General features: G+C 57.3%; 1 protein-coding gene across 1 annotated transcript; it reads right to left on the reverse strand.

Annotated features, from left to right (window-relative positions):
• Nucleotides 1-10,446: 10,446 nt before the first annotated feature.
• On the reverse strand, nt 10,447-70,846 carry LOC143350689 (uncharacterized). The gene is made up of 2 exons (XM_076782714.1): nt 70,114-70,846; nt 10,447-10,478 (listed from the first exon to the last, which is right to left on the reverse strand). The coding sequence occupies exons 1-2, from the start codon at nt 70,844-70,846 to the stop codon at nt 10,447-10,449; spliced, it is 765 nt and encodes a 254-aa protein (XP_076638829.1).
• Between the last annotated feature and the right edge of the window lie 69,854 nt (nt 70,847-140,700).

A 140,700-nucleotide genomic window follows, 5' to 3' on the forward strand; every position in this document is an offset into this window, starting at 1 on the left:
TACTTGTTGCTCACTATCATACTGCTTCCTTACCAGCTTCCTGCTTGCTTACTAACTAATTGTATTCTTACTTGCCAGCTGCATTTTCACAACCTTACTGCTTGCTTACTAGCTTACTGCTAGCTTACACGCTTACTGCTTCCGTACTATTTTGCTGGTTGCCTACTAGTTTACCGCTTGCTTACTAGCTTACAGCCAGCTTACTAGCATACAGCTTTGTTACTAGCTTACTGCTTGCTCACGAGCTTACTACTTGCATACTAACTAACTGCTATCTTACTAGCTTGCTCCTTGCTCACTAGCTTACCGCTTGCTAACTAGCTTACTGCTTGCTTACTATCATACTGCTTCCTTACTGGCTTCCACCTCGCTTTCTAGCTCACTGCTTGCTTACGAGATTACTGCTAGCTTACTCACTTACTGCTTCCTTACTAGCCTGCTGCTTGCTTTCTAGATTACTTCTTGCTTACTAGCTTCCTGCTTGCTTCCTAGCTTACTGCTTGCCTTCTAGCATACTGCTTCTGTTTAGAATATGGTATAAGAATTAGGATAAGATGTAGAAATACGTTTATTGTACCGTCTGCGTGTTTAGATTAAGGCGCGTGCGGTGTGGATTGCGTGAGGGAGAGTGAATGAGTGTTGTGGGAGCGTGGCATGTGTGCTGACGATTGGAGCGACCGTCACCGATCTATGGACGAGATTTGAAAGATCAACGGTTTGTCGTGCGCGATCCTGTAACGGCAGAACTATCCAAGCTGTCGATCCGATTGTAAGTGATATCGAGAGCGGACCTTCGTCGCCCTTGCGCATTCTCCTAGGGAGTTGCCCTTGCATCTGTTATCGGACACGTGCCCACCGCGTCCCAGTTGCGCTTGCCGCTGTGTGAACGTTGTGCAATCTTACAATAAAGTTGTGACTGTGTGAATTGCTCCGCCATTCCTCGCGTCCCTGTTCCTCGTCCACGCATCTTTTCGTCTGTGCATTAACAAAGTGGTCCTTCGAGCCGGATTTGAGGACGACGCAGTATGGAGACCGCACGAGCTGCAACAACATCAGCGCCGCTGACCAATCAGACCGTGAATGCCCACCTACACCAGCTGCTGGTCATCGCCCACACAATCTCCCGGATGGAGGTGTTACGAGCCAGGGCCGTGCAGCGCGCGTGGCCTGCGAGTGCGAGAGAGAGTATGGAATACGGTATCAATTTGTTAGTTAGGTACACGGACGAACCCGATGCGAAATCGGGGAGCCGCTAGGATAGTTGATAACGAGGACGAATCTGATGCGAAATCAGGGAGCCTCTGGGATGGAGTCACGTACGGACGAACCTGGTGCGAAACCAGGGAGCCGTAGGAGGGTGAAACGTCGTGAACGAACCCGATGCGAAATCGGGGAGTCACTAGGATTGTTGATAACGACGCAGACGAACCCAATGCGAAATCGGGGAGCTGCTAGGAGGTTGGAAGAAACGCAGACGAACTCAATGCGAAATCGAGGAGCTGCTGGGAGGTTGGATAAATCACAGACGAACCTGATGCGAAATCAGGGAGCTGTAGGATGCGGACGAACCTGATGCGAAATCAGGGAGCCGCTAGGATGGTAATAGATTGCGTGGACGAACTCGATGCGTAATCGAGGAGCCACTAGGTTGTAAGAGGTTGTATTTGGATTTGGGGATGTGTTAATTGAACTCGTAACTGTGAATTATTAAATATAATATAACCCGAGCGGTAAGGTTATATTATTATGGGAACGTTTAACTAATAATAATCGCTTTATATAATTGTGGGTTAAAGAAGTTGGGTAACTCTGATTTGATAATAAAAGTAGATATATTCTTAAATCAACAAATAAAATACAATTGTTTCGTGTATCTTATGTCGCGATCAAAGAATGAGTATATTTACCTAAAATGACCTTGCACGGTGTTGACGCACTGGCGATGCGGGGGTATGTCAGTTGGAAATAAAGGCCGCAATAGAATTTATGCCGGTTCACGGATTCTATATGGTTTGATACTAAAGGGTACGGTAGCCCGATCTCGCAAGATACAACTGACTATCAAATCGTATACGCGTGACAAGAGACGTGACGTTGACTCTAACGTGACGGTACGATTATGATTCCCCGAGTAACGAAATCACGGGGTTTATATACCAAAAAATCTGTGTGGGGCGGATTCAAAAGTACGTTAGAAATCACCGTGTGCACTATTCTCCGAATTGTATTAATTAACGAGCTGCTCTATTCTCCGAATTGTATTAATTAACGGGCTGCTGCATCGCGACGGAAGTGACCCCCATTTCAAAGGTTAGATAAGTAGCAGGGCGATTTCCTAATGCACGCAAGTGGCAAGAAAAATTTGAGGAACGAAACGTTCGACATACGTAACAATAGTAAGCAAGCAGTAAGCTAGTGCGCAAGCAGTAAGCTAGTAAGCAAGCAGTAAGTTAGTAAGCAAGCAGTAAGACTGTAAGCAATCAGTGAGCTAGTAAGCAAGCAGTGATGTAGTAAGCAAGCAGTGATCTAGTAAGCTTGCAGGGAGTTAGTAACAAAGCAGTAATCTAGCAAGCAAGCTAGTAAGCAAGCAGTAAGTTAGTAAGCGAGCAGGGAGCTAGTAAGTAAGCTGTGAGCTAGTAAGGGAGCAGGGAGCTAGTAAGGAAGCGGTAAGCTATTAAGCAAGAAGTAAGCGAGTAAGCTAGCTGTAAGCTAGTAAGCAAGCAGTAAGCTAGTATGCAAGCAGCAGGCTAGTCAGAAAGGTGAGAGCTAGTAGGAAAGCAGAATGGTAGTAAGCAAGTAGTAAGTTTGATAGCAAGCAGGCAGCTTGTGTGCAAGCAGCAAGCTAGTAAGCGGCCAATAAGCTAGTAAGCAAGCAGCGGTGTAGTCAGAAAGCTATAAGCAAGTAGGAAAGCAGTATGCTAGCAACCAAGCTGTGAGCTAGAAAGCGAGCAGTAAGCTAGTAAGGAAGAATTATGCTAGTAAGCAAGCCGTAAGCTGGTAAGGAAGCAGTAAGCTAGAAAGCATGCAATGAGCTAGGACGCTAGCATTAAACATGTCAGAAAGCAGTAAGCTAGTAAGAAAGCGGTAAGGTAGTATGAAACGAGAAAGCTAGTAAGAAACCAGTAAGATAGTAAGCTAAGAGTAAGCTGGTAAGAAAGCTTGAAGCTAAAACGCGATCAGTAACATGGTATGCTAGTAGTAAGCTAGTAAGCAAGCATTATGCTAGTAAGAAAGCAGCAGGCTAGTCAGAATGCAGTTAGCTAGTAGGAGTGCTGTAGGCTAGTAAGCATGCAGTAAGCTAGTAAGCAGGAAGTAACCCAGTAAGCAAACAGTATGCTAGAAAGCAAGCAGCAAGCTATTATGCATTGTGTTACGCAGATGACACACTGGTGCTGGCCGTCGGGGCTCAGTGGGGGAGGGCCAAGCGCCTCACCGAGGAGGGGGCGCAACGCGTCGTCAACCGGATCATGGGGATGGGGATGACGGTGGCGGTCCATAAGATCGAGGTGATAGCGTTCCATTCACCTCGGCAGGATCCGCCACCCACCCTGATCCGGGTGGGTGGGGCTGATATCGAGGTTGAGCCCCGGATGAGGTATTTGGGGCTGATCCCCGATTGCCACTGGCGCTTCGAGGAGCATTTCCGCTGCCTGGTTCCCCGGTTGGAGAGTATGGTCTCGGCTTTAGGCCAGATCCTCCACAACCTGGGGGTCCCGGCGGGACGAGTTCGCCGCCACTATGTGGCAATGGTTCAGTCGGTGGCCCTTTACGGGGCCCCCGTCTGGACATGACGATGCTGCGTCGGGTACAGAGGCGGATGGCGCTGAGGGTCGTCCGCGGCTACCGGACCGTGTCGAATGAGCCGGCGACGGTTCTTGCGGGGATGCCGTCCATGGATCTCCTCGCGCGGTCGCACGCGATAATGTATCGTCATCCTGTCGACCGTCTCGCGGGAGTGGGGTCGGTCCCGGGAGAGCAGGAACCTGCTTGGGGCGATTTGAAGCGCCAGAGACGGCAGTTCGTGGTGCTCGTGTGGCAGGAGCGGTTGGCCCTGCCAACCGCGGGGCACTGAAAAGTCGGGGCTGTTCGGCCACTCCTGAGTGAGGGGCTGGACAGAGGCCATGGAAGCCTTACTTACCGGCTAGCACAGGTATTTTCCGGGCATGGCAGCTTCGGAAGATACCTGTGCCGGATAGGGAAGGAGCCGACGGCGCGTTGCTGCCATTGTAACGCCGAGCAGGACACAGCTGATCATACCCTCCAGGTATGCCCAGCGTGGGAGGCGGAGCGCCGTCTCCTGGTCGGCGTCATAGGGCAGGATTTCTCGCTGCCGGGTGTGGTGCGCGCCATGCTCAGCAGCGAGAGGAAGTAGAGGGGCGCGGCCTCCTTCTGCGAGTCCGTAATGCTGCAGAAGGAGGCTGCGGGAAGGGAGCGCGAGCTTCAGCGGAGCGCTGAGGCTCGCGCACGTATGGTGGCGCGAGGGCGTCACCCAGGCGCCAGGCGTTGCGGGCGGCCGCCTTTGCGCGGCGGATGACCCTGTCTGGGAGGGGGGCCCTGAGGGGAGCCTCCTCCCGTCAGGCGGCGAAGGGTCGGACCGGGTGGGTCCGGCCCACGGCGAGGCACCCTCGGTGGCCTGGTGCGGCCATGAGCTCCCGGCCGCCGAGGGGTAGAAACGGGGTCGCAGGCGGTTGCGACTTGAGGCTCGCAGCACCACTAAACGCGGCCCCGGGACGGATGGCTGCGGGATGGAGTGGCCCCGTCCAGCCGCTATGAGACAGAGTGTCTACCGGTGTGACCGTTTGTCCCCCCCCCCCCCCGGGGATGAGCGCAAATCGCGGGCACGGGGTGGATACCGGAAGAATGCTTCGAGCTATTCCCGGTATCCTCCCAAATCGTGCGGAAGGGTCACCGTGGGGGTTTCAGTGGTTAGGTCCCGCGCTCGTCATTCTACGAGCGCGGGGAATCCCACACACCCCTCCCGCTACTCCCCAAAGAAGTGGGAGGGAGTCTTTCGAAGATTTTCCCCACGACGAAAAAAAAAAAGAAAAAAAAGCTATTATGCATGCAGTAAGCTAGAGAGCATGGAGCAGGCTTGTAAGAAAGTACTTAGCCAGTAAGAAAGATGTAAGATAGTAAGCAAGCAGCAGGCTAGTAAGGAAGCAGTTAGCTATCAAGCGAGCAGGGAGCTAGTAAGGGAGCAGTATCACAGTAAGCAAGCAGTAAGATAGAAAACAAGCAGCGAGATAGTAAGCCAGCCGTAAGACGGAAAGCAGCAAGCAGCAGGGTAGCAAGAAATCAGGTAGCTAGTAAGCAAGCAGTACGACAGTAAGCAAGCAGTAAGCTAGTAAGGAAGAAGTTTGACTCTAAGCAAGCTGTGTGCTAGTATGCATACACTGAGCCAGTAAGCGAGCAGGGTGCTAGTAACAAAGCAGTATGCTAGACAGCACGCAGTAAGCTAGAAAGCAACCTGTAAGCTAGTATGCAAGCAGTAATCTAGTGGGCAAGCAGCAAGTTAGTAAGCATGCATTGAGCTTGTATGCGAGCAAGAATCTAGTAAAGAAGCAGTATGCTAGTAAGAAAGCAGTTAGCTATTGAGCAAGCAGTAAACTTGTAAGCAGGCAGCAAGCTAGTAACTAACCAGTAAGCTTGTAGGCAACCAGTAAGCTGGTAAGGAAGCAGTAAGCTAGTAAGATAGCAGGGGGCTAGTCAGTTAGCGTGTAGGGAAGCAGTATGCTAGTAAGCAACCAGTAAGCAAGTAAGCTTGCTGTAAGCTTGTAAGCAAGCAGAAAGCTAGTAACAATACAATATGCTATTACGCATACATTTAGCTACAAAGCAAGCAGCAAGCTAGTAAGCAAGCGGAAAGCTAGCAAGCAAGCAGTAATATAGACAGCAAGCAATGAGCTATTAGGCAAGCAGCAAGGTAGCATGCAAGCAGTAAGCTGGAAAGCCAGCAGTAAGATGGTATGAAAGCAATTCGTATGTCAGCAAGCTGTAAACTAGTATGCAAGCAGTGAGCTAGTAACAATGCAATATGCTATTATGCAAGCATTTAGCTAGAAAGCAAGCAGCAATCTAGTAAGCAAGCAGCAAGCTAGCAAGCAAGCAGTAATCTAGACAGCAAGCAATGAGCCATTAAGCAAGCGCGAAACTAGCAAGAATGCAGCATGCTAGAGAGCAAGCGGCGGGATAGTAAGTGCGCCGTAAGCGAGTAAGCAAGCAGTACGGTAGTAAGCAAGCAGTGAGCTGGTAAGCGGAGCAGTAAGAAAGAAAGCAAGCAGTAGTCTAGCAAGCAAGCAGTGAGATAGTAGTCCAGCAGGAAGCTAGTATGGAACACTAAACTAGAAAGCATGCAGTGTGCTGGTAAGTGAGCAGGACGGTAGTAAGGAAGCTGTGTGCTAGTAAGCATGCAGTAAGCTAGAAAGTAAGCAGTGTGCTACAAAGCAAGCAGTAAGCTAGTAAGCAACGATTAAGCTACTCAGCAAGCAGTAAGCTAGAAAGCAAGCAGCTAGGTACCAAGCAAGCAGTAAGTTAGTAAGGAAGCAGTGAACTAGTAAGCGAGCGGTGGAGCTAGTAAGGAAGCAGTATGCTAGTAAGCACGCAGTAAGCTAGTAAGCAACCAGCAAGCTTGCAAGTAAGCAGTAAGCAAGTAACAAAGCAGTAAGCTAGAAAGCAAGCAGCGGGTCAGTAAGCGAGCAGTAAGCGAGTAAGGTTGCAGTGAACTGTTAAGTGAGGGGAAAGCTAGTAAGGAAGCAGTATGCTAATGAAAAAGCAGTAAGATAGTAAGCAACTAGTAAGCTAGTAAGCAAGGAGTAAGCTGGTGAGAAAGCAAATATCTGGTAACCAAGCAGTATGCTAGTATGCAAACAGTGAGCTAGTACGCGAGGAGGTCGCTGGTAAGGAAGCATTATGCCAGTAAGCAAGCAGTATGCTATTATGCGATAAGTAATCTTGTAATCAAGCAGCAGGCTAGTCAGAATGCACTTAGTTAGTAAGAATGCAGTGTGTTAGTAAGCAAGTAGTAGGCTGGAAAGCAAGCAGCACGCTAGTAAGCAAGCAGTAAGCTTGCAAATATGCAGTAAGCTAGAAAGCAAGCAGCGTTCCAGTAAGCGAGCAGTAAGCGAGTAAGGTTGCATAGTGCTGTTAAGCGAGGAGGAAACTAGTAAGGAAGCAGTTTGATAGTAACCGAGCTGTATGCTAACAAGCAACCAGTATGCCTATAAGCAAGCAGTAAGCTGGTAAGGAAGCAGTATGCCAGTAACCAAGCAGTAAGCTAGTGAGCAACACGTAAGCTAGTAAGCAAGCTGCAGGCTAATAAGGAGGCACTTAGCTAGTAAGAAAGCTGCGGGCTTGTAAGCGACCAGTAAGCTTGTAAGGAAGCAGCAGCCTAGTCAGATAGCAGTTAGCTATTAAGAAAGCTGTGTGCTGGTAAGCAAGCAGTAAACTAGAAAGCAACCGGGAAGCTAGCATTCAAGCAGTAGGCTGGTATGAAAGCAGTTAGCTAGTAAGGATGTAGTAGACTTGTTAGCAAGCAGAAGGCGAGTAAGCATGCTGTAAGCTAGTAAACAGGCTGCAGGGTGGTCAGAAAGCAGTTTGCTAGTAAGCAAGCAGTAGGCGAGAAAGCAAGCAGCAAGATGGTAAGCAAGCAGTAAGAGAGTAAGCTATCAGTAAGCTAGTAAGCAAACCGTGATGTAGTAAGCGACAGGGAACCTAGTAAGGAAGCAGCATGATAGTAAGCAAGCAGTTAGCTAAAAGGGATCCAGTTAGCTAGTAAGCCAGCTAGTAAGGAAGCAGTTAGTTATTCAGCAAGCAGTAAGCTAGTATGCAAGCAGTAAGCTAGTAAGCAAGATGAAAGCTGGTAAGAACGCAGTTAGCTAGTATGCAAGCTGTGAGGTTGTAACCAAACAGTAAGCTGGTAAGCACGCAGAGAACTAGTAAGCGAGCTGGAAGCTAGTAAGCAACAAGTAAGCTAGCTAGCATGCAGCAGGCTAGTATGCAAGCAGGGAGCTAGTAAGCGAGCAGTGAGCTCGTAAGCATGCAGTAAGCTAGTAAGCAAGCAGTAAGCTAGTAAGCAAACAGTAAGCTAGTAAGCAAGCAGTAAGCTAGTAAGCTAGCAGTAAGTTAGTTAGCAAACGGTAAGCTAGTAAGCAAGCAGCGGGCTAGTAAAAATGCTGTTAGTTAGTTGGGAAGCTGTAAGCTCGTAGCAAGGCTGTAAGCTGGTAAGCAAGCAAGAAGCTAGTAATGGTAGCAGTAAGGCAGTCAGTAAGCAGAAAGTTAGTAACAAAGCACTTTGCTAATAAGGAAGCAGCAGGTTAGTAAGGAAGCAGTTAGTAAGGAGGCAGTAGGCTAGTAAGCAAGCAGCAAGCTTGTAAGAAAGCAGCAAGGTAGTAAGCGAGCATTAACCCTCCGTATCCGAAGCCTGAGTCAATTTTGACCCACCGTTTTAGAGTGCTCACGCACACAGTGACAGAGCTGTTAATATTATTCGCAGCCAAGCGGTCATTTAGCTGTGCTCAAGGAGGGCCTCGCGCTTGGGGGTGTCATAAACCGGGGTTTTCCGGGGCCTAAAGAGTCGAAAGCTCGAAGCGACTGCGTTGCCTTGGGGCATTCGCGAATGTATAGCCGACAACGACGCTTCGCTGCTTTCTCGTGTTTTTTCCTAGGATTTTTGTTAGTTTTGTTGTTTTTATTATTCTCATTATTATTATCGTTATCGTTGTTATCATTGTTATTAGTGTTGTCATAGTGGTGTCGTTTTGTTTGAATTGTTATAATGTCTCTACTACCAAACGACGAGCAATCTCTTTTTGCGGAAGACGACGAAGACGTTCACAACTGCGAACAGTCATCGGATGGTGGAAGTGCTTCGAATAGCGATTCTGAGCCAGAAGTGCAGGATTGGGAATCCGACGTATCTGATACGTCAGAATCTGAAGAAGATACTGTTCCAGAAGACGAAATTGTATTTGGACGTAACTGGCAGTACATTGCACCAAATAACGGAGCAGTCGAAGACCTTTCGCGTAAGTGTTCACTTACAGAAAAAAGTGAACACGTAGAAACGGTGGATGAATGTTTCCATTTATTTATGAATGATGAAATCATCAATACGATCATTCTATACACAAACATCAAGGCAAGGAAGAATATGCGGCCAAATAAACACTGGAAGCCAGTGGACCGCATAGAACTCGATGCATTTTTTGGGCTTCTCCTACTTATTGGGCGGTTCAGAGAATAACGGGGAACGCAAGCAGGACCTGTGGAAGACAAGCGATGCATTTTCGCGACAATTTTATACTGCAACAATGTCGCGTGATCGCTTCATAGATATACTAAGGTATGTTATTATTATTATTATTATATTTATTTATTATCCTGGTCGTTCGGTTCTGGATGGCTTTTGCTTACATGTTCACATACATCCACACTTACATTTACATTTTATTCAGGTATATTCGTTTTGACGATTCTGCCACACGAGAAGAAAGAAAATCAAAGGATAAATTGGCACCTCTGAGGGATATTACAAATATGTTTGTACAAAACTGCCAGGACTCCTACGATGCAACAGCCGTTGGATGCGCCGATGAACAACTAGTTATATTTCGTGGTCGTTGCTCGTTCAAAGTCTATGTGCCAAGCAAACCAGGAAAATATGGCATCAAAATATGGACCCTTTGAGATTCAAATACTTCTTATTGCTGCAACATGCAAGTATACCTGGGGAAACAAGGACAGGCCCCAGAAAAGCATCAAGGGCAACGGGTCGTCAAAGAAATGACAGATTTTTGGAGAAATTCTGGCCGCTGTGTAACAACAGATAATTTTTTCACGGATATAAGTTTGGCGGAGTATCTGCTAGAAAACAAACTTTTTTTGGTTGGAACAATTCGTAAAAATAGGCGGGACCTACCAAAAATATTAACACAAATACAAGATCGACATATACACTCTTCTCATTTCCTATTTACACAAACAATAAGTTTAGTATCCTACATCCCGAAACCGCGAAAGTGCGTTGTTCTACTTTCAACACTACACCACGAACACAGTATATCTACAGCAGCAGAAAAGTTCAAACCGAAAATTATAAAATATTACAATTCCACAAAAAGTAGAGTAGATGTATTAGATAAATTAGTAAGGGAGTACTCTTGTAGGCGTTGCACCCGCCGTTGGCCACTATCATTATTTATGCATTATATCGATATCGCAGCATACAATGCTTTTGTTGTATGGCATACGAAGTATCCAACATGGGAATTTAAACACTCCTCAACAATGAGAAGAAAGTTATTTTTGCAAGAGTTAGCAAAAAAATTAACTGCTAACAATATTGATAGACGGGCGACTAAATTTGAAAATGAAGAAGGAGGGCTACAAGCCAATATTGTAATCGCGATAGAAGCGACGGGAAGAAAAATTGTAAAAAAAAACAAACAATTAGCAGGTCACCAACGTGGCAGATGTTGTTTCTGTATAGGGAACAACAACAAATATCATACTGTATGCGATTCATGTAAAAAACATGTTTGTAAAAACCACTTTACCGAAAACCGCACACTTTCATGTAATACATGTAGTAGGTAATATAGATTTTGAATAAACATAATTTTTTTATAATTCACAAATCGCAACCCTATTATTGTTTTGTATAAGTACACCAAATAACCAAACGTAATCCGAAACCCCTTCCACCACTCTGCATAGTATTTCGACGAGGATCTCGAGCTCGAGCGACCGTCTCTACCTGAGTACCGTATCGGTGACGGTCTCGAGCCACCGTGAATATGTATTAGTGAACTATCGGTGTGGGGTCTGCAAGGACCCAGGCTCAGGACTCGAAGTCCCGTACTCGGTTCGTCGCCTCTATGTGGCAATGGTCCAGTCGGTGGCCCTATACGGGGCCCCCGTCTGGGCGGACGACCTGGCTGCCTCCCGGCGCAGCATGACTATGCTGCGTCGGGTGCAGAGGCGCATGGCGCTCAGGGTCGTCCGCGGGTATCGGACCATGTCACATGAGGCGGCGACGGTTCTAGCGGGGATGCCGCCCATGGACCTGCTCGCGCGGTCGCACGCGGTGATGTACCGGCACCGCGTCGACCGTCGCGCGGGGGTGGGGGCGGTCCCCGGAGGGCAGGAACCTGCTTGGGGCGATTTGAAGCGCCAGGCCCGGCAGTCCGTGTTGCTCGCGTGGCAGGAGCGGCTGGCTCTGCCAACCGCGGGGCACCGGACTGTCGGGGCTGTTCGGCCACTCCTGAAGGAGTGGCTGGACAGAGGCCATGGCAGCCTCACCTACCGGCTGGCACAGGTATTTTCCGGGCATGGCAGCTTCGGAAGATACCTGTGCCGGATAGGGAAGGAGCCGACGGCGCGTTGCTGCCACTGCGACGCTGAGCAGGACACGGCGGATCATACCCTGGAGGTATGCCCCGCGTGGGAGGGGGAGCGCCGTGTCCTGGTCGGCGTCGTCGGGCGGGATGTCTCGCTGCCGGGCGTGGTGCGCGCCATGCCCGGCAGCGAGGAGAAGTGGAGGACCGTGGCCTCCTTCTGCGAGAACGTAATGTTGCAGAAGGAGGCCGCGGGGAGGGAGCGCGAGCTTCAGCGGCGCGCTGAAGCTCGCGCTCGTGCGGTGGCCCGAGGTCGTCGCCCGGTCGCGAGGCGTCGCGGGCGGCCGCCTCGGCGTGGCGGATGACCTAGGCTGGGAGGGGGGTCCTGAGGGGACCCTCCTCCCGCCAGGCGGCGCCGGGTCGGACCGGTTGGGGGTAGGAGTGCCTCCCCCTACCGGTCCGACGCAAGGGGAGGCACCCTCGGCGGTCTGGTGCGGCCATGAACGCCCGGCCGCCGAGGGGTGGAAACGGGGTCGCGGGCGGTTGCGAGTTGGGGCTCGCAGCCGCCACTAAACGCGGCCCCGGGACGGATAGCGGCGGGATGGAGTGGCCCCGTCCCGCCGCTATGAGGCAGTGTGTCTACTGGGGGGGCCGATTGTCCCCCCGGGGGATGGGCGCGAAAGCGCGGGCACGGGGAGGGTACCGGAAGAATGCTTCGAGCGATTCCCGGTATCCTCCCAAAGCGTGCCGAAGGGTCACCGTGGGGTTTTTAGTGGGTAGGTCCCGCGCCTGTCGTTGTACGGGCGCGGGGAATCCCACACACCCCTCCCACCTCTCCCCAAGGAGGTGGGAGGGAGTCTTTCGAAGATTTTCCCCACGACAAAAAAAAAAAAAAAAAAAAAAAAAGTCCCGTACTCGGAGGGTTAAGCGATTAAGCTAGCACTAAGCTATTAAGCAGACAGTAAGCTAGTAACCAAGCAATGAGCTAGCAAGCAAGCATCAGGCTAGTCAGAAAGCTGCTAGCTAGTAAGAAAGCAGTATGCCAGTAAGCAGCCTGGAAGTTAGAAAGCAAGCAGCAAGCCAGTAAGCCAGCAGTAAGCTACTAAGCAAACAGTAAGCTTGTAAGCAAGCAGCAGGCTAGTCAGGAAGCAGGAAGCTAGTTGAAAGCAGCAGGCTTGTAAGCATGCAGTAAGCGAGTATGCTATCAGTAAGCTACTAAGCAAGCTGTGTGCTAGTAAGCGACGAGGGATCTAGTATGGGAGCTGTATGCCAGTATGCAAGCAGTAAGCTAGTAAGCAACCACTAAGCCAGTAAGCAAGCATGACGCTAGTAACAAAGCAGTATGCTTGACAGCTAGCAGCAGGCTAGTAAAAAAGCAGGAAGCTGGTTGGAAGCAGTATGCTAGCTATCAAGCAGTAAGCTAGATTGCAAGCAGCATGATAGTAAGCAAGTAGTTAGCTAAAAAGGATCCAGTTAGCTAGTAAGCCAGCTGTAAGCTAGTTAGCAAGCAGTGAGCTAGTTAGCGAGCAGGGCGCTAGTAAGCAAGCATTATGCTACTAAGCAAGCAGTAACCCAGTAATCATCCAGTATGCTAGTAAGCAAGCAGTAAGCTAGTAAGCGAGCAGGGAGCCAGCCACCCTCAGGGGCTGCCAGCCTTTCAGCTGCAGTACGGGCTTAACGAACCCGGGGTACCCGAGTCATACACACACCGTAAGCCTCCTGTTGGTCGTCACAACGACCCATTCACAATTCCCTATTGGTTTTGTGAATGGTACGTGACGGCAGGAGGAACGGGGGTCTTGGCTTAACCGCCTGGGCCACGAGTATGGCGACTCTATAAAATCGCCCTCCAATCCTAAGCTATGGTGCGCGGCGATGGGATGCATGGTTGGGGGAGAAGGCCCAATCCCAAGCGACCACCTCCGGGGAACCTGCCGAACCCCCGGAGTATTAGGCTTACCCGGGTAAGGCGGCTCTGCCCGGGTGGACCTTTATTTCCGACCATCTCGTGGGATTCTTATGGACACAGAAAATAAAATGGGGATGGGGCGGGTTTTGTCGGTTGGGGAGGACGGAGACGGGGTTGGGGTTAGGGTGGCGGCGCTCGCGCCCCACTCAGCGCCAGGTCCGGCTTCGTGGAGGGTGGAGGAGGACGACGAGACGGCGTCGGTCTCGTCCTTCTCCTCCAGCACGAGCCACATAGGCTTTAAGAGGAAGAGGACGGGGCAGGCCGTCGTCGAGGTGGGCGGGGCGATGAGCCCGTCGGTGAGGCTGAGTTGCCTCAGGGACGAGGTGACCGAGGAGATATCGGAGAGGATCTCCTCGTCCCTGAGGCGGGTGGAGAAAGTCGCCGCTGCCTGCGCCTTTAAGGGGCAGAAAAGCGGTGGCGCGGAGGCCCTGAAGGCCGCGGCGGAGGAAATGAGGGTGGCGGCGCGGGAGCTCAGAGGGCGGAACGCCCGTCTGCAGCTCCTGTTGGAGGAGGAGCGACAGGGGAGGAGGAGGGCAGAGGCGCTGTGGAACAGCGCGGCCCTCCCTCCCATCCTCCCTCCTCCTCCACCGCCGCGTCCCTCGGCGGAGGTAAATAAGCGGAGTGCGGCGGCAGTGGTGCGGGGCACCGCGGGCCCCTCCACCCGCACTCCGCCCGTGAAGAAGTCCCCGTCCTCCTCAGAAGACGATCTTCTGAGGAGGATTGGGGACATGATTGATGGCAAGCTGGCCGCCTTCCGGGAGGAGCTCCTCGCCGGAAGAGCGGTCAGCAGGAAGGCGGTGCCTCCCCGACCTGTCCCGGTACAGTCGGGGAAGGCAAAGAAGGGCGGAGTGAAGGCTCCGCCCAGCGTTGCGGCACCAGGGCCCCGGGTCGCGACCCCCAAGGGGGGTGGTGTACCCGTGGTCGCGGTGGTCGCGTCCTCCACGGCACCCTCCCAAGGGGGGGTGGCGTGGAGTGAGGTGGTGGGGCGGAAGGCGAAGCGGGCGGCGAGGAAGGCCTCGCAACCGCAGCCTCCGCCTCCGCCGGCGGCGGCCAAGGTAAAGGCCGCGAAGGTCGGGAAGGCACGACCAGGTCGTCCCCCAAAAACGGCAGCGGTGACGCTGACCGTTGCGCAGGGGGGCGACCTGACCCTCGCGGAGGCGATGCGGCTCGCCAGGGAAAATATCTCCCTGGAAGAGCTGGGCATCGCCTCCGTGAGGGCGAAGAGGGCCGTGACCGGGGGTCTCTTGCTGGAGATCCCCGGTGCAGAAGGCGGCGCGAAGGCGGATCGTCTCGCCCAGAGGCTCCGGGAGCAGCTGGGCGAGCGAGGTGTCCGGGTCGCCCGGCCCACGAAGCGCACGGAGATGCGCGTTTGTGGGCTGGACGACTCGGTCAGCGCACAGGATGTGTCCCGTGCCCTTGCGGGGGCGGGGGACTGTCCTGTGGAGGACCTGCGGATCGGAGAGATCCGCAGGTCGCCCTCCGGCCTCGGGTCGGTGTGGGCCCGGTGCCCCCTCTCCGCCGCCCGTAAGGTGGCGGAATCCGGGAGGGTGTTGGTGGGGTGGGTTTCGGCGCGAGTGGAAATCCTCGCGCCGCGCCCGCTCCAGTGTCACCGCTGCCTCGAATTGGGGCACGTGAGGCAGTGGTGCACCTCGCCGGTGGACCGCAGCGGTCAGTGTTACCGCTGCGGTGCCAAAGAGCACCGTGCGAGCCAGTGCTCGGCGGCCCCCCACTGCCCGCTGTGTGCGGACATGGGGAGGCCAGCCGATCACAGGGTGGGGAGCAAGAAGTGCTCCCCCCCCTCCCGGAAGGAGAGGAAGAGGCGGGCTGCACCGGCTCCGGTGCCGAGGGCGGTGGCATCGTCCTCCATGGAGGTGGACGGTGCTACGGGGACGGACGGCCGGGAGGAGGCTGGCGCGGCCATTAATTAATGCCGCCCCGCCTCCTCCTCCAGGCCAACCTCAACCACTGCCGCGCGGCACAGGACTTGATGTCCCAGGTCCTCGCGGAGTGGGGGGTTGGCCTGGCGGTCGCCGCCGAGCCGTACCGCGTCCCTGATCACCCTCATTGGGTGGGCGACGCGGGCGGCTTGGTGGCGACGGTATGGGGAGGGGGCGACGGGTCCCCACCGTTCTCCTTGTTGGAGCGCGGTCGGGGATTCGTCGCCGTGGACTGGGGGGGAGTCGCTGTGGTGGGGTGCTACATTTCGCCCCGTAGCGGTCACGCTGCGTTCGAGCTGTACTTGGCCGAGGTCGCGGCATGCGTGCAGCGCTACGCGGCCCGGCCGGTGCTGGTCCTGGGGGATTTTAATGCCAAGTCGGTGGCTTGGGGATCCCCCAGGACCTCCGTTCGCGGCGGGATCCTGGGCGATTGGGCGGCGGGGCTCGACCTCCGGGTATTGAACCGGGGGTCGGAGCACACATGCGTGCGGCGATATGGGGGGTCCATCGTGGATGTTGGATTCGCGACCCCCAACGCCGTGCGCATGGTGTCGGGTTGGCACGTGGTCGCGGGGGCAGAGACACTCTCCGATCACCGGTACATCCGGATGGAGGTCTATGCCGCCGCGAGTGCATCCCGACACGGCCGCCTGCGTGGCACCCCACCACGCCGCTGGGCGTTTCGGCGCCTGGACAAGGACGCCCTGATGGCAGCTGCCCTCGCTGCAACTTGGCCGCAGGGAGCGGCCGAGTTGCCGAGCATAGAGGAGGAGGTCGCCCGGCTCGGAGCATTGGTCGCGGGTATTTGCGACGCGGCGATGCCTCGGGTCGGGCGGGCTTCTCCTCGCCGGGCGGTGTACTGGTGGTCGGACGCGATCGCGGAGTTGCGAGTCGCGACTGTCCGCGCCCGACGCCAGTACACCCGCGCGCGCCGTCGTCAACGTACAGGCGACGGCGTGGCGCGAGCGAGGGCAGCTGATGACCTGTATGGAGCATACCGCGTGGCGCGGGTTGCTCTGCAGGTCGCCATCAAACGGGCCAAGACTCAGGCATGGAAGGAGCTCCTCCAGACCCTTGATGACGATCCATGGGGGCGCCCATATAAGGTGGTGCTGAATAAGCTCCGCCCGTGGGCGCCCCCCGTCACCGAGGGTCTTGACCCCCGGCTGCTGGAGGACGTGGTCAATACACTCTTCCCAACTGGGGAGAGGGGACCGCGTCCTCCGGCGGCGGCGGCTGTCCCAGTGGAGTGGACGGCCGAGCTGGGGGTCACGCAGGAGGAGCTGGCAGCGGCCATCAGACGGCTCGGGGTTCGTAACACGGCCCCGGGTCCGGATGGTGTGCCCGGCCGGGTTTGGGTCTTGACCCAGGGCGTCCTTGGGGCCGACCTCAGGCGGTTGTTCGACCGCTGCCTGAGGGACGGGCGATTCCCCCCCAGTTGGAAGGTGGCGAGGATGGTCCTCCTCCGGAAGGAGGGTCGGCCCGCGGAGTCTCCCTCCGCATACCGGCCCATTTGTCTCCTCGACGAGGTGGGCAAGCTCTTCGAGCGTGTGATTGCTGCCCGCCTCGTCGGGCACCTGTCGCGGGGTGATCCCGGTCTGGCCGACTGCCAGTTCGGTTTCCGGGGGGGCCGATGGACTATCGACGCGATAGGTCGTGTGAGGGCCCTCTCGGAGGCGGCCGTCTCCCGGGGAGGGGTGGCATTGGCAATATCCTTGGATATTGCCAATGCCTTTAACACCCTCCCCTGGGAAGAGATAAGGAGAGGGCTCGAATATCATCGAGTCCCCCCTTGTCTCAGGGCGGTCGTCGGGGATTATCTCCGCGGCAGGTGGATCGAGTATCCGGGCCGGGATGGTGATATGCGGAGGGAGGTGTACTGCGGTGTTCCGCAGGGGCCGGTCCTCGGGCCACTCCTGTGGAACATCGCGTACGACTCGGTGTTGCGGGCCGGCCTCCCCGACGGCGTCAGCACGGTGTGTTATGCGGATGACACACTGGTGCTGGCCGTCGGGGCGCACTGGGGGAGGGCCATGCGTCGCGCGGAGGAGGGGTCGCAACGCGTCGTCGACCGGATCAGGGGGATGGGGATGACGGTGGCGGTCCATAAGACCGAGGTGATTGCGTTTCATTCACCTCGGCAGGATCCGCCACCCCCTCTGATTCGGGTGGGTGGGGCTGACATCGAGGTGAAGCCCCAGATCAGGTATCTGGGGCTGATCCTCGATAGCCACTGGCGTTTCGAGAAGCATTTCCGCTGCCTGGTCCCCCGGTTGGAAAGGATGGTTGCGGCTCTGGGCCGGATCCTGCCCAACCTGGGGGGCCCGGCGGGCCGAGTTCGTCGCCTCTATGTGGCAATGGTCCAGTCGGTGGCCCTATACGGGGCCCCCGTCTGGGCGGACGACCTGGCTGCCTAGTCATGCTGCGTCGGGTGCAAAGGCGCATGGCGCTCAGGGTCGTCCGCGGGTATCGGACCATGTCACATGAGGCGGCGACGGTTCTAGCGGGGATGCCGCCCATGGACCTGCTCGCGCGGTCGCACGCGGTGATGTACCGGCACCGCGTCGACCGTCGCGCGGGGGTGGGGGCGGTCCCGGGCGGGCAGGAACCTGCTTGGGGCGATTTGAAGCGCCAGGCCCGGCAGTCCGTGTTGCTCGCGTGGCAGGAGCGGCTGGCTCTGCCAACCGCGGGGCACCGGACTGTCGGGGCTGTTCGGCCACTCCTGAAGGAGTGGCTGGACAGAGGCCATGGCAGCCTCACCTACCGGCTGGCACAGGTATTTTCCGGGCATGGCAGCTTCGGAAGATACCTGTGCCGGATAGGGAAGGAGCCGACGGCGCGTTGCTGCCACTGCGACGCTGAGCAGGACACGGCGGATCATACCCTGGAGGTATGCCCCGCGTGGGATGGGGAGCGCCGTGTCCTGGTCGGCGTCGTCGGGCGGGATGTCTCGCTGCCGGGCGTGGTGCGCGCCATGCTCGGCAGCGAGGAGAAGTGGAGGGCCGTGGCCTCCTTCTGCGAGAACGTAATGTTGCAGAAGGAGGCCGCGGGGAGGGAGCGCGAGCTTCAGCGGCGCGCTGAAGCTCGCGCTCGTGCGGTGGCCCGAGGTCGTCGCCCGGTCGCGAGGCGTCGCGGGCGGCCGCCTCGGCGTGGCGGATGACCTAGGCTGGGAGGGGGGTCCTGAGGAGACCCTCCTCCCGCCAGGCGGCGCCGGGTCGGACCGGTTGGGGGTAGGAGTGCCTCCCCCTACCGGTGCGACGCAAGGGGAGGCACCCTCGGCGGTCTGGTGCGGTCATGAACGCCCGGCCGCCGAGGGGTGGAAACGGGGTCGCGGGCGGTTGCGAGTTGGGGCTCGCAGCCGCCACTAAACGCGGCCCCGGGACGGATAGCGGCGGGATGGAGTGGCCCCGTCCCGCCGCTATGAGGCAGTGTGTCTACTGGGGGGACCGATTGTCCCCCCGGGGGATGGGCGCGAAAGCGCGGGCACGGGGAGGATACCGGAAGAATGCTTCGAGCGATTCCCGGTATCCTCCCAGAGCGTGCCGAAAGGTCACCGTGGGGTTTTTAGTGCGTAGGTCCCGCGCCTGTCGTTGTACGGGCGCGGGGAATCCCACACACCCCTCCCACCTCTCCCCAAGGAGGTGGGAGGGAGTCTTTCGAAGATTTTCCCCACGACAAAAAAAAAAAAAAAAAAAAAAAAAAGTATGCTTGTATTGAGGATCTATCTTTGTGACAGATTTCCTCAATCGCTTACCGCAGAAAGAAGAAAGAATAAATTGATGAAACGGTATAATGTGTAAGACACGGAGGCGACAAAATATATGGAAGTCTTTTCTCCGCGGTCAGGGTTGTCGCACGCCAAACTTCAAACCGAGAAAAATCCCGGCTATATATGCGTCGCCTAATGGTCGGCAGACCTATTAATTGTACGACATGACCTGGGCCGGCGTCGAGCAGAGAAAAATCGTGAATATTCGGAATTACAAAATATATCTATTCTCAACACTCCCACTTATTTTGAATGCCCGCTGATATTTAATTTTTCTCTCGTATAGCAAAACGGCTGTGTTTAAAGATTTTGATAATGCCTAGCGATTGTCCTCGGCCGCGATTACCGTTAGTCCTGTTAGCGTGGAATGATCGGGAGATTATCTCTAAGAGAATTTGTACAGCGTGCAGTGATAGAAAAACGCGTTTATTACTAGTTTTTCTGGCATCGGTAACGGCTCATTACCTTCGATTCGAGTGTGCTAACGCTGTTGATGACGCCAGTACCGTGAGAGGGTAGTGTGCGAAGAATCAGAAGGAGAAAGACTGCCGAAATTTAGACATCGCCGCGTAACGACTAATTAGAGTAACGCGGCCGCGTCCTCGGCTGTCAATCCGCGCAGTCCTACATAGACTTCCAACTAGAGCGGATCGGCTTCCAATTGCACTCGAACGGAAAAATTTACAAAACAAAGTTCTCATTGTTTAATATTCAGAACGATTCTGCCTGTAGTTAAAGGGTGTAAAGAATAGATGTTCAGTCTGGTGCGGGTCCACTGATTGACCTCGCACAGCTGAGAATTCGATAAAACTCGAGAAAAGTGTGGAAATAATCCGCCTTTTCCTTGACAAACGGATCGGTTTAGATTCGGTCAAGTATGCCCCGGAATCTTGTATGGGATTTCCCAAATTGAGATTCCACGAAATCATTCCTGCGACAGGAGATCGAGAAAATACACCAGTAAGGTGTTCGATATCCTGTGGAGTGATCGAGAATATACACCAGTAAAGTGTTCGATCCCTCCGTGCAGAATTGGGCGGTCGTCTCGATCGTATAAACGGTCGAAACATAAGAAAGTTGGCAAAATTTCGTTTCAATTTTCTTGTGATTACCGCCAGGCTGAGGAGACACTAAAGGGAGGCACCTACGTGGTGAACCATCCAGGTGGGTCCATTGTAGCCGTGTCGACGTCTACAAAGGACGCCTGACTTTTCCGGTCTGCGAGTCCTCACTCCTACAGATCCCGCCGGTGTAACGTTTACAGGAGCACCTGTGCGGAGGAGTAACGGAGTCGTGGGTCAGGCCCCCACGTGGTTCAAATACTGCTAAGTGCAGCGAATAGATGTGCAACGTGCAGTGAACCACGTGCAGTCGGGCTCCGTAGTGCAACCCCTGACCAATAAGTCGTCTGTTGAAGCAGCCAAGAGCAGCCACAGTTCGAGGGTTGGGCTGTTGCACTGCACTGCATTTCGACGCATAGACTCAGTGGACAGACTCACGGGAAGTGTGCATTTGGAGCCTTACAACCTCCACTTGCAAACCCGTTCACAAGGTAATCGATTGCAAATGGCGTAGATGAGGAATTGATTCTTTATCAAAAGCCAAAATTAAAAATACAGTCCACTAGCGAGCTCGTATATTACGAGCGAGCGTAATTCTTCGCTCCAATATATTCGAATCCCGAAGTCAGGAGCGGGAGGACACAAACGCGGCATAGATACGTATAACGTGTTTACGTGTGTCTAACACATAGCCGTGTTTTTCTGATTATAGGAACCTTGGCCTACCTCAACCCGGCGAGTTCGGCGACCGGTACAGACGAGGCAGGCAACGTCCCAGTACGGATTTCCTTAGTCCTTATAATTTTCTATTTGTTTTTTTTTATTTGTTTAAATTTATTTTACAATAAAAGGTCGGCATAGAAGGCCGACGAAAAGAAAACCTGACGCCCGTAATAATTTTCCCTGAAAACTCCTGTACCTCTATCCGGACTTCGTCGTTAAAAGCATCAGCTTTTTAACAGGCTGCTTTTGCAAAGGCTTAGTAAAGATATCAGCGAATTGTTCTTTCGTTTGAACATACCTAATTTCTACTTCTCCGCGATTAACGACATCACGAGTAAAATGGTACTTTATATCGATGTGTTTCGAGCGCTTATGGTTTTTGGAACTATTAGCAATTTTTATGGCCGCTTGGTTATCAACAAAAACAGGAACGATATTGCACACAATATCCAATTCATTCAACATACGACGTAACCAAACCGTTTCTTTCACGCCGTGACCTAACGCGATATATTCCGACTCAGCGGTCGAAAGGGCAACGACCTTTTTCAATAGACTGGACCACGAAATTGGTCCACTATTCAAAATATAGACAAATCCACTCCTAGATCATCGAGTCTCTGAGCATCCGGCATAATGAGCATCCGTGAATCCCGAAATATCAAGCGAACTCCCACTATTTCCGTAAACTATTCCGTAATCACGTGTTCCATTTAAATAACGCATTATTTTCATTACCGATTGCCAATGAGTGTCGTCGTAAGAATTCAAAAATTGACTTGCGTAATTGACCGCAAATTCGATATCCGGGCGACAAACTCGTGCAGCGAATAATAAAGAGCCTATTGCCTCACGAAACGGTATTTTACTGTCAGTCGCAGGTGTTTGTTTTTGCAAGGGCATACCTGGCTCCGCAGGTACACTTGACGGATTTGCTTCAAGCATATTAAAGGTCTTTACTATTTTCTTAATATAGCCCGGTTGAGAAATTTTTAAGAGTCGTCGTTCACGATCGCGTTTAATCTCGAAACCGAGAAATTCATCGGTCCGATCTACCGAGATTTTAAGGTTACCTTCTAAATAATCTAAGACGCTCTTGATTGCATTCTCGCTTTTGCTCATAATCTAACCATCATCCACATACAGGGCTAAATACACTTTTGAACTTTACACTACACCGACAAGCACGCACTTATCACTTGCGATGTTCACGAGATTAAATTCGTTCAGAAACCTCGTGAACTTCTCGTTCCAGCATTTGGGTGACTGCTTCAATCCATACAGGCTGCGATGTAGCTTCAAGACTGCATCCGGTTGGCTCTAAATTGTGTATCCTGGAGGCTGCTCCAAATAAATTTCTTCTTGAAGATCGCCATATAGAAAAGCGGTTTGCACATCGAACTTCATTATTTCATAATCTTCTTTCGCAGCTATAGCAAGAAGAGTTCTAATGGACTCGTAGCGAACGACAGGTGCGAATGTGTCAAAATAATCGATTCCTTCTCGTTGTCGGAATCCTTTCGTTACGAGTCTCGCCTTGTATCTCTTCAGATTTCCAGCTGCATCATTTTTGATTGAGAAAACCCATTTGCAACCGATTGCACGTTTTCCTTGTGGCAGTGCACATATGGTCCATGTGCGATTTTTTTCAAGCGCCAGCATCTCTTCGTTCATGGCTTTCATCCATTTGCTGGTGTCGTCACTGGATATTGCCTCAGTGTAGGTCATAGGCACCGTATAAGCCAAAAAAGCAATAGGTATGCCGTATCGGCCAGGTGCTTGTAATGTTCTTCTATTGCGCAGTTGTCTACCTTCCCGAGCATTTTCATTGGCGGCTACCTGCTCTGTCTCTGGCAAAGCTGCGCTTTCTTTATTTCCATTGGTTTCCAGTTCTCGTGTTTGGGCGACATTTTCCACAACTGGAGCTTGGTGTTCGGCTGCACCTTCTGGAGTAGGAATCGTCTATCTTTCGTCTTCAATTCCGAACTTGATTATTGTATCGGTTTCGGCACGCGTTTCGGCACTGGGCAGGGCATTTTCGTTGAAGGTTACGTCACTGCTTATTGAAATTTTCTTCAATTTATTATCCCAGAGTCTATAATTAGTAGACTCCCCATCGTAACCGACGAATATGACCTGTCTGCTTTTTGGGTCGAATTTTTGCCGTCTTTCCTTCGGCACGTTCAGGTAAGCTACGGATCCAAACACCTTTAAATGTTTTATATCAGGTTTGTGTTTAAACCACTTCTCGAACGGAGTAATCATCTCCCCTGGCTTTAGGATGGTCCGATTCAGCAGGTAACACGCGGTATTTACTGCTTCTGCCCATAATTTTTGATCCATGTTCTTTGCGTGAATCATAGAACGTGTACTTTCAATGAGCGTACGAATTTCGCGTTCAGCGCGACCATTCTCCTCATGAATGTATGGTGACGAGCGTTCGTGGATTATACCTTTTTCCTCTAAAAAGGTCCGGAGCTGGCTGCAGGTGCACTGTGCCCCATTGTCCGAGCGCAGGTCTTTGATTTTCGTTCCAGTCTGCGTCGATACGAATGCCTCGTACTCCTTAAATTTGCTGAATACTTTTGATTAATGGCTCATGAAGTATACCTTCCTATAGCTGGTACTCTCGTCCTTAAACAGTAAAAAGAACCGCGTGTTGCTCGGTGAGTTTATGTTTACAGGGCCACAGACATCGATATGAATTTTCTCCCCTAGCCCGTAATTGTCTTCAACCCCGATGCTTGGTTGCGGCCTTCGGGACTGCTTGCCCATAATGCATCCTTCACAAAAAAACTTTGTCAAATTGTCCTTTTCAATTCCATGGATGCCGAGTTGTTCACACGTGTGTTTTACGACGCGCTCATTTACGTGTCTTATTCGCTCATGCCAAAGTTTTAATTTTTCCTGGCCATCTGCTAATTTCAGCGCTTTACAGTCAATGGGCACTTTCACTTTGAAACACATTTTAAACAGTTTTCCGTGCGGTATTCCACGTGCGGCGAGTTTTCCTTTACTATCGCGAACTTCACATTTGTTTTCAAACGAATGAAAAGAGTACCGTTTTTTGTTCACTGAGCCCATAGAAAACAAACTACACTTTAGTTCAGGTACATAGAGCACATCTTGTAATTCGCGTTTGTATAGCACTCCCTCAAGCACTTCTTGGATTTTAATTGTTCCGATGCCAGCCGCTAAGATGATGCGATCATCCGCTACTTTAACCGCATGACCATTTGAATTCGGCTGCAGTGCCGAAGAATAGTCTTTGCGGAAAGTCATATGCATTCCGGCATCCGAATCCGCAATCTACACGTCACTGTCACTTTCACTGGTGCATTTATATGTTGTAACAATGTCACACGCCAACGCTGGCGCATTTCTCGCTAAACTGTCCGATGATTTTCCAGCTTGATTTTTTGGACATTCACATGCCCAGTGGCTTTTTTCTTTGCAGACTCCACACCGCGTTCGTTTTTTCAAGTCCTCGATATCCTTCTTGGAGCGTTTCTTTCTCTTTGCGTCGTTCAGGGACGTCTTTTGAACACGAAGTGCAAGCGTCGACACTTCATTCTCAGCAAGACGCCTGTCTTTCTTGATCAGTCTGCTGATCAAGTTGGTTTCCTTTTTTTCCGTAGCAGGAGTGCAATCTCACGTGTGACGAAAAATGGAGAACTTCGAGGTTAACTGCGCAGCAGTTTTGTCATGACAGCTTTGTCCGACGGTTCCTCACCCGCATCCTGCAGGCGTCTGCAGATGCTCTCCAGTATCTCTAAATGATCTGCAATGGGCTCCTCTCCATTAACGTGAAAATTATAAAACTGCTCCCAGGTAGTCTGTGCAACGTCTTCACTTGCATCTCCGTACAGGTCCCTCAGCTTGTTGCACATTTCCTTCGCAGTGGAGCAGTTGTACAAATTGCGGCGAAGATTTGGGGCGATTGTACTCAGTATAATCATTTTTACCTGCGCTGATTTTTGACCGTGCACTTTGAACTCCGTTGCTTTGTCTTCTGCAGGTTTTACTATTGTACCATCTACGAAGCCAAGCAAACCTTTTGCTTCTAGCGCAATCACTACTCCAGATTTCCACATGGAGTAGTCAGTGCCGCCCAGATTCACGATTTCCAATCCAACTTCTATGTCAAACATTGCGAAGAAATCACTTACACAATTGGTACCCAGTAAAAAAAACCTTTATTCACCCAGCCAGAGTGGCTTATCAACAAACAAATTCTTTCTAGCAGGCGCAGTGGAAGCATGCTGGGCCCATAAACTATTAAGGATTTATCTTTGAGATAAATTTCCCCAATCGCTCACAGCAGAAAGAAGAAAAAATATTTTGTTGAAACGGAATAAGGTGCAAGACACGGAGGTGACGAAATATGTGGAAGCCGTTTCTCCACAGTCAGGGTTATCGTACACCAAACTACAAACCAGGAAAAATCCCGGCTATATATGCATCGCCGAACGGTCGGCAGACCTATTGGTTTTATGACATGACCTGTGCTGACGTCAAACAGAGAAAAATAGCGAAGATTCGGATATACAAAATACACCTCTTCTAAATCTGTTCTCATCAGCTAGTAAGCAAGCAGTGAGCTAGTAAGCAAACAGTAAGCTCGAAAGCAAGCAACAAGCTAGTAAGCAAGCAGTAAGCTAGGAAGCAGGCAGTGAGCTAGTAAGCGAGGGGGAAGCTAGTAAGGGAGCAGAATGCCAGTAAGCAAGCATTAAGCAAGAAAGCACGCAGCAAGCTAGTAAGCAAGCAGCGAGGTAGTAAGGAAGCTTTGAGCTACTAAGCGAGCAGGGAGCTGGAAAGGAAGCAGTATGCTAGTAATCAAGCAGTAAGCTGGAAAGCAAGCAATAAGCTAGTAAGCAAGCAGTAACCTAGGAAGCAAGCAGTGAGCTAGTAAGCGAGCAGGAAGCTAGTGAGGAAGCAGTATGCTAGCAAGCAAGCAATAAGCTAGTAAGTAACGAGTAAGCTTGTAAGCAAGCAGCAGGCTAGTCAGAAAGCAGTTCTCTAGTAGGAAAGGTGTATGCTAGTAAGCAAGCAGTAAGCTAGTAAGCAAGCAGTCAGCTCGATAGCAAGCAGTGATCTATTAAGCTAGCAGGGAGCTAGTAAGCAAACAAGAAGCTAGTATGGAAGCACTAAGCTAGAACGCAAGCAGCAGGCTAGTAAGCAAGCAGTAAGCGAGTAAGATGGCAGTCAGCTAGTAAGCATGCAGTAAGCTTGTAAGCAAGCAGTAAGCTAGTAAGCTAGCAGTAAGCTAGTAAGGAAGCAGTTAGCAATTATTCAAGCAGTAAGCTGGTAAGATAGCAGGTAGCTAGTAAGGTGGTAGTAAGCTAGCATGCAAGTGGTAAGATAGTAAGCAAGCAGTGAGCCAGTAAGCGAGTTGGAAGTTAGTAAGGAAGCAGGATCCTTGTAAGCAAGCAGCAGGCTAGTAAGGAAGCAGTTAGTTAGTAAGCAAGCAGCAGGCTAGTAAGGCAGCAGTTAGTTAGTAAGCATGCAGCGGGCTAGTAAGGCAGCAGTTAGTTAGTAAGGAAGCAGTAAGCTAGTAACAAAGCAGTAAGTTAGTAACAAACCAGTAAGCTATTAAGCAAGCAGTAAGTTAGTAAGGAAGCAGTATGCTAGTATGCAAGCAGTAAGTTAGTAGCAAAGCAGTATGCTAGTAAGCAAGCAGCCGGCTAGTAAAAAAGCAATTGACTAGTATGAAAGAAGTTAGCTAGTAAGCAACCAGTAAGCTTGTAAGCAAGCAGTAAGCTAGTAAGTAAGCAGTATGCTGGTGAGAAAGCAGTAAGCTATTATGAAAGTAGTAAGCTTGTAAGCAAGCAGTACGCCAGTAAGCATGCAGTGAGATAGTAAGCGAGCTGGAAGCTAGTAAGGCAGCAGTAAGGTAGTAAGCAAGCAGTAGGCTAGATACCGTGCAGCAAGCAAGTCAGCAAGCAGCAAGCTTGTGAGCAAGCAGTAAGCGAGTAGGGAACCAGTAAGCAAGGAGTAGGCTAGTAAGTAAGCAGTAAGCTTGTAAGCAAGCTGTAAGTTAGTAAGCAAGCTGTAAACTAGTAAGCAAGCCGTATGTTTGTAAACCAACAGGAAGCTAGTAAGGAAGCAGTATGCTAGTAACCAAGCAGTAAGCTAGAAAGCATCAAGTACACTAGTAAGCAAGCAGCAGGCTAGTAAGAAAGCAATTAGCTAGTAAGAAAGCTGTTAGCTAGTAAACAAGCAGTAAGCTTGTAAGCAAGCAGTAAGCTATTAAGCAAGCAGTAGGATTGTAAGCAATCAGTGACCTAGTAAGCAAGCAGTGAACTCGTATGCGTGCAGCGAGCTAGTAACAAAGCAGCAATGTAGTAAGCAAGCTGTATGCCTTAGAGAAAGCTGTAAGCTAGTATGCAAGCAGTAAGCTAGTAAGCAAGGAGTAAGCTTGTAAGCGAGCACTAAGCTAGTAAGTAAGCAGTGAGCAAGAAAGCAAGCCGCAATCTAGTAAGCAAGCAGTAAGCTAGTATGCAAGTAGTAAGCTTGTAAGCAAGCAGTAAGCTTGTAAGCAAGCACTAAGCTACTAAGCAAGTAGTGTGCTAGCAAGAAAACAATTAGCTAGTAGGAAAGCAGTATGCTAGTAAGTAAGTAGTATGCTAGTAAGCAAGCAGTAAGCTAGTAAGCAGCCAGAAAGCTTGTAAGCAAGCAGCAGGCTAGTCAGAAATCAGTTAGGTAGTAAGAACGCAGCATGCTAGTAAGCAGGCGGAAGGCTAGAAAGCAAGCAGCAAGTTAGGAAGCAAGCTGTAAGCTAGTAAGAAAGCAGTATGCTAGTAAGCAAGCAGTGAGATAGTAAGCGAGCAGGGACCTAGTTACGTAGCAGTAATCAAGTAAGCAAGAAGTAAGCTTGTCAGCAAGCGGTAATCTAGTAAGCAAGCAGTGAGCTAGTAAGCTAGCAGTAAGATAGTAAGCTAGCAGTAAGCTAGTAAACAAGCATTAAGGAACAAAGCAAGCAGTAAGCTAGTATGCATGCAGTAAGCTGGTAAGCAACCAGAAAGCTAATAAGCAAGCAGCAGGCTAGTCAGAAATCAGTTAGGTTGTAAGAACGCTGCAAGCTAGTAAGCAGGCGGAAAGCTAGAAAGCAAGCAGCAAACTAGGAAGCAATCTGAATGCTAGTAAGAAAGGAGTATGCTAGTAAGCAAGCAGTGAGATATTGAGCGAGCAGGGAGCTAGTTACATAGCAGTAATCAAGTAAGCAAGCAGTAAGCTCGAAACCAAGCGGTAAGCTAGTAAGCAAGCAGTTAGCTAGTACGAAAGCTGTGTGCTAGTAAGCAAGCAGTAAGCTTGTAGGCAAGCAGTAAGCTAGTAAGCAAGCAGTAGGCTAGTAAGCAAGCGGCAAGCTAAAAAGCATGTTGCAATCTAGTAAGCAAGCAGTATGCTAGTAAGCAAGCAGTAAGTTAGCAACAAAGCAGTATGGTAGTAAGCAAGCAGCAGGCTAGTAAGAAAGCAGTTAGTTAGTAAGCAAGAAGCTGGCTAGTAAGAACGCAGTTAGTTAGTAAGGAAGCAGTAAGCTCGTAACAGAGCAGTATGTTAGTAACATACCATTAAGCTATTAAGTAAGCAGTAAGCTTGCATGCAAGCAGTAATCTAGTAGGCAAGCTGTAAGCTAGTAGGCGAGCAGCAAGCTAGTAAGCAAGCTAGAATATAGTATACAAGCAGTAAGCTAGCAAGCAACCAGTAAGCTAGTAAGCAAGCTGCTGGCCAGTAAGAAAGCAGCAAGTTAAGAAGTAAGCAGGAATGCAGTAAGAATGCAGTTTGGTAGTAGGCAAGCAGTAAGCAAGTAAGCAAGCAAGTGGCGCGGAGGCCCTGAAGGCCGCGGCGGAGGAAATGAGGGAGGCGGCGCGGGAGCTCAGAGGGCGGAACGCCCGTCTGCAGCTCCTGTTGGAGGAGGAGCGACAGGGGAGGAGGAGGGCAGAGGCGCTGTGGAACAGCGCGGCCCTCCCTCCCATCCTCCCTCCTCCTCCACCGCCGCGTCCCTCGGCGGAGGTAAATAAGCGGAGTGCGGCGGCAGTGGTGCGGGGCACCGCGGGCCCCTCCACCCGCACTCCGCCCGTGAAGAAGTCCCCGTCCTCCTCAGAAGACGATCTTCTCAGGAGGATTGGGGACATGATTGATGGCAAGCTGGCCGCCTTCCGGGAGGAGCTCCTCGCCGGAAGAGCGGTCAGCAGGAAGGCGGTGCCTCCCCGACCTGTTCCGGTACAGTCAGGGAAGGCAAAGAAGGGCGGAGTGAAGGCTCCGCCCAGCGTTGCGGCACCAGGGCCCCGGGTCGCGACCCCCAAGGGGGGTGGTGTACCCGTGGTCGCGGTGGTCGCGTCCTCCACAGCACCCTCCCAAGGGGGGGTGGCGTGGAGTGAGGTGGTGGGGCGGAAGGCGAAGCGGGCGGCGAGGAAGGCCTCGCAACCGCAGCCTCCGCCTCCGCCGCCGGCGGCCAAGGTAAAGGCCGCGAAGGTCGGGAAGGCACGACCAGGTCGTCCCCCAAAAACGGCAGCGGTGACGCTGACCGTTGCGCAGGGGGGCGACCTGACTCTCGCGGAGGCGATGCGGCTCGCCAGGGAGAATATCTCCCTGGAAGAGCTGGGCATCGCCTCCGTGAGGGCGAAGAGGGCCGTGACCGGGGGTCTCTTGCTGGAGATCCCCGGTGCAGAAGGCGGCGCGAAGGCGGATCGTCTCGCCCAGAGGCTCCGGGAGCAGCTGGGCGAGCGAGGTGTCCGGGTCGCCCGGCCCACGAAGCGCACGGAGATGCGCGTTTGTGGGCTGGACGACTCGGTCAGCGCACAGGATGTGTCCCGTGCCCTTGCGAGGGCGGGGGACTGTCCTGTGGAGGACCTGCGGATCGGAGAGATCCGCAGGTCGCCCTCCGGCCTCGGGTCGGTGTGGGCCCGGTGCCCCCTCTCCGCCGCCCGTAAGGTGGCGGAATCCGGGAGGGTGTTGGTGGGGTGGGTTTCGGCGCGAGTGGAAATCCTCGCGCCGCGCCCGCTCCAGTGTCACCGCTGCCTCGAATTGGGGCACGTGAGGCAGTGGTGCACCTCGCCGGTGGACCGCAGCGGTCAGTGTTACCGCTGCGGTGCCAAAGAGCACCGTGCGAGCCAGTGCTCGGCGGCCCCCCACTGCCCGCTGTGTGCGGACATGGGGAGGCCAGCCGATCACAGGGTGGGGAGCAAGAAGTGCTCCCCCCCCTCCCGGAAGGAGAGGAAGAGGCGGGCTGCACCGGCTCCGGTGCCGAGGGCGGTGGCATCGTCCTCCATGGAGGTGGACGGTGCTACGGGGACGGACGGCCGGGAGGAGGCTGGCGCGGCCATTAATTAATGCCGCCCGGCCTCCTCCTCCAGGCCAACCTCAACCACTGCCGCGCGGCACAGGACTTGATGTCCCAAGTCCTCGCGGAGTGGGGGGTTGGCCTGGCGGTCGCCGCCGAGCCGTACCGCGTCCCTGATCACCCTCATTGGGTGGGGGACGCGAACGGCTTGGTGGCGACGGTATGGGGAGGGGGCGACGGGTCCCCACCGTTCTCCTTGTTGGAGCGCGGTCGGGGATTCGTCGCCGTGGACTGGGGGGGAGTCGCTGTGGTGGGGTGCTACATTTCGCCCCGTAGCGGTCACGCTGCGTTCGAGCTGTACTTGGCCGAGGTCGCGGCATGCGTGCAGCGCTACGCGGCCCGGCCGGTGCTGGTCCTGGGGGATTTTAATGCCAAGTCGGTGGCTTGGGGATCCCCCAGGACCTCCGTTCGCGGCGGGATCCTGGGCGATTGGGCGGCGGGGCTCGACCTCCGGGTATTGAACCGGGGGTCGGAGCACACATGCGTGCGGCGATATGGGGGGTCCATCGTGGATGTTGGATTCGCGACCCCCAACGCCGTGCGCATGGTGTCGGGTTGGCACGTGGTCGCGGGGGCAGAGACACTCTCCGATCACCGGTACATCCGGATGGAGGTCTCTGCCGCCGCGGGTGCATCCCGACACGGCCGCCTGCGTGGCACCCCACCACGCCGCTGGGCGCTTCGGCGCCTGGACGAGGACGCCCTGATGGCAGCAGCCCTCGCTGCAACTTGGCCGCAGGGAGCGGCCGAGTTGCCGAGCATAGAGGAGGAGGTCGCCCGGCTCGGAGCATTGGTCGCGGGTATTTGCGACGCGGCGATGCCTCGGGTCGGGCGGGCTTCTCCTCGCCGGGCGGTGTACTGGTGGTCGGACGCGATCGCGGAGTTGCGAGTCGCGACTGTCCGCGCCCGACGCCAGTACACCCGCGCGCGCCGTCGTCAACGTACAGGCGACGGCGTGGCGCGAGCGAGGGCAGCTGATGACCTGTATGGAGCATACCGCGTGGCGCGGGTTGCTCTGCAGGTCGCCATCAAACGGGCCAAGACCCAGGCATGGAAGGAGCTCCTCCAGACCCTTGATGACGATCCATGGGGGCGCCCATATAAGGTGGTGCTGAATAAGCTCCGCCCGTGGGCGCCCCCCGTCACCGAGGGTCTTGACCCCCGGCTGCTGGAGGACGTGGTCAATACACTCTTCCCAATTGGGGAAAGGGGACCGCGTCCTCCGGCGGCGGCGGCTGTCCCAGTGGAGTGGACGGCCGAGCTGGGGGTCACGCAGGAGGAGCTGGCAGCGGCCATCAGACGGCTCGGGGTTCGTAACACGGCCCCGGGTCCGGATGGTGTGCCCGGCCGGGTTTGGGTCTTGACCCAGGGCGTCCTTGGGGCCGACCTCAGGCGGTTGTTCGACCGCTGCCTGAGGGACGGGCGATTCCCCCCCAGTTGGAAGGTGGCGAGGATGGTCCTCCTCCGGAAGGAGGGTCGGCCCGCGGAGTCTCCCTCCGCATACCGGCCCATTTGTCTCCTCGACGAGGTGGGCAAGCTCTTCGAGCGTGTGATTGCTGCCCGCCTCGTCGAGCACCTGTCGCGGGGTGATCCCGGTCTGGCCGACTGCCAGTTCGGTTTCCGGGGGGGCCGATCGACTATCGACGCGATAGGTCGTGTGAGGGCCCTCTCGGAGGCGGCCGTCTCCCGGGGAGGGGTGGCATTGGCAATATCCTTGGATATTGCCAATGCCTTTAACACCCTCCCCTGGGAAGAGATAAGGAGGGGGCTCGAATATCATCGAGTCCCCCCTTGTCTCAGGGCGGTCGTCGGGGATTATCTCCGCGGCAGGTGGATCGAGTATCCGGGCCGGGATGGTGATATGCGGAGGGAGGTGTACTGCGGTGTTCCGCAGGGGTCGGTCCTCGGGCCACTCCTGTGGAACATCGCGTACGACTCGGTGTTGCGGGCCGGCCTCCCCGACGGCGTCAGCACGGTGTGTTATGCGGATGACACACTGGTGCTGGCCGTCGGGGCGCACTGGGGGAGGGCCATGCGTCGCGCGGAGGAGGGGTCGCAACGCGTCGTCGACCGGATCAGGGGGATGGGGATGACGGTGGCGGTCCATAAGACCGAGGTGATTGCGTTTCATTCACGTCGGCAGGATCCGCCACCCCCTCTGATCCGGGTGGGTGGGGCTGACATCGAGGTGAAGCCCCAGATCAGGTATCTGGGGCTGATCCTCGATAGCCACTGGCGTTTCGAGGAGCATTTCCGCTGCCTGGTCCCCCGGTTGGAAAGGATGGTTGCGGCTCTGGGCCGGATCCTGCCCAACCTGGGGGGCCCGGCGGGCCGAGTTCGTCGCCTCTATGTGGCAATGGTCCAGTCGGTGGCCCTATACGGGGCCCCCGTCTGGGCGGACGACCTGGCTGCCTCCCGGCGCAGCATGACTATGCTGCGTCGGGTGCAGAGGCGCATGGCGCTCAGGGTCGTCCGCGGGTATCGGACCATGTCACATGAGGCGGCGACGGTTCTAGCGGGGATGCCGCCCATGGACCTGCTCGCGCGGTCGCACGCGGTGATGTACCGGCACCGCGTCGACCGTCGCGCGGGGGTGGGGGCGGTCCCGCGCGGGCAGGAACCTGCTTGGGGCGATTTGAAGCGCCAGGCCCGGCAGTCCGTGTTGCTCGCGTGGCAGGAGCGGCTGGCTCTGCCAACCGCGGGGCACCGGACTGTCGGGGCGGTTCGGCCACTCCTGAAGGAGTGGCTGGACAGAGGCCATGGCAGCCTCACCTACCGGATGGCACAGGTGTTTTCCGGGCATGGCAGCTTCGGAAGATACCTGTGCCGGATAGGGAAGGAGCCGACGGCGCGTTGCTGCCACTGCGACGCTGAGCAGGACACGGCGGATCATACCCTGGAGGTATGCCCCGCGTGGGAGGGGGAGCGCCGTGTCCTGGTCGGCGTCGTCGGGCGGGATGTCTCGCTGCCGGGCGTGGTGCGCGCCATGCTCGGCAGCGAGGAGAAGTGGAGGGCCGTGGCCTCCTTCTGTGAGAACGTAATGTTGCAGAAGGAGGCCGCGGGGAGGGAGCGCGAGCTTCAGCGGCGCACTGAAGCTCGCGCTCGTGCGGTGGCCCGAGGTCGTCGCCCGGTCGCGAGGCGTCGCGGGCGGCCGCCTCGGCGTGGCGGATGACCTAGGCTGGGAGGGGGGTCCTGAGGGGACCCTCCTCCCGCCAGGCGGCGCCGGGTCGGACCGGTTGGGGGTAGGAGTGCCTCCCCCTACCGGTCCGACGCAAGGGCAGGCACCCTCGGCGGTCTGGTGCGGCCATGAACGCCCGGCCGCCGAGGGGTGGAAACGGGGTCGCGGGCGGTTGCGAGTTGGGGCTTGCAGCCGCCACTAAACGCGGCCCCGGGACGGATAGCGGCGGGATGGAGTGGCCCCGGGACGGATAGCGGCGGGATGGAGTGGCCCCGTCCCGCCGCTATGAGGCAGTGTGTCTACTGGGGGGACCGATTGTCCCCCCGGGGGATGGGCGCGAAAGCGCGGGCACGGGGAGGATACCGGAAGAATGCTTCGAGCGATTCCCGGTATCCTCCCAAAGCGTGCCGAAGGGTCACCGTGGGGTTTTTAGTGGGTAGGTCCCGCGCCTGTCGTTGTACGGGCGCGGGGAATCCCACACACCCCTCCCACCTCTCCCCAAGGAGGTGGGGGGGAGTCTTTCGAAGATTTTCCCCACGACAAAAAAAAAAAAAAAAAAAGTAAGCAAGCAATCCCCTCAGGGGCTGCCAGCCTTTCAGCTGCAGTACGGGCTTAACGAACCCGGGGTACCCGAGTCATACACACACCGTAAGCCTCCTGTTGGTCGTCACAACGACCCATTCACAATTCCCTATTGGTTTTGTGAATGGTACGTGACGGCAGGAGGAACGGGGGTCTTGGCTTAACCGCCTGGGCCACGAGTATGGCGACTCTATAAAATCGCCCTCCAATCCTAAGCTATGGTGCGCGGCGATGGGATGCATGGTTGGGGGAGAAGGCCCAATCCCAAGCGACCACCTCCGGGGAACCTGCCGAACCCCCGGAGTATTAGGCTTACCCGGGTAAGGCGGCTCTGCCCGGGTGGACCTTTATTTCCGACCATCTCGTGGGATTCTTATGGACACAGAAAATAAAATGGGGATGGGGCGGGTTTTGTCGGTTGGGGAGGACGGAGACGGGGTTGGGGTTAGGGTGGCGGCGCTCGCGCCCCACTCAGCGCCAGGTCCGGCTTCGTGGAGGGTGGAGGAGGACGACGAGACGGCGTCGGTCTCGTCCTTCTCCTCCAGCACGAGCCACATAGGCTCTAAGAGGAAGAGGACGGGGCAGGCCGTCGTCGAGGTGGGCGGGGCGATGAGCCCGTCGGTGAGGCTGAGTTGCCTCAGGGACGAGGTGACCGAGGAGATATCGGAGAGGATCTCCTCGTCCCTGAGGCGGGTGGAGAAAGTCGCCGCTGCCTGCGCCTTTAAGGGGCAGAAAAGCGGTGGCGCGGAGGCCCTGAAGGCCGCGGCGGAGGAAATGAGGGAGGCGGCGCGGGAGCTCAGAGGGCGGAACGCCCGTCTGCAGCTCCTGTTGGAGGAGGAGCGACAGGGGAGGAGGAGGGTAGAGGCGCTGTGGAACAACGCGGCCCTCCCACCCATCCTTCCTCCTCCTCCACCGCCGCGTCCCTCGGCGGAGGTAAATAAGCGGAGTGCGGCGGCAGCGGTGCGGGGCACCGCGGGCCCCTCCACCCGCACTCCGCCCGTGAAGAAGTCCCCGTCCTCCTCAGAAGACGATCTTCTGAGGAGGATTGGGGACATGATTGATGGCAAGCTGGCCGCCTTCCGGGAGGAGCTCCTCGCCGGAAGAGCGGTCAGCAGGAAGGCGGTGCCTCCCCGACCTGTTCCGGTACAGTCGGGGAAGGCAAAGAAGGGCGGAGTGAAGGCTCCGCCCAGCGTTGCGGCACCAGGGCCCCGGGTCGCGACCCCCAAGGGGGGTGGTGTACCCGTGGTCGCGGTGGTCGCGTCCTCGACGGCACCCTCCCAAGGGGGGGTGGCGTGGAGTGAGGTGGTGGGGCGGAAGGCGAAGCGGGCGGCGAGGAAGGCCTCGCAACCGCAGCCTCCGCCTCCGCCGGCGGCGGCCAAGGTAAAGGCCGCGAAGGTCGGGAAGGCACGACCAGGTCGTACCCCAAAAACGGCAGCGGTGACGCTGACCGCTGCGCAGGGGGGCGACCTGACCCTCGCAGAGGCGATGCGGCTCGCCAGGGAGAATATCTCCCTGGAAGAGCTGGGCATCGCCTCCGTGAGGGCGAAGAGGGCCGTGACCGGGGGTCTCTTGCTGGAGATCCCCGGTGCAGAAGGCGGCGCGAAGGCGGATCGTCTCGCCCAGAGGCTCCGGGAGCAGCTGGGCGAGCGAGGTGTCCGGGTCGCCCGGCCCACGAAGCGCACAGAGATGCGCGTTTGTGGGCTGGACGACTCGGTCAGCGCACAGGATGTGTCCCGTGCCCTTGCGAGGGCGGGGGACTGTCCTGTGGAGGACCTGCGGATCGGAGAGATCCGCAGGTCGCCCTCCGGCCTCGGGTCGGTGTGGGCCCGGTGCCCCCTCTCCGCCGCCCGTAAGGTGGCGGAATCCGGGAGGGTGTTGGTGGGGTGGGTTTCGGCGCGAGTGGAAATCCTCGCGCCGCGCCCGCTCCAGTGTCACCGCTGCCTCGAATTGGGGCACGTGAGGCAGTGGTGCACCTCGCCGGTGGACCGCAGCGGTCAGTGTTACCGCTGCGGTGCCAAAGAGCACCGTGCGAGCCAGTGCTCGGCGGCCCCCCACTGCCCGCTGTGTGCGGACATGGGGAGGCCAGCCGATCACAGGGTGGGGAGCAAGAAGTGCTCCCCCCCCCCCGGAAGGAGAGGAAGAGGCGGGCCATTCCGGCTCCGGTGCCGAGGGCGGTGGCATCGTCCTCCATGGAGGTGGACGGTGCTACGGGGACGGACGGCCGGGAGGAGGCTGGCGCGGCCATTAATTAATGCCGCCCCGCCTCCTCCTCCAGGCCAACCTCAACCACTGCCGCGCGGCACAGGACTTGATGTTCCAAGTCCTCGCGGAGTGGGGGGTTGGCCTGGCGGTCGCCGCCGAGCCGTACCGCGTCCCTGATCACCCTCATTGGGTGGGCGACGCGGAAGGCTTGGTGGCGACGGTATGGGGAGGGGGCGACGGGTCCCCACCGTTCTCCTTGTTGGAGCGCGGTCGGGGATTCGTCGCCGTGGACTGGGGGGGAGTCGCTGTGGTGGGGTGCTACATTTCGCCCCGTAGCGGTCACGCTGCGTTCGAGCTGTACTTGGCCGAGGTCGCGGCATGCGTGCAGCGCTACGCGGCCCGGCCGGTGCTGGTCCTGGGGGATTTTAATGCCAAGTCGGTGGCTTGGGGATCCCCCAGGACCTCCGTTCGCGGCGGGATCCCGGGCGATTGGGCGGCGGGGCTCGACCTCCGGGTATTGAACCGGGGGTCGGAGCACACATGCGTGCGGCGATATGGGGGGTCCATCGTGGATGTTGGATTCGCGACCCCCAACGCCGTGCGCATGGTGTCGGGTTGGCACGTGGTCGCGGGTGCAGAGACACTCTCCGATCACCGGTACATCCGGATGGAGGTCTCTGCCGCCGCGAGTGCATCCCGACACGGCCGCCTGCGTGGCACCCCACCACGCCGCTGGGCGCTTCGGCGCCTGGACAAGGACGCCCTGATGGCAGCTGCCCACGCTGCAACTTGGCCGCAGGGAGCGGCCGAGTTGCCGAGCATAGAGGAGAAGGTCGCCCGGCTCGGAGCATTGGTCGCGGGTATTTGCGACGCGGGGATGCCTCGGGTCGGGCGGGCTTCTCCTCGCCGGGCGGTGTACTGGTGGTCGGACGCGATCGCGGAGTTGCGAGTCGCGACTGTCCGCGCCCGACGCCAGTACACCCGCGCGCGCCGTCGTCAACGTACAGGCGACGGCGTGGCGCGAGCGAGGGCAGCTGATGACCTGTATGGAGCATACCGCGTGGCGCGGGTTGCTCTGCAGGTCGCCATCAAACGGGCCAAGACCCAGGCATGGAAGGAGCTCCTCCAGACCCTTGATGACGATCCATGGGGGCGCCCATATAAGGTGGTGCTGAATAAGCTCCGCCCGTGGGAGCCCCCCGTCACCGAGGGTCTTGACCCCCGGCTGCTGGAGGACGTGGTCAATACACTCTTCCCAATTGGGGAGAGGGGACCGCGTCCTCCGGCGGCGGCGGCTGTCCCAGTGGAGTGGACGGCCGAGCTGGGGGTCACGCAGGAGGAGCTGGCAGCGGCCATCAGACGGCTCGGGGTTCGTAACACGGCCCCGGGTCCGGATGGTGTGCCCGGCCGGGTTTGGGTCTTGACCCAGGGCGTCCTTGGGGCCGACCTCAGGCGGTTGTTCGACCGCTGCCTGAGGGACGGGCGATTCCCCCCCAGTTGGAAGGTGGCGAGGATGGTCCTCCTCCGGAAGGAGGGTCGGCCCGCGGAGTCTCCCTCCGCATACCGGCCCATTTGTCTCCTCGACGAGGTGGGCAAGCTCTTCGAGCGTGTGATTGCTGCCCGCCTCGTCGAGCACCTGTCGTGGGGTGATCCCGGTCTGGCCGACTGCCAGTTCGGTTTCCGGGGGGGCCGATCGACTATCGACGCGATAGGTCGTGTGAGGGCCCTCTCGGAGGCGGCCGTCTCCCGGGGAGGGGTGGCATTGGCAATATCCTTGGATATTGCCAATGCCTTTAACACCCTCCCCTGGGAAGAGATAAGGAGGGGACTCGAATATCATCGAGTCCCCCCTTGTCTCAGGGCGGTCGTCGGGGATTATCTCCGCGGCAGGTGGATCGAGTATCCGGGCCGGGATGGTGATATGCGGAGGGAGGTGTACTGCGGTGTGCCGCAGGGGTCGGTCCTCGGGCAACTCCTGTGGAACATCGCGTACGACTCGGTGTTGCGGGCCGGCCTCCCCGACGGCGTCAGCACGGTGTGTTATGCGGATGACACACTGGTGCTGGCCGTCGGGGCGCACTGGGGGAGGGCCATGCGTCGCGCGGAGGAGGGGTCGCAACGTGTCGTCGACCGGATCAGGGGGATGGGGATGACGGTGGCGGTCCATAAGACCGAGGTGATAGCGTTTCATTCACCTCGGCAGGATCCGCCACCCCCTCTGATCCGGGTGGGTGGGGCTGACATCGAGGTGAAGCCCCAGATCAGGTATCTAGGGCTGATCCTCGATAGCCACTGGCGTTTCGAGGAGCATTTCCGCTGCCTGGCCCCCGGTTGGAAAGGATGGTTGCGGCTCTGGGCCGGATCCTGCCCAACCTGGGGGGCCCGGCGGGCCGAGTTCGTCGCCTCTATGTGGCAATGGTCCAGTCGGTGGCCCTATACGGGGCCCCCGTCTGGGCGGACGACCTGGCTGCCTCCCGGCGCAGCATGACTATGCTGCGTCGGGTGCAGAGGCGCATGGCGCTCAGGGTCGTCCGCGGGTATCGGACCATGTCACATGAGGCGGCGACGGTTCTAGCGGGGATGCCGCCCATGGACCTGCTCGCGCGGTCGCACGCGGTGATGTACCGGCACCGCGTCGACCGTCGCGCGGGGGTGGCGGCGGTCCCGGGCGGGCAGGAACCTGCTTGGGGCGATTTGAAGCGCCAGGCCCGGCAGTCCGTGTTGCTCGCGTGGCAGGAGCGGCTGGCTCTGCCAACCGCTGGGCACCGGACTGTCGGGGCTGTTCGGCCACTCCTGAAGGAGTGGCTGGACAGAGGCCATGGCAGCCTCACCTACCGGCTGGCACAGGTATTTTCCGGGCATGGCAGCTTCGGAAGATACCTGTGCCGGATAGGGAAGGAGCCGACGGCGCGTTGCTGCCACTGCGACGCTGAGCAGGACACGGCGGATCATACCCTGGAGGTATGCCCCGCGTGGGAGGGATAGCGCCGTGTCCTGGTCGGCGTCGTCGGGCGGGATGTCTCGCTGCCGGGCGTGGTGCGGGCCATGCTCGGCAGCGAGGAGAAGTGGAGGGCCGTGGCCTTCTTCTGCGAGAACGTAATGTTGCAGAAGGAGGCCGCGGGGAGGGAGCGCGAGCTTCAGCGGCGCGCTGAAGCTCGCGCTCGTGCGGTGGCCCGAGGTCGTCGCCCGGTCGCGAGGCGTCGCGGGCGGCCGCCTCGGCGTGGCGGATGACCTAGGCTGGGAGGGGGGTCCTGAGGGGACCCTCCTCCCGCCAGGCGGCGCCGGGTCGGACCGGTTGGGGGTAGGAGTGCCTCCCCCTACCGGTCCGACGCAAGGGGAGGCACCCTCGGCGGTCTGGTGCGGCCATGAACGCCCGGCCGCCGAGGGGTGGAAACGGGGTCGCGGGCGGTTGCGAGTTGGGGCTCGCAGCCGCCACTAAACGCGGCCCCGTTCCGCCGCTATGAGGCAGTGTGTCTACTGGGGGGACCGATTGTCCCGCCGGGGGATGGGCGCGAAAGCGCGGGCACGGGGAGGATACCGGAAGAATGCTTCGAGCGATTCCCGGTATCCTCCCAAAGCGTGCCGAAGGGTCACCGTGGGGTTTTTAGTGGGTAGGTCCCGCGCCTGTCGTTGTACGGGCGCGGGGAATCCCACACACCCCTCCCACCTCTCCCCAAGGAGGTGGGAGGGAGTCTTTCGAAGATTTTCCCCACGACAAAAAAAAAAAAAAAAAAAAAAAAAAAGGCTAGTACGAAAACAGCGTGCTAGTAACCAAGCAGTAAGCTACGAAGCAAGCAGCAAGCCGGTAAGGAAACAGTTAGGTAGTAAGCAAGCATAAGCTAGTAACAACCAGTAAGCTTGTAAGCACGCAGTAAGCGCGTAAGCTAGTACTAACCTAGTAAGCAAGCCTGAGCTATTAAGCGAGGAGGAAGCTAGTAACGAAGCATTATGCTAGCATGCATGCAGTATGCTAATAAGCAACCAGTAAGCTGGCAAGCAAGCAGGTTGCGAGTCAGCTAGCATTAAGCTTCAAAGCAAGCGGTAAGCAAGTAAGGAAGCAGTTAGGTAGTAAACAAGCAGTAAGCTTGTAAGCAAGAAGCAAGCTAGTAAGCGAGCAGGGAGCTAGTAAGGAAGCAGTATTACAGGAAGCAAGCACACCAAAACATCTGGTGGCAGACGTCGTAATGCCGGACGATTGGCGGAAGGAGGCCACCGTATAAGTAGCTGTGCTGCTCCTTAATGCCTGAAGGTGTCGGCTGGGAAACCATGCTGGTATCCTAGGTATGGAGACGGGCCTCGAACCGTGGATCGCTGCCCTGGCCATTAGAAGACTCCGCCTAGACCAGCTCAACTCCGAGCTGTAAGCCGGTGGTGTACGGCTCTGTCAGACTCGGAGTCCTTGCCATACGGACGCTGCATATAGGAAGGATATGCAGCGCATGACGAAACACTGACTGAAAGGTACGCCAACGACGAAAGACAACATGTATTTATACATGTAAGACCGTCGTCGCGCTGCTGACAGCAGCTCATGTCGTTGGCGATGGCAAAAGGACACTGAATCGTCAAGAGCATAGTTGATGATGGCAAAGTGAGACAGACTAGTCGTGCTAAGGACGAGTCCCACGTTTTGGAGCTAATGCTACAGGGACATGATGCCCGAGGTCATGTCCTAGTTACGCAGCGGGTTCCCTGCAAAAACAGGGAGCAGAAACCGGGCGTAGCGAAGCAGAGGGAACATCTGCTTGAGGTTTGTTCCCCACGTGTTTGCCGTGCGTAGCGACCTGTGTCGGCGGAAAGGAGGATCCTGGGATCTGAGGGCCCTCTCTCCTGCGGGAGTGTAGCTGCCCAACACGTACCTTTGGCCTCTGCTTCGTCTAGACAGGCGGCTAGGCGAGAAAAGCAGCCCTGTGCCCAGTCAATCGGCTCGGAACACCATTCGTGGGTTCTATTGGGCGAGGAAGTGAACCTAGGTGTCCGGGGAAAGCCCGGTCGGCCTTTGTTCGCGGACTATGTTCCGGGTGCAAGTCCTAACCCAGGCAGAGCCGGGTTCCATTTGAGGGTCCATGGAGGCCGGGACACACGCCGGGACGAAAAGGAATATACACAAGTATGGATCCAAAAATAAAATTAACCCCCATAGACGCCTCGGTACCCCGCAAGGGGGAAAAGGGAGTTAAGGAGGCCGCTGTCGCTGCTCCCGGCAGAACGACGGCGGTGAGTAAGAGAGCTGGGGTGGTCTCACCACCTCAGAAAAAAGTTAAGGCGGTTGGAGTGAGTAAGGGCGCAAAAACGCCCCCCTGCACCAGACCCCCAACGACTAAGGGCAAGGCTTCACCACCTAAGCCAACAGGGAAAACATCCCCTGTGCCCGCGATCAAGAAGGACGGACCGGGGACACCACCCCGCACAAATCCACCGAAGAAGCCGGAGGCCAAAAAACCGAAGGCCACTTCCCAAGGCAACGCCACGTCCACGGAAGGAGGATTGGGCCAAGAAGTAGATAGCGACGGTTGGGTAACCGCCGTTAAGAAGGAGAAGCCGCAAAAGGCAGAAAAAGCCCGGGAAAGCGGCGAGGAATTGCCAGGAAAGGTGTCGGCGGAGGCGACACCTAGCCCTTCGAACAGGCCTCTCGACCAAATCAGTGGGGAGGCCTCGAAACTGGTCAAGGGTATCCGGACCAACTGCCTTGGAAAAGAATCCAGGCTCAGTAAGGAGACCGGAGCCTTGGTCGTAGGCAACGCGGCAGCTCTCTACGAGCTAGTCCAGTAGGTTCTTATTCAGAACTCTTTCCTAAAAGGACAGCTCGCGGCGATCCGGCAAGAGGTGAGAGCCTCCCAGAGGATCGCAGAGAGGGTTGCCCCTACGGTTTCACAGTCGGACGGGATCCCGTCCGACTGTGAAACCTGTACCAGTTCGTGCAGCAACAACCTACGCGCAAGCGGTAAATGTTGATGCCAATCGAGTTTCCCCGGAGGCGGTTAAACCACCACGACACGTGGTGCGTATTTTCCCGCCGAAAGGGAAAGGACAGAACAGTGACGTTACCAAACAAACTGTTCTGTCCTTGGTTAAGCCGGCGAAAGCTAAGATCCGCGTGAGGTCTGTCCGACGCATCCACTCCGGTGGCATAGCCGTCGAGACTGAACGCAAAGAGGATCTAAAGGCCTTCGTCAACTGCGCGAAGCTGAAAGAAGTAGGACTTTCAGCTACTCTACGGACTTTGAGGAACCCTACACTTATTGTGTACGACGTTCCCAAGTCGATGAGGAAAGAGGAGGTTTCTTCCAGCATTTGGAAGCAAAACCTCAGTGATATGGCCCAGGGGGAACTGGATGTGTCGTCCAGCCTGAAGGTCCGGTTTGCAACCGGCCCGAAGGAAAAGGACACTGCCAACTGGGTCCTGGAAGTCAGTCCGCAGGTTCGCCAGCGGCTGAAGAGCTCGGGCAGAGTGTACCTGGGGTGGTCCGCATGCAGAGTGCAGGACTACGTTTCTGTTACACGATGCTTTAAGTGTCAAATATTTGGCCATATGGCCAAACATTGCAAAGCGCAGAACGAGGTTTGCGGTCACTGCTCCGAAGAAGGGCATTCCATTGCCTCTTGTACGGCGAAGAGTAAGTCCCCAACTTGCTCGAACTGTAAATCAAGAGGCAATCAGCACAACCATAAGTCGCGAGACAAAAACTGCCCTGCCTATAAGGCAGCCTTAGACCTTGCAGTATCTCGTACGAATTATGGATAGACACGACCCGGAGAATCCTCTAAGGCAATTGCGCATCGCGCAGCATAATATCTGGCGTGCGCTAATTGTTCATGGTGAGGTGAGCGAGCTAATGCACGCAAAGGAGATCGACGTGTTGCTCATGCAGGAACCTTATTTCAGGGACAGATTCCAGGCTTTGGGCTCACGGCGAAGGTGATCGCCGAGAATGATCGGGCTATGGCTGCAATAGTGGTCAGATACCCGGACATCTCGGTGGTAAAAATCACACAGCTGTGTGATACTCACCTCCTGCGTTTGCATTAGCGGACCCTTCGGTAATTTCTACCTCGTTAGCCAGAACTTTCAATGCTCGGAAGACATTGAACCAAGTCTGGCATGTTTCCGGCTGGCACAGGTATTTTCCGGGCATGGCAGCTTCGGAAGATACCTGTGCCGGATAGGGAAGGAGCCGACGGCGCGTTGCTGCCACTGCGACGCTGAGCAGGACACGGCGGATCATACCCTGGAGGTATGCCCCGCGTGGGAGGGGGAGCGCCGTGTCCTGGTCGGCGTCGTCGGGCGGGATGTCTCGCTGCCGGGCGTGGTGCGCGCCATGCTCGGCAGCGAGGAGAAGTGGAGGGCCGTGGCCTCCTTCTGCGAGAACGTAATGTTGCAGAAGGAGGCCGCGGGGAGGGAGCGCGAGCTTCAGCGGCGCGCTGAAGCTCGCGCTCGTGCGGTGGCCCGAGGTCGTCGCCCGGTCGCGAGGCGTCGCGGGCGGCCGCCTCGGCGTGGCGGATGACCTAGGCTGGGAGGGGGGTCCTGAGGGGACCCTCCTCCCGCCAGGCGGCGCCGGGTCGGACCGGTTGGGGGTAGGAGTGCCTCCCCCTACCGGTCCGACGCAAGGGGAGGCACCCTCGGCGGTCTGGTGCGGCCATGAACGCCCGGCCGCCGAGGGGTGGAAACGGGGTCGCGGGCGGTTGCGAGTTGGGGCTCGCAGCCGCCACTAAACGCGGCCCCGTTCCGCCGCTATGAGGCAGTGTGTCTACTGGGGGGACCGATTGTCCCGCCGGGGGATGGGCGCGAAAGCGCGGGCACGGGGAGGATACCGGAAGAATGCTTCGAGCGATTCCCGGTATCCTCCCAAAGCGTGCCGAAGGGTCACCGTGGGGTTTTTAGTGGGTAGGTCCCGCGCCTGTCGTTGTACGGGCGCGGGGAATCCCACACACCCCTCCCACCTCTCCCCAAGGAGGTGGGAGGGAGTCTTTCGAAGATTTTCCCCACGACAAAAAAAAAAAAAAAAAAAAAAAAAAGTCTGGCATGTTTGGAGAAGACACTCGATGCTCTCCAACACCGTCGAGTCGTGATAGCCGCGGACGTCAATGCCAAATCCCACCTTTGGGGGTGAGAAGGCGTTCGACCGGACACGCGAGGCGAAAAGCTCGAAGAGTTTATCGCATTACACGACTTGACGATTTTGGACGAGGCTGGGAGTATTCCTACATACTCCAGCCCTGCCGGTGAGTCATGGATCGATGTCACATTATCGACTCCAGACATGGCGACAATTGTGCGAAACTAGACGGTCCACGAGGATTGGACCTCCAGTGATCATCGATTTATTGATTTTGTCTTGTAGTTCACGGACGTGAAGGAGAATCGAAGCCCACAGTCTCGATTCCGCACGTTGCATGCGAACTGGGAGCGTTTTGATCAAGTTCTACTTGAGGGCGCGAGGCAATTACTCCTCGGCACTGATTGCCGCAGGGAAGTCGAACACCTAGCACAAGAGGTCGAGAAATCGATCATCGATGCGTGCAATGCCTCAATGCGCCCCAAGAAGTGGCATTCAATGTCCGTTCCATGGTGGACGGAGAATTTGATGAGAATGAAAGCGCGAGTCTATCGACTTAGACGAGCCTTTCAGCGCGAGAGGAACTCGGAGGAGAGAGCGGCAAAGCAGGCTGAGTATCGAACATCTAGACTCGCCTACACAGCCGCAGTGCGCGCTGCGAAAGCACAAAGCTGGCAGAACTTTGTGACGGAGCAGGGGAATAAAGAGCCATGGGGACTTGTTTACAAGATCGCCCAAAAGAAACTCTGTGTTGAGACTGCGGTCTCAAACATTCGAACGCCAGAAGGATATACGACTGACTGGGAATCGACTGCCTCGCAGCTCCTACAGGCGCTAATCCCGGACGACTCGTCCACGAATGAAACGCCGGAGCAAGCAAACACCAGAGCTGATGCTGCAACCGATCGGCCGACTGAAGACTGTCCAGTCTTCACGAGTAATGAGCTCGGAGCTGCAGTATCACGCTTAAAGCGATGCAAATGCCCTGGGCTGGACCGTATAGAGGCCGAAGTAGTTAAATGTGCTTATGGATCCATCCATACTGCTCTACTAAGACTCTACAACGGGTGTCTAGCGCACGGGGTCTTCCCCGTTAGGTGGAAAATCGGCTTGATCAGAGCAATCTTGAAAGGGCCCGATAAACCACCAACGGATGTCAAGTCGTATAGACCGATATGCCTACTTTCCATCCTAGGCAAAGTGTTAGAAAGACTAATGCTTAATCGAATGAGTAATATATTCCTAAACCCAGAACATAGTTCTGATCGGCAATACGGATTCAGGCCTGGACGATCCACGGAAGACGCCGTGGTGAAGCTCAGGGAATTGATATCCCAGCGAGAGGAACGATATGTGATGGGTCTCTCCTTCGACATCGCCGGAGCTTTTGATAATGTTTGGTGGCCAGGCATACTTCAGAAGCTGAAACGCCGGGGATGTCCCCGAAATCTTTATCGACTCATGGTCGACTACTTCACTCACCGTATGGTTACAATAGTTTCCAAACACGGTAATGTGCGTAAGCAAGTCATCAAGGGCTGCCCACAGGGGCCGATACTCGGTCCGAGCTGCTGGAACCTAGTCTTTGACGAGGTTCTGCAGCTCTTATCAAACGAACACCTGGCTTGCGAGCCAATAGCCAACGCTGACGACTTACTCGTGGTATTCTACGGAAACTCGAGGAATCAGTTGCAGCAAAGAGGGCAAAGAGTCGCGGATACAATTTCTGAGTGGTGCGCCACGCAGAAACTTAAACTATCTGCGACTAAGACCGAGATGATTCCCTTGAAAGGAAATCTGGATAGAGAACGACCTCCTGCGATAAGGATAAACGGGAGAAATGTGGCACTCAAGCAAACCATAAGGTACTTGGGTGTTCACATCGATGCGCGAATGGGAGTGAGATCCCACGTCGAATACTTGAATCCCAAAGTCATGCGAACGTTATATACGCTAGCAAGACTTGCTCGATCAAACTGGGGATTGGGACACAGAACCATGCGTACTTAGTACAAAGGTCTCTTCGTCCCGATCACGACATACGCCGCCGCCGGATGGGTAGACATGCTTACCTCTGTGACAAGAATTAAACTTGCCAGGGCGCAGAGACATCTCCGTATCTCAGGGCAGTCGTCGGGGATTATCTCCGTGGCAGGTGGATCGAGTATCCGGGCCGGGATGGAGATATGCGGAGGGAGGTGTACTGCGGCGTTCCGCAGGGATCGGTCCTCGGGCCACTCCTGTGGAACGTCGCATACGATAAGGTGTTGCGGGCCGACCTCCCTGACGGCGTCAGCGCCGTGTGTTATGCAGATGACACACTGGTGCTGGCCGTCGGCGCATACTGGGGGAGGGCCAAACGTCTCGCGGAGGAGGGGGCGCAGCGCGTCGTCGGTCGGATTAGGGGGATGGGTATGACGGTGGTGGTCCGTAAGACCGAGGTGATAGCTTTCCATTCACCTCGTCAGGATCCGCCACCGCCTCTGATCCGGGTAGTTGTGGCTCATATCGAGGTGAAACCCCAGATGAGGTATCTGGGGCTGATCCTCGATAGCCACTACCCAACCTGCGCGGCCCGGCCGGTGCTGGTCCTGGGGGACTTCAACGCCAAGTCGGTGGCGTGGGGGACCCCAGCACTTCCGTTCGCGGCGGGATTCTGGGTGACTGGGCGGCGGGGCTCGACCTTCGGTTACTGAACCGGGGGTCGGAGCACACGTGTGTGCGGCGATATGGGGGGTCTATCGTGGATGTTAGATTCGCGACCCCCAACGCCGTGCGCATGGTGTCGGGGTGGCACGTGGTCGCGGGGGCAGAGGCACTCACGGACCACCGGTATATCCGGATGGAGGTCTCTGCCGCCGCGGGGGATGCACCCCGACACCACCGTCCGGGTGGTACACCACCGCGCCGCTGGGCGCTTCTACGCCTGGACAAGGACGCCCTGATGGCAGCTGCCCTCGCTGCAACTTGGCTCCAGGGGGCGGCCGAGTTGCCGAGTATAGAGGAGGAGGTCGCCCGGCTCGGGGAGATGGTCGCGAACATATGTGACGCAGCGATGCCCCGAGTTGGGCGGGCTTCTCCTCGCCGGGCGTTGTACTGGTGGTCGGCCGCGATCGCGGAAATGCGAAACGCGAGTGTCCGCGCCCGACACCAGTATACCCGCGCGCGTTGTCGTCTATCGAGAGACGATAGCGTGGCGCGAGCGAGGGCAGATGACCTGTATAAGGCATACCGCATGTCGCGGATGGCTCTACAGGTCGCCATCAAACGGGCCAAGACCCGGGCATGGAAGGAGCTCCCCGAGACCCTTGATGACGACCTTTGGGGGGCCCTTATAAGGTGGTGCTGAACAAGCTCCGCCCGTGGGCGCCCCCCGCCCCGTTGAAGCGGGTGGCCGAGCCAGGGGTCACGCAGGGGGAGCTGGCCGCGGCCATCAGACGGCTCGGGGCGCGTAACACGGCCCCGGATCCGGATGGTGTGCCCGGCCGGGTTTGGGTCTTAACCCACGGCGTCCTTGGGGCGGGCCTCAGGCGGTTGTTTAACCGATACCTGAGGGACGGGCGATTCCCCCCCCCCCCCCCAGTTGGAAGGTAGCGAGGATGGTCCTCCTCCGGAAGGAGGGTCGGCCCGCGGAGTCTCCATCCGCATACCGGCCCATCTGTCTCCTCGACGAGGTGGGCAAGCTCTTTGAGCGCGTGATTGCTGCCCTCCTCGTCGAGGACCTGTCGCGGGGTGCCCCCGGCCTGGCCGACTGCCAGTACGGTTTCCGGGAAGATCGATCGACAATCGACGCGATAGGTCGCGCCAGGGCCCTCTCGGAGTCGGCCGTTTCCCGGGGAGTGGTGGCTTTGGCAGTATCGTTGGATATTGCCTGCGCCATTAACACCCATCCCTGGGAAGAGATATGGAGGGCGCTCAAAGATCATCGGGTACCACCGTATCTCAGGACAGCCGTCGGGGATTATCTCCGTGGCAGGTGGATCGGGAATCCGGGCCGGGATGGAGATATGCGGAGAGTGGTGTACTGCGGTGTTCCGCAGGGGTCGGTCCTCGGGCCACTCCTGTGGAACATCGCGTACGATAAGGTGTTGCGGGCCGACCTCCCTGACGGCGTCAGCGCCGGGTGTTATGCAGATGACACACTGGTGCTGGCCGTCGGGGCGCACTGGGGAGGGCCAAGCGCCTCGCGGAGGTGGGGGCGCAGCGCGTCGTCGGCCGGATCAGGGGGATGGGAATGAAGGTGGTGGTCCATATGACCGAGGTTATAGCGTTCCATTCACCTCGGCAGGATTCCTCCCCCCCTGATGCAGGTGGGTGAGGCTGATATCGAGGTGAAGCCCCACATGAGGTATCTGGGGTTGATCCTCGATAGCCACTGGCGCTTCGAGGAGCACTTTCGCTGCCTGGTCCCACGCTTGGAGAGAAGGGTCGCGGCTTTAGGCCGAATCATACCCAACCTGGGGGGACCCCAAGGTAGTCCTTTACGGGGCCCTCGTCTGGGCGGACGACGGTTCTTGCGGGGATGCAGCTCATGGACCTCCACGCGCGGTCGCACGCGGTGGTGTATCGTCACCGCGTCGACCGTCATGCGGGGGTGGGAGTGGTCCCGGGTGCGCAGGAACCTGCTTGGGGCGATTGGAAGCGCCAGGCACGCCAGTTCGTGATGATCGCGTGGCAGGAGAGGTTGGCTCTGCCAACCGCGGGGAACCGGACAGTCGGAGCTGTTCGGCACTCCTGAGTGAGTGGCTGGACAGAGGCCATGGAAGCCTCACTTACCGGATGGCACAGGTATTTTCCGGGCATGGCAGCTTCGGAAGATACCTGTGCCGGATAGGGAAGGAGCCGACGGCGCGTTGCTGCCACTGCGACGCTGAGCAGGACACGGCGGATCATACCCTGGAGGTATGCCCCGCGTGGGAGGGGAAGCGCCGTGTCCTGGTCAGCGTCATCGAGCGGGATGTCTCGCTGCCGGGCATGGTGCGCGCCATGCTCGGCAGCGAGGGGAAGTGGAGGGCCGTGACCTCCTTCTGCGAGAGCGTAATGTCACAGAAGGAGGCCACCGGCAGGGAACGCGAGCTTCAGCGGCGTGCTGAGGCTCGCACACGTGTGGTGGCGGGAGGGCGTCGTCCAGGCGCCGGCCATCGTGGGCGTCCCCCGCGGCGTGGCGGATGACCCTGGCTGGGAGGGGGTTCCTGAGGGGAGCCTCCTCCAGGCACGAGACGCAGAGCCGGACCGGATTGTGGTGAAAGTGTCACCCCAATTCCTGTCCGACAAATCGGGAGGCACCCTCGGTGGCATGGTGTGGCCATGAGCCACCAGCCGCCGTGGGGTACAAATGGAGTTGCTTACAGTTGCGATTTGGGGCTCGCAGCCGCCACTAACCGAGGCCCCGAGACGGATGGTGGCGGGTAGGAGTGCTCTCTCCATGCCGCCATGAGACAGTGTGACTGCCGGGAGGAAACTTTTGTCCCTCCGTGGATGGAGGCACAGCGCTGGCACGGGAAGAACACCGGAAGTATGCATCAAGCGATTCCCAAATCATGCGGAAGGGTCACCGTGGGGTTTTTAGTGGGTAGGTCACGCGCCCGTCATTCCATGGACGCGGGAATCCCACACACCTCTCCTGACTCACCCCAAAGAGGTGGGAGGGAGTCTTACGAAGATATTCCTTACGAAAAAAAAGGCTAGTAAGGCAGCAGTATGCTAGTAAGCAAGCAGTAAGCTAGAAAGCAAGCAGCAAGTCAGCAGGCAAGCAGTAATCTAGTAATCAAGCTGTGAGCTATTTAGCGACCAGCGAGCTAGTAAGCAAGCATTATGCTACTAAGCAAGCAGTAGCCTAGTAGGCATCTAGTAAGCTAGTAAGCAATCAATAAGCTGGTAAGCAAGCAGATTGTTAGCAAGCAAGTCGTAAGCTGGTAAGCATGCAGTAAGCTACTATGCAAGCAGTAAGCTAGAAAGCAACCAGTAGGATAGTAAGCAAGGAATAAGCTGGTAAGCAAGCAATTATTTAGTAAGCAGGTTGTAAGCTAGGAAGCGTGCAGTAAGCTATCATGCAAGCAGTGTACTAGTAAGCGAGGTGGAAGCTAGTAAGCATGCTATAAGCGAGTAACCTAGCAGTAAGCTTGTACGCGAGGAGGAAGCTAGTAAGGAAGCAGCATGCTAGTTAGCAACCAAAAAGCTAGCGATCGAGCAGTGAGCTAGTATGCCACGAAGAAGCCAGTAAGAAATCAATGTGCTAGTAAGAAAGCAGTAAGCTAGAAAGCAAGCAGCAGGCTAGTAAGAACGCAGTTAGCTAGTAAGCGAGGAGGAAGCTAGTGAGAAAGCAGTATGTTAGTAAGCAAGCACTAACCTAGTGAGCAAGCAGTAAGATAGTATGCTACCAGTATGTTAGTAGGCAAGCAGCGAGCTAGTAAGCGAGGGGGAAGGTAGCAAGGAAGCTGTACGGTAGTTAGCAAGCGGTAAGCTGGAAGGCAAGCAGTGAGCTAGTAAGCAAGCAGTTAGCTAGTTAGCAGGCAGTAAGCTCGTAGGCAAGCTGTGAGCTATTAAGCGAGCATGAAGCTAGCAAGAAATCAGCATGCTAGTAAGCTAGCTGAAAGCTAGTAAGCAAGCAGTGAGCTAGTAAGCGAGCAGGGCGCTAGTAAGGGAGCAGTATGCTAGTAAGCAAGCTGTAAGCTAGTATGCAAGCTGTAAGCTGTTAGGCACGCAATGAGCTACTAAGCGAGCAGGAAGCTAGTAAGGAAGCACTGAGGTAGATTGCAAGCAGGAGTCTAGTAAGCAACCAGTAAGCTGGTAAGCAAGCAGCAGGCTAGTAAGGATGCAGTAAGTTACGAAGTTAGCAGGAATGCAGTAAGAATGCAGTTAGGTAGTAAGCAAGCAGTAACAAAGTAACCATGCAGTACGCCAGTAAGAAAGCGGCAAGCTAGAGAGCATGTAGCAATCTAGTAAGCAAGCAGTAAACTTGTAAGCAAGCAGTACGCTAGTAAGCAAGCGGCAAGCTAGAAACCATATAGCAATCTAGTAAGCAAGCAGTAACCTAGTAAGCAAGCAGTAAGCCTGTAAGCAAGCAGTGAGCTAGTAAGCGAGGAGAAAGCTAGTAAGCAAGCAGTAAGTTAGTAACCAAGCCGTAAGCTCGTAAACATGCAGTAAGCAACTAAGCAAACAGTGGGCATGTAAGCTAGCATCTGGCTAGTGAGAAAGATGCTATCTAGTAAGAAAGCAGCATTCTAGGAAGTAGTAAGCTAGTAAGCGTGGAGGTAGCTAGCAAGCCAGCAGTAAAATTGTAAGCAAGCAGTAAGCGTGTAAGCAAGAAGGAGGCTAGTCAGAAAGCAATTATCTAGTAAGAAAGCTGTATGCTAGTAAGCAAGCAATATGATAGAAAGCAAGCACCAAGCTTGTAAGCAACCCGCCTGCTAGTAAGCAAGCCGTAAGCTAGAAAGCAAGCGGCAATATAGTAAGCATGCAATAAGATAGAATGCAAGGAGCAGGCTAGAAGGAAAGCAGTTAGCTTGTAAGCATGCAGTAAGCTAGTAAACAAGCCGTGAGCTAGTAAGGAAGCAGTGAGATAGTAAGTGAGCAGCGAGGTAGTAAGGAAGCAGTAAGGTAGTAAGCAACCAGTATGGTAGTAAGCAAGCATCGGGCTAGTCTGAAAGCAGGCGGCTAGTTGGAAAGCAGTATGCTAGTAAGGAAGCAGTAAGCCAGAAAGCGAGCAACAAGATAGTAAGCTAGCAGTGATCTAGTAAGCAAGCAGTAAGCTTATATGCAAGCAGTAAGCAAGTAAGCAAGAAGTATGCTAGAAAGCATGCAGCAATCTAGGAAGCAAGCAGTAGGCTAGAAAGCATGCAACATGCTAGGAAGCAAGCAGTAAGCTAGTAAGCAAACAGTAAGCTTGTATGCAAGCACTAAGCTAGTAACAAAGCAGTAAGTTACTAACAAAGCAGTAAGCTAGTAAGCAAGCAGGATGATTGTAAGGAAGGATTCGACTAGTAAGAGAGTAGGAAGCTAGTAGGGAAGCAGCATGCTAGTAAGCAAGCAGTAAGCTAGTATGCAAGCAGTGAGCGAGTAAACAAGCTGTGAGCTATTATGTGAGCAGGAAGCTAGTAAGGAAGCAGTATACTAGTAAGCAAGCAGTGAGCTAGCATGCAACAAGTAAGCTAGTAAGCAAGCAGTAGGCTAGTATGAAAGCAATTGGCTATTAAGAGAGCAGTGAGTTAGTAAGGAACCAGTATGCTAGTAAGCATGCAGTGAGCTAGTAAGCGAGCAGGAAGCTAGTAAGGAACCAGCATGCTAGTATGTAGCTAGTAAGCTAGTAAGCAAGCAGTTAACTGGTAAGAAGGCAGTTAGCTAGTAAGCAAGTTGTAAGCTAGTAAGCATGTAGTAAGCTAGTAAGCAACCAGCAAGGTAGTAAGCAAGAAGAAAGCTAGAAAGCATGCAGCAGGCTAGTAAGAAAGCATTTAGCTATTAACCAAGCAGTAAGCTAGTTACAAACCAGTAGGTTTCCAACAAAGCAGTAGGCTAGTAAGCAAGCAGGGAGCTCGTAAGGAAGCAGTTTGCTAGTAAGGAAGCAGTAAGCTAGAAAGCAAGCAGTAAGATAGTAAGCAAGCAGTGTGCTAGTAAGCGAGCAGGGAGCTGGTAAGGAAGCTGTATGCTAGTAGGCAAGCCGCATGCAAGTAAGAAACAAGTAAGCTAGTAAGAAATCAGTATGCTAGTAAGCAAGCTGTAAGCTAGTATGCAAGCAGCAGGATAGCAAGCATGGAGCAGGCTAGTAATATAGCAGCAAGCTAGTAAGCAAGGAGCAGGATAGCAAGATGGCAGTTAGCTATCGAGCACGCAGTAAACTAGTAACGAAGCAGTAAGCAAGTAAGCAAGCAGTAAGCTTGTAAGCAAGCAATAAGCTGGTATGAAACCAGTTAGCTAGTAAGGAAGTAGTAGGCAACTAAGCAAACAGCAAACTAGTGAGCAAGCAGTGAGATAGTAAGCGAGGAGGAACCTAGTAAGGAAGCAGTATGCTAGTCAGCAAGCAGACAGTTGGAACGAAAGCAGCTAGCAAGTAAGCAAGTAGTAAGCTGGTAAGCAAGAAGTGCGCTAGTAAGCTGGCACGAAGCTAGTAAGGTAGCAGAATGCTAGTATGCAAGCAGTAAGCTAGTAAGAAAGCAGTGAGCTGGTAAGCGAGAAGGATATAGTAAGGAAGCAGTATACTTGTAAGCGAGCAGCAAGGTAGTAAGCAAGCATTAAGCGAGTAAGCTAGCAGTAAACAAGTAAGCAGACAGTAAGCTAGTAAGCAAGCAGTGAGCTAGTAGGCGACGAGGAAGATAGTAAGGAAGCAGTCGACTAGTATGCAAGCAGTAAGCTGGCAAGGAAGCAGTATGCTAGTAAGCAAGCAGTAAGCTAGAAAGCCAGCAGCAAGCTAGAAAGCAAGCTGTAAGCAAGAAAGCAAGCAGTTAGCTAGTAAGAAAGTTGTATGCAAGTAAGCAAGCAGTATGCTAGAAAGCAAGTTGCAGGCTAGTAAGAAAGCAGTTTGCTATTAAGCAAGCAGTAAGCTAGCAAGCAAGCAGTAAGCTAGATAGCAAGCAGCAAGCTAGTGAGCAAGCAGTAATCTCGTAAGCAAGCAGTGAGATAGTAAGCGAGCAGGGAGCTAGTAAGGAACGGGATGCTTGTAATCATGCAGTAAGCTAGTCAGCAACCAGTAAGCTAGTAACCAAGCAGTAAGCTTGAATGCCGGCTGTAATCTAGAAAGCAAGGAGCAGGTTAGTAAGAAAGCAGTTTGATAGTAAGCAAGCCTTGAGCTAGTAAGCGAGAAGGATGCTAGTGAGAATGCAGCGTGCTATTAATCAAGGCGTAAGCTCGTTTGCAACTAGTATGCAAGCAGGAAGCGAGTAAGCTAGCAGTAAGCATGTAAGCAAGCGGTAAGCTAGTAAGCAAACAGCGAGTTAGTAAGCAAGCATGATGATAGTAAGGAAGCACTAAGCTAGAAAACAAGCAGCTGGCTAGTATGCAAGCGGTAAGCAAATAAGCTAGCAGTAAGCTTGGATGCCAACTGTAATCTAGAAAGCAAGGAGCAGGCTAGTAAGAAAGCAGTTTGATAGTTAGCAAGCCTTGAGCTAGTAAGCGAGAAGGATGCTAGTGAGAATGCAGCGTGCTATTAATCAAGGCGTAAGCTCGTTTGCAACTGGTAAGCTAGTAAGCAAGCATCTGGCTAGTAAGAAAGCAATTAGCTAGTATGGAAGCACCATGCTAGTAAGCAGGCAGTAAGCTAGTAAGCAAGCAGTAACCTAGTAAGCAACAAGATAGTAAGCAAGCAGGATGCCAGTAAGAAAGCAATTAGCTAGTTAAAAAGCAGTATGCTAGTAAGCAAGCAGTAAGCTAGAAAGCAAGCAGCAAGCTATTAAGCAAGCAGTACGCTAGCAAGCAAGCAGTAAGCTAGATAGCAAGCAGCAAGCTAGTGAGCAAGCAGTAATCTCGTAAGCAAGCAGTGAGATAGTAAGCGAGCAGGGAGCTAGTAAGGAACGGGATGCTTGTAATCATGCAGTAAGCTAGTCAGCAACCAGTAAGCTAGTAACCAAGCAGTAAGCTTGAATGCCGGCTGTAATCTAGAAAGCAAGGAGCAGGCTAGTAAGAAAGCAGTTTGATAGTAAGCAAGCCTTGAGCTAGTAAGCGAGAAGGATGCTAGTGAGAATGCAGCGTGCTATTAATCAAGGCGTAAGCTCGTTTGCAACTAGTAAGCAAGCAGGAAGCGAGTAAGCTAGCAGTAAGCAAGTAAGCAAGCGGTAAGCTAGTAAGCAAACAGCGAGTTAGTAAGCAAGCATGATGATAGTAAGGAAGCACTAAGCTAGAAAACAAGCAGCTGGCTAGTATGCAAGCGGTAAGCAAATAAGCTAGCAGTAAGCTTGGATGCCAACTGTAATCTAGAAAGCAAGGAGCAGGCTAGTAAGAAAGCAGTTTGATAGTTAGCAAGCCTTGAGCTAGTAAGCGAGAAGGATGCTAGTGAGAATGCAGCGTGCTATTAATCAAGGCGTAAGCTCGTTTGCAACTGGTAAGCTAGTAAGCAAGCATCTGGCTAGTAAGAAAGCAATTAGCTAGTATGGAAGCACCATGCTAGTAAGCAGGCAGTAAGCTAGTAAGCAAGCAGTAACCTAGTAAGCAACAAGATAGTAAGCAAGCAGGATGCCAGTAAGAAAGCAATTAGCTAGTTAAAAAGCAGTATGCTAGTAAGCAAGCAGTAAGCTAGAAAGCAAGCAGCAAGCTATTAAGAAAGCAGTACGCTAGCAAGCAAGCAGTAAGCTAGATAGCAAGCAGCAAGCTAGTGAGCAAGCAGTAATCTCGTAAGCAAGCAGTGAGGTAGCAAGCGAGCAGGGAGCTAGTAAGGAACAGGATGCTTGTAATCATGCAGTAAGCTAGTCAGCAACAAGTAAGCTAGTAACCAAGCAGTAAGCTTGAATGCCGGCTGTTATCTAGAAAGCAAGGAGCAGGCTAGTAAGAAAGCAGTTTGATAGTAAGCAAGCCTTGAGCTAGTAAACGAGCAGGAATCTAGTAAGAATGCAGCCTGCTATTATTCAAGGCGTAAGCTTGTTTGCAACTAGTAAGCAAGCAGGAAGCGAGTAAGCTAGCAGTAAGCAAGTAAGCAAGCGGTAAGCTAGTAAGCAAACAGCGAGTTAGTAAGCAAGCAGGAAGATAGTAAGGAAGCACTACGCTAGAAAACAAGCAGCTGGCTAGTATGCAAGCGGTAAGCAAATAAGCTAGCAGTAAGCTTGGATGCCATCTGTAATCTAGAAAGCAAGGAGCAGACTAGTAAGAAAGCAGTTTGATAGTTAGCAAGCCTTGAGCTAGTAAGCAAGCAGTAACCTAGTAAGATACGGGTAAGCTAGTAAGCAAGCAGCAGGCTTGTAAGATAGCAGTTAGCTAGTAAGCCAGTATTAAGCTAGTAAGCCAGCTGTAATCTAGTAAGCAAGCAGTGAGCTAGTAAGCAAGCAATGAGATAGTAAGCATCAGGGAGCTAGTAAGGAAGCAGTATGCTTGTAAGCAAGAAGTAAGCTGGGAAGAAAGCAGTTAGTTAGTAAGCAAGTAGTAAGATAGTAATCATGCAGTAAGCTAGAATGCAAGCAGCAAGCTAGTAAGGAAGCAGTAAGCCAGAAAGCAAGCAGCAGGCTATTAAGAAAGCAGTTAGCCAATAAGCAAGCAGTATCCTTGTAAGCAACAAGATAGTAAGCAAGCAGGATGCCAGTAAGAAAGCAGTTAGCTAGTTAAAAAGCAGTATGCTAGTAAGCAAGCAGTAAGCTAGAAAGCACGCAGTAAGCTCGAAAGCAAGCAGCAAGCTAGCAAGCAAGCAGGAAGCGAGTATTCTAGCTGTAAGCTAGTATGCAAGCAATTATCTAGTATGCAAGCTTTAAGCTAGAAAGCACGCAGCAGGCTAGTAAGGAGGCGGTATGCTAGTAAGCAAGCAGTAGGCTAGTAAGTATCCAGTCATCTAGTAAGCAAGCACTGAGCTAGTATGCGAGCACGAAGCTAGTAAGGAAGCAGTATGCTAGAAAGCAAGCAGTAGGCTAGTAATTAACCGGTAGGCTAGTTAGCAAGCAGTAAGCTGTTAAGCAAGTTGCAAGCTAGTGCACAAGCAGTAATCTAGTAAGCAAGCAGTGAGACAGTAAGCTTGAAGTAGGGTAGTAAGCAAGCAGTAATCTAGTAAGCAAGCAGTGAGCTAGTAAAGAAGCAGGAAGCTATTAGGCAAGCAGTGAGCTAGTAAGCAAGCAGGAAGATAGTATGGGAGCAGTATGCTAGTAAGCACGCAGTATGCTAACAAAAGAGCATTTAGGTAGTAAGCAAGCAGCAAGCTATTAAGCAAGGAGCAGGCTAGCAAGAACGCAGGTAGCTTGTAAGCAAGCAGTAAGCTAGTAAGCAACAAGATAATAAGCAAGCAGGAAGCCAGTATGAAAAGAATTAGTTAGTAAGAAAGCAGTATGCTTGTCAGCAAGAAGCAAGCAGCAAGCTAGCAAGCAAGCAGAAAGCGAGTAAGCTAGCAGTAAGCTAGTAAGCATGCAGTAAGCTGGTAAGGAAGCAAATAGCTAGAAAGCAAGCAGTAAGCTAGTGTAGTGTGTGTGTGTGTATGGTATGTGTGATTCATGAGTGGTATGAGTAAGCGACGAATGCTTGGAGCCGAATGATTGTTTATGCAATGGTATCGATGCCGATGCCGTCAATGTTGCGGGTAGCGTCATTCGTTTAGAAGACGCACATGGCTGGCCCTGGGAAAAAACGGCAGAGTCGAGCGAACAGTCGAAGTGTCCACACGAGCGAATTAAGACGTAGCGAGTTATATTTCTTACAACCATCATTTTATTTCATGTTCAAATAAACTTAACATCTTTTATTGTATTTTAATTTCATTTCCTACACTAGTAAGCTACAAGTAATCTATTAAGCTAGCAGTAGGCTAGTAAGCAAGCAGGGAGCTCGTAAGGAAGCAGTTTGCTAGTAAGGAAGCAGTAAGCTAGAAAGCAAGCAGTAAGATAGTAAGCAAGCAGTTAGCTAGTAGGAAAGCAGTATGCTAGTAAGCAAGCAGTGAGCTAGTAAGCGAGCGGGAAGCTAGTAAGGAAGCAGTATGCTAGTGAGCAAGCAGTAGGCTAGTAAGTATCCAGTTATCCAGTAAGCAAGCAGTGAGCTAGTAAGCGAGCAGGAAGCTAGTAAGGAAGCAGTATGCTAGTAAGCAAGTTGTAGGCTAGTAAGCAAGCAGTAAACGATTAAGCTAGCAGTACGCTAGTAAGGAAGCAGTGCGCTAGTAAGAAAGCAGGATGCTAGTAAGCATGCTGTATGCTAGAAAGGAAGCAGCAAGCTTGTAAGCAGGCAGTAATCTAGAAAGCAAGCTGCAGGCTAGTAAGCAAGCAGTAAGTGAGTAAGCTAGCGGTAAGCTAGTAAGCAAGCTGTCAGCTAGTAAGCGAGGATTAAGCTGTTAAGCATGCAGTGAGCTAGTAACCGAGCAGGGAGCTAGTTAGGAAGCATTATGCTAGTAAGCAACCAGTAAGATATTAAGCAAGCAAGAAGCTAGTAAGTGTGCAGTATGTTAGAAAGCAAGCAGCTGGCTAGCAAGCAAGCAGTAAGCTAGTAGGCAAGCAGTGAGCTAGTATCAAGCAGTAAGCTAGTAAGCGAGCAGGGACCATGTATGGGAACAGAATGCTACTAAGCATCCAGTTAGCTAGTACGCAGGCAGTAAGATGGTAAGCAAGCAGGAAACTGGTAAGTATGCAGTATGCTAGAAAGCCAGCAGCGGGCTAGTACGCAAGCAGTAAGCGTGAAAGCTGGCTGTAAGCTAGTAAGCAAGTAGTAAGATAGTAGGCCAGGAGAGAGCTAGTAAGAAGGCAGTAAGATAGTGGGCAAGCAGTGAGGTAGAACGCAAGCAGGAGGCTAGTAAGAAAGCAGCTAGCGAGTAAGCAAGCAGTTAGCTAGAAAGCAAGTAGTAATCGAGTAAGCTAGCAGTTAGCTAGTAAGCAAGCAGCGAGCTAGTAAGAGAGCAGAATGCCAGTAAGCAAGCAGTAAGCTGGTAAGCAACCAGTAGGCTAGTAAGCAAGCAGGAAGCATGTAAGCAAGCAGTAAGCTGGTAGGCAAGCAGTGAGCTTGTAAGACAGCAGTAAGCTAGAAAGCAAGCAGGAGGCTAGTTAGAAAGCAATTAGCTAGTGTTAATGCGCAGACGAAAAGAGGCGCGGACGAGGAACAGGGACGCGAAGAATGGCGGAGTAATTCACACAGTCGCAAGTTTATTGTAAGATTGCACAACGTTTACACTGCGGCAAGCGTAACTGGGACGCGGTGGGCACGTGTCGGATAACAGTTTCAAGGGCATCTCCCTAGGAGAATGCGCCAGGGCGACGAAGGTCCGTTCTCGACATCATTTACAATCGGATCAACGGTTTGGATCGTTCTGCCGTTACAGGATCGCGCACGACAAACCGTTGATCTTTCAAATCTCGTCCATAGATCGGTGACGGTCGCGTCAACCGTCGGCACACATGACACGCTCTCACAACACTCATTCACTCTCTCTCACGCAATACACACCGCTCGCACCTTAATCTAAACACGAAGACGGTACAATAAACGTATTTCTACATCTTATCCTAATTCTTATACCTTATTCTAAACATGCCGCCCGCCTCGGCCGCGTGAAGCGCTACCGATGCCCCTTAGGGATTTTCCCCGCCCGCCGTCACGCCGTCGGGGTCCTCCGCGACCGGCAGGAGGACCAGGCGAGTGATAGTTCGCTCAAATTCTCCGCGCGACGTGCGGATGGAGATCACGCGGACTCGCCCATCTCGACCGTGTGCTCGGACTATTCGTCCTAACCTCCACTGACCCGGGGGAAGATTGTCCTCCCTCATGTCCACGTGGTCGTTGGGTTGGAAGTCGCGCGCTGGCCGGGACCGCCAATATCGCTGCTGAAGGGACAGCACGTATTCGCGCTGCCACCGCTTCCAAAAATGATCGCGCATTCGGGTGACGAGCTGCCAACGGGAGAGCAGCGACATCGCCGCTGCTTCGGGAACGCGAAGCGGAAGCGCTAGCAGGGGGCCGCCGATTAGAAAATGTCCCGGAGTTAGTGCCAGGGGTGTAAGCGGACGTGAATTGAGGCACGCCTCGACCATGGCTAACAGCGTCGCGAGTTCCTCGAAGGTGGGAGGGTGCTCGCGGGTGACCCTACGAAGACGATGCTTCACGCTTTTCACCCTGGCTTTCCACAAGCCTCCGAAGTGCGGGGCATTGGGGGGGATGAATCGCCACGATAACTCCTCGGCCTGAATGAACGCGGTGAACTCGGCAGACCGCGTTGCCGACCGGATGGAGGCCCGCAGCTCACGATCCGCGCCGCGGAAGTTGGTGCCGTTGTCACTCCAAACCTCGGTTGGCCTACCGCGTTGAGAAACGAAGCGCTGAAGCGCTGCAAGGAAGCCGGCGGAAGAGCAATAGGACACCAGTTCTAAGTGAACTGCCCTTGTGGCAACGCATACGAACACGCAGATATAGGCCTTGCGAGTCCGAGATCCGCGACCTCGAGCGATCCTAGCGGACAAGGGCCCGGCGTAGTCGACTCCCACACGTGAGAATGGACGCGAGGGGGTAATCCGAGCGGGAGGTAGATCAGCCATCAACTGTACTCCAGTCTGAGCGCGATATCGGGTGCAGACCACGCAACGGTGTACCACGGAGCGAACCGCTGATCTGGCGCCCAACATCCAATAGGTGCTTCTTAACACCCCGAGAGTGAGTTGGGGGCCCCCGTGCATTGCCCGTAGATGCGCATGCTAAATGATGCGGGCCGTGAGTGGTGACCGCGGAAGGATTATCGGATGCCGGGCGTCATATTGGCCTGGCGCGTGATGGATGCGTCCCCCCACCCGGATGACCCCGTCTTCGTCGACAAATGGGACGAGCGTGGTCAGCGGACTCGTTGCGGAGACGGGCTTTTCCTCCCGAAGACTACGTAATTCCGCTCGAAACTCGTTAAGCTGTATCCACCGAAACCAAAATACACGCGCCCGGCGGCTATCCGGTATGTCGCGAACATCGAGGGGCCCCGGGTCGCGTGTAGCAAGGGATGCTTGGCTCGCGTGGATGAAACGCAGAATATGTCGTACGCACTTCCGGTGCGACCGTTGGGGACGCGTCGTCCTGAGCGGGCCAGTCTGAGCGAGGGCTCCAGAGCCAGCCGGGGCCGTGCCACCACAGAGTATGGGCGAGAAAGGCTTCGGGTAACATTCCCCGGGATGCGCAGTCGGCGGGATTGTCGCGGGTCGGCACGTGTTGCCAGGACGCCGAGGGAAGTGCAGTCTGGATCTCGGAGACGCGATTCGCCACAAAAACCTGCCACGTAGAAGGGTGTCGGCGGAGCCATTCTAGGACAACCCGGGAGTCCGTCCAAGTAAAAATGCTAGCCCGTACGAAGGGTGTTTCGGCGTGAATGCGCGCGAGGAGGCGCGTGAGCAGCACCGCGGCGCACAACTCGAGGCGAGGAATGCTCAACGTTTTGACCGGGGCGACACGCGTCTTAGCTACGAGAGGCGTGACGAGGATCGCCGCTCCCCCTTCCGACGCGAGTCGGGCGTAGACCACCGCCGCGTACGCACGAGAGGATGCGTCGGCAAACCCGTGCAGCTCCAACGCCATGTTGCCCGGCGACAGCCCGCACCATCGTGGTACGCGTACGTGACGCAGTAAATGCAGTTCCGCTGCATGGCGACACCACTCCTGCAGAAATTCCGGCGGAAGAGGTGTGTCCCAGTCGACCCCGCCAATCCATAGGCTTTGTAAGATAATTTTCGGGACAATGATGACCGGTGACACACAACCAAGAGGGTCGAATAGCCACACCGTCATGGATAATACGGATCGCTTCGTGGGAGTCGCTGCGCTGGGCTTGTCCACGCGATACGCGAACACGTCGTTCTCGGGGTTCCACTGAAGCCCTAAAACGGAATGGAATGTCTCATCCTCCGATCCTAAGGGTAGGGAATTTTCCGGCAAGGCTCCTTCCGGGAGAGCGGCCGCCTCAGTTGCTGCCCATTTCCCCAACGAGAACCCGCCTTTCGCGAGCAACGAGGTTAGGTCGTGACGCGTCGCGATGGCTTCGGCCAGAGTGTCAGCCCCGAAGATGACGTCGTCGACGTAGAAGTTGTGGGTGAGAACGAGGCAACCGCGTGGGAGTCTCCGTCGTCATCCGCCAGCTGCCGTAGAACCCGCTGCGCTAAAAATGGTGCGGAGGCAGTGCCATACGTAACGGTACGTAATGCGAAGGTGCCCAGTTCTTGTGTTGATTCGCGAGGCCACAAGATGCATTGGTACGCGTGATCTTCCGGATCAACTAAAATTTGACGATACATTTTTTGTATGTCGGCCTTTAGAGCGACGCGCTTGATTCGCGACCGGTGCAGAATTGAAATCAAATCGGTCTGTAATTTCGGTCCCACCAGGAAGTGGTCGTTGAGCGACGTGCCGTTCGAGGTCACAGCGGACGCATTAAAAACTATGCGGAGCTTGGAGGTCTGCTCGTGCACCACTGCATGGTGTGGTAACTAGACCGGTTCCGTCGCGAACGGAGTGCTGACGGGAGCCATATGGCCAAGAGCCTCATATTCGCGCAAAAATTCGACATATTGCGCTCCTAGTGTCGTGTCGTTTTTCAATCTGTGATCGGGGGATCGCAGGAGTGCGACCGCGCGGGAACATGCTCGCCGATGTCAACAGGCGGCTCGGTGCGAAAGGGCAGTCGTACAATGTATCGCCCGTCAGCCGCGCGACGATGCGTGCGGCCGAAGTGTTGTTCGCATCGAGCTTCTTCCAGCGATAGCGAAGAAGGAGACGCGACCTCCTCAATCTCCCAGAACCGACGCAGTAGGGAATCGACGTCATCTCCCTTCGGCGGAGCGAGCGCGCGAGCATGATACACACCCACCGAGGACGTCTCGCGATCGGTGGGCCCGGAGACCACCCACCCGAACACGGTGTGCTGCGCAATGGGGTCCTGCGCTCGACCACGACGCAATCCCGGGAGCAGGTTCGCACCGAAATAATCTGCGCCTAATAAGACGTCGATGCCGCGAGATTCAGACGAATTGGAATCTGCGAGGGGCAAGTCTCGGATGTGAGTGTTGGTGGGGTGGGTTTCGGCGCGAGTGGAAATCCTCGCGCCGCGCCCGCTCCAGTGTCACTGCTGCCTCGAATTGGGGCACGTGAGGCAGTGGTGCACCTCGCCGGTGGACCGCAGCGGTCAGTGTTACCGCTGCGGTGCCAAAGAGCACCGTGCGAGCCAGTGCTCGGCGGCCCCCCACTGCCCGCTGTGTGCGGACATGGGGAGGCCAGCCGATCACAGGGTGGGGAGCAAGAAGTGCTCCCCCCCCTCCCGGAAGGAGAGGAAGAGGCGGGCTGCACCGGCTCCGGTGCCGAGGGCGGTGGCATCGTCCTCCATGGAGGTGGACGGTGCTACGGGGACGGACGGCCGGGAGGAGGCTGGCGCGGCCATTAATTAATGCCGCCCCGCCTCCTCCTCCAGGCCAACCTCAACCACTGCCGCGCGGCACAGGACTTGATGTCCCAAGTCCTCGCGGAGTGGGGGGTTGGCCTGGCGGTCGCCGCCGAGCCGTACCGCGTCCCTGATCACCCTCATTGGGTGGGCGACGCGGACGGCTTGGTGGCGACGGTATGGGGAGGGGGCGACGGGTCCCCACCGTTCTCCTTGTTGGAGCGCGGTCGGGGATTCGTCGCCGTGGACTGGGGGGGAGTCGCTGTGGTGGGGTGCTACATTTCGCCCCGTAGCGGTCACGCTGCGTTCGAGCTGTACTTGGCCGAGGTCGCGGCATGCGTGCAGCGCTACGCGGCCCGGCCGGTGCTGGTCCTGGGGGATTTTAATGCCAAGTCGGTGGCTTGGGGATCCCCCAGGACCTCCGTTCGCGGCGGGATCCTGGGCGATTGGGCGGCGGGGCTCGACCTCCGGGTATTGAACCGGGGGTCGGAGAACACATGCGTGCGGCGATATGGGGGGTCCATCGTGGATGTTGGATTCGCGACCCCCAACGCCGTGCGCATGGTGTCGGGTTGGCACGTGGTCGCGGGGGCAGAGACACTCTCCGATCACCGGTACATCCGGATGGAGGTCTCTGCCGCCGCGAGTGCATCCCGACACGGCCGCCTGCGTGGCACCCCACCACGCCGCTGGGCGCTTCGGCGCCTGGACAAGGACGCCCTGATGGCAGCTGCCCTCGCTGCAACTTGGCCGCAGGGAGCGGCCGAGTTGCCGAGCATAGAGGAGGAGGTCGCCCGGCTCGGAGCATTGGTCGCGGGTATTTGCGACGCGGCGATGCCTCGGGTCGGGCGGGCTTCTCCTCGCCGGGCGGTGTACTGGTGGTCGGACGCGATCGCGGAGTTGCGAGTCGCGACTGTCCGCGCCCGACGCCAGTACACCCGCGCGCGCCGTCGTCAACGTACAGGCGACGGCGTGGCGCGAGCGAGGGCAGCTGATGACCTGTATGGAGCATACCGCGTGGCGCGGGTTGCTCTGCAGGTCGCCATCAAACGGGCCAAGACCCAGGCATGGAAGGAGCTCCTCCAGACCCTTGATGACGATCCATGGGGGCGCCCATATAAGGTGGTGCTGAATAAGCTCCGCCCGTGGGCGCCCCCCGTCACCGAGGGTCTTGACCCCCGGCTGCTGGAGGACGTGGTCAATACACTTCCCAATTGGGGAGAGGGGACCGCGTCCTCCGGCGGCGGCGGCTGTCCCAGTGGAGTGGACGGCCGAGCTGGGGGTCACGCAGGAGGAGCTGGCAGCGGCCATCAGACGGCTCGGGGTTCGTAACACGGCCCCGGGTCCGGATGGTGTGCCCGGCCGGGTTTGGGTCTTGACCCAGGGCGTCCTTGGGGCCGACCTCAGGCGGTTGTTCGACCGCTGCCTGAGGGACGGGCGATTCCCCCCCAGTTGGAAGGTGGCGAGGATGGTCCTCCTCCGGAAGGAGGGTCGGCCCGCGGAGTCTCCCTCCGCATACCGGCCCATTTGTCTCCTCGACGAGGTGGGCAAGCTCTTCGAGCGGGTGATTGCTGCCCGCCTCGTCGAGCACCTGTCGCGGGGTGATCCCGGTCTGGCCGACTGCCAGTTCGGTTTCCGGGGGGGCCGATCGACTATCGACGCGATAGGTCGTGTGAGGGCCCTCTCGGAGGCGGCCGTCTCCAAGGATATTGCCAATGCCTTTAACACCCTCCCCTGGGAAGAGATAAGGAGGGGACTCGAATATCATCGAGTCCCCCCTTGTCTCAGGGCGGTCGTCGGGGATTATCTCCGCGGCAGGTGGATCGAGTATCCGGGCCGGGATGGTGATATGCGGAGGGAGGTGTACTGCGGTGTTCCGCAGGGGTCGGTCCTCGGGCCACTCCTGTGGAACATCGCGTACGACTCGGTGTTGCGGGCCGGCCTCCCCGACGGCGTCAGCACGGTGTGTTATGCGGATGACACACTGGTGCTGGCCGTCGGGGCGCACTGGGGGAGGGCCATGCGTCGCGCGGAGGAGGGGTCGCAACGCGTGGTCGACCGGATCAGGGGGATGGGGATGACGGTGGCGGTCCATAAGACCGAGGTGATTGCGTTTCATTCACCTCGGCAGGATCCGCCACCCCCTCTGATTCGGGTGGGTGGGGCTGACATCGAGGTGAAGCCCCAGATCAGGTATCTGGGGCTGATCCTCGATAGCCACTGGCGTTTCGAGAAGCATTTCCGCTGCCTGGTCCCCCGGTTGGAAAGGATGGTTGCGGCTCTGGGCCGGATCCTGCCCAACCTGGGGGGCCCGGCGGGCCGAGTTCGTCGCCTCTATGTGGCAATGGTCCAGTCGGTGGCCCTATACGGGGCCCCCGTCTGGGCGGACGACCTGGCTGCCTCCCGGCGCAGCATGACTATGCTGCGTCGGGTGCAGAGGCGCATGGCGCTCAGGGTCGTCCGCGGGTATCGGACCATGTCACATGAGGCGGCGACGGTTCTAGCGGGGATGCCGCCCATGGACCTGCTCGCGCGGTCGCACGCGGTGATGTACCGGCACCGCGTCGACCGTCGCGCGGGGGTGGGGGCGGTCCCGGGCGGGCAGGAACCTGCTTGGGGCGATTTGAAGCGCCAGGCCCGGCAGTCCGTGTTGCTCGCGTGGCAGGAGCGGCTGGCTCTGCCAACCGCGGGGCACAGGACTGTCGGGGCTGTTCGGCCACTCCTGAAGGAGTGGCTGGACAGAGGCCATGGCAGCCTCACCTACCGGCTGGCACAGGTATTTTCCGGGCATGGCAGCTTCGGAAGATACCTGTGCCGGATAGGGAAGGAGCCGACGGCGCGTTGCTGCCACTGCGACGCTGAGCAGGACACGGCGGATCATACCCTGGAGGTATGCCCCGCGTGGGAGGGGGAGCGCCGTGTCCTGGTCGGCGTCGTCGGGCGGGATGTCACGCTGCCGGGCGTGGTGCGCGCCATGCTCGGCAGCGAGGAGAAGTGGAGGGCCGTGGCCTCCTTCTGCGAGAACGTAATGTTGCAGAAGGAGGCCGCGGGGAGGGAGCGCGAGCTTCAGCGGCGCGCTGAAGCTCGCGCTCGTGCGGTGGCCCGAGGTCGTCGCCCGGTCGCGAGGCGTCGCGGGCGGCCGCCTCGGCGTGGCGGATGACCTAGGCTGGGAGGGGGGTCCTGAGGGGACCCTCCTCCCGCCAGGCGGCGCCGGGTCGGACCGGTTGGGGGTAGGAGTGCCTCCCCCTACCGGTCCGACGCAAGAGGAGGCACCCTCGGCGGTCTGGTGCGGCCATGAACGCCCGGCCGCCGAGGGGTGGAAACGGGGTCGCGGGCGGTTGCGAGTTGGGGCTCGCAGCCGCCACTAAACGCGGCCCCGGGACGGATAGCGGCGGGATGGAGTGGCCCCGTCCCGCCGCTATGAGGCAGTGTGTCTACTGGGGGGACCGATTGTCCCCCCGGGGGATGGGCGCGAAAGCGCGGGCACGGGGAGGATACTGGAAGAATGCTTCGAGCGATTCCCGGTATCCTCCCAAAGCGTGCCGAAGGGTCACCGTGGGATTTTTAGTGGGTAGGTCCCGCGCCTGTCGTTGTACGGGCGCGGGGAATCCCACACACTCCTCCCACTTCTCCCCAAGGAGGTGGGAGGGAGTCTTTCGAAGATTTTCCCCACGACAAAAAAAAAAAAAAAAAAAAGGTGGAGTATCTGTACCAAGGACTCGGACACAAAGGAGGCCTCCGAATCCTGGTCGAGTAATACGCGGACCGAGACGTGCCCCCCGGATGCCGACCGCGCTTGCACGACACCTGTCGCGAGCAGTACAGGAGTACTCGCGCGCTCTGGAGGGGCCGCGGCGCACGTATAGACGGACCGAGTGCCGTTAGATCCCGAAGGAATGCCAGTGGGTTTCGAAGATGACGCTGCACGATCGCCGCCCGTCGGCCAGAGATGCCAGAAAAGCACCGAAGGTGCTTTCTCACATTATGCCAGATCACGCGTACGTGAGCTCGTGGAGTTTCGGAAAGTCGACAAAGGCAAACTGACACATGCCCTCTTTCTCGATTATTCCGAAGCTGCCCGAAGTAATTTCGGTCCACCTCGTGGGAGTCGAGAGAGAAAGGCTCACATTTGCCTTCTCGCTCTTAACAACTGAAATCCAACCTCCCGTCTACGGCATACGATTTGGAATCTCGAGCCGTGATTTTCGACTGCCCAGGCATTTTTATTTCCCGACCTATGTAGGCGCACATAAACAAAGTACCCATAATGGAAAAAAAATTTTGTAAAATTTATTTTACGGAAATACACGTTTTAAGACCCTCTGATCATATTTTAATTATTGAAAAAAAAGAAATTTTTTTTTATTATTCCCATGTATGAGCGAACATATGCATATTAATAATACGATTTTTCCAAATCAAAATTCTTTAAGATTGAAAATTAATAAATTAAAATGAGAGTCCACTCTTTGCCAGTATCGTGCACGCTGTGGCATTTTACAATAAGAAGAGTTCTTATTTTTATAACATAAACAAAAAAGTAGAATTAATAGTTGAGGAAATTAATTAATAATGATTTTCCTCGATATATTTTGAGTTAACCGTATCAATTTGATATGATGAACTAAATATTATATGTTTGATTTGGCTTAATTTTGCATAAAAAAATGATTGTATCGATCCATAAAAATTAATAATGTGCACGATACCGCTCAATGGAAACCACGGAAAGGTGGTGGTCTCTTCCATCAGGAGGGAAATGTAAAAAACTGTTATTTAATTATGCAATGTGCAATATTGAAATGTTTAAACTAACGTAATGAAAAAAGAGCTCGTGAATACATTAATTTTTGATTAATGTACATACGAGCTATAGTCACGAGATTCCCACCATCAAACCGTTTAAAAACAAAGGAATAGTGATCCCGTTTGCCAGTATGATACAAAGTATGGGTTGGATTTTAAATTTGAAAAGGAAATATTTTTAAAGGTACAAAACAGCGTTTCATTTTAGAACAGTAACATGAGTTACCAGGTACTATCATAAAACTGTTTTAGCCAGTTATATCCCTTTTTACCTGAAGTATAAGGTAAAAAGTACGAGGTACAAGTAAATCGAAATCCGAAAATCATTCACATTATATCAATGTAAATGAAGCGGCCTTTCCATCAGAGTTAAATACAAAATTTTGTAATTTCTGTGAGAACAGAATTCTCATTAGATGTACGTGGTTTTTAAAATTTTTATGTTTTGACTGTTTTTACGAAAAATACCATTCAGATTCATGTACTTCATATATTGAAAATAACACATGTTAAATGTAATTGGTAAATTCAACTTTAAAAAAAAATATTCGAAGATCAGACAAAAATATAATGTCACATTTAGCGTACGATTAAAATATAATTAAGAAAAAAAAGATTTCTTTTAGCAGGGTTCGAACCTGCAGAGCAAAAGAAGCTTGAACTTGCAATCAAACACCTCATCCTTCACGGCATGCTGATTATTGGTGAATTTGGTTCTATTCTTGAAGATAAGTAGCTATAATAACTTTAATAATATCTTGCAGTAAAACTTAACCCAAAATCGGGTACCATTCCAACTTTCCCTTATTAGAATCGAGTTTTCAATTTGTTTTAGCGAAAATCCCAGCTGGTTAAGTTGTTTACTGCTGTTTTTAATTACCAAGCATTTATTTCTCAATTAACCCTTTGCGAGTAAAACCATTTTACACATTATTCTAAAACATTTGTGGTATTCGTTTTCAATGCGATTTAAGTAAGCATGTAATGTATAAGATTGCATTTAAGTTTTTCTTTTCTAGAGAAGATAAAGAAAAAGTTTATTTAATTTTTCTTACATAAAATTGAATTCTTCCCAAGATTTATATGAAACATTTAAAAGATCTTTTATAAATTACGCCTATGTATCGGAACAACTATGAAACAAGAGATATAATCATTATTATCCATGGGCTGATTATAGACAAAGACTAATCGGACTTTGAAATGAGAACATAAAACTGAAATGTAAAGTTCCATTTAAATTCATTCAGCCATTTATACTCAATCGTATTAATAATATACATATGTACACTCATACATAGGAATAATAAAAAAAAATTTCTTTTTTTTCAATAATTAAAATATGATCAGAGGGTCTTAAAACGTGTATTTCCGTAAAATAAATTTTACAAAATTTTTTTTCCATTATGGGTACTTTGTTTATGTGCGCCTACATAGGTCGGGAAATAAAAATGCCTGGGCAGTCGAAAATCACGGCTCGAGATTCCAAATCGTATGCCGTAGACGGGAGGTTGGATTTCAGTTGTTAAGAGCGAGAAGGCAAATGTGAGCCTTTCTCTCTCGACTCCCACGAGGCGGACCGAAATTACTTCGGGCAGCTTCGGAATAATCGAGAAAGAGGGCATGTGTCAGTTTGCCTTTGTCGACTTTCCGAAACTCCACGAGCTCACGTACGCGTGATCTGCCATGTGTGAGTATCGCACCGGGTGCTGAATCTGGCATCTATGCCGTCGGCGCTTCGACACTCGTCGCGGGAACGTGTAACAAACTGTGGTGATTGCGGTTACATCGCGAGCACGTGGTGCGAACCGGACACGTCGGAACCATGTGTCCATCGCGAAGATAGTTAAAACAGGCGTTGGTCCGAGTCACTAGATCTCGCCGCTGCGTAGGTTGTAGGCTATGGAACGCCGGACATCGATATAACGGATGCTTCGATCCGCACATCGGGCACCGGTTCACAGCTGTATTCGCTGCGTGCGTGCGAACTCCCGTCGAGGACGCTGATCGCGGCGCGGCGAGGCGCGCGGCCGAAGTTTCGGGCTTGTCGTGAAGCGCCTCGAGAGCGCGGATCCGCGCAACGAGGAATTGGTCGAGCTCGTCGAAGGTGGGAGGCTCGGTGCTTGCTCCGCGGGATATCTCCCACTCTCGTAGCGTACGGCGGTCTAGCTTGGCGGTAAGCAGGAAGACGATGACGTCATCCCATGTATCCACCGGGCGACCGATACTGCGCAACATGGCGATCGACTCCTTCGTCGTGTCGCGAAGACGAGACAATTCGTCCGCGGACTCGCTACCAATAACCGGCAGCGAGACGAAATTGCTTAATAATGTTGATACTATTACGCGCTTGTTATTGTACCGGTCTGCTAGCGTCATCCAGGCCGGTTCAAAATTCGCGTCGGTTATCGAGAAATGGGCGATCAGGTTCGCGGCATGACCTTCGGCGGACGATTTTAAATAGTGTAATCGTTTCACGTTCGTTAGGGACTTATTGTCTAACACGAGCGATTTGAACAGATCGCGGAAACTGTGCCATTCGGCGTACGACACAGCGACTTTGGGCAGCGGGATCCGCGCGAGTTTCGCGACGGAGATGGAGTCGCCTGTGGGCGCGGGAGTGGGACTCGGTTGCGCGGCGCTGGTCGCAGTGCATTTCGCTGCAACGTCGGCGAAAAAGTCGCACGATGCCCAATAATTCTCCTGCACCTTTTCGAAAGTTTCCTCGGTAAAGTACGGCATGATAGACTTAGCGTGAGCGGGGACTAACTGCAGAAACTCCAGGTACAGCTTCTCGAAGCGCATCCACTCGCCGTCCAGTCTCTTGAGCTGTCCCTCGGCGCTGGCTGCGGAGAACTTAGCCTGACCTTCCTTCCGGTAGTTAACCTCCATCCGGATGATGGGGTGGGCGATGACCTACAGCTGGTGTAGATGGGCTTCCACGGTCTGATTGGTCAGCGGCGCTGATGTTGCAGCTCGTGCGGTCTCCATTTTGCGTCGTCCTCAGATCCGGCTCGAAGGACCACTTTGTTAATGCCCAGACGAAAAGAGGCGCGGACGAGGAACAGGGACGCGAAGAATGGCGCAGTAATTCACACAGTCGCAAATTTATTGTAAGATTGCACAACGTTTACACTGCGGCAAGCGTGACTGGGACGCGGTGGGCACGTGTCCGATAACAGTTTCAAGGGCAACTCCCTAGGAGAATGCGCCAGGGCGACGAAGGTCCGTTCTCGATATCATTTACAATCGGATCGACAGCTTGGATCGTTCTGCCGTTACAGGATCGCGAACGACAAACCGTTGATCTTTCAAATCTCGTCCATGGATCGGTGACGGTCGCGTCAACCGTCGGCACACATGACACGCTCTCACAACACTCATTCACTCTCTCTCACACAATACACACCGCTCGCATCTTAATCAAAACACGAAGACGGTACAATATACGTATTTCTACATCTTACCCTAATTCTTATACCTTATTCTAAACAGCTAGAAAGCAAGCTGTTAGCTAGTAAGCAAGCAGTAAACGAGTAAGCTAGCAGTAAGATAGTAAGCAAGCTGTGGGCTAGTAAGCATGCAGTGAGCTACTAAGCGAGCAGTGAGCTAGAAAGCTGGCTGTAAGCTAGTAAGCAAGCAGTAAGCGAGTAGGCAAGCAGTGGGCTAGTAACAAAGCAGTATGCTAGTAAGCAAGCAGTAAGCTAGAAAACAAGCAGCAAGCTAGTAATCAAGCAGTAAGCTAGTATGCGAGCAGGGACCTTGTATGGGAGCAGAATGCTACTAAGCATCCAGTTCGCTAGTAAGCAGGCAGTAGGATAGTAAACAAGCAGGAAACTAGTAAGGAAGCAGTGAGCTAGAAAGCAAGCAGGAGCCTAGTAAGAAAGCAGCTAGCTAGTAAGCAAGCAGATAGCTAGTACGCAAGCAGTGAGCAAGTAAGCGAGCAGCCCCTCAGGGGCTGTGTCCGGCAATCGTCGGCCGCAGTACGGGGCGTAGCGACCCTGAGGTACCTGATGCTTATCACACCGTAAGCCTCCTGTTGGTCGTCACAAAGACCCATTCACAATTCCTTTTTTGGTTTTGTGAATGGTACGTGACGGCAGGAGGAACGGGGGCCTTGGCTTAACCGCCCGGGACCGCGAGTATGGCGACTCTATAAAATCGCCCTCCAATCCTAAGTTATGGTGCGCGGCGATGGGATGCATGGTTGGGGGAGGAGGGCCAATCCCAAGCGACCATCTCCGGGGCACCTTGCTTTGTAGCTTACTGCTTGGTTACTAGCACGCAGTTCTCTCACTAGCTAATAGTTTTCTTACTAGCCTGCTTCGATCTGACCAGCTAACTGCTTGCTTACTATCATGCTGGTTCCTTACTAGCCTGTTGCTTGCTTTCAAGCATACTACTTGCTTGCCAGATTCCAGCTTTCTTCCTAACTTACTGCCCTCTTGCCAGGCGAATGCTTCCTTACTTTATTTTTTTTTTTTTTTTTTTTTTTTAGTCGTGGGGAAAATCTTCGAAAGACTCCCTCCCACCTCCTTGGGGAGAGGTGGGAGGGGTGTGTGGGATTCCCCGCGCCCGTACAACGACAGGCGCGGGACCTACCCACTAAAAACCCCACGGTGACCCTTCGGCACGCTTTGGGAGGATACCGGGAATCGCTCGAAGCATTCGTCCAGTATCCTCCCTGTGCCCGCGCTTTCGCGCCCATCCCCCGGGGGGACAATCGGTCCCCCCAGTAGACACACTGCCTCATAGCGGCGGGACGGGGCCACTCCATCCCGCCGCTATCCGTCCCGGGGCCGCGTTTAGTGGCGGCTGCGAGCCCCAACTCGCAACCGCCCGCGACCCCGTTTCCACCCCTCGGCGGCCGGGCGTTCATGGCCGCACCAGACCGCCGAGGGTGCCTCCTCTTGCGTCGGACCGGTAGGGGGAGGCACTCCTACCCCCAACCGGTCCGACCCGGCGCCGCCTGGCGGGAGGAGGGTCCCCTCAGGACCCCCCTCCCAGCCTAGGTCATCCGCCACGCCGAGGCGGCCGCCCGCGACGCCTCGCGACCGGGCGACGACCTCGGGCCACCGCACGAGCGCGAGCTTCAGCGCGCCGCTGAAGCTCGCGCTCCCTCCCCGCGGCCTCCTTCTGCAACATTACGTTCTCGCAGAAGGAGGCCACGGCCCTCCACTTCTCCTCGCTGCCGAGCATGGCGCGCACCACGCCCGGCAGCGTGACATCCCGCCCGACGACGCCGACCAGGACACGGCGCTCCCCCTCCCACGCGGGGCACACCTCCAGGGTATGATCCGCCGTGTCCTGCTCAGCGTCGCAGTGGCAGCAACGCGCCGTCGGCTCCTTCCCTATCCGGCACAGGTATCTTCCGAAGCTGCCATGCCCGGAAAATACCTGTGCCATCCGGTAAGTGAGGCTGCCATGGCCTCTGTCCAGCCACTCCTTCAGGAGTGGCCGAACCGCCCCGACAGTCCGGTGCCCCGCGGTTGGCAGAGCCAGCCGCTCCTGCCACGCGAGCAACACGGACTGCCGGGCCTGCCTTGCCCCAGGTTGGGCAGGATCCGGCCCAGAGCCGCAACCATCCTTTCCAACCGGGGAACCAGGCAGCGGAAATGCTCCTCGAAACGCCAGTGGCTATCGAGGATCAGCCCTAGATACCTGATCTGGGGCTTCACCTCGATGTCAGCCCCACCCACCCGGATCAGAGGGGGTGGCGGATCCTGCCGAGGTGAATGAAACGCAATCACCTCGGTCTTATGGACCGCCACCGTCATCCCCATCCCCCTGATCCGGTCGACGACGCGTTGCGACCCCTCCTCCGCGCGACGCATGGCGCTCCCCCAGTGCGCCCCGACGGCCAGCACCAGTGTGTCATCCGCATAACACACCGTGCTGACGCCGTCGGGGAGGCCGGCCCGCAACACCGAGTCGTACGCGATGTTCCACAGGAGTGGCCCGAGGACCGACCCCTGCGGAACACCGCAGTACACCTCCCTCCGCATATCACCATCCCGGCCCGGATACTCGATCCACCTGCCGCGGAGATAATCCCCGACGACCGCCCTGAGACAAGGGGGGACCCGATGATAGTCGAGTCCCCTCCTTATCCCTTCCCAGGGGAGGGTGTTAAAGGCATTGGCAATATCCAAGGATATTGCCAATGCCACCCCTCCCCGGGAGACGGCCGCCCTCGAGAGGGCCCTCACACGACCTATCGCGTCGATAGTCGATCGGCCCCCCCGGAAACCGAACTGGCAGTCGGCCAGACCGGGATCACCCCGCGACAGGTGCTCGACGAGGCGGGCAGCAATCACCCGCTCGAAGAGCTTGCCCACCTCGTCGAGGAGACAAATGGGCCGGTATGCGGAGGGAGACTCCGCGGGCCGACCCTCCTTCCGGAGGAGGACCATCCTCGCCACCTTCCACCTGGGGGGGAATCGCCCGTCCCTCAGGCAGCGGTCGAACAACCGCCTGAGGTCGGCCCCAAGGACGCCCTGGGTCAAGACCCAAACCCGGCCGGGCACACCATCCGGACCCGGGGCCGTGTTACGAACCCCGAGCCGTCTGATGGCCGCTGCCAGCTCCTCCTGCGTGACCCCCAGCTCGGCCGTCCACTCCACTGGGACAGCCGCCGCCGCCGGAGGACGCGGTCCCCTCTCCCCAGTTGGGAAGAGTGTATTGACCACGTCCTCCAGCAGCCGGGGGTCAAGACCCTCGGTGACGGGGGGCGCCCACGGGCGGAGCTTATTCAGCACCACCTTATATGGGCGCCCCCATGGATCGTCATCAAGGATCTTTTTCTAACCTGTATCGTTCCGTGTACCGATCTACGCATCAGAGAGTCTGTGGAATGTCGCGTACACGAAAACAATACCGTACGAGGAATTTATGGTTCTCAGTTATAATTCACGTTAAATTGAATATTTCTCTATACGGTTCTCAAATCCGTCAATTAATGCGATATTTACTAGCCTTTTTTTTCGTAAGGAATATCTTCGTAAGACTCCCTCCCACCTCTTTGGGGTGAGTCAGGAGAGGTGTGTGGGATTCCCGCGCCCATGGAATGACGGGCGCGTGACCTACCCACTAAAAACCCCACGGTGACCCTTCCGCATGATTTGGGAGGATACCGGGAATCGCTCGATGCATACTTCCGGTGTCCTCCCCGTCCCAGCGCCGTGCCTCCATCCACGGAGGGACAAAAGGTTCCTCCCGGCAGTCACACTGTCTCATGGTGGCATGGAGAGAGCACTCCTTCCCGCCGCCATCCGTCTCGGGGCCTCGGTTAGTGGCGGCTGCGAGCCCCAAATCGCAACTGCAAGTAACTTCAGTTGTACCCCACGGCGGCTGGTGGCTCATAGCCACACCGTACCACCGAGGGTGCCTCCCGATTTGTCGGACCGGAATTGGGGTGACACTTCCACCACAATCCGGTCCGGCTCTGCGCCTCGTGCCTGGAGGAGGCTCCCCTCAGGAACCCCCTCACAGCCAGGGTCATCCGCCACGCCGCGGGGGTCGCCCACGATGGCCGGCGCCTGGACGACGCCCTCCCGCCACCACACGTGTGCGAGCCTCAGCACGCCGCTGAAGCTCGCGTTCCCTGCAGGCGGCCTCCTTCTGTAACATTACGCTCTCGCAGAAGGAGGTCACGGCCCTCCACTTCCCCTCGCTGCCAAGCATGGCGTGCACCATGCCCGGCAGCGAGACATCCCGCTCGATGACGCTGACCAGGACACGACGCTTCCCCTCCCAAGCAGGGCACACCTCGAGGGTATGTTCAGCCGTGTCCTGCTCAGCGTTACAATGGCAACAGCGCGCCGTCGGCTCCCTCCCTATCCGACACAGGTATCTCCCGAAGCTGCCATGTCCGGAGAACACCTGTGCCATCCGGTAAGTAAGGCTTCCATTGCCTCTGTCCAGCCACTCACTCAGGAGTGGCCGATCAGCCCCGTCTGTCCGGTGCCCCGCGGTTGGCAGAGCCAACCGCTCCTGCCACGCGAGCACCACGAACTGCCGAGCCTGGCGCTTCAAATCGCCCCAAGCAGGTTCCTGCTCTCCCGGGACCGCCCCCACTTCCGCGCGACGGTCGACGCGATGACGATACATCAGCGCGTGCGACCACGCGAGGAGATCCATGGGTTGCATCCCCGCAAGAACCGTCGCCGCCTCACGCGACACGGACCGGTGGCCGCGGACGACCCTCAGCGCCATCCGCCTCTGCATCCGACGCAGCATCGTCATGCTGCGCCGGGAGGCCGCCAGGTCGTCCTCCCAGACGTGGGCCCCGTATAGGGCCAGCGACTGAACCACATAGAGGCGACGAACTCGTCCCGCCGGCCTAAAGCCGAGACCATCCTCTCCAACCGGGGAACCAGGCAGCGGAAATGCTTCTCGAAGCGCCAGTGGCTATCGAGGATCAGCCCCAGATACCTCATCCGGGGCTTCACCTCGATATCAGCCCCACCCACCCGGATCGGAGGGGGTGGCGGATCCTGCTGAGGTGAATGGAACGCTATCACCTCGGTCTTACGGACCGCCAACCCCCTGATCCGGTCGATGACGCGTTGCGCCCCCTCCTCGGCGAGGCACTTGGCCCTCCCCCACTGAGCCGCGGCGGCCAGCACGAATGTGTCATCTGCGTAACACAAGGCACTGACGCCGTCGGGGAGGTCGGCCCGCAACACCGCGTCGTACGCTATGTTCCACAGGAGTGGCCCGAGGACCGACTCCTGTGGAACCCCGCAGTACACCTCCCTCCGCATATCACCATCCCGGCCCGGATACTCGATCCACCTGCCGCGGAGATAATCCCCGACGACTGCCCTGAGACACGGGGGTACCCGATGATATTCGAGCCCCGGGTCCGGATGGTGTGCCCGGCCGTGTTTGGGTCTTAACCCACGGCGTCCTTGGGGCCGACCTCAGGCGGTTGTTTAACCGATGCCTGAGGGACGAGCGATTTCCCCCCAGTTGGAAGGAAGCGAGGATGGTCCTCATCCGGAAGGAGGGTCGGCCCGCGGAGTCTCCATCCGCATACCGGCCCATCTGTCTCCTCGACGAGGTGGGCAAGCTCTTCGAGCGAGTGATCGCCAACGCGTTTAACACCCTTCCCTGGAGGGAGATACGGAGGGGGCTCGTATATCATCGGGTCCCCCCGTGTCTCAGGGCAGTGGCGTCTAGAAGCCGTCCGGGCGTATAGCTTGCTATACGGCACCAGGATCGCATGTGCCAACCCCTCCTCCTCGCGGTGGACGCTGGAAACGGCATTTATGCCGGCCAACGGGGCTCTGGTTTAGGCAGGGGCGGTGCAGGGGCACACCGTATGGGAGTAGCGACCCCACCTATCCGAGCAAGACGTGATCCGTCATTCGTACTGTGCAAACACAGAGATGTCAGAAAAGAGTGGTGTCAGGAAAGCAAAGAGAGATGGGGAAGCATTATGACTAGCGTATATTGAACACCTGGGGGCTTCGGCCCCCATTTCACGTTAAGGCTTATTGGAGAAGGTATATTGTACAAAAAGGGGCTATATGCCCCTTTTTCACTTTAAGGAACTTTTCGAAGTTCCTACTCGAACATCTGGGGCTTCTCCAAGAAAGACCGAACTAATACCAGGGGGCTATATGCCCCCTTTTCACGTTGAGCAAAGTAAAAAGACCAGAAAGAGACACGAAACGACGTCTGTATGCGTCCCCAAAAGCAATACGCCGCTGGGAAAAGCAATACGCCGCTGGGCTTGGTAGAACCCAGCACACCAAAACATCTGGTGGTAGACGTCGTAATGCCAGACGAATGACGGAAGGAGGCCACCGTAGAAGTAGCTGAGCTGCTCCTTACTGCCTGAAGGTGTCGGCTGGGAAACCACGCCAGTATCCTAGGTAGGGAGACGGGCCTCGAAACGTGGATCGCTCCCCTGGCCATTAGAAGACTCCGCCTAGACCAGCTCAACTCCGAGCTGTAAACCGATGGTGTACGGCTCTGTCAGACTCGGAGTCCTTGCCATACGGACGCTGCATATAGGAAGGATATGCAGCGTATGACGAAACACCGAAAGGTACGCCAACGACGAAAGACAACATGTATTTATACATGTAAGACCGTCGTCGCGCTGCTGACAGCAGCTCCCGTCGTTGGCGATGGCAAAAGGACGCTGAAGCGTTAAGAGCATAGTTGATGATGGCAAAGTGAGTTCTACTAGTCGTGCTAAGGACGAGTCCCACGTTTTGGAGCTAATGCTACAGGGACATGATGCCCGAGGTCATGTCCTAGTTACGCAGCGGGTTCCCTGCAAAAACAGGGAACAGAAACCGGGCGTAGCGAAGCAGAGGGAACATCTGCTTGAGGTTTGTTCCCCACGTGTTTGCCGTGCGTGGCGACCTGTGTCGGCGGAAAGGAGGATCCTGGGATCTGAGGGCCCTCTCTCCTGCGGGAGTGTAGCTGCCCAACACGTACCTTGGGCCTCTGTTTCGTCTAGACAGGCGGCTAGGCGAGAAAAACAGCCCTGCGCCTAGTCAATCGGCTCGGAACACCATTCGTGGGTTCTATTGGGCGAGGAAGTGAACCTAGGAGTCCGGGGAAAGCCCGGTCGGCCTTTGTTCGCGGACTATATCCCGGGTGCAAGTCCTAACCCAGGCGGAGCCGGGTTCCATTTGAGGGTCCATGGAGGCCGGGACACACGCCGGGACGAAAAGGAATATACACAAGTATGGATCCAAAAATAAAAATAACCAAAAGAGACGCCTTAGTACCCCGCAAGGGAGAAAAGGGAGGAAAGGAGACCGTTGTTGTTGCTCCCGGTAGGACAACAACGGTGAGTAAGAAAGCTGGGGTGGTCTCACCACTCCAGAAGAAAGAGAAAGCGAAGGCGGTTGAAGCGTGTAAGGGCGCGAAAACGCCCCCCTGCACCAGACCCTCGACGCGAAAGACGGCTTCACCACCTAAGCCGGCAGGTACGACATCCCCTGTGGATAAAAAGGATGTCAAGAAGGACGGACCGGGGACACCACCCCGCACATATCCACCGAAGAAGCCGGAGGCCAAAAAGCCGAAGGCGACTTCTGAAGGCAACGCCAGGTCTTCGGACGGAGGATTGGGCCAAATTGATAGCGACGGTTGGGTAACCGTCGTGAAAAAGGAGAAGCCGCAAAGGGCAGAAAAAGCCCGGAAAAGCGGCGAGGAGTTGCCAGGAAAGGTGTCGGCGGAGGCGACACCTGGTCCATCGAACAGGCCTCTCGACAAAATCAGTGGAGAGGCCTCGAAATTGTTCAAGGGTATCCGGACCAGCTGTCTTGGAAAAGAATCCAGGCTCAGCAAGGAGACCGGAGCCTTGATCGCAGGCAACGCGGCAGCTCTCTACGAGCTAGTCCAGGAGGTTCTCGTGCAGAACTCTTTCCTGAAAGGACAGCTCGCGGCGATCCGGCAAGAGGTGAGAGCCTCCCAGAGGATCGCAGAGAGGGTTGCCCCTACGGTTTCGCAGACGACGGGAACCCGTCCGACTGTGAAACCTGTACCAGTTCGTGCGGCAACAACCTACGCGCAAGCAGTAAAGGTTGACGCCAATCGAGTTTCCCCGGAAGCGGTTAAACCACCACGACACGTGGTGCGTATTTTCCCGCCGAAAGGGAAAGGACAGAACAGTGATGTCACAAAACAGACTGTTCTGTCCCTGGTAAAGCCGGCGAAAGCTAAGATCCGCGTAAGGTCTGTCCGACGCATCCACTCCGGTGGCATAGCCGTCAAGACTGAACGGAAGGAGGATCTAAAGGCCTTCGTCAACTGCGCGAAGCTGAAAGAAGTAGGACTTTCAGCTACTCTACCGACTTTGAGGAACCCTACGCTTATAGTGTACGACGTTCCCAAGTCGATGAGGAAAGAGGAGGTTTCTTCCAGCATTTGGAAGCAAAACCTCAGTGATATGGCCCAGGGGGATGTGTCGTCCAGCCTGAAGGTCCGGTTTGCAACCGGCCCGAAGGAAAAGGACACTGCCAACTGGGTCCTGGAAGTCAGTCCGCAGGTTCGCCAGCGGCTGAAGAGCTCGGGCAGAGTGTACCTGGGGTGGTCCGCATGCAGAGTGCAGGACTACGTTTCTGTTACACGATGCTTTAAGTGTCAAATATTTGGCCATATGGCCAAGCATTGCAAAGCGCAGAACGAGGTTTGCGGTCACTGCTCCGAAGAAGGGCATTCCATTGCCTCTTGTACGGCGAAGAGTAAGTCCCCAACTTGCTCGAACTGTAAATCAAGAGGCAATCAGCACAACCATAAGTCGCGAGACAAAAACTGCCCTGCCTATAAGGCAGCCTTAGACCTTGCAGTATCTCGTACGAATTATGGATAGACACGACCCGGAGAATCCTCTAAGGCAATTGCGCATCGCGCAGCATAATATCTGGCGTGCGCTAATTGTTCATGGTGAGGTGAGCGAGCTAATGCACGCAAAGGAGATCGACGTGTTGCTCATGCAGGAACCTTATTTCAGGGACAGATTCCAGGCTTTGGGCTCACGGCGAAGGTGATCGCCGAGAATGAACGGGCAATGGCCGCAATAGTGGTCAGAAACCCGGACATCTCGGTGGTAAAAATCACACAGCTGTGTGATACTCACACCTCCTGCGTTTGCATTAGCGGACCCTTCGGTAGTTTCTACCTCGTTAGCCAGTACTTTCAATGCTCGGAAGACATTGAACCAAGTCTGGCACGCTTGGAGAGGACACTCGATGCTCTCCAACACCGTCGAGTCGTGATAGCCGCGGACGTCAATGCCAAATCCCACCTTTGGGGGTGAGAAGGCGTTCGACCGGACACGCGAGGCGAAAAGCTCGAAGAGTTTATCGCATTACACGACTTGACGATTTTGGACGAGGCTGGGAGTATTCCTACATACTCCAGCCCTGCCGGTGAGTCATGGATCGATGTCACATTATCGACTCCAGACATGGCGACAATTGTGCGAAACTAGACGGTCCACGAGGATTGGACCTCCAGTGATCATCGATTTATTGATTTTGTCTTGTAGTTCACGGACGTGAAGGAGAATCGAAGCCCACAGTCTCGATTCCGCACGTTGCATGCGAACTGGGAGCGTTTTGATCAAGTTCTACTTGAGGGCGCGAGGCAATTACTCCTCGGCACTGATTGCCGCAGGGAAGTCGAACACCTAGCACAAGAGGTCGAGAAATCGATCATCGATGCGTGCAATGCCTCAATGCGCCCCAAGAAGTGGCATTCAATGTCCGTTCCATGGTGGACGGAGAATTTGATGAGAATGAAAGCGCGAGTCTATCGACTTAGACGAGCCTTTCAGCGCGAGAGGAACTCGGAGGAGAGAGCGGCAAAGCAGGCTGAGTATCGAACATCTAGACTCGCCTACACAGCCGCAGTGCGCGCTGCGAAAGCACAAAGCTGGCAGAACTTTGTGACGGAGCAGGGGAATAAAGAGCCATGGGGACTTGTTTACAAGATCGCCCAAAAGAAACTCTGTGTTGAGACTGCGGTCTCAAACATTCGAACGCCAGAAGGATATACGACTGACTGGGAATCGACTGCCTCGCAGCTCCTACAGGCGCTAATCCCGGACGACTCGTCCACGAATGAAACGCCGGAGCAAGCAAACACCAGAGCTGATGCTGCAACCGATCGGCCGACTGAAGACTGTCCAGTCTTCACGAGTAATGAGCTCGGAGCTGCAGTATCACGCTTAAAGCGATGCAAATGCCCTGGGCTGGACCGTATAGAGGCCGAAGTAGTTAAATGTGCTTATGGATCCATCCATACTGCTCTACTAAGACTCTACAACGGGTGTCTAGCGCACGGGGTCTTCCCCGTTAGGTGGAAAATCGGCTTGATCAGAGCAATCTTGAAAGGGCCCGATAAACCACCAACGGATGTCAAGTCGTATAGACCGATATGCCTACTTTCCATCCTAGGCAAAGTGTTAGAAAGACTAATGCTTAATCGAATGAGTAATATATTCCTAAACCCAGAACATAGTTCTGATCGGCAATACGGATTCAGGCCTGGACGATCCACGGAAGACGCCGTGGTGAAGCTCAGGGAATTGATATCCCAGCGAGAGGAACGATATGTGATGGGTCTCTCCTTCGACATCGCCGGAGCTTTTGATAATGTTTGGTGGCCAGGCATACTTCAGAAGCTGAAACGCCGGGGATGTCCCCGAAATCTTTATCGACTCATGGTCGACTACTTCACTCACCGTATGGTTACAATAGTTTCCAAACACGGTAATGTGCGTAAGCAAGTCATCAAGGGCTGCCCACAGGGGCCGATACTCGGTCCGAGCTGCTGGAACCTAGTCTTTGACGAGGTTCTGCAGCTCTTATCAAACGAACACCTGGCTTGCGAGCCAATAGCCAACGCTGACGACTTACTCGTGGTATTCTACGGAAACTCGAGGAATCAGTTGCAGCAAAGAGGGCAAAGAGTCGCGGATACAATTTCTGAGTGGTGCGCCACGCAGAAACTTAAACTATCTGCGACTAAGACCGAGATGATTCCCTTGAAAGGAAATCTGGATAGAGAACGACCTCCTGCGATAAGGATAAACGGGAGAAATGTGGCACTCAAGCAAACCATAAGGTACTTGGGTGTTCACATCGATGCGCGAATGGGAGTGAGATCCCACGTCGAATACTTGAATCCCAAAGTCATGCGAACGTTATATACGCTAGCAAGACTTGCTCGATCAAACTGGGGATTGGGACACAGAACCATGCGTACTTAGTACAAAGGTCTCTTCGTCCCGATCACGACATACGCCGCCGCCGGATGGGTAGACATGCTTACCTCTGTGACAAGAATTAAACTTGCCAGGGCGCAGAGACATCTCCGTATCTCAGGGCAGTCGTCGGGGATTATCTCCGTGGCAGGTGGATCGAGTATCCGGGCCGGGATGGAGATATGCGGAGGGAGGTGTACTGCGGCGTTCCGCAGGGATCGGTCCTCGGGCCACTCCTGTGGAACGTCGCATACGATAAGGTGTTGCGGGCCGACCTCCCTGACGGCGTCAGCGCCGTGTGTTATGCAGATGACACACTGGTGCTGGCCGTCGGCGCATACTGGGGGAGGGCCAAACGTCTCGCGGAGGAGGGGGCGCAACGCGTCGTCGACCGGATCAGAGGGATGGGGATGACGGTAGCGGTCCATAAGACCGAGGTGATAGCGTTCCATTCACCTCGGTAGGATCCGCCACTCCCTCTGATACTGGTGGTTGGGGCTGATATCGAGGTCAAGCCCCGGATGAGGTATCTGGGGCTGATCCTCAATAGCCACTGGCGCTTCGAGAAGCATTTCCGCTGCCTGGTTCCACCGTTGGAGAGGATGGTCTCGGCCGGATCCTCCCCAACCAGGGGGGCCCGGCGGGACGAGTTAGTCGCCTCTACGTGGCAATGGTACAGTCGGTGGCCCTATACGGGGCCCACGTCTGGGCGGACGACCTGGCGGCCTCCCGGCGCAGCATGACGATGCTGCGTCGGATGCAGAGGCGGATGGCGCTGAGGGTCGCCCGCTGCCACCGGACCGTGTCGCATGAGGCGGCGACGGTTCTTGCGGGGATGCCGCCCATGGATCTCCTCGCACGGTCGCACGCGATGATGTATCGTCATCGTGTCGACCGTCGCGCGGGAGTGGGGGCGGTCCCGGGAGAGCAGGAACCTGCTTGGTACGATTTGAAGCGCCAGGCCCGGTAGTTCGTGGTGCTCGCGTGGCAGGAGCGGTTGGCCCTGCCAAACGCGGGCCCCGGACAGTCGGGGCTGTTCGGCCTCTCCAGAGTGAGTGGCTGGTCAGAGGCCATGGAAGCCTCACTTACGGGTGGCACAGGTATTTTCCGGGCATGGCAGCTTCGGAAGACACCTGTGCCGGATATGGAAGGAGCCGACGGCGCGTTGCTGCCATTGTGACGCCGAGCAGGACACGGCTGATCGTACCCTCCAGGTATGCCCAGCGTGGGAGGGGGAGCGCCGTGTCCTGGTCAGCGTCATCCCCCTCCCAGCCAGGGTCATCCGCCGCGCAAAGGCCGCCGCCCGCGACGCCTGGCGCCCGGGTTACTAGGTTGCTACTTGCTTTCTAGCCTACTGCTTACTTACTAGCATACTGCTTTCTTACTAGCTCACGGCTTGCCTACTAGCTTACTGCTTGCTCACTAGCTTGCTGCATGCTTTCTAGATTACAGCTTGCTTACTAGCACACCGCTTTCTTTCTAGCCCCCTGCTTGCTTTCTAGCTTACTGCTTGCATTCTAGCTTCCTGCTCGCTTACTAGCTCCCTGCTCGCTTACTTTTTTTTTTTTTTTTTTTTTGTCGTGGGGAAAATCTTCGAAAGACTCCCTCCTACCTCTTTGGGGAGAGGCGGAAGGGTTGTGTGGGATTCCCCGCGCCCTTAGAATGACGGGCGCGGGACCTACCCACTAAAAACCCCACGGTGACCCTTCCGCACGATTTGGGAGGATACCGGGAATCGCTCGAAGCATTCTTCCGGTATCCTCCCCATGCCCGCGCTATGCGCCCATCCCCGGGGGGGACAAACGGTCCTCCCGGTAGACACACTGTCTCATAGCGGCAGGACGGGGCCACTCCATCCCGCAGCCATCCGTCCCGCGGCCGCATTTAGTGGCGGGCTGCGAGACCCAACTCGCAACCGCCTGCGACCCCGTTTCTACCCCTCGGCGGCCGGGAGCTGATGGCCGCTCCAGGCCACCGGGGGTGCCTCCCCGTGGGCCGGACCCACCCGGTCCGACCCATCGCCGCCTGGCGGGAGGAGGCTCCTCTCAGGGCCCTCCTCCCAGCCAGGCCCATCCGCCGCGCAAAGGCTGCCGCCCGCGACGCCTGGCGCCCGGGCGACGCCCTCGCGCCACCATACGAGCGCGAGCCTCAGCGCGCCGCTGAAGCTCGCGCTCCCTTCCCGCGGCCTCCTTCTGCAGCATTACGGTCTCGCAGATGGAGGCCACGGCCCTCCACTTCCTCTCGCTGCCGAGCACGGCGCGCACCACACTCGGCAGCGAGACATCCCGCCCTATGACGCCGACCAGGACACGGCGCTCCTCCTCCCAAGCTGGGCATACCTGGAGGGTATGATCAGCCGTGTCCTGCTCGGCGTCACAATGGCAGCAACGCGCCGTCGGCTCCTTCCTTATCCGCACAGGTATCTTCCGAAGCTACCATGCCCGGAAAATACCTGTGCCATCCGGTAAGTAAGGCTTCCATGGCCTCTGTCCAGCCACTCACACAGGAGTGGCCGAACAGCCCCGACTGTCCGGTGCCCCGCAGTTGGCAAGGCCAACCGCTCCTGCTACGCGAGCACCACGAACTGCCGGGCCTGGCGCTTCAAATCGCCCCAAGCAGGTTCCTGCGCTCCCGGGACCGCCCCACTCCCGCGCGACGGTCGACACGATGACGATACATCATCGCGTGCGCTGGGCGATTGGGCGGGGGGGCTCGACCTCCGGGTATTGAACCGGGGGTCGGAGCACACATGCGTGCGGCGATATGGGGGGTCCATCGTGGATGTTGGATTCGCGACCCCCAACGCCGTGCGCATGGTATCGGGTTGGCACGTGGTCGCGGGGGCAGAGACACTCTCCGATCACCGGTACATCCGGATGGAGGTCTCTGCTGCCGCGAGTGCATCCCGACACGGCCGCCTGCGTGGCACCCCACCACGCCGCTGGGCGCTTCGGCGCCTGGACAAGGACGCCCTGATGGCAGCTGCCCTCGCTGCAACTTGGCCGCAGGGAGCGGCCGAGTTGCCGAGCATAGAGGGGGAGGTCGCCCGGCTCGGAGCATTGGTCGCGGGTATTTGCGACGCGGCGATGCCTCGGGTCGGGCGGGCTTCTCCTCGCCGGGCGGTGTACTGGTGGTCGGACGCGATCGCGGAGTTGCGAGTCGCGACTGTCCGCGCCCGACGCCAGTACACCCGCGCGCGCCGTCGTCAACGTACAGGCGACGGCGTGGCGCGAGCGAGGGCAGCTGATGACCTGTATGGAGCATACCGCGTGGCGCGGGTTGCTCTGCAGGTCGCCATCAAACGGGCATGGAAGGAGCTCCTCCAGACCCTTGATGACGATCCATGGGGGCGCCCATATAAGGTGGTGCTGAATAAGCTCCGCCCGTGGGCGCCCCCCGTCACAGAGGGTCTTGACCCCCGGCTGCTGGAGGACGTGGTCAATACACTCTTCCCAATTGGAGAGAGGGAACCGCGTCCTCCGGCGGCGGCGGCTGTCCCAGTGGAGTGGACGGCCGAGCTGGGGGTCACGCAGGAGGAGCTGGCAGCGGCCATCAGACGGCTCGGGGTTCGTAACACGGCCCCGGGTCCGGATGGTGTGCCCGGCCGGGTTTGGGTCTTGACCCAGGGCGTCCTTGGGGCCGACCTCAGGCGGTTGTTCGACCGCTGCCTGAGGGACGGGCGATTCCCCCCCAGTTGGAAGGTGGCGAGGATGGTCCTCCTCCGGAAGGAGTGTCGGCCCGCGGAGTCTCCCTCCGCATACCGGCCCATTTGTCTCCTCGACGAGGTGGGCAAGCTCTTCGAGCGGGTGATTGCTGCCCGCTTCGTCGAGCACCTGTCGCGGGGTGATCCCGGTCTGGCCGACTGCCAGTTCGGTTTCCGGGGGGGCCGATCGACTATCGACGCGATAGGTCGTGTGAGGGCCCTCTCGGAGGCGGCCGTCTCCCGGGGAGGGGTGGCATTGGCAATATCCTTGGATATTGCCAATGCCTTTAACACCCTCCCCTGGGAAGAGATAAGGAGGGGACTCGAATATCATCGAGTCCCCCCTTGTCTCAGGGCGGTCGTCGGGGATTATCTCCGCGGCAGGTGGATCGAGTATCCGGGCCGGGATGGTGATATGCGGAGGGAGGTGTACTGCGGTGTTCCGCAGGGGTCGGTCCTCGGGCCACTCCTGTGGAACATCGCGTACGAGTCGGTGTTGCGGGCCGGCCTCCCCGACGGCGTCAGCACGGTGTGTTATGCGGATGACACACTGGTGCTGGCCGTCGGGGCGCATTGGGGGAGGACCATGCGTCGCGCGGAGGAGGGGTCGCAACGCGTCGTCGACCGGATCAGGGGGATGGGGATGACGGTGGCGGTCCATAAGACCGAGGTGATTGCGTTTCATTCACCTCGGCAGGATCCGCCACCCCCTCTGATCCGGGTGGGTGGGGCTGACATCGAGGTGAAGCCCCAGATCAGGTATCTAGGGCTGATCCTCGATAGCCACTGGCGTTTCGAGGAGCATTTCCGCTGCCTGGTCCCCCGGTTGGAAAGGATGGTTGCGGCTCTGGGCCGGATCCTGCCCACCCTGGGGGGCCCGGCGGGCCGAGTTCGTCGCCTCTATGTGGCAATGGTCCAGTCGGTGGCCCTATACGGGGCCCCCGTCTGGGCGGACGACCTGGCTGCCTCCCGGCGCAGCATGACTATGCTGCGTCGGGTGCAGAGGCGCATGGCGCTCAGGGTCGTCCGCGGGTATCGGACCGTGTCACATGAGGCGGCGACGGTGCTAGCGGGGATGCCGCCCATGGACCTGCTCGCGCGGTCGCACGCGGTGATGTACCGGCACCGCGTCGACCGTCGCGCGCGGGTGGGGGCGGTCCCGGGCGGGCAGGAACCTGCTTGGGGCGATTTGAAGCGCCATGCCCGGCAGTCCGTGTTGCTCGCGTGGCAGGAGCGGCTGGCTCTGCCAACCGCGGGGCACCGGACTGTCGGGGCGGTTCGGCCACTCCTGAAGGAGTGGCTGGACAGAGGCCATGGCAGCCTCACCTACCGGATGGCACAGGTATTTTCCGGGCATGGCAGCTTCGGAAGATACCTGTGCCGGATAGGGAAGGAGCCGACGGCGCGTTGCTGCCACTGCGACGCTGAGCAGGACACGGCGGATCATACCCTGGAGGTATGCCCCGCGTGGGAGGGGGAGCGCCGTGTCCTGGTCGGCGTCGTCGGGCGGGATGTCTCGCTGCCGGGCGTGGTGCGCGCCATGCTCGGCAGCGAGGAGAAGTGGAGGGCCGTGGCCTCCTTCTGCGAGAACGTAATGTTGCAGAAGGAGGCCGCTGAAGCTCGCGCTCGTGCGGTGGCCCGAGGTCGTCGCCCGGTCGCGAGGCGTCGCGGGCGGCCGCCTCGGCGTGGCGGATGACCTAGGCTGGGAGGGGGGTCCTGAGGGGACCCTCCTCCCGCCAGGCGGCGCCGGGTCGGACCGGTTGGGGGTAGGAGTGCCTCCCCCTACCGGTCCGACGCAAGGGGAGGCACCCTCGGCGGTCTGGTGCGGCCATGAACGCCCGGCCGCCGAGGGGTGGAAACGGGGTCGCGGGCGGTTGCGAGTTGGGGCTCGCAGCTGCCACTAAACGCGGCCCCGGGACGGATAGCGGCGGGATGGAGTGGCCCCGTCCCGCCGCTATGAGGCAGTGTGTCTACTGGGGGGACCGATTGTCCCCCCGGGGGATGGGCGCGAAAGCACGGGCACGGGGAGGATACCGGAAGAATGCTTCGAGCGATTCCCGGTATCCTCCCAAAGCGTGCCGAAGGGTCACCGTGGGGTTTTTAGTGGGTAGGTCCCGCGCCTGTCGTTGTACGGGCGCGGGGAATCCCACACACCCCTCCCACCTCTCCCCAAGGAGGTGGGAGGGAGTCTTTCGAAGATTTTCCCCACGACAAAAAAAAAAAAAAAAAAAAAAAAAAAAAGTAAGAAAGCAGGAAGCTAGTAAGCAAGCAGTAAGCTTGTAAGCGAGCAGTGAGCTAGTAAGCAAGCAGGAAGCTAGTAAGGAAGCAGTATGCTAGAAAGCAAACAGCGGGCTAGAAAGCAAGAAGTAAGGGAGTAAGCTAGCAGTATGCTTGTAAGAAAGCTGATAGCAAGTAAGCAAGTAGTAAGCTACAAAGCAGACAGTGAGCAAGTAAGCAACCAGGAAGCTAGTAAGGATGCAGTATGCTAGAAAGCAAGCTGCGGGTTAGTAAGCAAGAAGTAAGCGAGTAAGCTAGCAGGAAGCTTGTAAGGAATTAGTTTGCTAGAAAGCAAGCAGTAAGCTACTAGGCAAGCAGTAAGCAAATAAGCAAGCAGTGTGCTAGCAAGCGAGCAGTAAGCATTCCCTCAGGGGCTGCCAGCCTTTCAGCTGCAGTACGGGCTTAACGAACCCGGGGTACCCGAGTCATACACACACCGTAAGCCTCCTGTTGGTCGTCACAACGACCCACTCACAATTCCCTATTGGTTTTGTGAATGGTACGTGACGGCAGGAGGAACGGGGGTCTTGGCTTAACCGCCTGGGCCACGAGTATGGCGACTCTATAAAATCGCCCTCCAATCCTAAGCTATGGTGCGCGGCGATGGGATGCATGGTTGGGGGAGAAGGCCCAATCCCAAGCGACCACCTCCGGGGAACCTGCCGAACCCCCGGAGTATATAGGCTTACCCGGGTAAGGCGGCTCTGCCCGGGCGGACCTTTTCTTCCGACCTGCTCGTGGGAATATTATGGAGTTCAATATTAAAACGGGGATCGGACGGGGTAAGTCAGAGGGGGAGGGCGAAGGCGGTGTTGGGACTGGAGTGACGGCGCTCGCGCCGCCTCCAGCGCTTGGCCCGGCTTCGTGGAAGGTGGAGGAGGACGACGAGACTGCGTCAGTCTCGTCCTTCTCCTCCACCAGGAGCCTCATAGGCTCTAAGAGGAAGAGGGCGGGGCAGGCCGTCGTCGAGGTGGGCGGGGCGATGAGCCCGTCGGTGAGGCTGAGTTGCCTCAGGGACGAGGTGACCGAGGAGATATCGGAGAGGATCTCCTCGTCTCTGAGGCGGGTGGAGAAAGTCGCCGCTGCCTGCGCCTTTAAGGGGCAGAAAAGCGGTGGCGCGGAGGCCCTGAAGGCCGCGGCGGAGGAAATGAGGGAGGCGGCGCGGGAGCTCAGAGGGCGGAACGCCCGTCTGCAGCTCCTGTTGGAGGAGGAGCGACAGGGGAGGAGGAGGGCAGAGGCGCTGTGGAACAGCGCGGCCCTCCCTCCCATCCTCCCTCCTCCTCCACCGCCGCGTCCCTCGCCGGAGGTAAATAAGCGGAGTGCGGCGGCAGTGGTGCGGGGCACCGCGGGCCCCTCCACCCGCACTCCGCCCGTGAAGAAGTCCCCGTCCTCCTCAGAAGACGATCTTCTGAGGAGGATTGGGGACATGATTGATGGCAAGCTGGCCGCCTTCCGGGAGGAGCTCCTCGCCGGAAGAGCGGTCAGCAGGAAGGCGGTGCCTCCCCGACCTGTTCCGGTACAGTCGGGGAAGGCAAAGAAGGGCGGAGTGAAGGCTCCGCCCAGCGTTGCGGCACCAGGGCCTCGGGTCGCGACCCCCAAGGGGGGTGGTGTACCCGTGGTCGCGTCCTCCACAGCACCCTCCCAAGGGGGGGTGGCGTGGAGTGAGGTGGTGGGGCGGAAGGCGAAGCGGGCGGCGAGGAAGGCCTCGCAACCGCAGCCTCCGCCTCCGCCGCCGGCGGCCAAGGTAAAGGCCGCGAAGGTCGGGAAGGCACGACCAGGTCGTCCCCCAAAAACGGCAGCGGTGACGCTGACCGTTGCGCAGGGGGGCGACCTGACCCTCGCGGAGGCGATGCGGCTCGCCAGGGAGAATATCTCCCTGGAAGAGCTGGGCATCGCCTCCGTGAGGGCGAAGAGGGCCGTGACCGGGGGTCTCTTGCTGGAGCTCCCCGGTGCAGAAGGCGGCGCGAAGGCGGATCGTCTCGCCCAGAGGCTCCGGGAGCAGCTGGGCGAGCGAGGTATCCGGGTCGCTCGGCCCACGAAGCGCACGGAGATGCGCGTTTGTGGGCTGGACGACTCGGTCAGCGCACAGGATGTGTCCCGTGCCCTTGCGAGGGCGGGGGACTGTCTTGTGAAGGACCTGCGGATCGGAGAGATCCGCAGGTCGCCCTCCGGCCTCGGGTCGGTGTGGGCCCGGTGCCCCCTCTCCGCCGCCCGTAAGGTGGCGGAATCCGGGAGGGTGTTGGTGGGGTGGGTTTCGGCGCGAGTGGAAATCCTCGCGCCGCGGCCGCTCCAGTGTCACCGCTGCCTCGAATTGGGGCACGTGAGGCAGTGGTGCACCTCGCCGGTGGACCGCAGCGGTCAGTGTTACCGCTGCGGTGCCAAAGAGCACCGTGCGAGCCAGTGCTCGGCGGCCCCCCACTGCCCGCTGTGTGCGGACATGGGGAGGCCAGCCGATCACAGGGTGGGGAGCAAGAAGTGCTCCCCCCCCCTCCCGGAAGGCGAGGAAGAGGCGGGCCATTCCGGCTCCGGTGCCGAGGGCGGTGGCATCGTCCTCCATGGAGGTGGACGGTGCTACGGGGACGGACGGCCGGGAGGAGGCTGGCGCGGCCATTAATTAATGCCGCCCCGCCTCCTCCTCCAGGCCAACCTCAACCACTGCCGCGCGGCACAGGACTTGATGTCCCAAGTCCTCGCGGAGTGGGGGGTTGGCCTGGCGGTCGCCGCCGAGCCGTACCGCGTCCCTGATCACCCTCATTGGGTGGGCGACGCGGACGGCTTGTAGGCGACGGTATGGGGAAGGGGCGACGGGTCCCCACCGTTCTCCTTGTTGGAGCGCGGTCGGGGATTCGTCGCCGTGGACTGGGGGGGAGTCGCTGTGGTGGGGCGCTACATTTCGCCCCGTAGCGGTCACGCTGCGTTCGAGCTGTACTTGGCCGAGGTCGCGGCATGCGTGCAGCGCTACGCGGCCCGGCCGGTGCTGGTCCTGGGGGATTTTAATGCCAAGTCGGTGGCTTGGGGATCCCCCAGGACCTCCGTTCGCGGCGGGATCCTGGGCGATTGGGCGGCGGGGCTCGACCTCCGGGTATTGAACCGGGGGTCGGAGCACACATGCGTGCGGCGATATGGGGGGTCCATCGTGGATGTTGGATTCGCGACCCCCAACGCCGTGCGCATGGTGTCGGGTTGGCACGTGGTCGCGGGGGCAGAGACACTCTCCGATCACCGGTACATCCGGATGGAGGTCTCTGCCGCCGCGGGTGCATCCCGACACGGCCGCCTGCGTGGCACCCCACCACGCCGCTGGGCGCTTCGGCGCCTGGACAAGGACGCCCTGATGGCAGCTGCCCTCGCTGCAACTTGGCCGCAGGGAGCGGCCGAGTTGCCGAGCATAGAGGAGGAGGTCGCCCGGCTCGGAGCATTGGTCGCGGGTATTTGCGACGCGGCGATGCCTCGGGTCGGGCGGGCTTCTCCTCGCCGGGCGGTGTACTGGTGGTCGGACGCGATTGCGGAGTTGCGAGTCGCGACTGTCCGCGCCCGACGCCAGTACACCCGCGCGCGCCGTCGTCAACGTACAGGCGACGGCGTGGCGCGAGCGAGGGCAGCGGATGACCTGTATGAAGCATACCGCGTGGCGCGGGTTGCTCTGCAGGTCGCCATCAAACGGGCCAAGACCCGGGCATGGAAGTAGCTCCTCCAGACCCTTGATGACGATCCATGGGGGCGCCCATATAAGGTGGTGCTGAATAAGCTCCGCCCGTGGGCGCCCCCCGTCACCGAGGGTCTTGACCCCCGGCTGCTGGAGGACGTGGTCAATACACTCTTCCCAATTGGGGAGAGGGGACCGCGTCCTCCGGCGGCGGCGGCTGTCCCAGTGGAGTGGACGGCCGAGCTGGGGGTCACGCAGGAGGAGCTGGCAGCGGCCATCAGACGGCTCGGGGTTCGTAACACGGCCCCGGGTCCGGATGGTGTGCCCGGCCGGGTTTGGGTCTTGACCCAGGGCGTCCTTGGGGCCGACCTCAGGCGGTTGTTCGACCGCTGCCTGAGGGACGGGCGATTCCCCCCCAGTTGGAAGGTGGCGAGGATGGTCCTCCTCCGGAAGGAGGGTCGGCCCGCGGAGTCTCCCGCCGCATACCGGCCCATTTGTCTCCTCGACGAGGTGGGCAAGCTCTTCGAGCGTGTGATTGCTGCCCGCCTCGTCGAGCACCTGTCGCGGGGTGATCCCGGTCTGGCCGACAGCCAGTTCGGTTTCCGGGGGGGCCGATCGACTATCGACGCGATAGGTCGTGTGAGGGCCCTCTCGGAGGCGGCCGTCTCCCGGGGAGGGGTGGCATTGGCAATATCCTTGGATATTGCCAATGCCTTTAACACCCTCCCCTGGGAAGAGATAAGGAGGGGACTCGAATATCATCGAGTCCCCCCTTGTCTCAGGGCGGTCGTCGGGGATTATCTCCGCGGCAGGTGGATCGAGTATCCGGGCCGGGATGGTGATATGCGGAGGGAGGTGTACTGCGGTGTTCCGCAGGGGTCGGTCCTCGGGCCACTCCAGTGGAATATCGCGTACGACTCGGTGTTGCGGGCCGGCCTCCCCGACGGCGTCAGCACGGTGTGTTATGCGGATGACACATTGGTGCTGGCCGTCGGGGCGCACTGGGGGAGGGCCATGCGTCGCGCGGAGGAGGGGTCGCAACGCGTCGTCGACCGGATCAGGGGGATGGGGATGACGGTGGCGGTCCATAAGACCGAGGTGATTGCGTTTCATTCACCTCGGCAGGATCCGCCACCCCCCCTGATCCGGGTGGGTGGGGCTGACATCGAGGTGAAGCCCCAGATCAGGTATCTGGGGCTGATCCTCGATAGCCACTGGCGTTTCGAGGAGCATTTCCGCTGCCTGGTCCCCCGGTTGGAAAGGATGGTTGCGGCTCTGGGCCGGAATCTGCCCAACCTGGGGGGCCCGGCGGGCCGAGTTCGTCGCCTCTATGTGGCAATGGTCCAGTCGGTGGCCCTATACGGGGCCCCCGTCTGGGCGGACGACCTGGCTGCCTCCCGGCGCAGCATGACTATGCTGCGTCGGGTGCAGAGGCGCATGGCGCTCAGGGTCGTCCGCGGGTATCGGACCATGTCACATGAGGCGGCGACGGTTCTAGCGGGGATGCCGCCCATAGACCTGCTCGCGCGGTCGCACGCGGTGATGTACCGGCACCGCGTCGACCGTCGCGCGGGGGTGGGGGCGGTCCCGGGCGGGCAGGAACCTGCTTGGGGCGATTTGAAGCACCAGGCCCGGCAGTCCGTGTTGCTCGCGTGGCAGGAGCGGCTGGCTCTGCCAACCGCGGGGCACCGGACTGTCGGGGCGGTTCGGCCACTCCTGAAGGAGTGGCTGGACAGAGGCCATGGCAACCTCACCTACCGGTTGGCACAGGTATTTTCCGGGCATGGCAGCTTCGGAAGATACCTGTGCCGGATAGGGAAGGAGCCGACGGCGCGTTGCTGCCACTGCGACGCTGAGCAGGACACGGCGGATCATACCCTGGAGGTATGCCCCGCGTGGGAGGGGGAGCGCCGTGTCCTGGTCGGCGTCGTCGGGCGGGATGTCTCGCTGCCGGGCGTGGTGCGCGCCATGCTCGGCAGCGAGGAGAAGTGGAGGGCCGTGGCCTCCTTCTGCGAGAACGTAATGTTGCAGAAGGAGGCCGCGGGGAGGGAGCGCGAGCTTCAGCGGCGCGCTGAAGCTCGCGCTCGTGCGGTGGCCCAAGGTCGTCGCCCGGTCGCGAGGCGTCGCGGGCGGCCGCCTCGGCGTGGCGGATGACCTAGGCTGGGAGGGGGGTCCTGAGGGGACCCTCCTCCCGCCAGGCGGCGCCGGGTCGGACCGGTTGGCGGTAGGAGTGCCTCCCCCTACCGGTCCGACGCAAGGGGAGGCACCCTCGGCGGTCTGGTGCGGCCATGAACGCCCGGCCGCCGAGGGGTGGAAACGGGGTCGCGGGCGGTTGCGAGTTGGGGCTCGCAGCCGCCACTAAACGCGGCCCCGGGACGGATAGCGGCGGGATGGAGTGGCCCCGTCCCGCCGCTATGAGGCAGTGTGTCTACTGGGGGGACCGATTGTCCCCCCGGGGGATGGGCGCAAAAGCGCGGGCACGGGGAGGATACCGGAAGAATGCTTCGAGCGATTCCCGGTATCCTCCCAAAGCGTGCCGAAGGGTCACCGTGGGGTTTTTAGTGGGTAGGTCCCGCGCCTGTCGTTGTACGGGCGCGGGGAATCCCACACACCCCTCCCACCTCTCCCCAAGGAGGTGGGAGGGAGTCTTTCGAAGATTTTCCCCACGACAAAAAAAAAAAAAAAAAAAAAAAAAAAAAAAAAAAGCGAGCAGTAAGCATGTAAGCAATCAGTAAGCTGGTAAGAAAGCTGTTAGCTAGTATGCAAGCAGTAAGCCAGCAACAAAGCAGTATGCTAGTAAGCAAGCAGTAAGCTACTAAGCAAGCAGTAGTCTAGTAAGCAAGCGGCAGGATAGTAAGCGAGTAAGCTAGAAGTAAGCTAGAATGCAAGCAGCAGGCTAGTAAGCAAGCAGTGAGCTAGAAAGCAAACAGGTTGCTAGTAAGCAGGTAGTGAGCTAGTAGGCAAGTAGTGAGATAGTAAGCAAGCAGTGAGCTAGTAAGCGAGCAGGAAGGTTGTAAGGAAGCAGTATGCTAGTAAGCAAGCAGTAAGTTAGTAAGCAAGCAGCAGGCTAGTAAGCAAGCAGGATGCGAGTAAGGTAGCAGTAAGCTAGTAAGCAAGCAGCAGGCTAGTACAATTGCAGTTAGTTAATAAGGGATCCGTAGGTTTGTAGCAAAGCTGTAAGCTGGTAAGCAACCAGCAAGCTATTAAGCAAGCTAGAAGCTAGTAAGCAAGCTGTTAGCTAGCAAGCAACCAGTAAGCTAGTAAGCAAGCAGCTTGCCAGTAAGAAAGCAGTCAGTTGACACATTGTACGCCGGTGGCATCTGAGACATTTAAAATCTGAGCTCCAGCACAGTATCGACCGCGTAAAGCCTAGGCGCCGGCATGAGTCGCTTGTTGACGATCAATGAGTAGGTGAAGAAAATATTTAAAATTTTATACATTATTGTAATATACTAAAATTGATTTACATATTCATTTTATGCAATTTAACGATAACGAAAAATAGAAGCAAAATAAAAAATTTTAATTTATAGTTATAAAAAAATACACCTGTTTTATTTGATGATTGATTATTACATATATATAATATTAACGGAAAGAAAAATATTGATATTTAAGAGATGTATGGTATTTTTCGGAACATTTTCCAGGATGTAAAGGTACTAGTCACAGAGAGCACATAAAGCTACTCTCGCTTCTTTTTTTGCTAGCAGAGCAAACTTTGCATGGACGTCGTACATATCGGTTTTTCCCAGATCCAATAATTCGAGTAACGTTATGCTTCTTTATATCACCCGATAGTCTCTGAGGGTGATCATATTTTGATGTGCGAGGTGTAGGAACTAATGCAGAAGTTCGTTCCACACAATCATTCGATACATCTTGAGTACTTGCATATTCCTCGATCCATAAACATGCAACAGCATGTAAAAATTTTTGACATTTTATAGTGTTACCATTGAACTCAACATATAATCTATATGCATTGAACAATGCGCAATTTAAAAGAAACAAAACTGTTTTCTTTGTCCATTTCACTGTTTTCCTCATAATGGAAAAATATGATAAAAACTGATCGGCCAAATCTACGCCCATCATATATTTGTTTTAATCTATGACAGATTGAGGTTTCATAATTTCTTGTTTTGTTTTCCAATGTACTTTTTCGTGTTTGTTAGTTCTCCCGAATGTATTGTAGAAACCATGTATACGATTTTGTGTTTTGGCTTCCACGCCTGTACTAAAATTTCATTTTTTCTTTTAAATGTATAATCTCCAGTTTTTAATCTGATATGCTTCATAGATTCGGGAACACCTCTATTCGCTCTAATTGTACCGCAAACTCGTGTACCATTTTTCAGAAGCAATTCTGCGGTACAAATACTGTTACAATAATTATCCATATATACATGATACCCCAGTCCTATATGTTTATCGAGCAACGACATTATAGTTTGGCCTAGTTTTTTGCCATTCGCACAGTATATTTCCAAGTTGCAAATATATCCACTTTTAGCTTCACATAACATACGACACAGTAGGCCATACTTTATTATTTTTGCGGGATTGTACGTTTTTATAGATAATTTTCCACGCCATGGAATAATAGATTCGTCAAGCGAAAGCTCCTTTTTCGGCGTGTATACTGATTTAAATTTATCTAATAAATAACTCAGTATTGGCTGAATCTTCCCGAGCTTATTAGAACCAGCTGTTGTACGATTATATGAAAAATGCCATGTATCCCAAATCTGGCGAAATCTGTTATGCGACATTACCGTGGAGAACGATGGTGTTTTGGTATAAAAGTCTGTGAACCAGTAATCTTCTTTTCGATCTTTCTTTACTTGGCTCATCAATATAATCAAACCAAGAAATTTCTTCATGTCGCCTAGAGAAACATCTCTCCACTTAAGCATTTTTTTACCATTACACATCTTGTCCTTATTCTGATGATAATAAATGTTTGATTCATTTACCATCAATTGAAATAAATCATTGCCAATAAACATTTCGACGATTTCTTTTATGCTCTGCTTATTAGCAGGAACAATCGTTGGACCAGATTCCGCAATAAAATCTGGAACGTTAGGAGCTTTATCAACATCTGACCATGATTCAGTGTCACTATGAGATTCTGTGAACATTTCACTATCAATTAGATCATCGGAATCACTGGAATACTGCAATGGAACAGTTCTTGTTCTTCTTTTTGGAATCACATCACTATCACTGTTCTCGACCTCTATATCAGAATCTTCTGATTGTATAGAATAATCTGATAGAGGATCAGCGACATATACTCAGCAAAATTCACTCATATTACAGGAGTGAAAATGCACAGAATAAGAAGGCCTATTAAGCTGTTCAACTAAAAGCGTAAAGCCATGAAAGATGTACTGGCTACAGTATACGATGTCCAAGAGTAACTCTTGCATCAGCGTAGTCATGACAACAGCCAACAAATCGCCAAAGAAAAGAATGCTGTATTATCGCAGACCCAGCGGTGAAGCGATAGACTTCGAAACCCGCGTTTTCGCGGGCCCGGCGCTCAAGCGATAGACTTCGAATCCCGCGTTTTCGCGGGGCCGACGTACAATGTGTTAAGAAGTAAGCAGGAATGCAGTAAGAGTGCAGTTAGGTAATAAGCAAGCAGTAAGCTAGTAAGCAAGCAGTAGGCTTGTAAGCAAGCAGTAAGCTGGTAAGATAGCAGGTAGCTAGTAAGGAGGTAGTAAGTAGGTAAGCAAGTAGTAAAATAGTAAGCAAGCAGTGAGCTAGTAAGCGAGGAAGAAGCTAGAAAGGAAGCAATATGCTAGTAAGCAAGCAATAAGTTAGTAACAAAGCAGTATGCTAGTAAGCAAGCAGAAAGCCAGTATGCAAGCAGTAGGTTAGTATCAAAGCAGTATGCTAGTAAGCAAGCAGCAGGCTAGTAAAAATGCAGTGAGTTAGTAAGGGAGCTGCAAGTTTGTAGCAGAGCAGTTAGCTGGTAAGCAAGCAGTAAGCTAGTAAGAAAGCTGTGTGCTGGAAAGCAAGCAGTAAGGTACAAAACAAGCAGCACGCTGTGAGACAAGCAGTTAGCTAGAAAGCAAGCAGAAGGCCAGTAAGCAAGCAGTAAGAGAGAGAGCAAGTAGAAAAATAGTAAGCAAGCAGTGAGCTAGTAAGCGAGCAGGAAGCTAGTAAGGAAGCAGTATGCTAGTAAGCAAGCAGTAAGCTAATGAGCAAGCAGCGGGCTAGTAGGCAAGCAGTAAGCGTGCAGGAAGCTAGAAAGCGAGCAGGGACGTAGTAAGAGAGCAGAATGCTAGTAAGTTAGCAGTAAGCTATTAAGGAACCAGCAAGCTAGTAAGCAAACAGAAAGCTAGTAAGGATGCAGTATGCTAGAGAGCAAACAGCTGGCTAGTAAGCAAGCAGTATGCTAGCAAGCAAGCAGTAAGCATGTAAGCAAGCGGTAAGCTGGCAAGCGAGGAGGGTCCTTGTAATGGTGCAGAATGTTACTAAGCATCCAGTTAGCTAGAAAGCAATCAGTAAGATACTAAACGAGCAGTGTGCTAGTAAGGAAGAATTATGCTTGTAAGCAAGCAGTAAGCTAGTAAGCGAGCATGGACCTAGTAAGGAAGCAGGATGCTAGTAAGCCTGCAGTAAGCTATTAGGGAACCAGGAATCTGGTAAGCAAGCAGGAAGCTAGTAAGAAAACAGTAAGCTTGAGAACAAGCAGCAAGCTAGTAAGCGTGCTGTAAGCTAGAAGGCAAGCAGGTGGCTAGTAAGAAAGCAGTTAGCTAGTAGGCAAGCAGTTAGCTAGTAAGGAAGCAGTAAACGAGTAAGCTAGCAGTAAGATTGTGGGCAAGCTGTAAGCTAGAAAGCAAGCACCAAGCTAGTATGCAAGCTGTCAGCTACTAAGCGAGTAGTGTGCTAGTAAGCAAGCAGTAAGCTAGTAAGCGAGGAGTAAGCTAGTACGCGAGCAGTAAGCTACGAACCCCTCAGGGGCTGCCAGCCTTTCAGCTGCAGTACGGGCTTAACGAACCCGGGGTACCCGAGTCATACACACACCGTAAGCCTCCTGTTGGTCGTCACAACGACCCATTCACAATTCCCTATTGGTTTTGTGAATGGTACGTGACGGCAGGAGGAACGGGGGTCTTGGCTTAACCGCCGGGGCCACGAGTATGGCGACTCTATAAAATCGCCCTCCAATCCTAAGCTATGGTGCGCGGCGATGGGATGCATGGTTGGGGGAGAAGGCCCAATCCCAAGCGACCACCTCCGGGGAACCTGCCGAACCCCCGGAGTATTAGGCTTACCCGGGTAAGGCGGCTCTGCCCGGGTGGACCTTTATTTCCGACCATCTCGTGGGATTTTTATGGACACAGAAAATAAAATGGGGATGGGGCGGGTTTTGTCGGTTGGGGAGGACGGAGACGGGGTTGGGGTTAGGGTGGCGGCGCTCGCGCCCCACTCAGCGCCAGGTCCAGCTTCGTGGAGGGTGGAGGAGGACGACGAGACGGCGTCGGTCTCGTCCTTCTCCTCCAGCACGAGCCACATAGGCTCTAAGAGGAAGAGGACGGGGCAGGCTGTCGTCGAGGTGGGCGGGGCGATGAGCCCGTCGGTGAGGCTGAGTTGCCTCAGGGACGAGGTGACCGAGGAGATATCGGAGAGGATCTCCTCGTCCCTGAGGCGGGTGGAGAAAGTCGCCGCTGCCTGCGCCTTTAAGGGGCAGAAAAGCGGTGGCGCGGAGGCCCTGAAGGCCGCGGCGGAGGAAATGAGGGAGGCGGCGCGGGAGCTTAGAGGGCGGAACGCCCGTCTGCAGCTCCTGTTGGAGGAGGAGCGACAGGGGAGGAGGAGGGCAGAGGCGCTGTGGAACAGCGCGGCCCTCCCTCCCATCCTCCCTCCTCCTCCACCGCCGCGTCCCTCGGCGGAGGTAAATAAGCGGAGTGCGGCGGCAGTGGTGCGGGGCACCGCGGGCCCCTCCACCCGCACTCCGCCCGTGAAGAAGTCCCCGTCCTCCTCAGAAGACGAGCTTCTGAGGAGGATTGGGGACATGATTGATGGCAAGCTGGCCGCCTTCCGGGAGGAGCTCCTCGCCGGAAGAGCGGTCAGCAGGAAGGCGGTGCCTCCCCGACCTGTTCCGGTACAGTCGGGGAAGGCAAAGAAGGGCGGAGTGAAGGCTCCGCCCAGCGTTGCGGCACCAAGGCCCCGGGTCGCGACCCCCAAGGGGGGTGGTGTACCCGTGGTCGCGGTGGTCGCGTCGTCCACAGCACCCTCCCAAGGGGGGGTGGCGTGGAGTGAGGTGGTGGGGCGGAAGGCGAAGCGGGCGGCGAGGAAGGCCTCGCAACCGCAGCCTCCGCCGCCGCCGCCGGCGGCCAAGGTAAAGGCCGCGAAGGTCGGGAAGGCACGACCAGGTCGTCCCCCAAAAACGGCAGCGGTGACGCTGACCGTTGCGCAGGGGGGCGACCTGACCCTCGCGGAGGCGATGCGGCTCGCCAGGGAGAATATCTCCCTGGAAGAGCTGGGCATCGCCTCCGTGAGGGCGATGAGGGCCGTGACCGGGGGTCGCTTGCTGGAGATCCCCGGTGCAGAAGGCGGCGCGAAGGCGGATCGTCTCGCCCAGAGGCTCCGGGAGCAGCTGGGCGAGCGAGGTGTCCGGGTCGCCCGGCCCACGAAGCGCACGGAGATGCGCGTTTGTGGGCTGGACGACTCGGTCAGCGCACAGGATGTGTCCCGTGCCCTTGCGAGGGCGGGGGACTGTCCTGTGGAGGACCTGCGGATCGGAGAGATCCGCAGGTCGCCCTCCGGCCTCGGGTCGGTGTGGGCCCGGTGCCCCCTCTCCGCCGCCCGTAAGGTGGCGGAATCCGGGAGGGTGTTGGTGGGGTGGGTTTCGGCGCGAGTGGAAATCCTCGCGCCGCGCCCGCTCCAGTGTCACCGCTGCCTCGAATTGGGGCACGTGAGGGAGTGGTGCACCTCGCCGGTGGACCGCAGCGGTCAGTGTTACCGCTGCGGTGCCAAGGAGCACCGTGCGAGCCAGTGCTCGGCGGCCCCCCACTGCCCGCTGTGTGCGGACATGGGGAGGCCAGCCGATCACAGGGTGGGGAGCAAGACGTGCTCCCCCCCCTCCCGGAAGGAGAGGAAGAGGCGGGCTGCACCGGCTCCGGTGCCGAGGGCGGTGGCATCGTCCTCCATGGAGGTGGACGGTGCTACGGGGACGGACGGCCGGGAGGAGGCTGGCGCGGCCATTAATTAATGCCGCCCCGCCTCCTCCTCCAGGCCAACCTCAACCACTGCCGCGCGGCACAGGACTTGATGTCCCAAGTCCTCGCGGAGTGGGGGGTTGGCCTGGCGGTCGCCGCCGAGCCGTACCGCGTCCCTGATCACCCTCATTGGGTGGGCGACGCGGACGGCTTGGTGGCGACGGTATGGGGAGGGGGCGACGGGTCCCCACCGTTCTCCTTGTTGGAGCGCGGTCGGGGATTCGTCGCCGTGGACTGGGGGGGAGTCGCTGTGGTGGGGTGCTACATTTCGCCCCGTAGCGGTCACGCTGCGTTCGAGCTGTACTTGGCCGAGGTCGCGGCATGCGTGCAGCGCTGCGCGGCCCGGCCGGTGCTGGTCCTGGGGGATTTTAATGCCAAGTCGGTGGCTTGGGGATCCCCCAGGACCTCCGTTCGCGGCGGGATCCTGGGCGATTGGGCGGCGGGGCTCGACCTCCGGGTATTGAACCGGGGGTCGGAGCACACATGCGTGCGGCGATATGGGGGGTCCATCGTGGATGTTAGATTCGCGACCCCCAACGCCGTGCGCATGGTGTCGGGTTGGCACGTGGTCGCGGGGGCAGAGACACTCTCCGATCACCGGTACATCCGGATGGAGGTCTCTGCCGCCGCGAGTGCATCCCGACACGGCCGCCTGCGTGGCACCCCACCACGCCGCTGGGCGCTTCGGCGCCTGGACAAGGACGCCCTGATGGCAGCTGCCCTCGCTGCAACTTGGCCGCAGGGAGCGGCCGAGTTGCCGAGCATAGAGGAGGAGGTCGCCCGGCTCGGAGAATTGGTCGCGGGTATTTGCGACGCGGCGATGCCTCGGGTCGGGCGGGCTTCTCCTCGCCGGGCGGTGTACTGGTGGTCGGACGCGATCGCGGAGTTGCGAGTCGCGACTGTCCGCGCCCGACGCCAGTACACCCGCGCGCGCGGTCGTCAACGTACAGGCGACGGCGTGGCGCGAGCGAGGGCAGCTGATGACCTGTATGAAGCATACCGCGTGGCGCGGGTTGCTCTGCAGGTCGCCATCAAACGGGCCAAGACCCAGGCATGGAAGGAGCTCCTCCAGACCCTTGATGACGATCCATGGGGGCGCCCATATAAGGTGGTGCTGAATAAGCTCCGCCCGTGGGCGCCCCCCGTCACCGAGGGTCTTGACCCCCGGCTGCTGGAGGACGTGGTCAATACACTCTTCCCAATTGGGGAGAGGGGACCGCGTCCTCCGGCGGCGGCGGCTGTCCCAGTGGAGTGGACGGCCGAGCTGGGGGTCACGCAGGAGGAGCTGGCAGCGGCCATCAGACGGCTCGGGGTTCGTAACACGGCCCCGGGTCCGGATGGTGTGCCCGGCCGGGTTTGGGTCTTGACCCAGGGCGGCCTTGGGGCCGAACTCAGGCGGTTGTTCGACCGCTGCCTGAGGGACGGGCGATTCCCCCCCAGTTGGAAGGTGGCGAGGATGGTCCTCCTCCGGAAGGAGGGTCGGCCCGCGGAGTCTCCCTCCGCATACCGGCCCATTTGTCTCCTCGACGAGGTGGGCAAGCTCTTCGAGCGTGTGATTGCTGCCCGCCTCGTCGAGCACCTGTCGCGGGGTGATCCCGGTCTGGCCGACTGCCAGTTCGGTTTCCGGGGGGGCCGATCGACTATCGACGCGATAGGTCGTGTGAGGGCCCTCTCGGAGGCGGCCGTCTCCCGGGGAGGGGTGGCATTGGCAATATCCTTGGATATTGCCAATGCCTTTAACACCCTCCCCTGGGAAGAGATAAGGAGGGGACTCGAATATCATCGAGTCCCCCCTTGTCTCAGGGCGGTCGTCGGGGATTATCTCCGCGGCAGGTGGATCGAGTATCCGGGCCGGGATGGTGATATGCGGAGGGAGGTGTACTGCGGTGTTCCGCAGGGGTCGGTCCTCGGGCCACTCCTGTGGAACATCGCGTACGACTCGGTGTTGCGGGCCGGCCTCCCCGACGGCGTCAGCACGGTGTGTTATGCGGATGACACACTGGTGCTGGCCGTCGGGGCGCACTGGGGGAGGGCCATGCGTCGCGCGGAGGAGGGGTCGCAACGCGTCGTCGACCGGATCAGGGGGATGGGGATGACGGTGGCGGTCCATAAGACCGAGGTGATTGCGTTTCATTCAACTCGGCAGGATCCGCCACCCCCTCTGATTCGGGTGGGTGGGGCTGACATCGAGGTGAAGCCCCAGATCAGGTATCTGGGGCTGATCCTCGATGGCCACTGGCGTTTCGAGAAGCATTTCCGCTGCCTGGTCCCCCGGCTGGAAAGGATGGTTGCGGCTCTGGGCCGGATCCTGCCCAACCTGGGGGGCCCGGCGGGCCGAGTTCGTCGCCTCTATGTGGCAATGGTCCAGTCGGTGGCCCTATACGGGGCCCCCGTCTGGGCGGACGACCTGGCTGCCTCCCGGCGCAGCATGACTATGCTGCGTCGGGTGCAGAGGCGCATGGCGCTCAGGGTCGTCCGCGGGTATCGGACCATGTCACATGAGGCGGCGACGGTTCTAGCGGGGATGCCGCCCATGGACCTGCTCGCGCGGTCGCATGCGGTGATGTACCGGCCCCGCGTCGACCGTCGCGCGGGGGTGGGGGCGGTCCCGGGCGGGCAGGAACCTGCTTGGGGCGATTTGAAGCGCCAGGCCCGGCAGTCCGTGTTGCTCGCGTGGCAGGAGCGGCTGGCTCTGCCAACCGCGGGGCACCGGACTGTCGGGGCGGTTCGGCCACTCCTGAAGGAGTGGCTGGACAGAGGCCATGGCAGCCTCACCTACCGGATGGCACAGGTATTTTCCGGGCATGGCAGCTTCGGAAGATACCTGTGCCGGATAGGGAAGGAGCCGACGGCGCGTTGCTGCCACTGCGACGCTGAGCAGGACACGGCGGATCATACCCTGGAGGTATGCCCCGCGTGGGAGGAGGTGCGCCGTGTCCTGGTCGGCGTCGTCGGGCGGGATGTCTCGCTGCCGGGCGTGGTGCGCGCCATGCTCGGCAGCGAGGAGAAGTGGAGGGCCGTGGCCTCCTTCTGCGAGAACGTAATGTTGCAGAAGGAGGCCGCGGGGAGGGAGCGCGAGCTTCAGCGGCGCGCTGAAGCTCGCGCTCGTGCGGTGGCCCGAGGTCGTCGCCCGGTCGCAAGGCGTCGCGGGCGGCCGCCTCGGCGTGGCGGATGACCTAGGCTGGGAGGGGGGTCCTGAGGGGACCCTCCTCCCGCCAGGCGGCGCCGGGTCGGACCGGTTGGCGGTAGGAGTGCCTCCCCCTACCGGTCCGACGCAAGGGGAGGCACCCTCGGCGGTCTGGTGCGGCCATGAACGCCCGGCCGCCGAGGGGTGGAAACGGGGTCGCGGGCGGTTGCGAGTTGGGGCTCGCAGCCGCCACTAAACGCGGCCCCGGGACGGATAGCGGCGGGATGGAGTGGCCCCGTCCCGCCGCTATGAGGCAGTGTGTCTACTGGGGGGACCGATTGTCCCCCCGGGGGATGGGCGCGAAAGCGCGGGCACGGGGAGGATACCGGAAGAATGCTTCGAGCGATTCCCGGTATCCTCCCAAAGCGTGCCGAAGGGTCACCGTGGGGTTTTTAGTGGGTAGGTCCCGCGCCTGTCGTTGTACGGGCGCGGGGAATCCCACACACCCCTCCCACCTCTCCCCAAGGAGGTGGGAGGGAGTCTTTCGAAGATTTTCCCCACGACAAAAAAAAAAAAAAAAAAAAAAAAAAAAGCAGCAAGCTAGTAAACAGGCAGTAAGCTAGTAGGCAAGAAGCGAGCTAGAAAGTGATCAGGAAGCTAGTAGGGAAGCAGTGTGCTAGTAAGCAAGCAGTAAGATCGAGAGCAACCAGTGAGCTAGTAAGCGAGCTGTAAGCTAGAAAGCAAGCAGCAGGCAAGTAAGCAAGCAGTAAGCTAGATAGCAAGCAGCTGGCTAGTAACAAAGCAGTATGCCAGTAAGCTAGCAGTAAACTAGTAAGCAAGCAGTATTCTTGTAAGCAAGCTGTGAGCTAGCAAGCAAGCATCAAGCTTCTAAGCAAGCAGTAAGATGGAAGGCATGCATCAGGGTAGCAAGAAAGCATGTAGCGGGTAAGCAAGCCGTAAGCTAGTAAGCAAGCAGTAAGCGACTAAGCAAGCAGTACGCTGGTAAACAAGCAGTGAGCTAGTACCCGCGCAGGGAGCTAGTAAGGAAGCATTATGCTGGCAAGCAAGCAGTAAGCTAGTAAGCGAGCCGGGACCTATTAAGAGAGCAACATGCTAGGAAGCTAGCAGTAAGCTATTAAAGAACCAGTATGCTATTAAGCAAGGAGGAAGCTAGTAAGGTAGTTATATGCTGGAAAGTCAGCTGCAGGCTGGTAAGCAAGCAGTGAGCGAGTAATCAACAAGTGAAGCTAGTAAGCAAGCAGCGAGCGTGTAGGCAACCGATACGGAGCGATTCTCACATTTTTGTCAACCTGGTATTCCGCCAACGGAGCGCGTCAAAGCAGAGTGTGTCCGCAGCTGACTTTGACGCCCGCAGCACCGTTTAGCCCACCGTCCCGACGTAGTGGCGTTTGAGGCCACGACACGCGGACATCCGGCCACCGACTAGTGCGTCCGCAGAGCCCATCCGGATTCACGGCCTCTCAGCCGAGGAAGGGTGGAGGTGCTTCCGCTGCCAGCCGACCCCACTAGTCGGCGATTCCCACTCCGCCTCCCGACATCATCCCACCCCAGCGAAATAGTGTAGCGGCGAACGAGCACAAGCGAGTGGCCAGCCCGGGCTGGCCCCCAGAATAGGGACCATTATACCCCTAGCACAGAAGCGAGCGAACCCGGCCTACGGACTGACGCCTCAAACGCCACGACGTCGGGACGGTGGGCTAAACGGTGCTGTGGCGTCAATGTCAGCTGCGGACGCACTCTGCTAGTAAGCGAGTATGGAGCATGGAGCATGGAGTATGGAGCTAGTAGCAAAGCAGAAATCTAGTAAGTAAGCAGTATGCTGGTAGAAAGCAGATAGCTAGTAAGGAAGCAGTATGCTAGTAAGCAAGCAGCAGGCTAGCCAGAAAGCAGTTAGCTAGTAAGAACGCAGTATGCTTGTAAGCAAGCGGCAAGCTAGAAAGCAAGTAGCAATCTAGTAAGCAAGCAGTAAGCTACCAAGCAAGCAGTGAGCTAGTAAGAAAGCAATTAGCTAGTAAGAAAACAGTATGCTAGTAAGCAGGCAGTAAGCTAGAACGCAAGCAGTAAGCACGTAAGCAAGCAGTACGCTAGTAAGCAACCAGAAAGCTAGTAAGCAAGCAGCAGGCTAGTCAGAACTCAGTTAGGCACTAAGAACGCAGCATGCTAGTAAGCTTGCGGAAAGCTAGAAAGCTAGCAGCAAGTTAGGAAGCAATCTGTAATCTAGTAAGAAAGCAGTATGCTATTAAGCAAGCAGGGAGATAGTAAGCGAGCAGTAAGCTTGAAACCAAGTTGTAAGCTTGAAAGCAAGCAATACGCTAGTAAGCATGCAGTGAGACAGTAAGCTAGCAGTGTGATAATAAGCTAGCAGTAAGCTAGTAAACAAGCATTAAGGAACAAAGCAAGCAGTAAGCTAGTAACCAAGCTGTAAGCTAGTAAGCAAGCAGTAAGTTTGTAAGCAAGTAGTGAGCTAGTAAGCGAGGAGGAAGCTAGATAGGAAGCAGTATGCTAGTAAGCAACCAGTAAGCTAGCAAGCAACCAGTAAGCTAGGAAGGAAGCGGCAGGCTTGTACGATAGCACTTAGCTAGTAAGAAACCTGTATGCTAGTAAGCAAGCAGTAAGCTGGTAAGAGGGCGGTAAGCTAGTAAGCAAGCAGTGAGCCAGTCAGCGAGCAGTAATCTAGTAAGCAAGCAGTGAGCTAGTAAGCAAGCGGGAAGCTAGTAAGGAAGCAGTTTGCTAATAATCAAGCAGTATGCTAGTAAGCAAGCAGTAAGCTAGTAAGCAAGCAGCAAGTTTGTAAGCAAGCAGTAAGCTAGTAAGCAAGCAGTATGCTAGTAAGCAAGCAGTTAGCTGCTCACATCGAAGCAGGCTAATAAGAAAACTATTTTCTAGTGAGAGAACAGCGTGCTAGTAACCAAGCAGTAAGCTACAAAGCAAGCAGCAAGCCAGTAAGAAAGCAATTAGCTTGTAAGCGAGCAGGATGCTAGTAAGAAATCACTATGCTAGTAAGCAAGCAGTAAGATAGTAAGCAACCAGTAAGCTAGTAAGCAAGCAGCAGACTATTAAGAAAACAGTAAGTTACTAACAAAGAAGAAAGCTAGTACGCAAGCGGGAAGCTATTAAAGAAGTGTTAAGCTAGTAAGTGACCAATAAGTTCATAAGAAAGCAGTAAGTTAGGAAGAAAGCGGGAATGTAGGAAGGTAGCAGTCAGATAGTAAGCAAGGAGTAAGCTAGTAATAAGCAGTAAGCTATTAAGCACGCAGTGAGCTATTAAGCGAGGAGGAAGCTAGTAACGAAGCAGTATGATAGCATGCAAGCAGAATGCTAGCAAGCAACCAGTAGGCTGGCAAGCAAGCAGGAAGCGCGTAAGCTAGCAGTAAGCTAATAAGCAAGCAGTAATCTTGTAAGCAATCCGTGAGCTAGTAAACAATCAGGAAGCTAGTAAGTTAGTAAGCAGTAAGTAAGTTAGTAAGCTTACAGTAAGATAGTGAGAATGCAGTTAGCTAGTAAGAAAGCAGTATGCTGCCAAGAGAGCAGTTAGCTAGTATGCATATGGTAAGCTAGTATGCAAGCAGAAAACTAGTACGCCAGCAGTATGCAAGTAAGCAACCAGCGGGCTAGTAAGAAAGCAGATAGCTATTAAGCGAGCAGGAAACTAGTAAGGGAGCAGTATGCTAGAAAGCCACCAGTAAACTAGCAAGCAAGCCAAAGCTAGTAACAGATCAGAATGTTTGTAACGAGGCAGTATGCTAGTAAGCATGCAGTAAGGTAGGAAGCAAGCAGAAAGCAAGTAACATAGCAGTATGTTAGTAACAAGACAGTAAGTTAGTAACAAAGCAGTATGCTGGAAAGCAAGCAGGAACCTAGTTTACTGCTTTTTTTTTTTTTTTTTTTTTTTTTTTTTTTTTTTTTTGTCGTGGGGAAAATCTTCGAAAGACTCCCTCCCACCTCCTTGGGGAGAGGTGGGAGGGGTGTGTGGGATTCCCCGCGCCCGTACAACGACAGGCGCGGGACCTACCCACTAAAAACCCCACGGTGACCCTTCGGCACGCTTTGGGAGGATACCGGGAATCGCTCGAAGCATTCTTCCGGTATCCTCCCCGTGCCCGCGCTTTTGCGCCCATCCCCCGGGGGGACAATCGGTCCCCCCAGTAGACACACTGCCTCATAGCGGCGGGACGGGGCCACTCCATCCCGCCGCTATCCGTCCCGGGGCCGCGTTTAGTGGCGGCTGCGAGCCCCAACTCGCAACCGCCCGCGACCCCGTTTCCACCCCTCGGCGGCCGGGCGTTCATGGCCGCACCAGACCGCCGAGGGTGCCTCCCCTTGCGTCGGACCGGTAGGGGGAGGCACTCCTACCCCCAACCGGTCCGACCCGGCGCCGCCTGGCGGGAGGAGGGTCCCCTCAGGACCCCCCTCCCAGCCAAGGTCATCCGCCACGCCGAGGCGGCCGCCCGCGACGCCTCGCGACCGGGCGACGACCTCGGGCCACCGCACGAGCGCGAGCTTCAGCCCGCCGCTGAAGCTCGCGCTCCCTCCCCGCGGCCTCCTTCTGCAACATTACGTTCTCGCAGAAGGAGGCCACGGCCCTCCACTTCTCCTCGCTGCCGAGCATGGCGCGCACCACGCCCGGCAGCGAGACATCCCGCCCGACGACGCCGACCAGGACACGGCGCTCCCCCTCCCACGCGGGGCATACCTCCAGGGTATGATCCGCCGTGTCCTGCTCAGCGTCGCAGTGGCAGCAACGCGCCGTCGGCTCCTTCCCTATCCGGCACAGGTATCTTCCGAAGCTGCCATGCCCGGAAAATACCTGTGCCATCCGGTAGGTGAGGCTGCCATGGCCTCTGTCCAGCCACTCCTTCAGGAGTGGCCGAACCGCCCCGACAGTCCGGTGCCCCGCGGTTGGCAGAGCCAGCCGCTCCTGCCACGCGAGCAACACGGACTGCCGGGCCTGGCGCTTCAAATCGCCCCAAGCAGGTTCCTGCCCGCCCGGGACCGCCCCACCCCCGCGCGACGGTCGACGCGGTGCCGGTACATCACCGCGTGCGACCGCGCGAGCAGGTCCATGGGCGGCATCCCCGCTAGAACCGTCGCCGCCTCATGTGACATGGTCCGATACCCGCGGACGACCCTGAGCGCCATGCGCCTCTGCACCCGACGCAGCATAGTCATGCCGCGCCGGGAGGCAGCCAGGTCGTCCGCCCAGACGGGGGCCCCGTATAGGGCCACCGACTGGACCATTGCCACATAGAGGCGACGAACTCGGCCCGCCGGGCCCCCCAGGTTGGGCAGGATCCGGCCCAGAGCCGCAACCATCCTTTCCAACCGGGGGACCAGGCAGCGGAAATGCTCCTCGAAACGCCAGTGGCTATCGAGGATCAGCCCTAGATACCTGATCTGGGGCTTCACCTCGATGTCAGCCCCACCCACCCGGATCAGAGGGGGTGGCGGATCCTGCCGAGGTGAATGAAACGCAATCACCTCGGTCTTATGGACCGCCACCGTCATCCCCATCCCCCTGATCCGGTCGACGACGCGTTGCGACCCCTCCTCCGCGCGACGCATGGCCCTCCCCCAGTGCGCCCCGACGGCCAGCACCAGTGTGTCATCCGCATAACACACCGTGCTGACGCCGTCGGGGAGGCCGGCCCGCAACACCGAGTCGTACGCGATGTTCCACAGGAGTGGCCCGAGGACCGACCCCTGCGGAACACCGCAGTACACCTCCCTCCGCATATCACCATCCCGGCCCGGATACTCGATCCACCTGCCGCGGAGATAATCCCCGACGACCGCCCTGAGACAAGGGGGGACCCGATGATATTCGAGTCCCCTCCTTATCTCTTCCCAGGGGAGGGTGTTAAAGGCATTGGCAATATCCAAGGATATTGCCAATGCCACCCCTCCCCGGGAGACGGCCGCCCCCGAGAGGGCCCTCACACGACCTATCGCGTCGATAGTCGATCGGCCCCCCCGGAAACCGAACTGGCAGTCGGCCAGACCGGGATCACCCCGCGACAGGTGCTCGACGAGGCGGGCAGCAATCACACGCTCGAAGAGCTTGCCCACCTCGTCGAGGAGACAAATGGGCCGGTATGCGGAGGGAGACTCCGCGGGCCGACCCTCCTTCCGGAGGAGGACCATCCTCGCCACCTTCCAACTGGGGGGGAATCGCCCGTCCCTCAGGCAGCGGTCGAACAACCGCCTGAGGTCGGCCCCAAGGACGCCCTGGGTCAAGACCCAAACCCGGCCGGGCACACCATCCGGACCCGGGGCCGTGTTACGAACCCCGAGCCGTCTGATGGCCGCTGCCAGCTCCTCCTGCGTGACCCCCAGTTCGGCCGTCCACTCCACTGGGACAGCCGCCGCCGCCGGAGGACGCGGTCCCCTCTCCCCAATTGGGAAGAGTGTATTGACCACGTCCTCCAGCAGCCGGGGGTCAAGACCCTCGGTGACGGGGGGCGCCCACGGGCGGAGCTTATTCAGCACCACCTTATATGGGCGCCCCCATGGATCGTCATCAAGGGTCTGGAGGAGCTCCTTCCATGCCCGGGTCTTGGCCCGTTTGATGGCGACCTGCAGAGCAACCCGCGCCACGCGGTATGCTCCATACAGGTCATCAGCTGCCCTCGCTCGCGCCACGCCGTCGCCTGTACGTTGACGACGGCGCGCGCGGGTGTACTGGCGTCGGGCGCGGACAGTCGCGACTCGCAACTCCGCGATCGCGTCCGACCACCAGTACACCGCCCGGCGAGGAGAAGCCCGCCCGACCCGAGGCATCGCCGCGTCGCAAATACCCGCGACCAATGCTCCGAGCCGGGCGACCTCCTCCTCTATGCTCGGCAACTCGGCCGCTCCCTGCGGCCAAGTTGCAGCGAGGGCAGCTGCCATCAGGGCGTCCTTGTCGAGGCGCCGAAGCGCCCAGCGGCGTGGTGGGGTGCCACGCAGGCGGCCGTGTCGGGATGCACTCGCGGCGGCAGAGACCTCCATCCGGATGTACCGGTGATCGGAGAGTGTCTCTGCCCCCGCGACCACGTGCCAACCCGACACCATGCGCACGGCGTTGGGGGTCGCGAATCCAACATCCACGATGGACCCCCCATATCGCCGCACGCATGTGTGCTCCGACCCCCGGTTCAATACCCGGAGGTCGAGCCCCGCCGCCCAATCGCCCAGGATCCCGCCGCGAACGGAGGTCCTGGGGGATCCCCAAGCCACCGACTTGGCATTAAAATCCCCCAGGACCAGCACCGGCCGGGCCGCGCAGCGCTGCACGCATGCCGCGACCTCGGCCAAGTACAGCCCGAACGCAGCGTGACCGCTACGGGGCGAAATGTAGCACCCCACCACAGCGACTCCCCCCCAGTCCACGGCGACGAATCCCCGACCGCGCTCCAACAAGGAGAACGGTGGGGACCCGTCGCCCCCTCCCCATACCGTCGCCACCAAGCCGTCCGCGTCGCCCACCCAATGAGGGTGATCAGGGACGCGGTACGGCTCGGCGGCGACCGCCAGGCCAACCCCCCACTCCGCGAGGACTTGGGACATCAAGTCCTGTGCCGCGCGGCAGTGGTTGAGGTTGGCCTGGAGGAGGAGGCGGGGCGGCATTAATTAATGGCCGCGCCAGCCTCCTCCCGGCCGTCCGTCCCCGTAGCACCGTCCACCTCCATCGAGGACGATGCCACCGCCCTCGGCACCGGAGCCGGTGCAGCCCGCCTCTTCCTCTCCTTCCGGGAGGGGGGGGAGCACTTCTTGCTCCCCACCCTGTGATCGGCTGGCCTCCCCATGTCCGCACACAACGGGCAGTGGGGGGCCGCCGAGCACTGGCTCGCACGGTGCTCTTTGGCACCGCAGCGGTAACACTGACCGCTGCGGTCCACCGGCGAGGTGCACCACTGCCTCACGTGCCCCAATTCGAGGCAGCGGTGACACTGGAGCGGGCGCGGCGCGAGGATTTCCACTCGCGCCGAAACCCACCCCAACCTAGTTTACTGCTTGCTTCCAGCGTACTGCTTGCTAACTATCATGCTGCTTCCTTCCTAGCCTGTTGCCTGCTTTACAGCTTACTACTTGCTTGTCAGATTCCTGCTTTCTTCCTAACTTACTGCCCTCTTGCCAGGCGAATGCTTCCTTACTTGCTTACAGCTTCATTACTAGCTTACTGCTTGCTTACTTGCTTACTGCTTACTCACTAGCATACTGCCTCCTTACTAGATTCCTGCTCACTTACTAGCTTACAGCTAGCTTACTCGCTTACTGGCTGCTTACTAGCCTACTGCGTGCATTCTAGCTTACTGCTTGCTCACAAGCTTACAGCTAGCTTATCAGCTTCCTGCTTGGTTACTAACTCACAGCTTGCCTACTATCAATCGGCTGCCTTACTAGCTTCCACCTCGCTCCATAGCTCACTGCTTGTTTACTAGCTTACTGCTTCCATACTAGCTCACTGTTTGCATACAAGCTTTTGGCTTGCTTAACAGCATACTGCTTGCTCAAAAGCTAACTGCTTTCTTGCTATCCTGCTGCTTGCTTTCCAGCTTACTGCTTTCCCATCAGCTTCCTGCTTGCTTCTAGCTTACTGTTTACATAGTAGCATACTGCTTCCTTACTAGCATCCTCCTCGGTTACTAGCTCACTGCATTCTTACCCGCTTACTACTTGCTTGCTAGCTTGCCTCTTGTTTCTAGCTTACTGCATGCTTACAAGCTAACTGCCTTCCTTCTAGCCTGCTCCTTACATTCTAGCTTATTGTATGCTTACTATATTGCCGCTTGCTTTCTAGCTTACGGAATGTTACTAGCAGACTGCTTGCTTACAAGCTTGGTGCTTGCTTTCTATCATACTGCTTGCTCACTAGCTGACTACTCGCTTACAAGCTGACTGCTTGCATACTAGCTTGCTGCTTGCATTCTTGCTTACAGCTTGCTTACAAGCATACTGCTTTCTTACTAGTTACCAGCTTTCTGACTAGACAGCTGCTTGCATACAAGCTTACTGTTTCCTTAGTAGCTTACTGCATGCTTTCTATCTTAGTGCTTGATTATTAGATTGCTGCATGCTTTCTAGCTTCCTGCTAGCTTATTAGCATACTGGTTGCTTACTAGCGTACTGCTTGCTTACTAGCATACAGCTTTCTTACTAGATAACTGATTTCTGACTAACCTGCTTCTTGCTTACAAGCTCACTGCTCGCATACTAGCTGGCTGCTTGCATTCTTGCTTGCAGCCAGCTTACTAGCTCAGTACTCGCTTAGCAGCTCACTGCTTGCATACTAGCTTGCCGCTTGCTTTCTAGCTTACAGCTTGCTTACTAGCTTACAACTTGCTTACTAGCTAGCAGCTATCTTACCAGCTTACTGTTTGCTTACTGGCTTATTGGTGGCTTAAGAGCTTGCAGCTTGCTTACTATCATACTGCCGCCTTTCTATCTTCCTCCTCGCCTACTAGCTCACTTCTTGCTTTCCAGCTTGCTGTTATCTTACTCGCCTGCTGCTTGCTAGTTAGCCTGCTGCTAGCTAGCTAGCCTGCTGCTGCTTTCGGTCTTACTGCTTGCTTACTAGCCTGCAGCGTGCTTTCTAGCTTACTGCTTGCTTACTAGCATACTGATTTCTTACTAACTCACTGCTTTGTCAATTGCTTACTGCTTGCTTACTAGGTAACTGCTTGCGTACTAGCATACCGCTTTGCTACTTGCTTACTGCTTGCATACAAGATTACTGCTTGCTTAGTAGCTTACTGCACGCTTGCTAGCTTACTGCTTGCATACTAGATTACTGCTTGCTTAGTAGCCTACTGCACGCTTACTAGCTTATTGCTTGCTTACTATCTTACTGGTTACTTGCTAGCTTACTGCTTGCTTACAAGCTTACTGCTTGTTTACTAGCTTACTGCTTCCTTACTAGCTTGCTGCTTCCTTACAAGCTTCCGCCTCGCCCATTAGCTCACTGCTTGCTTACTAGCTTACTGCATGCTTAATAGATAACGACTTTTATTTTTTTTATGTCGTGGGGAAAAACTTCGAAAGACTCCCTCCCACCTCTTTGGGGAGCGACGGGAGGGGTGTGCGGGATTCCCCGCGCCCGTAGAGTGACGGGCGTGGGAGCTACCCACTAAAAACCCCACCGTGACCCTTCCGCACGATTTGGGAGGATACCGGGTATCGCTCGAAGCATTCTTCCGGTATCCTCCCCGTGCCCGCGCTTTGCGCCCAACCGGGGGGGGGGGGACACACAGTCCCCCCGGTAGTCACTCTGTCTCATAGCGGCAGGACGGGGCCACTCCATCTCGCCGCCACCGTCCCGGGGCCGCGTCTAGTGGCGGTTGCGAGCCCCAACTCGCAACCGCCTGCGACCCCGTTTCTACCCCTCGGCGGCCGGGAGATCATGGCCGCTCCAGGCCACCGAGGGTGCCTCCCCGTGGGCCGGCCCCACCCGGTCCGACCCTTCGCCGCCTGGCGGGATGAGGCTCTCCTCAGGGCCCCCCTCCCAGCCAGGTTCATCCGCCGCGCAAAGGCGGCCGCCCGCGATGCATGGCGCCTGGGCGACGCCCTCGCGCCGCTGAAGCTCGCGCTCCCTTCCCGCGACCTCCTTCTGCAGCATTACGGTCTCGCAGAAGGAGGCCACGGCCCTTCACTTCCTCTCGCTGCCGAGCATGGCGCGCACCACACCCGGCAGCGAGACTTCCCGCCCTATGACGCCGACCAGGTCACGGCGCTCCTCCTCCCACGCTTGGCATACCTGGAGGGTATGATCAGCCGTGTCCTGCTTGGTGTCACAATGGCAGCAACGCGCTGTCGGCTCCTTCCCTATCCGGCACAGGTATCTTCCGAAGCTGCCATGCCCGGAAAATACCTGTGCCAGCCGGTAAGTGAGGCTTCCATGGCCTCTGTCCAGCCACTGTTCCTGCTCCCCCGGGACAGCCCCCACTCCCGCGCGACGGTCGACACGATGTCGATACATCATCGCGTGCGACCGCGCGAGGAGATCCATGGGCGGCATCCCCGCAAGAACCGGTAGCCGCGGACGACCCTCAGCGCCATCCGCCTCTGCACCCGACGCAGCATCGTCATGCTGCGCCGGGAGGCCGCCAGGTCGTCCGCCCAGACGGGGGCCCCGTATGGGGCCACCGACTGAACTATTGCCACATAGAGGCGGCGAACTCGTCCCGCGGGGCCCCCCAGGTTGGGGAGGATCCGGCCTAAAGCCGAGACCATCCTCTCTAACCGGGGAACCAGGCAGCGGAAATGCTCCTCGAAGCGCCAGTGGCTACCGAGGATCAGCCCCAGATACCTCATCCGGGGCTTCACCTCGATATCAGCCCCACCCACCCGGATCAGAGGGGGTGGTGGATCCTGCCGAGGTGAATGGAACGCTATCACCTCGGTCTTATGGACCGCCACCGTCATCCCCATCCCCCTGATCCGGTCGACGACGCGTTGCGCCCCCTCCTCGGCGAGGCGCTTGGCCCTCCCCCACTGAGCCTCGACGGCCAGCACCAGTGTGTCATCTGCGTAACACACGGCACTGACGCCGTCGGGGAGGTCGGCACGCAACACTGCGTCGTACGCGATGTTCCACAGGAGTGGCCCGAGGCCCGACCCCTACGGAACCCCGCAGTACACCTCCCTCCGCATATCACCATCCCGACCCGGATACTCGATCCACCTGCCGCGGAGATAATCCCCGACGACTGCCCTGAGACATGTAGTGTGTAGCCGTTATTCTGTCCAAGCGCGTTGCCACTTGGGGACTTTGCTGTACCTCAGACCGAAGGTCCATGCCAGCAACTACATTTTGCCTGTTGTTCGGGCATCTACTTTTCACGCGTCGTTATGCGTTTTTGGAGGCTAACGACGTCGAAACCTGCTGCCACCTCGAGTCCAACCCAATCCAGGAACGCTTGCCGAAGCAAGCGGGCCTTGTATCCCGGCCCGTGGAGGTCACTGCCGAAGCACATGACCTAGCATCCGTTCGAGTACATTTTCAAGCATGGTTCTTAGAGAGAATCCGCAGACTTCTCTCATTCTGTTACGTAGCGTAGTGCGTTCAATTGCGATTTTGGTTTCGTCCTGCTTTCGTAAGTAGTACCGAGCGCGTATATGTCCGGAACTCCCTGAATAGATCTTGTGTTACAAGTTCGGCTTCGGTCACCGGCCACGGATGGCCAGTTTCTTCAGCCGCTTGTCTCAGGAGTTCTCGCGCGTCTCTGTACCTCCGGCACTCGAATAGGACGTAGTTTGGTGTCTCCACTTGGCCACAATCGCAATTCTCGTGCGGTACTAAAGCAAATTCCTTGAGCTTGGCTCGGAAATCTCCGTGCCCGCTTAGGAATTGTACCACGTAGTGATCCAAGATCACCCAGCTTGCATCGAGACGGTCAGATACATCAGAGAAGTAGCGGAAGGTGACCCTACCTTTCTCCGATGACGACCATCTCAATTGCCACATATTGAGAAGTTCCGCTCGCTCCAAGGCTTTCGCCTCAGCAGCGGTAACTTCGCCAGCCGCCAAATCGGTTCGACTTATTCGACAATTTCCGACATCGGTATTCATTCGTCTTCTTATCCGGTATGCACACGCGCGCTCCACTAACACCAAGTCTATCGGCATCGTCCCGGCGATCACTGCGATCGCGTCGGTAGATACCGTGCGATAGGCCTTGGTGACGGCGTGCAAAACATGTCTCTGCGCCCTGGCAAGTTTGATACTTGTCACAGAGCTAAGCATGTCTACCCATCCGGAGGCGGCGTATGACGTGATCGGGACGAAGAGACCTTTGTACAAAGTACGCATGGCTCTGTGTCCCAATCCCCAGTTTGATCGAGCAAGTCTTGCTAGCGTATCCCTCAGGGGCTGCCAGCCTTTCAGCTGCAGTACGGGCTTAACGAACCCGGGGTACCCGAGTCATACACACACCGTAAGCCTCCTGTTGGTCGTCACAACGACCCATTCACAATTCCGTATTGGTTTTGTGAATGGTACGTGACGGCAGGAGGAACGGGGGTCTTGGCTTAACCGCCTGGGCCACGAGTATGGCGACTCTATAAAATCGCCCTCCAATCCTAAGCTATGATGCGCGGCGATGGGATGCATGGTTGGGGGAGAAGGCCCAATCCCAAGCGACCACCTCCGGGGAACCTGCCGAACCCCCGGAGTATTAGGCTTACCCGGGTAAGGCGGCTCTGCTCGGGTGGACCTTTATTTCCGACCATCTCGTGGGATTGTTATGGACACAGAAAATAAAATGGGGATGGGGCGGGTTTTGTCGGTTGGGGAGGACGGAGACGGGGTTGGGGTTAGGGTGGCGGCGCTCGCGCCCCACTCAGCGCCAGGTCCGGCTTCGTGGAGGGTGGAGGAGGACGACGAGACGGCATCGGTCTCGTCCTTCTCCTCCAGCACGAGCCACATAGGCTCTAAGAGGAAGAGGACGGGGCAGGCCGTCGTCGAGGTGGGCGGGGCGATGAGCCCGTCGGTGAGGCTGAGTTGCCTCAGGGACGAGGTGACCGAGGAGATATCGGAGAGGATCTCCTCGTCCCTGAGGCGGGTGGAGAAAGTCGCCGCTGCCTGCGCCTTTAAGGGGCAGAAAAGCGGTGGCGCGGAGGCCCTGAAGGCCGCGGCGGAGGAAATGAGGGAGGCGGCGCGGGAGCTCAGAGGGCGGAACGCCCGTCTGCAGCTCCTGTTGGAGGAGGAGCGACAGGGGTGGAGGAGGGCAGAGGCGCTGTGGAACAGCGCGGCCCTCCCTCCCATCCTCCCTCCTCCTCCACCGCCGCGTCCCTCGGCGGAGGTAAATAAGCGGAGTGCGGCGGCAGTGATGCGGGGCACCGCAGGCCCCTCCACCCGCACTCCGCCCGTGAAGAAGTCCCCGTCCTCCTCAGAAGACGACCTTCTGAGGAGGATTGGGGACATGATTGATGGCAAGCTGGCCGCCTTCCGGGAGGAGCTCCTCGCCGGAAGAGCGATCAGCAGGAAGGCGGTGCCTCCCCGACCTGTTCCGGTACAGTCGGGGAAGGCAAAGAAGGGCGGAGTGAAGGCTCCGCCCAGCGTTGCGGCACCAGGGCCCCGGGTCGCGACCCCCAAGGGGGGTGGTGTACCCGTGGTCGCGGTGGTCGCGTCCTCCACAGCACCCTCCCAAGGGGGTGTGGCGTGGAGTGAGGTGGTGGGGCGGAAGGCGAAGCGGGCGGTGAGGAAGGCCTCGCAACCGCAGCCTCCGTCTCCGCCGCCGGCGGCCAAGGTAAAGGCCGCGAAGGTCGGGAAGGCACGACCAGGTCGTCCTCCAAAAACGGCAGCGGTGACGCTGACCGTTGCGCAGGGGGGCGACCTGACCCTCGCGGAGGCGATGCGGCTCGCCAGGGAGAATATCTCCCTGGAAGAGCTGGGCATCGCCTCCGTGAGGGCGAAGAGGGCCGTGACCGGGGGTCTCTTGCTGGAGATCCCCGGTGCAGAAGGCGGCGCGAAGGCGGATCGTCTCGCCCAGAGGCTCCGGGAGCAGCTGGGCGAGCGAGGTGTCCGGGTCGCCCGGCCCACGAAGCGCACGGAGATGCGCGTTTGTGGGCTGGACGACTCGGTCAGCGCACAGGATGTGTCCCGTGCCCTTGCGAGGGCGGAGGACTGTCCTGTGGAGGACCTGCGGATCGGAGAGATCCGCAGGTCGCCCTCCGGCCTCGGGTCGGTGTGGGCCCGGTGCCCCCTCTCCGCCGCCCGTAAGGAATCCGGGAGGGTGTTGGTGGGGTGGGTTTCGGCGCGAGTGGAAATCCTCGCGCCGCGCCCGCTCCAGTGTCACCGCTGCCTCGAATTGGGGCACGTGAGGCAGTGGTGCACCTCGCCGGTGGACCGCAGCGGTCAGTGTTACCGCTGCGGTGCCAAAGAGCACCGTGCGAGCCAGTGCTCGGCGGCCCCCCACTGCCCGCTGTGTGCGGACATGGGGAGGCCAGCCGATCACAGGGTGGGGAGCAAGAAGTGCTCCCCCCCCTCCCGGAAGGAGAGGAAGAGGCGGGCTGCACCGGCTCCGGTGCCGAGGGCGGTGGCATCGTCCTCCATGGAGGTGGACGGTGCTACGGGGACGGACGGCCGGGAGGAGGCTGGCGCGGCCATTAATTAATGCCGCCCCGCCTCCTCATCCAGGCCAACCTCAACCACTGCCGCGCGGCACAGGACTTGATGTCCCAAGTCCTCGCGGAGTGGGGGGTTGGCCTGGCGGTCGCCGCCGAGCCGTACCGCGTCCCTGATCACCCTCATTGGGTGGGCGACGCGGACGGCTTGGTGGCGACGGTATGGGGAGGGGGCGACGGGTCCCCACCGTTCTCCTTGTTGGAGCGCGGTCGGGGATTCGTCGCCGTGGACTGGGGGGGAGTCGCTGTGGTGGGGTGCTACATTTCGCCCCGTAGCGGTCACGCTGCGTTCGAGCTGTACTTGGCCGAGGTCGCGGCATGCGTGCAGCGCTACGCGGCCCGGCCGGTGCTGGTCCTGGGGGATTTTAATGCCAAGTCGGTGGCTTGGGGATCCCCCAGGACCTCCGTTCGCGGCGGGATCCTGGGCGATTGGGCGGCGGGGCTCGACCTCCGGGTATTGAACCGGGGGTCGGAGCACACATGCGTGCGGCGATATGGGGGGTCCATCGTGGATGTTGGATTCGCGACCCCCAACGCCGTGCGCATGGTGTCGGGTTGGCACGTGGTCGCGGGGGCAGAGACACTCTCCGATCACCGGTACATCCGGATGGAGGTCTCTGCCGCCGCGAGTGCATCCCGACACGGCCGCCTGCGTGGCGCCCCACCACGCCGCTGGGCGCTTCGGCGCCTGGACAAGGACGCCCTGATGGCAGCTGCCCTCGCTGCAACTTGGCCGCAGGGAGCGGCCGAGTTGCCGAGCATAGAGGAGGAGGTCGCCCGGCTCGGAGCATCGGTCGCGGGTATTTGCGACGCGGCGGTGCCTCGGATCGGGCGGGCTTCTCCTCGCCGGGCGGTGTACTGGTGGTCGGACGCGATCGCGGAGTTGCGAGTCGCGACTGTCCGCGCCCGACGCCAGTACACCCGCGCGCGCCGTCGTCAACGTACAGGCGACGGCGTGGCGCGAGCGAGGGCAGCTGATGACCTGTATGGAGCATACCGCGTGGCGCGGGTTGCTCTGCAGGTCGCCATCAAACGGGCCAAGACCCAGGCATGGAAGGAGCTCCTCCAGACCCTTGATGATGATCCATGGGGGCGCCCATATAAGGTGGTGCTGAATAAGCTCCGCCCGTGGACGCCCCCCGTCACCGAGGGTCTTGACCCCCGGCTGCTGGAGGACGTGGTCAATACACTCTTCCCAATTGGGGAGAGGGGACCGCGTCCTCCAGCGGCGGCGGCTGTCCCAGTGGAGTGGACGGCCGAGCTGGGGGTCACGCAGGAGGAGCTGGCAGCGGCCATCAGACGGCTCGGGGTTCGTAACACGGCCCCGGGTCCGGATGGTGTGCCCGGCCGGGTTTGGGTCTTGACCCAGGGCGTCCTTGGGGCCGACCTCAGGCGGTTGTTCGACCGCTGCCTGAGGGACGGGCGATTCCCCCCCAGTTGGAAGGTGGCGAGGATGGTCCTCCTCCGGAAGGAGGGTCGGCCCGCGGAGTCTCCCTCCGCATACCGGCCCATTTGTCTCCTCGACGAGGTGGGCAAGCTCTTCGAGCGGGTGATTGCTGCCCGCCTCGTCGCGCACCTGTCGCGGGGTGATCCCGGTCTGGCCGACTGCCAGTACGGTTTCCGGGGGGGCCGATCGACTATCGACGCGATAGGTCGTGTGAGGGCCCTCTCGGAGGCGGCCGTCTCCCGGGGAGGGGTGGCATTGGCGATATCCTTGGATATTGCCAATGCCTTTAACACCCTCCCCTGGGAAGGGATAACGAGGGGACTCGAATATCATCGGGTCCCCCCTTGTCTCAGGGCGGTCGTCGGGGATTATCTCCGCGGCAGGTGGATCGAGTATCCGGGCCGGGATGGTGATATGCGGAGGGAGGTGTACTGCGGTGTTCCGCAGGGGTCGGTCCTCGGGCCACTCCTGTGGAACATCGCGTACGACTCGGTGTTGCGGGCCGGCCTCCCCGACGGCGTCAGCACGGTGTGTTATGCGGATGACACACTGGTGCTGGCCGTCGGGGCGCACTGGGGGAGGGCCATGCGTCGCGCGGAGGAGGGGTCGCAACGCGTCGTCGACCGGATCAGGGGGATGGGGATGACGGTGGCGGTCCATAAGACCGAGGTGATTGCGTTTCATTCACCTCGGCAGGATCCGCCACCCCCTCTGATCCGGGTGTGTGGGGCTGACATTGAGGTGAAGCCCCAGATCAGGTATCTGGGGCTGATCCTCGATAGCCACTGGCGTTTCGAGGAGCATTTCCGCTGCCTGGTCCCCCGGTTGGAAAGGATGGTTGCGGCTCTGGGCCGGATCCTGCCCAACCTGGGGGCCCCGCGGGCCGAGTTCGTCGCCTCTATGTGGCAATGGTCCAGTCGGTGGCCCTAAACGGGGCCCCCGTCTGGGCGGACGACCTGGCTGCCTCCCGGCGCAGCATGACTATGCTGCGTCGGGTGCAGAGGCGCATGGCGCTCAGGGTCGTCCGCGGGTATCGGACCGTGTCACATGAGGCGGCGACGGTGCTAGCGGGGATGCCGCCCATGGACCTGCTCGCGCGGTCGCACGCGGTGATGTACCGGCACCGCGTCGACCGTCGCGCGGGGGTGGGGGCGGTCCCGGGCGGGCAGGAACCTGCTTGGGGCGATTTGAAGCGCCAGGCCCGGCAGTCCGTGTTGCTCGCGTGGCAGGAGCGGCTGGCTCTGCCAACCGCGGGGCACCGGACTGTCGGGGCTGTTCGGCCACTCCTGAAGGAGTGGCTGGACAGAGGCCATGGCAGCTTCACCTACCGGCTGGCACAGGTATTTTCCGGACATGGGAGCTTCGGAAGATACCTGTGCCGGATAGGGAAGGAGCCGACGGCGCGTTGCTGCCACTGCGACGCTGAGGAGGACACGGCGGATCATACCCTGGAGGTATGCCCCGCGTGGGAGGGGGAGCGCCGTGTCCTGGTCGGCGTCGTCGGGCGGGATGTCTCGCTGCCGGGCGTGGTGCGCGCCATGCTCGGCAGCGAGGAGAAGTGGAGGGCCGTGGCCTCCTTCTGCGAGAACGTAATGTTGCAGAAGGAGGCCGCGGGGAGGGAGCGCGAGCTTCAGCGGCGCGCTGAAGCTCGCGCTCGTGCGGTGGCCCGAGGTCGTCGCCCGGTCGCGAGGCGTCGCGGGCGGCCGCCTCGGCGTGGCGGATGACCTAGGCTGGGAGGGGCGTCCTGAGGGGACCCTCCTCCCGCCAGGCGGCGCCGGGTCGGACCGGTTGGGGGTAGGAGTGCCTCCCCCTACCGGTCCGACGCAAGGGGAGGCACCCTCGGCGGTCTGGTGCGGCCATGAACGCCCGGCCGCCGAGGGGTGGAAACGGGGTCGCGGGCGGTTGCGAGTTGGGGCTCGCAGCCGCCACTAAACGCGGCCCCGGGACGGATAGCGGCGGGATAGAGTGGCCCCGACCCACCGCTATGAGGCAGTGTGTCTACTGGGGGGACCGATTGTCCCCCCGGGGGATGGGCGCGAAAGCGCGGGCACGGGGAGGATACCGGAAGAATGCTTCGAGCGATTCCCGGTATCCTCCCAAAGCGTGCCGAAGGGTCACCGTGGGGTTTTTAGTGGGTAGGTCCCGCGCCTGTCGTTGTACGGGCGCGGGGAATCCCACACACCCCTCCCACCTCTCCCCAAGGAGGTGGGAGGGAGTCTTTCGAAGATTTTCCCCACGACAAAAAAAAAAAAAAAAAAAAAAAAAAAAAAAAAAAAGTCTTGCTAGCGTATATAACGTTCGCATGACTTTGGCATTCAAGTATTCGACGTGGGATCTTACTCCCATTCGCGCATCGATGTGAACACCCAAGTACCTTATGGTTTGCTTGAGTGCCACACTTCTCCCGTTTATCTTTATCGCAGGAGGTCGTTCTCTATCCAGATTTCCTTTCAAGAGAATCATCTCGGTCTTAGTCGCAGATAGTTTAAGTTTCTGCGTGGCGCACCACTCAGAAATTGTATCCGCGACTCTTTGCCCTCTTTGCTGCAACTGATTCCTCGAGTTTCCGTAGAATACAACGAGTAAGTCGTCAGCGTTGGCTATTGGCTCGCAAGCCAGGTGTTCGTTTGATAAGAGCTGCAGAACCTCGTCAAAGACTAGGTTCCAGCAGCTCGGACCGAGTATCGGCCCCTGTGGGCAGCCCTTGATGACTTGCTTACGCACATTACCGTGTTTGGAAACTATTGTAACCATACGGTCAGTGAAGTAGTCGACCATGAGTCGATAAAGATTTCGGGGACATCCCCGGCGTTTCAGCTTCTGAAGTATGCTTGGCCACCAAACATTATCAAAAGCTCCGGCGATGTCGAAGGAGAGACCCATCACATATCATTCCTCTCGCTGGGATATCAATTCCCTGAGCTTCACCACGGCGTCTTCCGTGGATCGTCCAGGCCTGAATCCGTATTGCCGATCGGAGCTATGTTCTGGGTTTAGGAATATATTACTCATTCGATTAAGCATTAGTCTTTCTAACACTTTGCCTAGGATGGAAAGTAGGCATATCGGTCTATACGACTTGACATCCGTTGGTGGTTTATCGGGCCCTTTCAAGATTGCTCTGATCAAGCCGATTTTCCACCTAACGGGGAAGACCCCGTGCGCTAGACACCCGTTGTAGAGTCTTAGTAGAGCAGTATGGATGGTTCCATAAGCACATTTAACTACTCCGGCCTCTATACGGTCCAACCCAGGGCATTTGCATCGCTTTAAGCGTGATACTGCAGCTCCGAGCTCATTCCTCGTGAAGACTGGACAGTCTTCAGTCGGCGGATCGGTTGCAGCATCAGCTCTGGTGTTTGCTTGCTCCGGCGTTTCATTCGTGGACGAGTCGTCAGGGATTAGCGCCTGTAGGAGCTGCGAGGCAGACGATTCCCAGTCAGTCGTATATCCTTCCGGCGTTCGAATGTTAGAGACCGCAGTCTCAACACAGAGTTTCTTCTGGGCGATCTTGTAAGCAAGTCCCCATGGCTCTTTGTTCCCCTGCTCCGTCACAAAGTTCTGCCAGCTTTGTGCTTTCGCAGCGCGCACTGCGGCTGTGTAGGCGAGTCTAGATGTTCGATACTCAGCCTGCTTTACCGCTCTCTCCTCCGAGTTCTTCTCGCGCTGAAAGGCTCGTCTAAGTCGATAGACTCGCGCTTTCATTCTCGTCAAATTTTCCGTCCACCGTGGAACGGACTTTGAATGCCACTTCTTGGGGCGCATTGAGGCATTGCACGCATCGATGATCGATTTCTCGACCTCTTGTGCTAGGTGTTCGACTTCCCTGCGGCAATCAGTGCCGAGGGGTAATTGCCTCGCGCCCTCAAGTAGAATTTGATCAAAACGCTCCCAGTTCGCATGCAACGTGCGGAATCGAGGCTGTGGGCTTCGATTCTCATTCACGTCCCTGAACTGCAAGACAAAATCAATAAATCGATGATCACTGGAGGTCCAATCCTCGTGGACCGTCCAGTTTTGTACAATTGTCGCCATGTCTGGTGTCGATAATGTGACATCGATCCATGACTCACCGGCAGGGCTGCAGTATGTAGGGATACTCCCAGCCTCGTTCAAAATCGTCAAGTCGTGTAATGCGATAAACTCTTCGAGCTTCTCGCCTCGCGTGTCCGGCCGAACGCTTTCTCCCCCCCCCCCAAAGGTGGGATTTGGCATTGACGTCCGCGGCTATCACGACTCGACGGTGTTGGAGAGCATCGAGTGTCCTCTCCAAGCGTGCCAGACTTGGTTCAATGTCTTCCGAGCATTGAAAGTACTGGCTAACGAGGTAGAAACTACCGAAGGGTCCGCTAATGCAAACGCGGGAGGTGTGAGTATCACACAGCTGTGTGATTTTTACCACCGAGATGTCCGAGTATCTGACCACTATTGCAGCCATAGCCCGATCATTCTCGGCGATCACCTTCACCGTGAGCCCAAAGCCTGGAATCTGTCCCTGAAATTGGTGAGGTTCCTGCATGAGCAACACGTCGATCTCCTTTGTGTGCATTAGCTCGCTCACCTCACCATGAACAATTAACGCACGCCGCATATTATGCTGCGCGATGCGCAATTGCCTTAGAGGCTGGACGACACAAACCCCTGGGCCATATCACTGAGGTTTTGCTTCCAAATGCTGGAAGAAACCTCCTCTTTCCTCATCGACTTTTTTTTTTTTTTTTTTTTTGTCGTGGGGAAAATCTTCGAAAGACTCCCTCCCACCTCCTTGGGGAGAGGTGGGAGGGGTGTGTGGGATTCCCCGCGCCCGTACAACGACAGGCGCGGGACCTACCCACTAAAAACCCCACGGTGACCCTTCGGCACGCTTTGGGAGGATACCGGGAATCGCTCGAAGCATTCTTCCGGTATCCTCCCCGTGCCCGCGCTTTCGCGCCCATCCCCCGGGGGGACAATCGGTCCCCCCAGTAGACACACTGCCTCATAGCGGCGGGACGGGGCCACTCCATCCCGCCGCTATCCGTCCCGGGGCCGCGTTTAGTGGCGGCTGCGAGCCCCAACTCGCAACCGCCCGCGACCCCGTTTCCACCCCTCGGCGGCCGGGCGTTCATGGCCGCACCAGACCGCCGAGGGTGCCTCCCCTTGCGTCGGACCGGTAGGGGGAGGCACTCCTACCCCCAACCGGTCCGACCCGGCGCCGCCTGGCGGGAGGAGGGTCCCCTCAGGACCCCCCTCCCAGCCTAGGTCATCCGCCACGCCGAGGCGGCCGCCCGCGACGCCTCGCGACCGGGCGACGACCTCGGGCCACCGCACGAGCGCGAGCTTCAGCGCGCCGTTGAAGCTCGCGCTCCCTCCCCGCGGCCTCCTTCTGCAACATTACGTTCTCGCAGAAGGAGGCCACGGCCCTCCACTTCTCCTCGCTGCCGAGCATGGCGCGCACCACGCCCGGCAGCGAGACATCCCGCCCGACGACGCCGACCAGGACACGGCGCTCCCCCTCCCACGCGGGGCATACCTCCAGGGTATGATCCGCCGTGTCCTGCTCAGCGTCGCAGTGGCAGCAACGCGCCGTCGGCTCTTTCCCTATCCGGCACAGGTATCTTCCGAAGCTGCCATGCCCGGAAAATACCTGTGCCAGCCGGTAGGTGAGGCTGCCATGGCCTCTGTCCAGCCACTCCTTCAGGAGTGGCCGAACCGCCCCGACAGTCCGGTGCCCCGCGGTTGGCAGAGCCAGCCGCTCCTGCCACGCGAGCAACACGGACTGCCGGGCCTGGCGCTTCAAATCGCCCCAAGCAGGTTCCTGCCCGCCCGGGACCGCCCCCACCCCCGCGCGACGGTCGACGCGGTGCCGGTACATCACCGCGTGCGACCGCGCGAGCAGGTCCATGGGCGGCATCCCCGCTAGAACCGTCGCCGCCTCATGTGACATGGTCCGATACCCGCGGACGACCCTGAGCGCCATGCGCCTCTGCACCCGACGCAGCATAGTCATGCTGCGCCGGGAGGCAGCCAGGTCGTCCGCCCAGACGGGGGCCCCGTATAGGGCCACCGACTGGACCATTGCCACATAGAGGCGACGAACTCGGCCCGCCGGGCCCCCCAGGTTGGGCAGGATCCGGCCCAGAGCCGCAACCATCCTTTCCAACCGGGGGACCAGGCAGCGGAAATGCTTCTCGAAATGCCAGTGGCTATCGAGGATCAGCCCTAGATACCTGATCTGGGGTTTCACCTCGATGTCTGCCCCACCCACCCGGATCAGAGGGGGTGGCGGATCCTGCCGAGGTGAATGAAACGCAATCACCTCGGTCTTATGGACCGCCACCGTCATCCCCATCCCCCTGATCCGGTCGACGACGCGTTGCGACCCCTCCTCCGCGCGACGCATGGCCCTCCCCCAGTGCGCCCCGACGGCCAGCACCAGTGTGTCATCCGCATAACACACCGTGCTGACGCCGTCGGGGAGGCCGGCCCGCAACACCGAGTCGTACGCGATGTTCCACAGGAGTGGCCCGAGGACCGACCCCTGTGGAACACCGCAGTACACCTCCCTCCGCATATCACCATCCCGGCCCGGATACTCGATCCACCTGCCGCGGAGATAATCCCCGACGACCGCCCTGAGACAAGGGGGGACTCGATGATATTCGAGTCCCCTCCTTATCTCTTCCCAGGTGAGGGTGTTAAAGGCATTGGCAATATCCAAGGATATTGCCAATGCCACCCCTCCCCGCGAGACGGCCGCCTCCGAGAGGGCCCTCACACGACCTATCGCGTCGATAGTCGATCGGCCCCCCCGGAAACCGAACTGGCAGTCGGCCAGACCGGGATCACCCCGCGACAGGTGCTCGACGAGGCGGGCAGCAATCACACGCTCGAAGAGCTTGCCCACCTCGTCGAGGAGACAAATGGGCCGGTATGCGGAGGGAGACTCCGCGGGCCGACCCTCCTTCCGGAGGAGGACCATCCTCGCAACCTTCCAACTGGGGGGGAATCGCCCGTCCCTCAGGCAGCGGTCGAACAACCGCCTGAGGTCGGCCCCAAGGACGCCCTGGGTCAAGACCCAAACCCGGCCGGGCACACCATCCGGACCCGGGGCCGTGTTACGAACCCCGAGCCGTCTGATGGCCGCTGCCAGCTCCTCCTGCGTGACCCCCAGCTCGGCCGTCCACTCCACTGGGACAGCCGCCGCCGCCGGAGGACGCGGTCCCCTCTCCCCAATTGGGAAGAGTGTATTGACCACGTCCTCCAGCAGCCGGGGGTCAAGACCCTCGGTGACGGGGGGCGCCCACGGGCGGAGCTTATTCAGCACCACCTTATATGGGCGCCCCCATGGATCGTCATCAAGGGTCTGGAGGAGCTCCTTCCATGCCTGGGTCTTGGCCCGTTTGATGGCGACCTGCAGAGCAACCCGCGCCACGCGGTATGCTCCATACAGGTCATCAGCTGCCCTCGCTCGCGCCACGCCGTCGCCTGTACGTTGACGACGGCGCGCGCGGGTGTACTGGCGCCGGGCGCGGACAGTCGCGACTCGCAACTCCGCGATCGCGTCCGACCACCAGTACACCGCCCGGCGAGGAGAAGCCCGCCCGACCCGAGGCATCGCCGCGTCGCAAATACCCGCGACCAATGCTCCGAGCCGGGCGACCTCCTCCTCTATGCTCGGCAACTCGGCCGCTCCCTGCGGCCAAGTTGCAGCGAGGGCAGCTGCCATCAAGGCGTCCTTGTCCAGGCGCCGAAGCGCCCAGCGGCGTGGTGGGGTGCCACGCAGGCGGCCGTGTCGGGATGCACTCGCGGCGGCAGAGACCTCCATCCGGATGTACCGGTGATCGGAGAGTGTCTCTGCCCCCGCGACCACGTGCCAACCCGACACCATGCGCACGGCGTTGGGGGTCGCGAATCCAACATCCACGATGGACCCCCCATATCGCCGCACGCATGTGTGCTCCGACCCCCGGTTCAATACCCGGAGGTCGAGCCCCGCCGCCCAATCGCCCAGGATCCCGCCGCGAACGGAGGTCCTGGGGGATCCCCAAGCCACCGACTTGGCATTAAAATCCCCCAGGACCAGCACCGGCCGGGCCGCGTAGCGCTGCACGCATGCCGCGACCTCGGCCAAGTACAGCTCGAACGCAGCGTGACCGCTACGGGGCGAAATGTAGCACCCCACCACAGCAACTCCCCCCCAGTCCACGGCGACGAATCCCCGACCGCGCTCCAACAAGGAGAACGGTGGAGACCCGTCGCCCCCTCCCCATACCGTCGCCACCAAGCCGTCCGCGTCGCCCACCCAATGAGGGTGATCAGGGACGCGGTACGGCTCGGCGGCGACCGCCAGGCCAACCCCCCACTCCGCGAGGACTTGGGACATCAAGTCCTGTGCCGCGCGGCAGTGGTTGAGGTTGGCCTGGAGGAGGAGGCGGGGCGGCATTAATTAATGGCCGCGCCAGCCTCCTGCCGGCCGTCCGTCCCCGTAGCACCGTCCACCTCCATGGAGGACGATGCCACCGCCCTCGGCACCGGAGCCGGTGCAGCCCGCCTCTTCCTCTCCTTCCGGGAGGGGGGGGAGCACTTCTTGCTCCCCACCCTGTGATCGGCTGGCCTCCCCATGTCCGCACACAGCGGGCAGTGGGGGGCCGCCGAGCACTGGCTCGCACGGTGCTCTTTGGCACCGCAGCGGTAACACTGACCGCTGCGGTCCACCGGCGAGGTGCACCACTGCCTCACGTGCCCCAATTCGAGGCAGCGGTGACACTGGAGCGGGCGCGGCGCGAGGATTTCCACTCGCGCCGAAACCCACCCCACCAACACCCTCCCGGATTCCGCCACCTTACGGGCGGCGGAGAGGGGGCAACGGGCCCACACCGACCCGAGGCCGGAGGGCGACCTGCGGATCTCTCCGATCCGCAGGTCCTCCACAGGACAGTCCCCCGCCCTCGCAAGGGCACGGGACACATCCTGTGCGCTGACCGAGTCGTCCAGCCCACAAATGCGCATCTCCGTGCGCTTCGTGGGCCGGGCGACCCGGACACCTCGCTCGCCCAGCTGCTCCCGGAGCCTCTGGGCGAGACGATCCGCCTTCGCGCCGCCTTCTGCACCGGGGATCTCCAGCAAGAGACCCCCGGTCACGGCCCTCTTCGCCCTCACGGAGGCGACGCCCAGCTCTTCCAGGGAGATATTCTCCCTGGCGAGCCGCATCGCCTCCGCGAGGGTCAGGTCGCCCCCCTGCGCAACGGTCAGCGTCACCGCTGCCGTTTTTGGGGGACGACCTGGTCGTGCCTTCTCGACCTTCGCGGCCTTTACCTTGGCCGCCGCCGGCGGAGGCGGAGGCTGCGGTTGCGAGGCCTTCCTCGCCGCCCACTTCGCCTTCCGCCCCACCACCTCACTCCACGCCACCCCCCCTTGGGAGGGTGCTGTGGAGGACGCGACCACCGCGACCACGGGTACACCACCCCCCTTGGGGGTCGCGACCCGGGGCCCTGGTGGCGCAACGCTGGGCGGAGCCTTCACTCCGCCCTTCTTTGCCTTCCCCAACTGTACCGGAACAGGTCGGGGAGGCACCGCCTTCCTGCTGACCGCTCTTCCGGCGAGGAGCTCCTCCCGGAAGGCGGCCAGCTTGCCATCAATCATGTCCCCAATCCTCCTCAGAAGATCGTCTTCTGAGGAGGACGGGGACTTCTTCACGGGCGGAGTGCGGGTGGAGGGGCCCGCGGTGCCCCGCACCACTGCCGCCGCACTCCGCTTATTCACCTCCGCCGAGGGACGCGGCGGTGGAGGAGGAGGGAGGATGGGAGGGAGGGCCGCGCTGTTCCACAGCGCCTCTGCCCTCCTCCTCCCCTGTCGCTCCTCCTCCAACAGGAGCTGCAGACGGGCGTTCCGCCCTCTGAGCTCCCGCGCCGCCTCCCTCATTTCCTCCGCCGCGGCCTTCAGGGCCTCCGCGCCACCGCTTTTCTGCCCCTTAAGGGCGCAGGCAGCGGCGACTTTCTCCACCCGCCTCAGGGACGAGGAGATCCTCTCCGATATCTCCTCGGTCACCTCGTCCCTGAGGCAACTCAGCCTCACCGACGGGCTCATCGCCCCGCCCACCTCGACGACGGCCTGCCCCGTCCTCTTCCTCTTAGAGCCTATGTGGCTCGTGCTGGAGGAGAAGGACGAGACCGACGCCGTCTCGTCGTCCTCCTCCACCCTCCACGAAGCCGGACCTGGCGCTGAGTGGGGCGCGAGCGCCGCCACCCTAACCCCAACCCCGTCTCCGTCCTCCCCAACCGACAAAACCCGCCCCATCCCCATTCTATTTTCTGTGTCCATAATAGTCCCACGAGATGGTCGGAAATAAAGGTCCACCCGGGCAGAGCCGCCTTACCCGGGTAAGCCTAATACTCCGGGGGTTCGGCAGGTTCCCCGGAGGTGGTCGCTTGGGATTGGGCCTCCTCCCCCAACCATGCATCCCATCGCCGCGCACCATAGCTTAGGATTAGAGGGCGATTTTATAGAGTCGCCATACTCGTGGCCCAGGCGGTTAAGCCAAGACCCCCGTTCCTCCTGCCGTCACGTACCATTCACAAAACCAATAGGGAATTGTGAATGGGTCGTTGTGACGACCAACAGGAGGCTTACGGTGTGTGTATGACTCGGGTACCCCGGGTTCGTTAAGCCCGTACTGCAGCTGAAAGGCTGGCAGCCCCTGAGGGTTTCCTCATCGACTTGGGAACGTCGTACACAATAAGTGTAGGGTTCCTCAAAGTCCGTACAGTAGCTGAAAGTCCTACTTCTTTCAGCTTCGCGCAGTTGACGAAGGCCTTTAGATCCTCCTTGCGTTCAGTCTCGACGGCTATGCCACCGGAGTGGATGCGTCGGACAGACCTCACGCGGATCTTAGCTTTCGCCGGCTTAACCAGGGACAGAACAGTTTGTTTGGTAACGTCACTGTTCTGTCCTTTCCCTTTCGGCGGGAAAATACGCACCACGTGTCGTGGTGGTTTAACCGCCGCCGGGGAAACTCGATTTGCATCAACATTTACCGCTTGCGCGTAGGTTGTTGCTGCACGAACTGGTACAGGTTTCGCAGTCGGACGGGATCCCGTCGTCTGCGAAACCGTAGGGGCAACCCTCTCTGCGATCCTCTGGGAGGCTCTCACCTCTTGCCGGATCGCCGCGAGCTGTCCTTTTAGGAAAAAGTTCTGAATAAGAACCTCCTGGACTAGCGCGTAGAGAGCTGCCGCGTTGCCTACGATCAAGGCTCCGGTCTCCTTACTGAGCCTGGATTCTTTTCCAAGACAGTTGGTCCGGATACCCTTGACCAGTTTCGAGGCCTCCCCACTGGTTTGGTCGAGAGGCCTGTTCGAAGGGCTAGGTGTCGCCTCCGCCGACACCTTTCCTGGCAATTCCTCGCCGCTTTCCCGGGCTTTTTCTGCCCTTTGCGGCTTCTCCTTCTTAACGACGGTTACCCAACCGTCGCTATCTACTTCTTGGCCCAATCCTCCTTCCGTGGACGTGGCGTTGCCTTGGGAAGTCGCCTTCGGTTTTTTGGCCTCCGGCTTCTTCGGTGGATTTGTGCGGGGTGGTGTCCCCGGTCCGTCCTTCTTGATCGCGGGCACAGGGGATGTTTACCCTGTTGGCTTAGGTGGTGAAGCCTTGCCCTTAGTCGTTGGGGGTCTGGTGCAGGGGGGCGTTTTTGCGCCCTTACCCACTTCAACCGCCTTAACTTTTTTCTCAGGTGGTGAGACCACCCCAGCTCTCTTACTCACCGCCGTTGTTCTGCCGGGAGCAGCGACAGCGGCCTCCTTAACTCCCTTTTCCCCCTTGCGGGGTACCGAGGCGTCTATGGGGGTTAATTTTATTTTTGGATCCATACTTGTGTATATTCCTTTTCGTCCCGGCGTGTGTCCCGGCCTCCATGGACCCTCAAATGGAACCCGGCTCTGCCTTGGTTAGGACTTGCACCTAACGGGATATAGTCCGCGAACAAAGGCCGACCGGGCTTTCCCCGGACTCCTAGGTTCACTTCCTCGCCCAATAGAACCCACGAATGGTGTTCCGAGCCGATTGACTAGGCACAGGGCTGCTTTTCTCGCCTAGCCGCCTGTCTAGACGAAGCAGAGGCCAAAGGTACGTGTTGGGCAGCTACACTGTCGCAGGAGAGAGGGCCCTCAGATCCCAGGATCCTCCTTTCCGCCAACACAGGTCGCTACGCACGGCAAACACATGGGGAACAAACCTCAGGCAGATGTTCACTCTGTTTCGCTACGCCCGGTTTCTGCTCCCTGTTTTTGCAGGGAACCCGCTGCGTAACTAGGACATGACCTCGGGCATCATGTCCCTGTAGCATTAGCTCCAAAACGTGGGACTCGTCCTTAGCACAACTAGTCGAACTCACTTTGCCATCATCAACTATGCTCTTGACTTTTCAGTGTCCTTTTGCCATCGCCAACGACGTGAGCTGCTGTCAGCAACGCGACGACGGTCTTACATGTATAAATACATGTTGTCTTTCGTCGTTGGCGTACCTTTCAGTCAGTGTTTCGTCATGCGCTGCATATCCTTCCTATATGCAGCGTCCGTATGGCAAGGACTCCGAGTCTGACAGAGCCGTACACCACCGGCTTACAGCTCGGAGTTGAGCTGGTCTAGGCGGAGTCTTCTAATGGCCAGGGGAGCGATCCACGTTTCGAGGCCCGTCTCCATACCTAGGATACTAGCATGGTTTCCCAGCCGATACCTTCAGGCAGTAAGGAGCAGCACAGCTACTTATACGGTGGCCTCCTTCTGCCAATCGTCTGGCATTACGACGTCTGCCACCAGATGTTTTGGTGTGCTGGGTTCTGCCAAGTCCAGCGGCGTATTGCTTTTGGGGACGCATACAGACGTCGTGTCGTGTCTCTTTCTGATCTTATGATTTGCTTAACGTGAAAAGGGAGCATAGAGCCCCCTTTTTGATTCTTTGGTGTCAGGATCGCCTCCTCGAAGAAGCATTAAAGCAAAAAGTGGGCTTATAGCCCCCTGGTATTAGTTAGGACTTTCTTGGAGAAGATCTAGGTGTTCGGTTAAGAACATCGAAAAGTACTTTTCAAGTGAAAAAGAGGCATATAGCCCCTTTTTGTACAATATACGCCTTCTCCAATAAGCCTTAAAGTGAAGTGGGGGCCGCAGCCACCAGGTGTTCAACATACGCTAGTCATAATGCTTCCCCTTCTCTCTTTGCTTTTCTGACACCACAACTTTCTGTCATCTCTGTTTTGCACAGTACGATTGACGGATCTCGTCTTTGCTCGGGTAGGTGGGGTCGCTACTCCCATACGGTGTGCCCCTGCACCGCCCCTGCCTAAGCCAGAGCCCCGTTGGCCGGCATAAATGCCGTTTCCAGCGTCCACCGCAAGGAGGAGAGGTTGGCACATGCGATCCTGGAGTCGTATAGCAAGCTATACGCCCGGACGGCTTCTAGACGCCCTGCCCTGAGAAAAGGGGGGACCCGATGATATTCGAGCCCCCTCCGTATCTCCCCCTAGGGAAGGGTGTTAAACGCGTTGGCAATATCCGGCGATAACGCCAACGCCACCACTCCCCGGGAGAGGGCCGATTCCGAGAGTGCCGTGACCCGACTGATCGCGTCGACCGTCGACCCCCCCCCCCTCCGGAAACCGTACTGGCAGTCGGCCAGGCCCGGAGCACCCCGCGACAGGTGCTCGACGAGGCGGGCAGCAATCACTCGCTCGAAGAGCTTGCCCACCTCGTCGAGGAGACAGATGGGTCGGTATGCGGATGGAGACAACGCGGGCCGACCCTCCTTCCGGAGGAGGACATCCTCGCCACCTTCCAACTGGGGGGGAATCGCCCGTCCCTCAGGCATCGGTTAAACAACGGCCTGAGGTCGGCCTCAAGGACACCGTGGGATAAGACCCAAACCCGGCCGGGCATACCATCCGGACCCGTGGCCATGTTACGCGCCCCGAGCCGTCTGATGGCCGCGGCCAGCTCCCCCTCCGTGACCGCCGGCTCGGCCACCCACTCCAACGGGGCCGTCGCCTCTGCCGGAGGACGTGGTCCCATCTCCCCAATTGGGAAGAGAGTATTGACCACGTCCTCCAGCAACCGGGGGGCAAAACCCTCGGTGACGGGGGCGCCCACGGGCGGAGCTTGATCAGCACCACCTTATAAGGGTGGGTAAGGGGAGGTAAGCCTCCTCCCCTCCTCCGCCCAGAGGGGAGCCTCCTCCCGCCAGGCGGCGAAGGGTCGGAGCGGGTGGTTCCGGCCCACGGGGAGGCACCCTCGGTGGCCACCGCGCCTGCCTGGACCGGCCATGAAATCCCGGCCGCCGAGGGGTAGAAACGGGGTCGCAGGCGGTAGCGTGTTGGGGCTTGCAGCCGCCACTAAGCATGGCACCGGGACGGATGCTGGCGGGATGGAGTGGCCGCGTCCTGCCGCTACGAGACAGAGTGTCTACCGGGGGGAACGTTCGTCCCCCCCTGGGATGGGCGCAAAGCGCTGGCACGGGGAGGATACCGGAAGAATGCTTCGAGCGATTCCCGGTATCCTCCCAAATCGTGCGGAAGGGTCACCGTGGGGTTTTCAGTGGGTAGGTCACGCGTCCGTCATTCTACGGGCGCGGGGAATCCCACACACCTCTCCCGCCTCTCCCCAAAGAGGTGGAAGGGAGTCTTTCGAAGATTCTCCCCATGACAAAAAAAAAAAAAAAAAAGTAAGCTAGCAGTAAGCTAGTAAGCAAGCAGTAACCTAGAAAGCAAGCTGCAGGCTAGTAAGCAATCATTAAGCTAATAAGAAATCAGTAAGCATGTAAGCAATAAGCAAGCAAGTAAACAAGCAGCAAGCTAGTAAGAAAACAGTTGGCTAGTAAGAGAGCAGTATGCTAGTAAGCAATCTGTAAGCTAGAAAGCAAGCAGCATGCAAGTGAGCAAGCAGTAAGATAGGAAGCAAAGCGCAGGCTAGTAATAAAGCAGTAAGCTAGGAAGCAAGCAGCTGGCTAGTGAGAAAGCAGCGAATTAGGAAGAAAGCTGGAATGTAGTAAGAATGCAGTTAGGCAGCAAGCAACCAGTAAACTAGTAAGCAACCAGTGAGCTAGTAAGCAACCAGTGAGCTGGTAAGCGAGGAGGAAGCTAGTAAGGAAGCAGTATGCTAGTAAGCAAGCAGCTGGCTAGTATGAAAGCAGCAAATTAGGAAGAAAGCAGGAATGTAGTAAGAATGCAGCTAGGTAGCAAGCAAGCAGTAAGCTAGTAAGCAACCAGTGAGCTAGTAAGTAACCAGTGAGCTGATAAGCGAGGAGGAAGCTAGTAAGAAAGCAGTATACTAGTAAGGAAGCGGCAAGCTAGAAAGCATGTGGCAATCTAGTAAACAAGCAGCAAGCTTGCAAACAAGCAGTAAGTTAGTAAGCAAGCAGTGAGCTCGTAAGCAAGCAGTAAGCTGGAATGAAAGCAGGTAGCTAGTAAGGAGGTAGTAAGCTAGTAAGTCAGTAGCATGATAGTAAGCAAGCAGTGAGCTAGTAAGCGAGCAGGAAGCTAGTAAGGAAGCAGTATCCTAGAAAGCAAACAGCAGGCTAGTAAGAAAGCAGTTAGTTAGTTAGCAAGCAGCAGGCTAGTAAGCAAGCACTAAGAGAGTAAGCTTGCAGTAAGACAGTAAGCATGCAGCAAGCTTGTGAACAGCAGTAAGCTAGTAAGCTAGCAGTATGCTGGTAAGGAAGCAGCTGGCTAGTTAGGAAGCAACAAGCTAGTAAGAAAGCAGTAAGCTAGTAAGCAAGCTGTAAGCTGGTAAGCGAGCAGCAAGCTAGTAATCAAGTAGCAGGCTAGTCAGAAGGCAGTTAGCTAGGAAGAACGCAGTATGCTAGTAAGCAAGCGGCAAACTAGAAAACATGTTGCAATCTTGTGAACAAGTACCAGGCTAGTAAGAAAGCAGTGAGCTTGTAAGCAAGCAGTAAGCTGGAAAGAAAGCAGGTAGCTAGTAAGGAGGTAGTAAGCTAGTAAGTCAGTAGCATGATAGTAAGCAACCAATGAGCTAGTAGGCGAGGAGGAAGCTAGGAAGGAAGCGGTATGCCTTTATGCAAGCAGTAAGCTAGAAAGCATGCAGTAAGATGGTAAGGAAGCAGTGAGCTGGTAAGCGAGTAGGTAGGTAGTAAGGGTGCAGTATGCAGGTAAGCAAGCAGTAAGCTAGAAAGCATCCAGTAAGCTATTATGCAAGCGGCGAGATAGTAAGCGAGGAGAAGGTGGTAAGCATGCAGTATGCTAGCAAGCAAGCAGTAAGCTAGAAAGCAAGCAGTAAACTAGCAATTAAGCAGTAAACGGTTAAATTAGCTGTAAACTAGTAAGCATTCAGTAATCTAGTACGCAAGCGGTGAACTGGTAAGCTAGCAGTAAACTATTCAGCGTACAGTAAGCTAGTATGCAAGCAGTAAGCAAGCGAGCAATCAGTAAGTTAGTAAGCGAGGAGGAAGCTAGTAAGGATGCAGTATGGTAGTAAGCAAGCAGTAAGCTTGCTAGCTAGCAGTAGGCTAGTGAGCAAGCAGCATGCTAGCAGGCATGCAGCAATCTAGTAAGCCAGCAGTGAGCTAGTAAGCAACCAGGAAGCTAGTAAGCAAGCAGTAAGCTAGTAAGCAAGCAGTAGGCTAGTAAGCAAGCAGTAAGCTTGTAAGACAGCACAATGATAGTAGGCATGCTGTAAGCTAGAAAGCGAGTAGCAGGCCAGTAAACAAGAAGTAAGCGAGTAAGCTAGCAGTATGCTAGTAAGCAAGAAGCAAGCTAGTAAGCGTGCAGGGAGGTAGTAAGGAAGCAGTATGCCAGGAAGCATGCAGTAAGCTAGTAAGCAGGAAGTAAGATAGTAAGCATGTAGTGAGCACGTAAGCAAGCGGAATACTAGTAAGAGAGCTGTTAGCTGTTGGGCACGCAGTAAATTAGTAAGCAACCAGTCAGCTTGTAAGCAAGCAGTAAGCTGGTAAGAAGCAGTTAGTTAGTAAGCAAGTAGTGAGCTAGTATGCAAACAGTGAGCTAGTAAGCAAGCAGTAATCTAGTAAGGAAGCAGTAAGCTAGTAAGCTAGCAGTAACCAAGTAAGCCAGCAGTAAGCTAGAAAGCATATTGTAAGCTACGTAAGCAAGCAGTGAGCTAGTAAGCGAGGAGGTAGCCAGTATGGAAGCAGTATGTTAGTGTGCAAACTGTAAGGTAGTAAGCAAGCAGTAAGCTAGTAAGCAAGCAGTGAGCCAGTAAGCGAGCAGAGAGCTAGTACGGAAACAGTATGCTAGAAATGAAGCAGTAAGGTAGTAAGCAAGCAGTAAGCTAGAAAGCAAGCTGTGAGCTAGTAAGCTAGTGGGAAGCTAGTAAGGAAGCAGTAAGCTAGTAAGCAACCAGTAAGCTGGCAAGCAAGCGGGGAGCGAGTAAGCTAGCGGTAAGTTAATAAGCAAGCAGTAATCTTGTAAGCATGCAGTGAGCTAGTAAACAATGAGGAAGCTAGTAAGCAAGCAGTAAACTTGTAAGCAAGCAGTATGCTAGTAAGCAAGCGGAAAGCTAGTAAGCAACCAGTGAGCTAGTAAGCAACCAGTGAGCTAATAAGCGATGAGGAAGCTAAAATGGAAGCAGTAAGCTATCAAGCAAGCAGTAAGCTAGAAAGCAAGGAGCAGGCTAGTAAGAACGCAGTAAGCGAGTAAGCTAGTCGATAGCTAGTAAGGACGCAGTGAGCAAGTAAGCGTGGTGAAAGCTAGTAAGGAAGCAGTAAGCTCGTAATCAAGCAGGTTGCTAGTAAAGAAGCAGCAAGCACGAAAGCAAGCAGTTAGCTTGTAAGCGAGCAAGAAGCTCGTAAGGTAGCTGTAAGCTAGAATGCAAGAAGTGAGCTAGTAAGCAAGCAGTATGCTAGAAAGCAAGCAGCAAGCCAGTAAGCAAGCAGTAAGCTAGTAAGCAACCAGTGAGCTAGTAAGCAACCAGTGAGATAATGAGCGAGGAGGAAGCTAGAAAGGAAGCAGTATGCTAGTAGGAAACAAGTAAGCTGTTAAGCAAGTAGCATGCTAGTAAGCAAGCAGTGTGCTAATAAGCGTGCGGAAGCTAGTAAGGAAGCAGTAAGCTAGTACGCAAGCAATAAGTTAGTAAGCAAGCAGCATGTTAGTAAGCAAGCAATAAGCTAGTAAGGAACAAGTACGCTAGTAAACAAGCAGCAGGATAGCAAGGAACCAATTAGCTTGTAAAAAAACAGTATGCTAGTAAGCGGATGAGGTATCTGGGGCTGATCCTCGATAGCCACTGGCGCTTCGAGGAGCATTTCCGCTGTCTGGTCCACCGGTTGGAGGGGATGGTCGCGGCTTTAGGCAGAATACTACCCAACCTGGGGGGCCCGGCTGGCAGAGTGCGCCGCCTCCATGTGGCAATGGTACAGTCGGTGGCCCTTTACGGGGCCCCCGTCTGGGCGGACGAAGTGGCGGCCTCCCGGCGCAGCATGACGATACTGCGTCGGGTGCAGAGGCGGAGGGCGTTGCGGGTCGTCCGCGGGTACCGGACCGTGTCGTATGAGGCGGCGACGGTTCTTGCGGGGATGCCGCCCATGGACCTCCTCGCGCGGTCGCACGCGGTGCTGTATCGTCACCGCGTCGACCATCCCGCGGTGGTGGGAGCGGTCCCGGGAGTGCCGGAACCTGCATGGGGCGATTTGAAGCACCAGGCCCGGCAGTTCGTGATGCTCGCGAGGCTCGAGCGGTTGTCCCTGTCTACTGCGGGGCACCGGGCAAGTCGGGGCTGTTCGGCCACGCCTGAGTGAGTGGCTGGACAGAGGCCATGCAAGCCTCACTTACCGGATTGCACAGGTGTTCTCCGAGCATCGCAGCTTTGGGAGATACCTGTGCCGGATAGGGAAGGAGCCGACGGCGCGTTGCTGCCATTGTGACGCTGAGCAGGACACGGCTGAACACACCCTCGAGGTGTGCCCTGCGTGGGAGGGGGAGCGCCGTGTCCTGGTCGGCGTCATCGGGCGGGATGTTTCGCTGCCGGGCGTGGTGCGCGCCATGCTCGGCAGCGAGGAGAAGTGGAGGGCCGTGGCCTCCTTCTGCGACAAAGTAATGTTGCAGAAGGAGTCCGCGGGCAGGGAGCGCGAGCTTCAGCGGCGTGCTGAGGCTCGTGCTCGTTTGGTGGAAGGTGGGAGCCGCCCAGGCGCCGGGCGTCGTGCGTGGCCACCGTGGAGTGGCGGATGACCCTAGCTGGGAGGGGGTTACATAAGGGAACCTCCTCCAGCCACGAGGCGCGGAGTCGGACCGAAGTGCAGGCCCAATTCCGGTCCGGCGCATCGGAAGGCACCCTCGGTGGCATGGAGTGGCCACCAGCCACCAGCCACCAGCCGCCGAGGGGTAAAAATGGGGTCGACGTCGGTTGCGAGTTGGGGCTCGCAACCGCCACTGAACGCGGCTCCGTGACAGATGGCGGTTGGACGGAGTGACCTCGTCCTGCCGCCATGAGATAGGGTGACAGCCAGGAGGAA

Source organism: Colletes latitarsis, unplaced genomic scaffold, assembly GCF_051014445.1.
Source record: "Colletes latitarsis isolate SP2378_abdomen unplaced genomic scaffold, iyColLati1 scaffold0013, whole genome shotgun sequence".
Taxonomy (NCBI): Eukaryota; Metazoa; Arthropoda; class Insecta; order Hymenoptera; family Colletidae; genus Colletes; species Colletes latitarsis.

What these genes read in the sequence shown, in the direction of transcription:
- LOC143350689 (XM_076782714.1), bottom strand. Translation starts at nt 70,846, where the DNA reads ATGGAGGTTAACTACCGGAAGGAAGGTCAGGCTAAGTTCTCCGCAGCC. An exon ending in TACCGCCAAGCTAGACCGCC is followed by an intron (nt 10,479 to 70,113) that starts GTACGCTACGAG and finishes TTCCCTATACAG; the next exon opens with AAACAACATCTGCCACGTTG.